This window comes from Corvus kubaryi, unplaced genomic scaffold (assembly GCF_017639235.1).
Source record: "Corvus kubaryi isolate FWS band 111438036 unplaced genomic scaffold, C.kubaryi_AGA036_p1.0 37308, whole genome shotgun sequence".
Classification (NCBI taxonomy): domain Eukaryota; kingdom Metazoa; phylum Chordata; class Aves; order Passeriformes; family Corvidae; genus Corvus; species Corvus kubaryi.
In genome coordinates, this window is record NW_024581096.1 from 10,543,218 (window position 1) to 10,671,519 (window position 128,302).

The 128,302-nt window shown below is 39.1% G+C and overlaps 3 protein-coding genes across 10 annotated transcripts; all 3 read left to right on the top strand.

The window, feature by feature from the left end:
* The first annotated feature begins 3,011 nt into the window (after positions 1 to 3,011).
* On the top strand, positions 3,012 to 27,821 carry DAB2 (DAB adaptor protein 2). 3 transcript variants are annotated; one of them, XM_042028444.1, is made up of 15 exons: positions 3,012 to 3,200; positions 15,162 to 15,288; positions 16,470 to 16,609; positions 17,248 to 17,346; positions 17,646 to 17,777; positions 19,739 to 19,822; positions 20,061 to 20,084; positions 20,358 to 20,405; positions 20,583 to 20,645; positions 21,454 to 22,083; positions 22,900 to 23,053; positions 23,633 to 24,160; positions 24,621 to 24,712; positions 25,595 to 25,662; positions 26,393 to 27,821. In XM_042028444.1, exons 2-14 carry the CDS (start codon positions 15,195 to 15,197, stop codon positions 25,655 to 25,657), a joined length of 2,151 nt encoding a protein of 716 aa, XP_041884378.1. In that variant the 5' UTR covers positions 3,012 to 3,200; positions 15,162 to 15,194; the 3' UTR covers positions 25,658 to 25,662; positions 26,393 to 27,821. The 3 variants fall into 3 exon arrangements, with proteins under 3 accessions (XP_041884378.1, XP_041884377.1, XP_041884379.1); XM_042028443.1 differs by having other exon boundaries at positions 25,595 to 25,656; positions 26,391 to 27,821; XM_042028445.1 differs by lacking the exon at positions 20,061 to 20,084 and having other exon boundaries at positions 25,595 to 25,656; positions 26,391 to 27,821.
* Positions 27,822 to 29,524: 1,703 nt separating this feature from the next.
* C9 (complement C9) lies at positions 29,525 to 52,710 on the top strand. 4 transcript variants are annotated; one of them, XM_042028447.1, is made up of 11 exons: positions 29,525 to 29,632; positions 35,701 to 35,818; positions 36,483 to 36,630; positions 37,896 to 38,043; positions 39,692 to 39,830; positions 41,295 to 41,510; positions 45,532 to 45,772; positions 47,163 to 47,291; positions 51,169 to 51,347; positions 51,556 to 51,784; positions 52,531 to 52,710. In XM_042028447.1, exons 1-11 carry the CDS (start codon positions 29,547 to 29,549, stop codon positions 52,689 to 52,691), a joined length of 1,794 nt encoding a protein of 597 aa, XP_041884381.1. In that variant the 5' UTR covers positions 29,525 to 29,546; the 3' UTR covers positions 52,692 to 52,710. The 4 variants fall into 4 exon arrangements, with proteins under 4 accessions (XP_041884381.1, XP_041884382.1, XP_041884384.1 ...); XM_042028448.1 differs by having other exon boundaries at positions 29,527 to 29,632; positions 35,725 to 35,818; XM_042028449.1 differs by having other exon boundaries at positions 29,537 to 29,632; positions 35,709 to 35,818.
* A 2,309-nt stretch (positions 52,711 to 55,019) lies between these two features.
* FYB1 (FYN binding protein 1) lies at positions 55,020 to 118,270 on the top strand. 3 transcript variants are annotated; one of them, XM_042028440.1, is made up of 19 exons: positions 55,020 to 59,079; positions 78,299 to 79,433; positions 92,785 to 92,965; positions 94,608 to 94,657; positions 95,891 to 95,910; positions 96,722 to 96,768; positions 98,223 to 98,340; positions 101,234 to 101,390; positions 103,474 to 103,618; positions 105,890 to 105,918; positions 107,077 to 107,146; positions 107,663 to 107,803; positions 108,478 to 108,509; positions 109,540 to 109,606; positions 110,911 to 111,016; positions 111,307 to 111,469; positions 114,551 to 114,584; positions 115,735 to 115,766; positions 115,875 to 118,270. In XM_042028440.1, the coding sequence occupies exons 1-19, from the start codon at positions 59,077 to 59,079 to the stop codon at positions 115,913 to 115,915; spliced, it is 2,571 nt and encodes an 856-aa protein (XP_041884374.1). In that variant the 5' UTR covers positions 55,020 to 59,076; the 3' UTR covers positions 115,916 to 118,270. The 3 variants fall into 3 exon arrangements, with proteins under 3 accessions (XP_041884374.1, XP_041884376.1, XP_041884375.1); XM_042028441.1 differs by lacking the exon at positions 55,020 to 59,079 and adding an exon at positions 72,402 to 72,589; XM_042028442.1 differs by lacking the exon at positions 107,663 to 107,803.
* Positions 118,271 to 128,302: the final 10,032 nt, after the last annotated feature.

Below are 128,302 nucleotides of genomic sequence, written 5' to 3' on the forward strand. Positions count from 1 at the left end.
TTCCATTAATTTTTTCCCTACATATTCCAAAGTGACAATACTCTAGGGATAACATGAGCATCTGAACAACTACTTCCTGTCAGCCTTTTTTTAACAGCACGACACACGTTTGGAAGTTCTCTTACATTCAGTCATTTACTGTGTGTCTGCAACCTCTGTAGCAGTGCAGGAAAGTGTACGAGAGCAAACAGTTTACCTTATGGCAAATTCCAAGGAAGTATTTAAAGTTCAAATGAAATTCCAGCATTCAAAGTGGGAGGTTTAAGGAAAAAAAGCCCCAGGTCTGTCAGTGAAAAGTTTAATTATGGACAAGATGACATACACACATAGTAAAACACACAAAGGCAGAAACATCTCTATGAAAGCACATTCCAATAAAATCTTAAAAGATTACTTTAATAATAAACCATGCATTCCTGAGCAAGCCATCGCAAGATTAGCTACCAGATTGCTTTGCTGCAAGCAGATTTTTCACAAACTGTTATTGATACTTTCAAGGCATTCATGAAAGCTGATGTCTTCTGAAGGTCTCTGCACTTCGGTGGGGTTTCTTGTGCTGCTACCTCAGTTTCCACCCAGACTGGAATCCTGGTGATCCTAATGACAGGCTGTGGTTTGGGTAAAGTTAACCTCTGGAAAGCTATAGAAAAATTCACTGATGTGAAGGGTTCCAGCTGCAACTTCAAGATAATTTTAGACCTGCTGGAAAAATGGCTTGTGTTTGGGAAGTGCTGAGGCTTATATTGTTCTGTACAAAAAGCAGTTAACTTACACAAAAAAATCCTTATGTAGTGGCTGAGCTTATGCCAGCAGTAGTAAAATCAGACACAAAAAAATATAAGAAAAAAGTCATTATCCTGGGAAACCCAGCACTCCCTCTCTACTATAATCTTTAAATGGTCAGTCTTAAAGTCATAACAGCCATTGTGCATTTGATTCTGATTTTGCTGTAGAGAAATAGAAACTTTTCATAAAGTGCAAAGCATGTCCTCATGCAGTGCAGTATAGATGAAATAACTGAATTCCTGTGGGGCTTTCTGCCTGGATTCCTCCTGCATTCAGAAGGCAAGGCATATGTTTAATGTAACAGTTCTGAATTTTAGCATTTAGCACAACAATGTTGGACATCAGGGGAGATGTTCTTAGTCACTTAAAAAAAAAAAAAATAGTTCATTCCTTCAAGTCTTGAGATATTTTCTGTTTTCTAAGAAAATTGTAATTTTTCAAGTTAGTTATTAACCACTTTTCAGTTTAAAAAAAAAAAGGTTTCCTGTGGTGTTGTTAGTGATGTCCCAAGTGCTGCTGCATATTGAAGGACCTCACGCCATTTCTGTACTAGATGTAATTTCATTGCCCCTCAAAAGGGCTCTTAAACTGCTCATTTTTAGCAAATGAAAAGCATTTTCCTCTCTTCCAAATTCAACAACAAATAGTACAAATCATATTTGCAATCATTAGTGCGACTAGTCAAAAGTATTTTGGTGAAATGTGCCAGGGGTTAGTTTGGGCAAAAACAGATGATAATCCTGCTTATGCCAGCTCCAGGCTGGCCTGTTTCATAGAAGTTGCTTTGTTACTGCACCATGTTTAAACTAGGCACAATGTCAACCTTCATGTCAGGCAGCCTGTGTGACTCATAAAGGACGCTGAGCTAAGGATTATTCTTTAAAATACACAGTGCCCCAGGACCAAGAAGCTCCAGTCCTGCTGGTGGGTGTTTAGCACAAGTTGTTCCAAACAATGTACGGTGCAGTGCCAGCTGTACAAAACCAACATTGTTAAACATGAATATAACTGTGTCCCAAGGAATTCAGATCTAATCCTGCAAACACCGACGCATGTGTAGCCAGAAACCTGTTAATTGTAGCAAAATCTCCTTACTTACGCGGCATGCATTTCCTTCCGTGAACAGTAGGCTCGTGTAAAAAAAAAGACGTTTCTCCTGTCCTTTTTGGTTACATTAGCACTTCTCAAATGAAAAGCAGATACAGACAAGTGAGACACAGCTATCAGCTCCTAGGCACCTCAGGCACAGGGAGGAATACCATCCTTTTGCTATTCACGAAAAAAGAATACTATGCCGTATCTAGAAATGCATCATTTAGTAGCTTTGGATGAGGATGATTGCCAAATGCATCCACCAGTTTTGAGCCTTGAACTTCCCGGTGGTAAAATATGTTTGTGTTAAATATTTCCCTCTTTTGAACACTTCCAAATATCTATAAATTTTTTAAATTCTTTTTATTTTTTAATTGGGTATTGGTGCAGAGCAAGATGCACAGTTTCGAACAGAAATATTTTGCACTGTTCTGAAAAATCAAAAGATAAGCTAGCCTTGAAAAAAAAACCAAAAAAACATTCTGCTGCAAGGACAAAAATACGATTTTTTTATCAGAGGTTGCTTCATACAAGGTGGAAAACAGCTGTACTACCTACTCTGGGGAAAAAAAAAAAAAACATGATAGCTGTTTGAATAAAGATGAGTGGGAAGTACAAAGGTCAGGTCTGGATGTGACCCATAAACTGAATTGCACTGACCCAGTATTTTGGTTCGGCTGGTCACACATTTGGGGAGATGGAGGATGGAGAGAGTTACTCAGGTATTTGGGTTTGGTAGTTTAGGAAACCAAAAAACAAACAAACAAACAAACAAAAGCTGCTGGTTTGGGCTTGGAATTTTCAACACCATCACCGCACCCACGTTCAGGCAGCCGCATGAAGGGGACCCGTTTTCTAGAAGAGCGTGCCAAGCCCGTTGCCGTCGGAGAGAGAGAAATACCTGTGCCCTGCGATTCGTGGGCGCCACACGATTCCGTGCCCCGCAGGGTCCAGCTGTCTCCCAACCCACTTCCCTCCCCGCGCGTCCCTCGGGGGGCTCCGACCCCCCGTGAGAGGGGGGTCCGGGTCACAGCTCCCTCCCGCCCCCGCAGCAGCGGCCGGAGCGGCGGCTCGCAAGGGGTTAAAGTTGTAAGCACCGACACGTTGAGGGGGAGTAGCCAAGACCAAGCAGCAAAAACATCACAGCGCATTCCTGGGTAGTCGTCAGCTGCCAGCATCTGATTAAAACCATATCGCTCGCTGTGAGTGGCTAACTAATCTGAAGGCGAGAGTGCAACCCAATATTTAACCGGGGCCCCGGTCCCAGCCAGACTACGGGCTGCGATCACCGGATCATGCACGGAGCGGCACGGATCTAGCCTGTAAGGAGCTTTGCGAGCGGGGCTCGGCTCTCGCGCAGCCTGGGAAGGGGTGATGCGGGGGTGCAGGAGCTGTCACCGGGGGAAGGAGCTTTATCCACGACGACCTGATAGTCGGTGCCTGCGGCGGGGCGCGGGGTACCCCTGTGGGGTGGGCGCTGACACGGATGGGGCGCCGGAGGGGCTGTGTGTGCCGGGCCGGGCTCGGCTCGCTCAGCTCCCGCAGCCGCCGGCGAGAGGCGCCGCGGGGGCCGCGCTGCGCCGGGAGGCGGCGGCGCTGGGGTGGCCCCGGTCGCGCGGGGGTCGCGGCACTGCCCGAGACGGGCTGCGGGGATCGTGTCCCGGCTGAGGTGGGGTGGAAGCCGCCCGCCTCTGGCTCCGGCGAGGCGAGGCGGACGACCGGAGGAAGCACGACAGCAAAGCAATATAAACGCACATTTTCGGTTTTCTGTGTGGAGAGGATGGGGTTAAAATCATGAAATAGATTAACTATATAAACACTGATTTTCCTATTTCCTATAACTAATTAGTTATGATAAATAACTAATATGAAAGAATCTCTCTAATAGCAGAGACAATGATCAGCACACGGTAGGATGCTGTGAAGCAGGAGTAGGGTTTTGTTCTGGTTTTGGATGGAGTATCCTTGTGAGCACTCCCCTGTCTGCCCGTGAATTTCTGCATGCTATTTTGGTCCGGGGTAATCCGGGATAGCTGTAGATGTTGACGATTATGTGGAATTAGTCTACCTTGAGAGAGAAACTTACTGGTGATGATACATAAAGTCTAATGTCTATCATATGGTGACACTTAATGTTGGAATGGTGCCAGCGCAGTGAGCCATAAGATAAATGCAGGTGTTGCCAACATAGCCACACTTCTTCAGCTGGACTTCTCTGTAACAGAGCTTTTACCTCGCAAAAATGTTGAGACTGATTACTCGAAAGCTTACTACAAATTCACTGGTAAGGCTGATGATTTTATTATTTTGAGGGTCAGAAATTTTTAAAGTTTTCTCTTAATTAAGCTAGTTTGCCTTCAAAGGGTACATTTTTTTCTTCAGAAGTCTTCTGTAACTTCCACAAACAGGGCTGCCCAAAATTAACCAAATCTGAGAGTATGTAGGCTTAGATTTGCCCACTGTATGTTAAAGAATAGGCATAGGTATGCTCTGGGATGGCAACACCTGTGTAGACAAAGTAAAGATGCAGATTCAGTTCAAGAAAATTAATTATGAAGTTGCGTATTCTAGTTTGCTGTGAAGGCTTGACAGGCAATATTAAAGTGAAAGGATGTTATTGTGTCTGATAATGACCTGCTAGGCAATTATAATGCTAGCAGGTCTTCGGGTCAGCTTCCACTAGGACCTTCCAGGAGGTAAGTGAGGCTAACTGGAGATGTGAATGGTAATCCAAAGAAAATCTTTCCAGCTGAGGATTGTCTGAGGAAGTCATCCACCACATCTGTTCAAAGAATCACTGCAGTAGCATCCAGCGCAATGAGTCTTGAGACATAATCAGCTTTTCAAAGTACCCTGGATTGTGTGAGGATGTGATCAAGGCTGAAGGAGAAATTTTTATGAATAGTAAGCTTGCATTGGAAGGAGGACAACCAAATGGTAGCAATGGTAAGGAGGATGAGAGTACTAAATTAATATCAGGTGAGTCATCAGAACAGAGGCTTTACTAGCAAACCTCGTGATTTGGTGCATAGGAAAGCTCAGTGTAAAAGGGAGTGAATGCTGAGTCCTTCAAGCTTTATTTATCTGGCATCAGTTTCCTTTTGTGAAGGTAAAGATGATTGTCTAATCTACCATATACCTTCTACAGTGGTGCCAAGTATGTCTCTATAGCTCCAGTACAAAATCTATTTTCTCACCGAGAAGAGTATTACTTGTTAAGTTACTTGCACACTGCAGATCAGTAGCTGCTATAGATACACTTCATAAACTTCTTGCTTAAGGCCTTTATTTCACAAGCACATATGAGAACAAACACTCTAAGCAGGTGAATATAATGTATGGAAAGGGTAGGTTTCTGTCTCTGTGGGAAAGCAAATAAGTGTACTTAATGTCAAGGAAGGGTGAATCCAGTGTGGATGCTTAAAAATCAAAGGAGAAAAGCCATATCTTGAGATAAGATGTAAAAGTGTGCCAATATACTGTAGTTGTTGGGTATTGTTGCCAAACCTGCTGATTTTTCTCCTATTGATGCTCGCCTTTCCTAGCAAATGTCACACTTCTAGGAAATTTGTGTGACCAGCTGGGTTAACCCTGTTCTTGGGAATGCTTGTGGACTTTATTTAGCAAGGATAGCAACATGTGACCATTACAGAGGCATTAATTTGCCTGTACAAAGCAGTAAATTCCACATCTAGAGAAAGCCAGCTTGATCTTGAAATAGTGCTGATGCAAATTCTGCTTACTGGCTAGATTCTGTCAAAAGAAATGAAGAAGCATGAATGTAACTTGTAATCTGCAGGGATTTTGGAGAAAAAACTTAGATCTTGCATGTAGACTAAGGGATTGTTAGTAGAATGGAAATGATACCACAGGGATGGGGGATTGCTAAGAGGTCTTAATTAGTTTCTGCTGTGAAACACAGGCATAAGCCACTACTCACTACCTCAGCATGGACTCCACAGAAGTACAACTTGGGGTTGTGTTAAAGAGATCAAGTAGAATAAGGTGTCTAAGGATTGTAACTGAGAAGAAAAACTGGCATTAGATACCTGATTCTGAGGCTGTGCCTAGGTTCAGGGGTCTCAAGGTTATAAAGATGCTGAATGAAGCACAGTGTCAGGCCTAGTCAATAAACAAGAGGTACCAGTTTCAACAGGATTACCTTGTTTTTACAAGGTGGGCAGTTGAGTGCTGAACAAAGCATCTTCTCCCATCCAGGTCTTCTCAGCTCTGGCTGATGGAGACATAGACCATCCTAGTCTCCCCACACCTGAAAGACTGTGCCTTGCATATGCTCTGGAGTGCTCAAGGATGAAGTGTCTCAGATGAAATGCCCTGCAGCTTTTTACCCCTAATTATCTGTATGATTTTTAAATTAGTTTTAAAAGTCTTTAATACAGCTTCAGAGCTGGTGCATGTCCCCTTAAATCTAAAAGCTCAGACATTGCAGGGCCAGTTAAGGACAGATTATTGGCCTTGGAGGTGAATTTCCTGCTGTTCTGTCAGTTCATGTTGCATCCTTAAGCAGTAAGATGAGGATTATCTCTTAACCAGAAAAAGTAGGTCTGAGAGACAAGATAATGGACCTTCCTCTTGACAGTCAAGAGGCTTCATGACAATGTCAGCTAGGAAATTGCACCTCCAGCAAAGTCTATGCAAATCCTAATGCTGCTGTGCCACACAACTTTAATATACCTGTCCTGTGGCTAAAATGCCTATGGATGAAACTTTCCTCTTAGGAGGGGGGAAAAAAGAAGCTGGGAGCACTAAGGATGTAGTTTTAACTCCGCAACCTGTTTTTCTACCTTACAGATCTCTTCTGTGCCCTGTCAGAACATGGCCATTTGTGCTTTGAGGCAAGGCACAAAGGTCACTGTATGAGTAAGGATTAGTTTTCTAGTAGCTTGAATCACAGATCTGTCTGCAAACAACGGCTACCCTGGTTGATGGAAGGTAAACACTAGATCTGACACTTCTCCTTGTATGCTTCTGAGGGATGGGGGCATCCCTATAATATGCTATCAAGATCATCATAGAGATGGGAAGTTAGAGACAACCTGGTGAAAATTGCTTTATAGTCTGGATTTAGGAACAATAGTGTAAACTTCCTCTAATAGGTGTAACTACGATCCCTGATAGGGAAATGCTGTAGAACAGTCATCTATGAAACTTTACTAGCTGTCCAGTAGGACATCTACTGTGGTAGCTGTAGTGGAACTCTGAAAATCCTGGTTAATCCTTTCTAACCTCTGGTATAGGTCTTTCTATACCACCTTTTAAAATTTGAGTCTTGTGTACTTATTCATTGCCTTTTTTGCTGCATATACAAGGAGAGCTGGGGGCCTTGATAATAACATCTTGAGGGCAAGAGTAATCCTTATATTAAGCAGTATGCTTCATAATAACTAACAAGACTGGATCTGCTGTAGAAGAGCCTATAGCAAGTAGGCTCTGCGACCAGAATTTTCGTCAGTCATCTCAGAATACATTATGAACATAATTTGCATCTCTTACAAGAGGCAGTATGGAATGACTCCTGTGACAGTAACTGCTACAACAATTTGTGTATTGGAGGCAGAGTATCTGGGGGGTAGGTGGAGTGTTCTTCAATTACTGCTGAAATGAATGTTTAATGATAGACTTTTGGCTGCTCATGGCATAACCAGGCTGGGTAAGCAAACTGCAGTATTCAACAATGTGGCCAGGATTACATGGGTTTAGGCTGTGTGAATGCTACAATAATACAGGAAAATCCTATTTGTCACACAGATAAATTTGTGAACAGGTAGAAAACACAGTTCAGTGTAAACTCTGGAGAACATATGCAATCTCCCTCAGTACAGCTTGCATATACCCAAACTGCAAAGAAAGATAACTGTTCCAGCAGTGGACAATTAACTGTATGCAGCTGAAATAACCTATGATAACAGCTTCAATGTGTGTCAAGTTCCTGCTCGGAGAAGGAGGGGTGAAAAGCATGGTTATTGGCAAGAGTCCTTCACTATACTAACAAGCAAGAAGATCAGAAACAGGCCCTCTAGGCAGAAGGGCCTTAGGAGTACAGTTGGAAATTAAGTGTTTGATTTGTTGTTCAGTTCAAACTCAGTTGCATCTGAGTAAACACTAGCTGCCTTGAATAACAACTGCTTTGCTTCCTTGTTGTTTGGTATATCCTATGAGTCTCAACAAGGAATATTGATAGAAAGTTGAGCTGTAGGCACTGCAGCCATATTGCTTGAGATTCCCCATCCTGTGGGCAGCTGATGCTTTCCTTAGCAATATCTAGAGCAGACAGCGGAGTTCTGGCTCAGGTGCCACTAATTTACAAGGCTTCAGAACTGGAAACTGGAGACAGGTATAGAGGAGTGGTCTCTTAGTTTTTCTTGAAGGCTGATAGGAAGAAAATTTGTGCAGATAATGCAAATATATAATCTAATCAGTCTATTACCAAAGTAATAGCTCTCTATCAAAAAAGGTATCCCAGTATGCCCTTTCAATTTCTTTCTAAAGGAAGAATCTGGAGTTCAGGTGTTGGTATTGCTGATAGTAAAAGTGAAGGGATTTCTTAATTCAAGAAATTCACAAATAGGTTAGCATAGCTGATGAACAGAGATTGGAAAGGCTGCTCTCAAGACTTGTTGCAACATGCTGTCTTATTCCTGGAACAACTCATAATCTGAGGTGGACTAACTAGATATCTGGATACTCTCTTTGGACACTGAAGTTCCTGGCTGAAAAATAACCCTATCAAATAGACTATGACAGTGCTAGTTTCCTTCATCTTGTGATCAGGTTTTCAGGGAACCAGACAGCACTAGCTCATTAAATGCTTTTCACTCATTAATTTATATGTTCCAAGTTATTCATCAGGTACAGCTTATTTAAACCGGTCACTACTTCTCCTCAGCCCTCTGTTGTAATCTTCCTGCAAAAGATATATTTATTTCCATGACAAGTGGAAGAAAAATCCAAAATAGAGCTACTGTGGTAGCTGGGTTGACAAGTAACTAATTATCAGAAATCATGTGCTTAAAAGCATAGTAGAATGACAAAAAGTACCAATCCAATTGCACCACTTGAACTGTGTGACCTGTTCAGTCCCAGCTGCTAACTTAATGATTTTCTCTTGGCTGTGATTCAAGTGTGTAGAAAACACTTTTGGGAACTAAGTTTGAATTTCTGTGTTCTTGCTAAAAACCAAGCGGTTCCGAGGAGACTGATGTGATGAGAACAGACCGTTCTGTTCAGCTGATGAAATAGCAGTTGGCATGGCTGAACGGTGAGATGTCTGTGTGGTTTCACAGGCATGATCCTGCACCAGCAATGGTACATGCCAACATCTGTAGCTGACAGGGCTCAGCAGTGTACTAAGACTTTTACCTACTTTGTAGGTGGTACTAGGGAAGGGAGCAGAATGAGGGAGGTATTCCCTGACGTGTCAAACTCTGTACTTCTATCCTACTAAGAAGATGAAGGTCACCCTTCCCTGTTTCTCTTTACTGGTTATATATGATGAAGACAGCTGGACTATGTTCCACATGCTGCAGTATGTAAGTACTGTTGTAGTTTATTCCAAACTGGTATTCACATTGACAGATGAAGTCCTTGGTGTAAGTCTGCCTTTATTATCTCAACAGTATCAATCCACCTGTTGGGTAAGAAGACAAAACATAAAACAGGGCCTAAAAATCAAGTTGCACAGAAGTTCCCAAAAGTCAAATCCTGTTATTCTAGAAATACTTGGTCCAACAGGTAAGCGCCTGGTTTAACTAAAGTCAGGATATCAAGCAAATAATCTCTCGAACACAAATCATATTTCTACCAATCTACAGCCTAAGTAGGACAGTTAAACAGGGTTTTTGAGCTGAGTGATGGATGCATTGCTAATCTAGACCTTACTGAATTTTGGGAATGACAGATAGCTGCACTTGCCAGGCAGCGTAGTTTGAAAACCTTTTCAGTTGTCTCTCTTACAAGACCAACCACAGGACCTTTGGTTAGACTCTGCAGTATAAAAGTATGTGTTCAGTCATCTTTCTGACATGTAATGCTGCTCTTGCATTCCAGACATGGCTAAAAGTGGAGGTGAATAGTTCCCAAGCTGTCTATGAAATTTCTTCTACCACTTGCCTTCAAGCAGGTACTTGTTATGTGTAAGTGTGAACACATCATGTATAACCTACGTGTAGGTAACGCTGTTACTTCTCATGGATAATATTTGCTGGATATGCTGGTTTGTAATAGAATAGTGTGATTGTTTGAACAGAGAAAACAGACCAATGTCAGTGCTTGCATCAGAACCAGCATCTGGAATGTTCCATCTAAATCATTATAATCCTGTGTCATGTTACAGAAGGTTTATTCAACTTGAACTTCCTTGGACACTGCCAGATACTAGAGCAGTGGGTGTTCTACCAATGAAAGAAAACACTTAAGATTATATTTTATTTGACTCCTCAGCATGAATGATCGTGTTTAAAAACCAAAAGTCTGATTAGCACGTTCATATTTTTGATTTATTAATGCATGCTTAGGGCTTCTCAAGGCTACTACCACTGAATCAGGAATTGAGCAGAAAATATGATAATCAGATGGGGAGTTGTTAGATGTAAATGTCAGTCAGTCCTACAGGGGTTCACACAAATGCAGTATTATACTCCTGACATGAGCGGAAGGCTGCCAGTCAAGATAATTTACTGATAACAGACTATCTAGCTTTGCAACTTTGACTCTTGCGTATTGTGTAAATTGTTGTTTAGCCTATATTCTATTTCCTTAGCTTGAAAACGAAAGTCTTGAATTCACTAATACAACTTTCTAACCAGAAGAACCTGACTAATTCTTCAAGAACAGTGGGGGAGGAAGCAACCTGTCTCAGACACATGTTCACCAGTTGAACTGTTGCTGTGCTTCCTGTTACTACTTCATCCTAACGGCTATATTTCACTTGGCAGTAAAAGCTTCTCTTGTCCTCTCTCGGCCTTGCAGATTCTAATTCAAGGTTAATATTTACATGCAATAGCTGTTTAAGCTGAATCGTGTACTTTTAGGGACAAAGAAGGAGCACAGGCTGTGAAGAAGACAAAGTATTAAGCTGCTGAGCAGATGTTTAGCTTATCTGCCTCTGACTTTTTGGGTGTCACTAACCTCTTCTCAGATAATTTCTCATCAACTTTGAGACATTTATCTTTGTCTGCTGGGGGGGGGAAAGCAGGTCTGTTTGTGAGGATTCTGTTCAGTCCTTAATCCCATGACAGACTACAGCCATAATGAAGATTCTCAATTGTGTACAGGACAAAACCATAATCATTAAGGGTATCTATCATGTTGCCACCCCCTGCTCAAATAAAAGATATCTGTAGAAGTATCTCTAAGGGAAATGAAACGTTGCTCAACAAAATTGTTCAGTACGTTCTTCCAAGTCTTGCTAAGAAACAGGTATTTCAGGGATGACTTGTCATTACTGACAGCCTTCCCTGCAGAGAGTTCAGAGAAGACACCAAGAGCACAGTATGCCAAAAGCTAAAAGACTGAACTTTCCTAAGGCAAATGTGTAGAAATTAGTTACATTGCTTGAATGGAGAGTAGTCAGGCTTGCGACAGTAGGTAGCAAGTTGTACTTCAAGGCCTGTGTGTTGAGGGCCTGACATGGTGTTTGTCTGAGGAGTCATTGGTATCTATCTGCTCTTCACAGGATAGTCCCTAAAGGAAAGGAAGAAGATACTACTAGTGGTCTCTTTGCAAGCCCTTTCTGGAGTAAATTGAAAAGTGGGTCAGCAAAATGTGTGCAATGTGTATCTGTTAATACAGGCAGAGTTTGGTGCACTTCTCCCAAGGCGGCAGCATCTCTAAATCTGTCGTCTTCAGATTTTTGAAACAGTGCATTTAGCACAGTAATGAAGATGGGCCATACAACTGCATAGTGAGTAATTAAGGTGTGGTGATACCAATGGATCTACATGGACAAGATTCAAACTGCTTTAAACTAAGTGCTGACATAGTTGCTGGGGGAATGACCTTGCTCTTTTTACTATGCCAGTATATCTGAAGGCATGACTGTCCTTGCACCCTTGCATAAAAGCACATGCGTCTCTAACCCTGCCATGCCTGCTGACTGACTCTTTTGAGACAAACTCAAAATTAAAGTGTAAGAGAACAATTCTAGTCTTGCTGCCTTACACCTGCAGCTGGAGTAAGGAAATTCTAAGAGGCTGAGTACTGTGAAAGGAAGCCTCCAAGCAACAAACAGATTTTAACTTTATTTTAGTTACTTGCATGTAAAGCACACCTGCACTTTCCATGAAGATAACACAAACTTAAGTATGATGAAGACCTTGCAGAGCTTTAGCTTGAGTGTAAAGCACAGAATCCATATCTGGTTGAGACTCTTTTATATTGAGAAAAATAGATTGCTGCTAGCTTAAGCTACATGTTGACCCCCACCCCAGTGAAACTAAGGTGAAGCCTGAGGCAATTTTGTGCAAGACATGTGGCTTAACTCAGGTATCAAGAGCTAGTTATTTAAAATACAAACAGCTATTAAGGTTGCCTTTGTCTGTCATTGCATTCTTATTTTCACTCATTCTCTTGTTTCTGAGGTGATTCTCAGAGACATCAGGTTCTCCAAAGGTATGATAAATAACCATCATGTACTGTGAAACCTCACCAGGGGACATAAGTTTTGCCACATCTCAAATATGAGAGTGGGCCCTGTAAAGTGGCCAGAAGGCCCTCACTAACCTAGAATTGCACTGCTAGCACTAAGAATAAGCTTTTTCATAGTAAGATGGGGCATTTGCAAAGGTTCAGCCAGACTTGTATGCATCCCTGCCCATCTTCCTCCACTGTGGGTTTTTTTGCTGTCTGATTCTATAAAAATAAGTGGTCTGACTTCCATACAATGGAGGCAGATGGCAGTGATGACCAGAGATGCTTTGAGTTTAAAGATGGCAGCTGTACATATAGATATTGACCATTTTACAGTTGCCAAAGTGAGGTCTTGCTTGTGAATATTTGCTCCTTCTTAAGTTATTTACTTTTTATTGCCTCTTAATTTTACTTCAACATGTGATACAAGTTGTATAAAACCAGAGCTTAGTGTAGCTCTACTAATTAGAAGAAGGATCACTGACAGGCAGGACTCAGTCCCCTGAGGTTCTTATTTCTTTCTCCAGCATGGAACTGGGCAGAATGTCCTAAAACTATAACTTAGCTTCTTGAGAGCAAGTCTTCCTTCTCTCTTCTGGGCCTTTTCCTTCTATTTTCTCAACAGTAATCTTCCATATCAGGGTGGGTGTTCAACTAATGATCCAACCTTAACTCTTTCCTTCTTCATTATTTCTGAAGGACTTGATAAAGGGAGGGGCTCCTTATGCTTATGTCTAAAAGCTATCTCCACCCAAAACTATACTATCAGGCAAAGTAGCTTAGCTACTCTAAAAGAAGAATTCAGTTGACTTCCTTTTATCTGACTAAATTGTGGATTTCAATAGGCACAACCTATTTTAGCACTGTTGCAAGTATCCTGCAAGTTCCCTCTTGGCTTAATAATTTTCCCCTTGATCTTTTGTCAGAATGGATGCACAAGCCACTCTTTCAGTGATAAAATTTCTTAAATAACCATGGCTTGCTAAACAAACTCTTCCTCTGACATCTATTTCTACTCAGAACCACTTGAAACTTTCACAGCAACACCTTTGTTCCCTTGCATCAAATGTTGCCTAACTGTGGCCAGGTAAGTTGCTTACAGAGGAGAAAAGGTATAGCTGACAGTTCTTTCGTATTTGAGCACTCTTATCTCTGTTGATTTACTTGACCAATGCTAAATGGAATTCACAAACCATCTAGTAAGCAGCTAGATCAAATTTTGCTTTGATTAGCAGCTAGTATCCTAAAGGCCTTCCTGCTGGTAAATGGAAATGGAGGCTTTTAGGGTGAAATTCTCTCTTTAAGATCTAGGAATTTTTGTTCTTCCTAAGTTAAGAATTAGTTAAGAACTGATATCCATTACTCAGTTAGTGGCAAGCTGGTTAAGTCATTCTAGCTAGTGACTTATCATTAAACTGAGGGACAAAGAGAAAGCAGAAATGAGAGCAAAACCCTGAAAGTAAATTTCAAGTAATGCATAAAGCATCAGCTATTACTAAGGCAAATGAGGAATTGGCTATTGAGAATAACAAACTTCTAATGCAAGGGGTTATTCAATGCTTCAGCACTTTTATCTACACACACAGTATGTCTCAAATACTGGATAAAAGGGGTGGCTTTATCTGTGGCAGTTTACCTGGATGTAGGGGGAATTAGAGGGGAGCCCAATTATTTAATCACCTAAACAATTTCTTGACTTCGTTATCCTAAAATTCAAGGGGCTAACTGCAGCCATTGCAATATCCCAGACAGAGGATTGATAGAATGGTTTCTGTAGCAGATGTGAATGTCCGGTTTTTTCTAGCTGGGTACAGATCTTCATCACTCTATAAAGCTGCTCTGAGTACCTCTTCTTGGTGAGAGTGAATGCTTCAGCTATGTTGGAACTAAACATGGTGACTGTAGATTATTTTTTAAATTTGAGTCTCAGAAGCAAAAAGCGCGCATGGCATAGAGTTAAGTCCTAAACAGCCATAATTTCTTGTCCAATTGCAGGGTTTTGAAAATCTGAAGGTTACTTGATTACTGTTGAGACAAGCGTGTGGGGGGTTTGGCTTGAGGTTCTGTTGTGTTTTTACTGGAACAGTCTGTCTGCAGCCTAAGGAAATTATTTGGTTTTACCTGTTGGGTGGTATAACGTCAGACTTTTGCTGGTTATAGAAACACAAAAAATATCTACTGGCATCTTTTGGGTGTTTTGGTGTCATCTTCATGGGCATTTGGAACAGATCCTAGCAAATGCTTCTTGTGTTCTCTTCTACTTTAGAGATGCAGCTGGCAGTGCTGAATGAGAATAGAGCAAAATATCTGAGGTTCTATAAATAGCCTTAAAAGGCAAAAAGAAGCTAAAGATTGACAGGTTAAAACATGTTGGTTTTGCCCACTGATGTAGATCAGTGTGACCTACTGCTTAGGTATTACTGAGGTGAGTGTTCATCACCTGCTGGCCATAACTTCATGCTCTCTGTAGCCCAGCTCTGAGTCAGACTCACCATATGATCACTCCTTATGCTTTCAGGCTTTATCAGGCATCAGCGTTCAGCAGAACTGACATGGACTAACAGCTCCAATAAGAATAGTTCTTCTTCAAGGTAAAATATAATGTCCATCTTCTAACAATTACTTGGATTTTTAAGCCTACAGCAAACGAAACTGGCCACCATCCCATCATGTCTACTGAAGCTGAAACTACTGCTACCAACAGCCCGCCTGAACAACAGGCTCCACCAAAGCCACAATCTTCAAAGAAGGAAAAAAAGAAAGGTAAGAAATGCTTACCACTTGAACACCTCCTTTATTCCATGTCCTGAATCTTTTGCATTTGCCTAAGATCACCTACCCGCTACTGCTAAAATAACTGAGTTTTCCAGCTGACTAGAAGAGTGAGTAAATATGCTAGTATAATAAACTTAACCAGAAGGTAGGCTTTTAAAGGATTTTTTTCTAGCCTTAAGTTCTAAAGCTCTCAGTTCCACTTGTTAAATAAGTTGTTTGCTCAGCCTGACAAGTTAGCAAGGGCCCAGAGAAATGAGAGCCTCCTGAGGTGACCAGACTCTGGACCATGGTGGTAGCTGTTAGTCTGAACTTTAACATGACTCCTCCCCACCCTCCAGAGAAGGATTTTTGTCCTGGATACAGATTCTAGTCCAGGGAAGCTAGAAAACGCATTCCATGAGAATTATTGTATATTAGAGAATAGATTTTTTGATAGATTAGATCATGTAAAAATGATTACCTCAAATAAAAATACATACCTAGGTACATACTTACTCAACTGTGTTGAGCATGCAGAGAAGAAAAGCAAGCAGTTCCTAGTAGCAGGAACAGCAGAAATAAAAAATTAGCTAAAATACCAAATTATTAGAAGGACAAGAGTACCAGGACTTGTTGTAGAAATGATGGTGCTGATAGCAGGTTCTAGTTGGGAACTGGGAGATTATTTTTGCACAGCAAGAAGAGATCTGCCCACATTAGAACACAGGGATAAGACATAAAGGCTTTATTGAAAACCCTGTATGGCCATGGGAAGTACCATTTCTGCATGGTGTTTTTTCTTAGCACTTGTATTTACTTGGCTATTGCTTATCAATATTTTAGTCTTTTATGTGGTGAACAATCATTCTGAAGCCCCCAGATCTTAAGCACTGGGCTCCATTCCTTGAACTGAGGCCACATTCTGCAAGTACTGTGACTTTGAAGGAGTAACTGTCTTGCAGTCCACATGGATTATTAGTCAGCTGTACTCAAGGGACAGTTCTAATATGTACTTACATGGTGTACATTTTTTTAAAGATAACAAATCAGCAAAATAGCCATTTCTATCTTTAAAAAAAAAAAACCAAACAAAATGAAAAACAAAACAAACAAACAAAACCCAACTCACTCAAACAAAAAAGTAACCTCAACAAACAAACAGACCCACGAAACCTCTTCTCTGTCTCCAGGGCCAGAAAAGACAGATGAATCCCTCTTGGCTAGATTCAAAGGTGACGGTGTAAAATACAAGGCTAAACTGATTGGCATAGATGATGTTCCCGAGGCAAGAGGAGACAAAATGAGTCAGGATTCAATGATGAAGCTGAAGGTAAGGGCTTGAGCTGTCATGTAAGGAACAATCTCTGGTTAGCCCTCAAAAAGCAAATCAAATAGTCACTTTGGGAAAACTTCAAATACAGCTTAATGATAATATAGATGCTAACAGCACTGTCTAGATGGATATTACTTCCTAAGATGTAATCTCTGGCTCAAAGGACATTTCTCAAAAAGTTTGGGAACATTCCTTTGGGTCTGTAGGCATCCAGTATGAATGCCAGCAATATGAATTTCGTCATAAATTATGAGCTTGGGGTTTGGAAGGGAAGGGGGGATTGCTGTGCAATTTAACACTGATCTAAAAGCACAAGTTGGCATCCTGTGTCAATGGTGACACGAAGTGATACAGATAAACCAAAAAATAAATTAATCCCTGCAGCAACAAAGACTACTACTTCTGTAGTACAGAACACTCACATACCTTCAATCAGGCTGAAAAAGCAGGTAAGGATACTGCTACTGCAGCAGTTTTGTGAACTAAAATCAGTTTTAAAGCTCTAAAACATTTACAGAGCAAACAGTCTAGTTCTGTGGTATCACTTTACACCTAAGCAGTCATATGTTGCAAAGAAAAATTAAAGCTCAATCCAACAGAAGTCTTATCAATACTTTGACATTCATTCTCTTTAGGGAATGGCAGCAGCAGCCCGCTCCCAGGGTCAACACAAACAGAAGATCTGGGTAAACATTTCCCTCTCTGGTATCAAGATAATAGACGAGAAAACTGGGGTAAGATATAACGTATTTTCTTAAAGCTAGCGAGGCACCTAGAAGTTAGACCAATCTGAACTAGATTCCTTCATGGCACCATACCCCACTTCCACATAAATAAATTGGCTTGTGAAATGTTTGCAATGTTGAAGACTCCTGGCAAAAAGACAGCTATGTCCTATTGTGCTTAGTCAAAGGCTGATAAATCTGAGGTTTTGACTGAAGCTTTTTAACAGTCTCAATCATTCTAACTACAGAGAATGGCAGCTATTATGTTTCCAGCAATTTAAACCAATAGTTTTTTTTCCCAATTCCAGGTCATAGAGCATGAGCATCCAGTAAACAAAATCTCCTTTATTGCTCGGGATGTAACAGACAATCGTGCCTTTGGCTATATATGTGGAGGAGAAGGCCAGCACCAATTTTTTGCCATAAAAACAGCCCAACAGGTATGGATCAGATACTTTTTTTTATGTGCTGTGGATAAGGCTGTTGTATAAACATTTAACATGTGATAAAGGTGTAGTGTTTTGCTGGTAATTCTACAAAATTCTTATGGGGAATACCAGCATGCATGGACAGACTTTATTGAAAGAAGGACAGTAGGAATTTACTGTGTAAACAAACACTGGCTTCTCACTTGTACAGTTTCTTTGTAGTCCAGAATAAAAGCACTCAAGTATTGTCTTGGTTACTATGATTAACAATGCTTAACTTGTCTATATACCATGAAAGTCATTAGTGAGATGAACAGAGCCATTATCACAGGTTTCCCACTGCGAGAGTACAATTTCTTACGTAGCCAGAGCGTCACTCAAAATTAACAGGAATCTAGAACTACATTTGTCTAGTTCATGTGATGCTTTGCTTTGTGCAGCAGGGAAATCACTTATTTAATTGCAACGATGATTCTGGGGCTTGTAAATGACAGGTCTAGTCCTCCTAGGACCTCCTAACCTTAACTTGTGGGAGGGATTCTGATCCTTCCTTGATAGGTTCCTCCCATGCAGAAATCCTGTGTGCAAGGTTAGCCTCTCTGAGGGGAATTTGTATGTCAGCAAAACTGGAAACAAACTACTTAAAAATACTGCTGAGAATTATGGAGCTTCACAAACAACCTGAAGTTAGGTATTTATTGTTTATCAACTCATCTTTATAATGATTTTATAATAGCCGCTATAATGACTTGATAAGCCCAGACTTCAAAGCTAGAAATTTCTTTTACCCATTCCTGCCTGCCGTCCCAGAGAACCTGTTGGCAGCTTTGGACCCACTACAGGTGGGACTGAGGAGATCCTTGTTGGAGCATGTTACTACTTCAGTAACAGCTATAAGACTCTCTTCTAAGTTTGTTTAATCAGTTTGTCAGCATTCTGATCAATAATTGTTTTGGTTTCAGTGGAATTGTAGATTAAGCACAAAAGCCTTTTGTATGTACCCTGGAGTCTATTCCCTCAGTTCACCATGGGGTGCTGCTTGCCAGCCTCTAAGCTCAGCCGGGCTTTAGACAGCTCTTTACTTGCTGCTGGTTATTTTTGACATAAACTTACCTAGCTTAGAAGTAAGGGCTTTTGCAGCTCTAGTCTGCTGCAGCTGTACTCCTAGCTAAAGTCAGTAGTTCTTGAAATGGCTCTTTCTGCAGCTGCATTTCTAAACCCTGTGATTAGGAAAGGATAGTTACCAGGTACAAACAGTGAGATCTATTCAAAGGATTCTCTGCTTGAGCCAAAGGTAGTGGCTGAAGAAGGGGACTTGTTCTACTTTAGATGTTGACACAGCTGCTGTATGCCCAACACAAGTGTTCCAAAGCAGTGTAGCTGAACTTGCCACCATCTCAGCAAAAAGATTCTTGTTAATGTATGTGCAGGGCATGCCATGCCTTTCTAATTCACATTAAACTGTCATCCCATTTAAAGCTGGTCTCTGCTTTACACATTTGAGGTGCCTTGCTCATTTGCTATTTGTATACTGCTTAAAATAAAAGTAGTATTATTTATAGAAGCTTTCTCCAGCGCTGGAGTTGGTAGAAAATAGACAAATGCAAAATGCTTTTCTTCTCAGGAGACTACCAGAAGGCTTGGATAAATTTTGCACTTCTAGGACTTGCCATGCACTTAAGTAGTATTGCTACTAGTTTTTTTAGCAAAAACATAACAGGTTAGCACAAATTTGCGTACAGCCATTTTTCCTGTAAAGTTAACAGTTCTACACTGGTTGTGTTCCGTTCTCCTTGGATCCTGCATAAGCAGAATCTTGTATGAAGACTAAACAGGTCTTTATATTCTTGCTTTTCCTGTTATCTCAACCTAAGTCTTGCACCATTTATGAATATTTGGCTTGTTGCACAGATAGCAGCAGTAGAAGTCCAAGTAAAAGTAGTACATGGCCTAAAAACTACATTCTTTTCCAGGCTGAGCCTCTGGTTTCTGATCTTAAGGACCTCTTCCAACTAATATATAATATGAAGAAGAAGGAAGAAGAAGAAAAGAAAAAGGTGAGTAAAAATACAGAAACTGCATGACTTTGCATAAAGCTTATTTCAACTTTGGCTGAGTTTTGGGCTCTTGTAAGACTTGACACTGAGCTCTGCCTAAATCCAGGAACACTGGAAGCTATTGGTTGGCAGTTGTGCCAGCTGTCTGATTGCCTAGGTCTAGTAAGCTCCTCCAAAGTGAGAGGCTTTTGACATTCTACGTGATGTTTAGATATTAAAAGTCTTCTTTTTTCTTTAGAGTGAAGAAGCAAGTAAGACTGAGGTAGGTTACTCCCACTCAGCCTCTCTTCATTAGGCATGCTGCTGCACCACACCTGACTTTGACTTTCTTTATGCTGCCAGCTTTATGAAGGCAATGTCAGATGCCCAATTACATTGAAATGGAAATAAAAGGGGTCTATGGAATTAATACTGAGTAGTGATCTCACTCATGCTTCCCTTTTCCATCACTTGTTTTTTAAAGCCTGCAAGTCCCTTGCTTAAGGCAAATTTTTAAATTCCAATTATTTCTGAAACTGTTATCCATCTATTACAGAATGGTGGTGAAGCACCGCCTGCTGATCAAGCTGACAAAATGAAACTGGTAGGTTAAATTTTAAAACTTTGTTGATGCCATTACGGAGTTCATAACTGATTGTTTCCATTTGTATAGGAAATGCACTGTTTATAGACTTTTTACAGTAAATCTGCATAATGATTGATTCTTTTTCTTGTGAGGGCTCTAACAGATATCAATTCTTTCAATATTTCTGGCTTCAAGGGAGTTGACCAGATGGACTTGTTTGGGGATATGTCAACACCTCCTGATATGAGCAGTCCCACAGTAAGTAGAGTCTAGCTTAGCTGCCTTGGCTTTTTCTTTGAAAGCAAATTTAGTCCTAGTAATAAATACATTTTTTACTGAGACATCTGTCTAGCAGTCATCAGTGTACTAGTGGGGTAGGGCTGTAGAAGTACCCACTTAATCACTAGACATCATTCTAGTACTTAATTCTACTAATGTCATTCTAGTAGCTCTAGGTCAAAATTTGGCCTAATTGCACAAAAGTGTGCATAAACCTTGTCATAGTTCAGTATGATCCCAAAAATCCTGTCATTTTAAATCTGGCACTATAAGCCACCATCAGCCATGATGCAATTGATGCTGTCAACCCAGACAGTGACCAAGTCTTACCCTTCTCCTGCATGCTTGGTGGAGAATTAACGTGTTATCTTCCACTGGAAAGTAGTTCTCCAGTGTTACTCTGAAGCTGAGACTGCAACTTGAAGTCATACTAAGGCAGTGTGATTTCACAACTTGACAAAACTAAGGACTAGAACTCAAACAGGGGCTTGACTCAAGTGAAAGCCTAGGTGTATTTAGTTCTTACTGACTCTACAGCCACTAGATAGAAGAACTAGGATCTGATATTTAACTATGGGATCTGGAAACAGATGTTTTATAATTGAGTTTCAGAAACCAAGTAACTGTAATTTGACTATAGACAGCAGTGCTTGCCTGTGTGATTTTGAATATTTACTGGTATAATGTATTGGATACTAGGATCTCTTGCAGCTATTTTCCTTGAGCTTTTTCACTGTGCACCAAAATCTACAAATAACTAACTTAATTTTTCTCTCTGAAAAAATAGGAAGCTAAAGAGATTCTGTTAGTGGATTTTAATTCTGAAATTGAGACCAAACAAACCTTTCCAAAAGAGGATCTCTTCTTGAATGGCATCACAGCCTCTCTTCCACAACCAAAGGCACAGACACCCTTCTTGCCTGAGAGTTCTTTCTCTACCAGTCTCAGCTTCTTTCCCACACCTAATCCAGATCCTTTCAGTGATGATCCTTTCACACAGCCAGCCCAATCTGCACCATCTTCATTTGATTCTCTAATATCTGATCAGAAGAAAAGTCTGAGTACCTTGACACCAGTGGGTAATGGTGCATTAAATGGTGAGATTGACTACTTTGATAAACAGTTTGACCAGATTTCTAACAGAACTGGCAAACAAGAAGCACTAACATGCCAGTGGCCACTTGAGAGTAAGTCACCTGCAGCAAGAATTTCCAATGTGATACCAGAAAGAGAACGGAATGGTTTTCTTGAAGTCCCAGCAAACCTGTTTGTGGAAGGTGCTTCCAAAGGATTATCTCTGCAGAATGGAGTAAAGCTGGAATCTGAAAACAATATCCAATTCATGCCACATGAGTCTATAACAATTAGCCCACCACCACAGAATACCAAGCCAGGAAGAGGAAGGAGATCTGTCAAGGTGAACAGTGTTCAAGTAATTTATGGTGATACTCATGATTTTACTTGGAGAAGCTGGGTGAAGGAAGCTTTTCCTTCTTATTACCGTATAACTGGCTACCTAGATTCACAACACATCTACTTCTGCCTGCCCTGCTTACTCTAACCTCTCTGCAGCCATGGTACCTTCTAATATCTGTGAATGCTTCATAGTAGTTATGGTCACTAAATTCTGTACTCTCTTCTTTAATGCTGCCATACTCCTGTAAAGGTCTGGTAAGTATGCCGCTATGCATATTAACACTTGATATAATGCCAGATAGCAGTGTGCCCATCAATCTGTGGTTTCATACCAATAAGATACTAGTACTAGCTTACAGAAACCCATGTGGTTTCTCAGTATTTGCCTACTGAAGGCAATTCCAATGACTTGCCTGATTAGGCACAGGGTGGCTCTCGATCAGATTTGTCTTGTACGCAAATTATGCAAAACTCTGCTGGCCTTGCCACAACCATGGGCATTACTGCAGACTAAGCAGTAGTGTCTAAACGGGTGGGATGCAGAGGGAAGCTCACTGTGATAGCAAGTAATTCACTCATTTTAAGTCCTGCTCTTCTGCTGTTGACTTGTGACTGCTACATATTTTACCTATTTAATGCCATGTATCTCCATAGGCATGAAAAAAAGGATGATGTTTGAAGCTCTTATACTCTAAATGATACATCAAAACTCTCCTCCTCTTTAGATGAAAAAATCTTCTAGCTCTGGACCAGGGAGCCCTGATCATGCTAGCATTTGTTCTGCCATGGCATCTCATAAATTTCTTTTTCTTTCTAGACTGCATCGAATGACTTATTCAGCTCAGATTTCTTTGTGCCATCTACGGAGAGCCTTAGCTTGAGCTCAGGGGCACAAGCAGGAGCTCTACCAACTAGTCCACTGAACCTCTTCAAAACAAGTTCTACCACAGCATCTCCATTGGCTGGTCTAGGTTAGTTTACAAAAGTCAAGGTCTTGTTCCACTCCAAGATACCTGCTAACACCAAAACGCAGATCCTAGTTTTCCTGTACTTCCTGTGTAGTGCTATACCCTTTAATCCATGTGCTGTTTGCCCTAAACTATTAAGTCCTGTGAATAGAGGGCTAAACTCTGTACACTTAACTGGATCAGGGCTTTTTTGCTTTAACTCTGCAGCAGATTGCTGCTTCAGGTACACAAGGCTCAAGTGAGCCAAGCACAACTTGTGAGGTCAGAGTAACAGTTTCTTAACAATCATTTAAACAGAAGTAACTATATGGCAAATCCACCTGTCACTTCTGTGCTAGAGCTGAGTATGTTCCTCCTTCCCTTACAACAACCTCAATTTTGTCCTTGCAGCACTGAAATGCAGTAAAGTAAAAAATTAAACCCTTTCTCCCACCCCCAAATGTTTTGATTTGTAAGTGCAAACCAAGACATTTTTGCAAACAGTACATGAATATCTTTTGCTGGTACCCTTTGTGGAATTGATACACTCCTTTTTGTGGTCTTCAGATGAGTGAAGTCTGTGTAACAACAATCTCCCCACAGGTGGCTTGCCAGTAACTTCATCACCATGGACCCCACAGACAGTTTCCTTCACTCAGGCTACATCAGTCTTTCATGGGTCTATGATGCCTGCTCAGTCTCCAGGATTTACTCAACCACTTGCCTTTGGTACTCAAGCAGTGTCAGGCTGGAACCAATCTGCATCTTTTGGTGCCACACCCACTCAATCTTCTGGTCTCTGGTCACAGCCAGCACAAGTTCCACCTAGTTCTTGGGCACAGCCAACCAGTGCTGTAAATCCCTTCCAGAGCAATGTGTTCACATCTCCAACACTAGCAGCTCATACAGCCTCTGCGCTGCCCTCCGTGTCAACAACAGCCAGCCCACCTCAGCCACCACCCAGAACTACACCGCAGAAGGAGCTGTCCAAGAAAGAAAGTGATGCATTCATTGCTCTGGATCCACTTGGGGATAAAGAAATGAAGGATGTCAAGGAAATGTTCAAAGACTTCCAGCTGACAAAGCCACCTGCAGTCCCAGCGAGAAGAGGAGAACAGCAAAACCTTTCAGGTGCTTCTGGAGTTTTCAGTCTTTGCTTTAGTAGTAAAGTAGGCATTTCCAAAGATAGTACAGATCATGATGAAATGGAAGGTAGCAAGCTGTCTGCCAAAATGACTGGTAACATTTTTGACGGCTAGTGAAGTAGGGGGTTGAAGGGCTATCTCAAGTAATAAATTGAAGCCTTGATCAGCCTTCTTGATCAGTCAGTGGCTAAACACTGACACCTAGTGCCTAAATGACTTGACTAGAATGGGGCAAACTTAAGTCTGTACAACGTTAGAATTTCCATCCAGCTTGAGGTTAGTGAGGGAAAAGCAAGAGTTAAAATTGTGGCTCAAAGTCACTCCAAGCAACTTCCATGTAAGATTTTTGTGTTTCTAATTAGATGAGCTGTGGTGTTGCTATATAGGCAGACCTGAGTTCTTGTTAAAGCTGTTAAGTGATACAGCAGTATGTCTCTCTTTTTTAGAACCACCAAAGCCTGTTCCTCGACTAACTGCACTGCCAGCTGATGGCCTGTTTGAAAGTCAAGATAAAACAGACCCTTTCAATCCTTCATCTGTAAGTAGTAAAAAAAAAAAACCCGAACAAACAAAAAAACCGAAACACAAACAAAAAAAGAAGAATCCATCAAACCCCCCCCAAATGACATCACCATCACAAAAAATCCATCAAAAATCTTTCTTTCTCCTTAATAACTGTGGTGCCTATGTTTGAGTAGTAGCTTAGTCCTGGCTTTAGAGGCCATACAACAAAAACCCGTTGCCTCTTTGAGGCTAATATGTAATATAGCAGAGGGTATTTGTTGCAAGAAGGCTAACAAAGCATTATTATTTGGCTTGGCTTCACAACCAGTTTCCCAAGCTGCAAAGACTAGCAGAAAGTTCTTAAGTACTGGGACCGTCTACAAAAGAGTATCAAATAATGTAGCTGCAGAAATATTCCACTTTGGTTATACATAACCCTCTTTAGAGCAGACTGAGCATTGTGGATCGTGAAGCTCTCTAGCTGAACAAATGGGAGGTTCCATGTTCAAGGACTCTGGGAGGGGAAAAAGTGGCTTCACCAGATCACTGCATGTGGGAGACAGCATTTGAAGCCCTCAGTGGAAATTCTGGACCAGTTCCAGACTGCTGACTTAAGACTTCTAGCATTTGACTTAAAGATATCTCATCATGACTCCACTGGCTCCAAATGAGTTCAGCAGCAAACATGGTTTTCTGAAAAATACCTTTCCTTGGACTAGCATAACTGCTAGCACAGCTTAGAGCCCCCTTCTTTTGTTGAAGCAGTACAGTAAATGCATATTTAGCAGGAGTTCTGAAGTATTCTTTCCAGCTCTTTGGAACAGGGACTAGCTCATAGAGCTACTCTCATAGAGCCATGCAGAGCAAATCTGGTGAAAACTGGAAATCCACTAACAGCATATCTCTCTTTCCTTAGAAAGAATCCCAGAAATCACCTTCTGGTCCTTTTGGTGATAATTTTGGCAATCCGTTTGCATAGATCAGGTAAGTCTTCCACTAGTAAACCAACCGACTTTATCCTCTGAAATTTATTGAGGAAATATTTGGTAAAGAGATAGCTAAAAACTGCAGTAGCTTAACACTAATGCTCTCTAAAGTATGGCAAACAGTGCTTGAAAGAACTTCTGCTATAGTACTTGTATCAGACTTGTACATAGCTGCATTCTGTCTAAGCCTAGCCAGCTTCACTTACTTAGAGCCTTTATTCTTCCCCAGACTTAAATCTCAAGCCCACAATAGGATCTAAATTTCCTTTCCTTGAGGAAAACTAATGTGCTGCAGAACACAGAGGAGCTGACTTCAATACCTTCAGATATCTGTGGGAGACTGTTAGCATAGAGCGCCCTATATACAGCATACAGCTTTCTGAAGTCTAATCACCTCAACAGTTGCAATTACGGACTCTGGGAAAATTGGAGCAAAACTAGAGTAACGGTCTTACTCTGATTTTTAATCAAAAGCTGTTATAAGAGCTTTTATTGCTAAAAACTAATGTAATTAAAAATTTCCTACCATTGACTGGAGAGCAGGATCTGTTGATCCATAAAATCTTCTTCTGTAATACCATTAAGTCTTCCACTGAAATACTGTCTAGCTTCTGACAGAAGACAAGTGTTGGTATTTATGGCTGTAGTTTTGTTCTCAGTGGCTCTGTTTAAGCAATAAAGCCATAACTTAGAACCATCCTAACACTAATTCCTTTCCATCATACTAGGCATAATCAGAAAAGGACAAACGGAATACCTGGACCTCTTCTCAACGTGATTTTTCTACATGTTTCACTTTGCTGTCTGCTATTCTTGCTGTTGTTTCATGATGTCTGCAATCTAAAATATATCCAGGTGGATTGAAGCATGGACCCTCAAAGAACATGCTGTGAAGATGATAATTCAGGGCAAAGCAAATGGGGATATTGACTCACGCTGAAAACCCAAATTCAAATTGGTGGATGTTACCTTTACTTTAGTTCTTTGCACTCCTCTGGCAGCACTGAGTAATGTGTCTTGTACTATTTCCCTTTACACAGCACTTACTGTCCCAAAATAGAGGAACTTAATGTACCTAGGGAAGAAGTGTTGCCTTTGCACAAGGGGATTGAATTAGTAGCTAAAACTCCATACCTTAAACAACTAGGTCAGTTGCTCATTATGACAGCAGCAGCCAGTTGTAAAGTTAAGTGGATGCTACTCAGTTCTAATTGGTGACTGGACAGATGACTTGGTCTCTAAGCCACAAAAATATAACTGTGTAGAGGAAAAGAATCTAATATTAGTCTATTTAACTAAAAGTAAAAGTATCATTCTGCCATAAATGTGTCATTAAGGGACTGCGGGGTCTGTAACAGCACTGCTGACGCCCTGAGTACTAGAGGCCTACACTGTAAGCTGAAAAACTTCTTGCAGAACATTTAGGTAGTTGTGGACACTAACTGTTGTCTTGGTGCTAACACGGCATTTTTCAGGGAGGGAAATCTACGAGGATTACTTTTTTATTAAGGTGGCTTGGCAGACAAGTGGAACAAGCAGGTAAGGTTCTTGCTTATATCTCAGTGAATCCCTGATGTGCTCAGTTTGAGTTGTCACATGGTGTGGTGGGGTATGTTTCCAGCATGTTAGAAAACAAAAACACCATAATGGCTTCACTCCATGCCTAGGCTCCTTGTGAACAGCTGCACCACCTCTGTGCCATTTATTTGAGGTAGTACTCTATCTCTTGAAAAGCATGCCTTTTCTCAAGAGCCTCTTTACTAACAGATTTTTGAACCAGTTACAACTGCCTGTAACATCATTCTTGGCCAGTGGTGATGACTGATGTGTCAGAAGTTTTTCTGTTAATGCTAAGTATAAACTTGAAATGTTATTGTTAAATCAAATGCCTAAGCTGTTGCTAAACTGGAGAGCTAAGAAAGTCAACTTGAATACAGCCTTAGTAGCTAGTTCAGCCAGTCATGCAATTAGTCTTGTATACAAACTTTTCTTGCACTTTCTGTAATGCAAAAAAAAAAAAAAAAAATTAAAAAATGAAATCACAAATTTAAGTATTTGTCTCAAACTGGAAATGTAGAAACTTATTGATGTTACACAAAACTGTAGTATCTGTTACTTAATGACATTAAAAAGAAGCAACTCTTCATACCAAATGAACATCAGTGTGGCTGTTGATTCTGTCCTCTGTAACTCAATCTTGTGGTCTAGTTGAAATTAGGAGTTCAAATCAAAGCATGCTAAGAATCATTCCTCACAGGTTCTGTAGATGTCTGATGGCAAAGTGTCATTCTTGCATTGGACCTGTTCGAAAAATGCTGTGCCATATTAAAAAATAAAATCTCCAACTGATTTAGTAAAAACTGTCACTAGAACTTTGTCCCTTAGACTGCTCAGCCTGAGCTTGTTGCTGCTAAAGATGCCTTCTTGCTTCTTTCTGCAGGACCATGGGATTTGGGTACTTAAATTGCATTGCATTCAGAAGTTTCAATAATTCAACTTGTGTATTCCAGTTTTGCAGGAGATCTAAACAGATGCTGGGAAATCTCAACTAAACATGTTCTCATGTTTGGAAGAAATTACATAACTCCTTTAACAGAGAGAGCTAAACAAAAAATAAATCCGTTAGTAAGCTGTTGTTTTAGACTATTCTGCTTATTTCTAATATTGTTTGATGGTTAAGGGATTAAAAACAACTTATTGCAAGGGGTTTGTTATCCAGCTTGAAATATAGGTTAAGGGGTACACAGAGTTACAGTCTGGGGGTTTTTTATCTTCTTGACTGCATGGCACCGTGTAATTTATTAGTAAAACTAAGAGGACAATTGACCGTCTTAATGCCCATATGAAGGAATATATTTTACCAGCATTTCAGTTAAGGATTTAAATCACTGCTGGTCAGTCCTAGATTTTGAAATGGCCATCAGGCTGGTCACTCAGAGCTTGTTAGCAGGACCTCTTACAAGCTGACCAAAGATGCTTACTGGTCTGCTAGCTAACTTTGAATAGCTGTTTACTCTGAGTCTCTGTCTTAAAGAACAACGAACTGTGATAGCAGGTATGATGAAACAATATTACAAGTGTCTGTGTCTTGCATTCTTGCCTAATAAATGAGTTTATTGTCACTGGATTCATCAAGCTGGACCGAGACATGGTAATTTGGAATATCTTTACCCATTATAATTATTTTAAGATTGCATCCAGATATGTAATTCTTAACAGCTAAAAAGCAGGTTATTTATGAGTGACTTCTGTCTTGTGACTGTGTCCAACACAGGATGCCTTACATCTGGATTACAGAAAACTACTGAGAAGGAATGCCCTTCTAAGAGCTGGCTTGTGGTTTGGCTTTTTGTTACAGAGTGAAAGCTCTAGATGAGTTTTAGTCTCATTCAAACCCACAAAAAATACTGTGTTGTTCCTTTATATTGGCTGGGGGAGGAATAAAAAAGGAATCTTGGGACTTCAGTCCTCCAGTACCCCAAATGAAGACTCCAAAGCTGTTATACACTGAACTTGCTGTTGTAAACAGCTCTACTTTGGGAACTATTTTTCTTTACATGAGTCACTGTTATGACAGATTTACTAGGCAGTTAATGGCTCTATTAATTCCATACATAATGTCTTTCCTATATTCAAAAGGTACTGTTAAACAAAATTGGTTTATTTTTAACCTTGCAAGTGCTTCACAGTATTTCCCCATTCAGGAAAAAAGTGGCATTTTCTGAAAAGTGGACTTTAGAGCACTTACAGTAAGGCAGTTTTGGCCAGTTACTGGCATTCTTCAGTACACACAGCTTTGTTTGTTCTCTAGGTAATAAATAACAAAAGGAATAAATAAATTACAAATTCAGTCACGACAATTCTAGTCTATTCACCTACAAAATGAGAATCATGCATGTTATCCTGCAGCTTCTAGCCATACTATGCAATGCAAAGATGGTTGCCTCACTTTGGGGGGAAAGCAGAAGGTAAGTGTTCTTTGTCTTCTGCAGCTGTCCCCACTGTTTTGTTTCTCTAACACAGAGTTTAAACATCCCGTATGGACATTTCTAATGGTACCTTGGTCAGATATCCTATGAAAACTACTTCTTGCTGTATTTTGAGGAGTCAGATAAGCAATGGTTTATCTGTTTATTTTGGGTATACGTGACACAAAAAAAGTGACTGATAGTAGTTGAAGCCATATTTTTGGAGGCAGGTAAAGCTCAGGTATCTTTTTTCTGTTGCATGCAAGTTTCAATCTATTTCTTTCTGAAGATGCACAGTTTAATGCTGATAGTACTTCTCTTAATATTTAAAGTCTCCTAGATTGCCTATTTCTAATCTTAGAAAATATAGCCCTTGTGTTTTCACTGCAAGTATCACTAGGAGAACAAAGGCCTAGTCCCTACCAAATGATCACGTGAAAACATCTAAAGAGCTACTCTACCAGAAATGTCTGTGTCATTTACAAGAATGGTCAAAACTAAGTGATGAAAAAATGTGAGCCTTATACTAGACATATGTTGAAGCCAGCCCAGAGGAAGCCACAAAGTTAATAAGAAGACAGAAGCACCTCCTCTACAACAACAGACTGAGAAAGTTGGGGCTGTTAAGCCTGGAGAAGGTTGTGTGGAGACCTCATAGTCCCCAGACCTTCCAGCATCTGAAGGTGTCTACAGGGAACCTAGAGAGGTACTCTTCATCAGGAACTATAGTGATAGCATGAGAAGTAATGCATGTACTCTGAACGAGGGGAAATTTAGGTTAGGTTTTAGGAAGGAGTTCTTTACTTTGGGGGTAGTGAGACACTGGAGCAGGTTGCTCTGGGACACTGTGGATTACCAGCCCTGGGAGTGTTTGCAGCCAGCTGGGAAAGACTTTGAGCAACGTGGTCTAGTGGGCGGTGTCCCTGCACATGGCAGAGGGGTAGGGACAAGATAATCTTGAAGGTCCCACCTGGGACACCTTTCACTAGACCAGGTTGCTCAGAGCTCCATCGAGCCTGGCTTTAAACGCTTCCACAGACGGGGCATCCACAACTCCTCTGGGCAAGCTGTGCCAATGCCTCACTACCCTCACAACAAAGAACTTCCTCCTAATGTTTAATCTTCTTATCTCTTCTAATCTGTTCCCCCTTATCCAGTCACTCCATGCTCTGGTAAAAAGCCCCTCTGGATCTTTCTTGTAGGCTCCCTTCAGCTATGAGATGGCTGCAGTGAGGTCACCCCTAAGCCGCCTCTTCTCCAGGCTGAACAATCCCAATTCTCTCACCCTTTCCTCACAGGAGAGGTACTCCATCCCTTTCATCATCCTAGTGGCTTCCCCTGGACTCTCTGACAGGTCCCTGTCCCTCCTGTGCAGGGACCCCAGAGCTGGATGCGGTGTTCCAGGTGGGTCTCAGCAGAGTGAAGCAGAGGGGCAGAATCCCCTCCCTCCCCTGCTGCCCACGGGGCTCTGGGTGCAGCCCAGGACACGTTTGGCTCTCTGGGCTGTGAGTGGCATGCCTGGGGCATGTCCAGCCTCTCACCTACTAGCACCTCCAAGTCCTGCTGGGCAGGGCTGCTCTTGGTCTGTTCATGCCCAGCCTGTGCTGATACTGGGGGTTGTCCCTCCCCAGGTGCAGCATCAGCACTTGGTCTTGTTAAACCTCATCAGATTCCCATGGGCAACTTCTTGAGTTTGTCCAGGTCCCTCTGGATGGCATCCCATCCTTCAGGTGTGTCATCAGCACCACTCAGCTTGGTGTCATCTGCTAATTTGCTGAGGGTGCACTCAATTCCTTTGTCTATATCATTAATGAAGATATTAAATAACACTGGTCCCAGTATGGACCCCTGAGGGATGCCACTTGTCACTGATGTCCCCTGGGACTCTGAGCCATTGACCATTAACCTCTGGATGTGACCATCCAACCACTTTCTTATCCATCTATCAGTATGGAATTGAATCCATCACTCTCCAAATCAGAGAGAAGAATGTTGTGGGGGACCGTATCAATGGCTGTACAGAACTCCAGATAAATGACATCTGCAGCCCTTCTCTTGTTCCCTGATGGAGTCATTCCACCACATATTGGTCAGGCCCTTGCTCCTTATGTTTTGGTGGTTATTACTACTTTAACATTCAGATCCAATTAAAACACGTTTAATTGTGTATCTTCAGTTAGAAACCATTCAGACAGAAGACATGATTATTAGAGAAAATACATAGCAGACAAAACTGGCCAGCAGTCCAGCTCCCCAGCATACCAAAGGCTATGCAGCTTGAAGACGGTGCTAGCAACTACAGTTGGCAAAGTAGGCTCTCAAGTGATGCTATCATGTCTTCAAATTCAAGAAAGATATGCCTTATTTCTTGGTCAGTGATAATTATAAAATCAAGACTTTTTTTTGAGTCATCTGTTTTGTAACTGATGAAGTCAACAGCCCGCTATTCTGAAATATGACTCAACAGCAAATCATCAGAGCTGTGTGGCCTGAGGGTGTATGGAGTGTACTGTGCAATCCAAGACAAGGTGCAAATAGTTCTGTGTACTGATTGTGAAACAGCTTTTGCTTTCCAAAGAGTGCTCTTCTGTCCCTCAAACCTCTCAATAAAGGATAGCAGAGAAGATGTTTTGATTTCCATGCCTGTCTCTGAAGTTTATGCTCCCAGCTGTCACCTTCAGTGATGTGTTTCAGTAGCTGAACTGCTTTTACCTCCTCTCCTATATAAACTGTGTGACATAGTATCTGCTTCAATGTGGTTTTTCAGAAACATTTTTACTTCAAATTTAACATGGAGGTGACAAGTTTGCAAATTTTTGTACTATCTTGGTTCTTGTAAACAATGTTGATGAATATATGTCCCTTTGAATTCCCAGATAATCTATAGTGGATGCAATAGTGGTGTTTCAGACTTTATGAATCATTTGCAATGAGATTTTTCTGACTTTTTTTTATTATTATTTTTATTTCTCTAACCTCAAGTAAATTCAAAACCCTAAAGCTGGATCTGCAGCAAATCATGTGAACCTCATACAGTATGCTGGAGAAGGCCCATGGGTGTATGTACATCACTCAATGAATATTCTTGCAAAAGTTGTTAAATTGTGATTATCATAAAATGATAGAATCACCTAGGTTGGAAAAGATCTTTAATTATGTGAAAAATGTTGCCACCCAAAAGTCAGTCAGAGACTACCATCAGCTCAGGTTTGCAGACAGTTGATGGCAAGAGTTCCATTTGCAGTGGAAACTTCAACTCAGTCTTTTCTGCCTGTGGTTTTTATTTAAGACTCTAAATAATGACAACAACCTCTGGGAGAATCTTTAGGACCTGAAATAGTTTAAGTCTGATTGCTTCTCTAGGCATGTGGCTGCTTTCCATGATTAATTCTTCTTGCCTGTACGGGTTTTTGGCTCTGTTTTTACATTAATTTAGAAGTTCAGAAATATATTTCAATGTAAATTTGTCTAACATCAGAATACTTGGTAACTACTAGGAATACGATAAATATCTGCTTTCATAAATTCCATTAAGTGCTTCAATATATCTTATAGGTCTAGCATCTAAGGGTTCTCACTCCTACTAACTTTAAGGAGAACCTGTCAGTCTTCAACCCAAGATACCAGAACAGATGTTGTTACTCAGAAGTTTGCAGTCCTCCATCGGTAAGGAGATGGAAAGGCATTCTGCAGCTACAGTGAGGAACAAGCTGATTCTCATTCATTTGCCGGAGCAGTAGATTTTAATTTTTTCCCATTGCTGACATTACTGTCGTGCTGAGTGGTAAGAAAATACTTCATAGAAAACTGTACAGGAACTTTTCAAGAGTTGCTTGCTTAGCATGAAGTATCAGTAAGATGAGCTAATTACAGATGAAAGAGTTGCTTTTTAAGAGGCTACATCAAATTTCAAATACCCTACAGAGACACCAAGCCTAGGGATAGCTTGGAGGGTGGCACAGCGTCTCGCTGATGACAGCCCTTGGCAGGCGAGTCACAGCGGTTGGAGGGCGAGCCCCTCACTCTGAGGAGCGAGCCCCAGGCTAGGGTGGTAGAGGCATCAGCAGAGGCGAAGAAGCAGGACGGACTCTCCGTGTGGGTTCCATGAGCAGGTTTATCACAGATGAAGGATCAAGGCATGAAAAGCCAATTTTACAAGAGGGTCCAGAGGTTTTATACTCAGGGAAAGGAAGGCAGGGACAAGGGTAACAACCACTTGTGTAAGGCAGTAGGGGAGGGGTTAACTAGGAAGTAGCCAATGGACATAACTTGTAGGAGGGATCACAGGGAACAACCAATGGGGCATCATGTTACACAGAACTTTCCAGAACTGATACATATGCAACTAAGGGGATAAATATTTATGGCTTTCTACATAAAACTAGGGGAGAACAGAAACCAACCAACTTGTAATAAGCAAATTAAGGAAACTGAGGATTATGGGAACTCACCATCACCACAGAGGTGATCTTAGACATTGGTGCCTGACCACCAGGACTCAAATGCTGTCGTTTTCTCTGGGGTCATAGTGGCTATAGCCACTTACACCGCAACACAGTTCAGCTTTCCAGAATTTCATAGACCTACTGAATATGTTGAAAGGAACTTCTGAAGATCATCTATGATGTTGTCTTCAAAACAGGGCTTTAGATTAGGTTATCAAGATGTCCTGCCAACAGTGTTGCATATTTCCAGGGAAGGACATTCTACCTTTTCCCTGGGTAACCTGTTTCTTGTTTAATAGTTGTCACGGCAAGTGTTGGGCAAGCCTGTGATCCCTGAGCTGGTGAAGACTTGATAGCTAAAAAAAAGTCAATTTATTGTTTCAATAACAACTTAGTACACATGTAAACTGAACATAGAATAAATGGCACCCGAGAGTTGGACCAAATTCTATGTCTTTCTCATCCAAACTGCAGATTTCTTAATCTTGTGGAATCAGATTACATTTGTTTGGACTCCTGCAGTATTTGTATGACGTAAGGGGGTCAAAGAGCGGAGGGCAAAGCCCTGCCCGCAATGAAAACCCATACGTACCTCACACTGCAGGAGCTGCAATCTGCCAACCAGCTCGGCTCAACAAAGGTGCCATTGTAGAGCAGAGGCAAGAGCATTAACTTGGAGAGATGCAGAGAGAGATTGCTTCACAGAGGATGAATAGTTCAAATGTAAGGCCAAATTGCAATAAGTTACTGAGAGTAAACAAGGCAAGTCAGACTTCATTGCTCCTTTATTCCTCTGCTATCTACTACTGCTACCTGTGAAGATTAAGTCACCAGTAAACTTTTTAAACTTCATAAGTCGTTCTACAGTGCATCAGTTTTTAATATATACCAGTGGGTGCTTTAAGGGAACTTGATTTCTATTAAGTGATGGCCTTACACTTACTGAAAACTAGAAGTTTGATGGTATTTAGAACTGAGCACCAAAACGACAAGTCGCTCTAAAAAAAAGTAGGCCTAACTGCAAGAGTATTCAACTTGGCAAGCTGAAGAATAGTAAGACAGCTAAACATGTCTGTTTTTTCTAGCAATGTAAGTTATCCTGTAACCAAGTAATACCTTTATTTATGAGTCTTCTTTCAACTCTGGAAAGCATTTATGCTTTTATCCAGGCTTAAGAGCAACACCATCAATGTCAATAAGCTAAAATCATAAAGATGTATTGAAGTGCTACATGCATTTGAGATGTGCTGCTGTATCTTTGTCTTTAGCTTTACGTATTGGGGAGTGCAACCACTGTCTGAATAGGAGACTGCAGATGTTCTCTGTATATTATTGTTTCATTCTCTTCAATAACATGACCCACCAGAAGAGCATTTGTATGCACAAAGATCTAAAAAAGGGGAAAAGACCTGGCTTATTAAGTCTTCAAAGTTTATTTTAATGTAATTTTAAACAACCAAAAAATTTAATATTAGGCAGCTGTTGATACGTCTCAGTACCGCTGTGAAAGTGAAACAGAAAGCTTGAAGATGCTTCCAAAATACTGGTCTATGGTTTAAATAAAAACTCACATGTGATTTTAGTATACTGCCCAGGACTGTACTGGAATATTTTGTTTGACAGCTCTTCAGAAAAAGCTTTTTACAGAGGAATAAGGGAACTGAATGCTCCATCTCCAATAGACTGTAAACTGAGCAGCTGGAGCGCGTGGGGGCCCTGCGACCCATGCACCACTCAAAGGGTAAGTTGTCCTTGGAAGTCTTTGTTCCAAAGTCACAACCAAAGGGATGATATCTGTCTGCCTGTTGGTTATGACAAAATGTCAGATTTCAGCTTTTAATACTGGTATGTTCATGATTTGATGAAACCCAAAATAATGTCAGATTTGAAGCCATAGAGTAAGAGAATACTACATCCAGTTCTGCAATACTGCTCAAGTATTCTCACTCAAAATATTTTCTTCATAAAAATTACCTATGTTGGCCATGTGGGTGGTTTTGTTTAAAACATTATTTTTCAATTTTTTTTTTTTTTTAATTATTTTGTTTTTCAAAAGCAAATGTTTATTTTCTTTGGGGAGTTCTTTTAAGACTTTAAAAAATCAAAGACTTGAAAGCATACAAAATATAAACGATGCATTTCCACACTGGAGTGAAATAAACAAAATAGTATAGTAAACTAAATAGTGAAAAATTAGCATGTCTACATACTAGCTAAGTATTATTAAACATAATTCTTAATTCAATGTTATTTTAAGCATGAATTGTGCCTATGGATTTTCAACAAAAAAATTCACCAAAGACATTTCATTTTAGAAAGTTCTAAGTTCAGCTGGAAACCCTGAAGTTCTGGTAGAGTTCTCTTTTCTCTCTGAGCAATATTAATAATGTTATTTGCCTTTCAAGTTTCGCTCCAGACGTATTGAAAGATTCGGGCAGTTTGGTGGAAGAGCATGCCTGGAAGCCCTAGGAGACACACAAACCTGTAAAACCAGTGAAGTCTGTCCTGAAGAACCAGAACCAGACTGTGGTACTGACTTTCAGTGCAGTTCGGGTAAGTTTTGTTTTCATGCCATAGCAAGTAAAGCAGTAACTCAGAAACCACATTTTACTTCTGTGAATACGTTGTATCAGCCTCATGCTAGCATTTAAAAACAGTCCATGGACAGGTGGGTTCAAAGCCACAATGCCAAAACCACAGCAGCAAAACCACTTACGAAGGGGTACATTCCTCTCATCTTCCATTTTAATTTGCATCTAGTTTAATTTCATCTGTAACTTCTACTCCATGATTAGAAGCTGACCATGCTGACCATATCCTTTCTTCTAGCTTAACTGCCCCACCTGCTATTGAATCACTAGTTTTATGAAAAATCACCAGGAAAAAAACCAGGACTGAAGGAATTTTAACAGAATGGATATGGAAGTTTAGTGATCTAACTGGTTTGATAGATGTTAGTTGGAGACCAGAATGCATCTAGATCCAAAATAAGGTATAAATTTGTAAAGTAATACAAGGCATATGAATGTAGTGCTCAAGATTCATCAGAAATCAAAACAAAGTAGGAAAAGTTAATAGTAGTAAAACTAGTCAAAACAAAAAGAGAAAGATAGTAAATTAATTTGGAGTTCCAAGACATTTTTGGTATTGTTTTTAGCTCAAATACTGAAAAGTGCAAATAAAGCAATTCAAAATTAGAACATAGACCCTTAACTACTATTTCACCGGCATTGTGCGGCATTTACAGGTGAGGTTGATGGTATCAAAGTGTTGTTTTATTATGCTATGGCTAATTTACCAAAGTCTTTAAATCCTGTAGGAAAAAAAAAAGAGTCGCTGTAAAACTTGTGATATGTAAACTCTGTTGCTTTAGAAATCACTATAGTTTTGGACAGTACATATTATTCATATAATATTCAAATAATATAGTCCAAATAACAACAATTTAAATTATTTCAAAAGAATTCTTTGTTGATGTTTAATTGGTATTTTCCTGTATTCTCTTAATACAAATAAGAAAATCCCAACCAACCTAACAACTGAAGTTTACTACAGCACCATCTAGCATTTAACAATTTTCTTCAGATGACAGCAGTTCTCCTGCCACTTACTTTTCTCAGTCATCCTACTAGCTTATATGTCAATACAGTAGTATCCAGGGGTTTTTATTTGAAAGTGGCAGAGTATAGGATTTTAATCCCTCCTGACAATAGTAGAAATATACCTAGGGGAAGATCTTAATAAAGAGTAGCTGAGGGGGCCATTTAAAGTCCGTCTTGACAAAAATGCATTCATGCAATGTTTTATTCCTTGATCAGGTCGATGTATAAAGCGAAGACTTGTATGCAATGTAGATAATGACTGTGGAGACTATTCTGATGAAGATGACTGTGAATCTGACCCACGATCACCATGCAAAAACCATGAAATTGATGTGTCTGAAATTGGTAGGACTGCAGGACACGGGTATGTAGTAAAATGTAGTACTAGGTCTAGTGAAGAATTTGGGACTGACTCCAAAGCCAGCTGAAAAAACTTGGACACAGTGACATTCCCAAAAGTGGAATCTGAATCATGGTAGCATTTGTATTAAGAAATGCTATGTAGCCTTTGAAAGAACACTTAACTACCATTTTATTTTGTATACTTGTGAGGATAAAATGTGCAGACAGTGTAAATCAATCATAATGTTAGTAAATAGAGCCCTACATAGACATCACATGAATAAACTTACATATTATTTAAATGTAAAGTTTATAGATGTATAGATTTGTTTCTAACGATATTTCACAACTAATCAGTAATTCCCAATTACTTTACTAAAATGCATGTCTAAAAGAGAGAAAATATCTCTTGACTACTTATACAATGGGATGCCTTAGTGCAAAAACACTTTGCATGCAGCTTTTTTCCAGTATTGAATTCTCCCCTTCACAGATCTTTGTTGTTTACAGGAGCTTTCATCATTAATCTAAGTTGAAAATGAATCTTTCTGCTCTCAGACCCTTCTGGGTTTCTTTCATCTCTAAGAGAAAGAAAACGTGATATATTGTTTACCTATAAATAGAGTTAGAAGGCAGCAATCCAAATTGAACAGAAGATAAAAGTATACTACAGCATCACCATGTGTTTAATGAAAAGTATACATCCTTTTCATTTCATTTCTTACTGTGCAAGAGCAAAAGTGCTGTGTTTTTTAGCATGGGGAAGTAAACCAAATATATAAGCAATTTAAAAAGTTTCTATTACAATCTATTACTAAAATCTACCATGATAAAATGTAATATAGAGACTCAGTAGCGATGCTGGTGATTGATGATTTGTTTACCACTTTCTACACTCAGACAGGTACACATATATTTTTCAGATTTAAATATTGGAAATTAAAAGATTGAAATGTATGAAACAGGCACAAAAGGGCAAAAAACTTATACAGAATCCTCCAAGGAGCAGTTATTTTTGGAAATATTTCTTGTACATCAGTATATAGATGCACAGAGCTATACAGCTGTTGTGCCTGCTTTCCTAGTTTCGTAAGGGTTTAGATTTCCTCTCTTATGCTCCAAGAAATGCCGGTATTCCACTAGGTCACACCCTGCAAAATGAGACAATGCTAGGAGTAGCTGTATATTCATTCTAAAATTTTGATGGATGTTGATAACCAAGTATCTACCAGCAAACAAATATAAATTATTAAAAATATATATACATAGTTGAGATGTACATTTTAAATCTACAAGGAATGCTTTCTCACATGTACTGGTCAAGAGCAAATGTTCTTTCTCACAAATATATTGGTCAAACAAAAATGGTTTTTACCTCCTTTTATTCCTAAGGTTCTCACCATGTTTGATGTTTAATGTTTTATTTGTTTATTTCTCATACACGTTCCTTCAAGAACTTTACAAAAGATGTATCTTTATCTCCAATACTCAGAGGACAAGACCACAAGAGATGAGGCAAGCTGCTTGGATGGAGCAAGATTCAGTTTCACAGCTATAATCTCCATCTCTTACAAAACATGACTCTTCCACTCTTCATACCATTGTCTACAGGTCATGTGTGCTGACATCCCCTCTTTTGAAGTATAATTTCTCTTGGTTTTTTCTTGTAGAATCAATGTTTTAGGAATGCAGCCACTGGCCAGCCCATTTGACAATGATTTTTTCAATGGTCTTTGTGAACGGGTGCGTGATGGGAACACACGGACATACTACCGCAAGCCATGGAACGTGGCTGTTCTCACTTATGATGTAAGTTTAAGTCCTTTGAAAACTAGGATGTGTTTAATTGAAAGTCAGGTCCTGGCATACTCTTGGAAGACTCAGCATATCTCTTGAGTCAGGCAGCAGCTTTTTAGGCTCAAGCTTGTGCTAACGTCTGGAGGAAAACATCTTATGTTAACATTTACTTCAGCAGTTAGGCTCAGTTATGCCAGATAAATTGCCGCATCTTCGTTGCTGCACCCTTGCACAGTAAATGAAACTATGGTTCTGGAAGGTTTAAAATATGAGCAGAGGAAATGAACAAAAGATGTACAGAAAGGATTATGATACCCAACTTTTACTACGAAGAAGAGCAAAGAAGCTACACTTTCAAGGACATGTAAAAGCCACTGATAAAAAGGCAGACATAATATTACAATATTCTTGTCCTACTTGTTTTGTCTAATCAGTGCTGATTTTCTTCTTCCCACTGGGGAAAAAAAATCTGTTAGGCTTTTAAGTTTCAGACTATGACTTTCAGTGAAGTTTGAACACCAAAAATGTTGATCGTTGAAAAAAAGTCAGATACTTTTCAGAAATCAGAGCATAATTTTGCCTCCTAGATTACTGTAAGTAGGAACTTGATGAAACAAATACAATTTAAACTAGGTCCTTCCCAAAATGAATAAATCTGACCCAGAGATCTCTGGTTATATTTGATTTTGCTGTATAACAATTTTCAGTTGCTAAAATGTGATGTTCTGCTAAAGTATGCTAAAATAAACACTGAAACAGGTATTCTGAATTAGTTATTGTTTTCTGTAAGAAAAGAAGGCAGAATCATAATTCTGACTTATTTCAGAAGTCAGGAGCTTTTAGCAAATCTTAACTGTGTTTTAGGAAAGAGAGACTATTATTCCTCACATAAAGTCAGAGAATCTCCTGAGTTGGAAGAGACCCACAAAGATCATTGAGTCCAACTCTGGGCCCTGCACAGGACACCCCAAGAGTCACATGAGAGCATTGTCCAAATGCTTCTTTGAGGCTTGGTGCTGTGACCCTGGAGAGCCTGTTCCAGTGCCCAATCACCCTCTGGGTGAAGAACATTTTTTAATATCCAACCTAAATCTCCCCTGACACAATTTCAAGCCCTTCCTTCACTGGTCACCAGGGAGAAGAGATCAGTGCCCTCCTCTACCCCTCACAAGGAAGTTGTAGACCGTGTGAAGGGATTGTTGGCACACATAAATTACTTTAACAGTGTTACATGCTGAGATTTAATACTTACTAAATTATAGCCATTGCAGTTTTCTATTCACTTTTGAACCACTGAACTGATCCAGACGAGATAGTTTGTGGAGGAAGTGCTATTTCCATTTGTTTTGGTTTAAAAGGAAAAAGAGCTGTAAGAAAATGCATTGATATCCTCTGTAAAAGGTACAGCTTTAAAGTGCTACATAGATTTTTCTACTACTGCCTATTTTGTTTTCTCATACAAACTTTTCTTTCCAGACAAAAGCAGACAAAACTTTGTCATCTGTGTACTACAATGATCGTGTGAAAATGCTACGAGAGGTTTACATAGAAAAACAGAAACATTTTAGTGCTGGCTTCTCTCTGAAATACACACCTACTGATGGAAGTAAAACTCCTTCGGAAGGAAATTTCAAATATGATTACAGAAAGAATTATACATTTGGTTCCATCCTGCAAAGCTACACAGAAAGGGTGAGTCAATTCTTCTAAAGGTCTTAATGTAACTATTTTACAAATTGTATGGTTTATGCAGTGTTAGAATAAGGCAATAATAGTCTAAGTATTCTAGTCAGCTGGTGCTCTTTTGTCATTTATTTTAAAAAAAAGAAATACAAGTGACAGTAGGGTTAAGATTTCAGACATGGCCAAAGGGCAACTCAAAGTATCTTCTTTTTCCCACTGTTCTATCTTTGACTAGCAAGCACTCTCATCTTCATCAGGGGCTTGATGTCAGAAAGGATCAAGACCTCTGGTCTCATCCTGATTAAAGAGCACTCTGATCTAGTGCAATGTGGGCAAATTAGATCGAGTATTGTGATGAGAAACTGCCACTGAGTATGCCTACACTACATAAACACAAAATAAATTTTAGTAACAACTGAAAGATCAGATCTCAGACATTTGGGTACATCCGGACAAATAAAATAGCCAGGACTAAAAGGCACAGGCACTAGCACTGGTGCATGATAATTCACAGTTTTAGCAGCATGCTGCCGTGACTTTAGTCAGTGCTAGCTCTGCTCTCATAAGCAATGCCCATCCTGCACTTCCCCACAGCATGTTTGAAGGGAATGTTCTTGTAGACAGTGTGTAGAAAAGCAAGCCCATTTTGGGATTGCACACAAGCCATACCACTACCTGCCCTTTGAAACAGCGGAAAGACCCTACCCCATTTTATTTGACAGTAAAGAAGTAGCCTTAGCATTTAGTGAGGTCAAAACAAGATAGACCACAAAAAGTGATGCTAGACATGTTGTGGTTGAATCCCAGCCAGCAGACAAGCCCCAGGCAACAGCAGGATCGGGGAGTGAATGGGAAGGGTAAAAATAAGAGAACTCATGGGCTAAGATACAGCCAGTTTAACAGGGAAAGCAAAACCCATGCAAACAAGCAAAGCAAAACAAGGAATTCTGTCACTGCTTTCCACGGTCAAGCAGGTGTTCAGCCATCTCCAGGAGAGCAGGACTCTATCACGTGTAATAGTGACTTGGGAAAACAAATGCCATCACTCCAAACATCCCCCCCTTCCTCCATCTTCAAACCACTTTATACACAGACCCCAATGTCATATAGTATGGAAAATCCTTTGGATCAATTTGAGTCATCTGTCCCAGCTGTGTCTCCCCCAACCTCCCAAGAACCTCCAGCTCCCTTGCCAGCATAGCAGTAAAAATAGCAGAAAAGGTCTTGCCTGTGTGTAAGCAATGTTCAGCAATAACAAAAACATCTCTGTATTATCAACCCTGTGTTCAGCACAAAACCCAAACACAGTCCCATGGTAGCCATTGTGAAGAAAATTAACTTTACCCCAGCCAAAACGAGCACAACATGACATTATGGCCTAATCCAATAGCTGTGTGCTAGTAGAATCAACTGATCAGGTCATATACCCTTTTCCACCCTACCTGCCAAAGTCTGTGATTACAATATGCCATCATACTCAAAGCCTATCAAGCCCATAGAGCTAAAATATACCATGTGCAAGGAATACTAGGTTTGCCTCAACTATTAAAATTTTCAGGTTTGTCAGTCTTGTTGTCTAGGACCCATTCAGAGCTCTGGAGGTCAAACAGATATAAGGGAAAGCGAAGCTAAGTTTTATCACTGATGAATTAAAATAATGCTGAAGGTCTGCACTATTAAGATAAGCTGAATCCAGCACTGCCTTTGTTGTACTGGTATGAGTTTTCTTGGGATGGAAACAAACCATTTGAACCTCAAACCACAGATGCAAAAGATCAAACTCTATGGCTCAGGGGGTTTTACTGTCAGCCTATAGTCTAGTGACTTGGGATAGGAGTTTTGGACTCAAATTCTTGCTCAGAGATCAGTTCAGAAAATGAGTCACAATCTGTCACAAGCAGAGTTCTATCACTGCAAACTCATGTGGCTGCAGGCTTGTGGAGTGGCAGTTCCTGCATGAGAACCCTCCATGGCTCACATGAAAGTTAGTGTCAGAAGCCTGGAGGTGCTGGGAGGCGCCTGGAGGTGCCGGGAGGCACCTGGAGAGAAATAATTTGTGCATGCTGGTTGGCAAGAATATGGCACCTACAAAAATCTCACAGTGATTTAGAAGCCTGAAGATTTCTGCCAGTCTTAAACAGCATCTGAGTCAGCAGTTTAAGATCCATTAAATGGTGCTGGATAATGTGGTGGTCAGGTCCTAGGTCCCTCTTACATACCTCCTTTTGGGCACTGCTATTAAGGGAGTCATAAATACTGCAAATAATAATGGGGTTTGGAAGGGATGTGTTTCCTTAGAGTCTTAAGTGCAACTATTTCACAAGATTTTATTTCACAAGTTATGGGCAGTAGCTAAGTCCTAGTTTAGAACATGATATAAAACCACCTGGAGTGTAATTTACAAAAATATCAGTTGCTATACCTAGCCTTATAATGTATGTATGGGTCAAATGCATCAAATGGATTTTTTTCCTCATTAATTTTCGTTTTATAATGTTGCTTTGGAGATTTTTTAATTGGAGCTATGCCCTTCTTTCTGGCAGTCAGGAAGGTTTTGTTTTTAATTGGAGCTGTGCCCTTCCTTCTGACAGTCTGAGAATAACAGGGAAGTGATCCAAAAAAAGAGAGAACTTAGTTCTGCTCTGACTTTATAAACAAAGAGGAAACTCCATCTGACCTGAGTGGGCAGCTTCTGTTCTTTAGCAAGCCATGTACGACTACTTTTCAATGTTATAAAATCAGAAAGCCACTTTTCGGTAGGCATTGTGCTTCAAGAGACCTGTTATCAAATAGATCACAAAGGCTTTGCTGAAATGAGTAAGAGAAGAGTTCTGCAAAATTAGAAGAACTAAAATAACTCCCTTGCTGCTTCCTCAGTGTACTAGTTTGAAAACAAACCAGTGGGAGGCACTAAGTCAGAATAACAATTTAATGGAAATTAAAGAAAAGGGGAAAAAAAAGGTAAAAGAAAACACTGTCAAACTGACAGAGTCAAGGTACAACCCGACACCCTGTTAGGCAGGGTGGTGGTAGCAGTCTGGTAGAATGGTGGCTGCAGTCCTCTGAAGCAGTGATCCTGTAGTAAGACAGTCTGCTCTTCCTCAGGAAGTCCAATGGTGGCTGTGTAGCTCCTGTCCTCTGGAAATCCAGTGGGAAGCCCGTGTCTCTGGTGTTCAGCCTCAGATTATATCCACGATGGGATGCTTGGTTCCTCCCTCTGGGCGGAGCATCTCACAATGGGGTAACGAGTCATGAGGCCAAGTGTTGATTAGGCTCATTAACAGGAGATAGTCCGGAGGGAGTTATCTCTGAGTCAGGCGGCAGGACAATGATGGGCCATTAACAGAAAGATAGTCTGGGGGGAGGAGGCAAGGAAACACTGCCCCACCTGGTTTCAACGGCTCCTGAGGATGGTGATAGAATACACTGCAACCCAGGACACTCAGTTTAAATCAGAGAGCTTTTTAATTTTTATCAAACAAGTTGGTCCCTCTTCCATAATGCTAGATTGAATGCCATGGTGAAAAGCACTGCAGCTTCTTTACAAGTAAAACAGAACAGATTTTTGTTGTAACCGCTTGACTCTGCCTAGCAGGCTGCAGCTCCCTGAGAGCACAGCGGGGGTTACCTAGGGCAGTGCGACTGGTCGCATCCCAGAGTCCATTTCAGACAGCCCCACGATGTGGCTCCGGCAGCCAGCAGTGTTACAATGCAGTGGTGGTAAAAGAGGGTCTCTCATGAGAGTTTGAGATGGCTTTATTCACATGCTGTCCCGATGCCCCTGAAGGCAGAGAGAGACCCCCGTGGTCTGGGCGCGGGGTGATTTTGTCAGGGTCCCTGGGGCGGTCCCTGGGCGGGGTTGGGGTACAGGAACCAATAGGGAAAGTCTGAGGGAGTGGCCAAGGCTAGGGCAGGGAACAGAGGGAACATGGCATCACAGAATCAGGGGCTTAACAGGTTACCACAGATTTTCCTGCCATGCGGCATACCAGAATGACACTCTCTTCTTTTTTCTTCTCCCTTCATTCAGAATCAAACCTTCCTTCATATAAAAGGACAGATTCAGCTGGGAAGATTCCAAATTCGGAGTCGTGATATCCGCCTCAGAGATAGTTTCCTTGATGATTTAAAATTTCTGCCTACTGAATATGACAAGGGGGAGTATTTCAAATTCCTAGAAGACTATGGAACTCACTATGCGGTCTCTGGAACTGTAGGAGGAAAATATGAACTGGTTTACGTGCTGGATAATTACGCTATGTCTCAACTAGGTATGCTTTTTGTTGGCTTTGCTATGCTGATTGTCACCAAGTTCTCAGACTTTCAAAGAGATGTGGGATGGTAGATCTGTGCATGTGGAAAAATACTGAGAACAGGACAGTTCAGTGCATGCTGCTTGTGACACACCAGTGACATTATAGAATTACATCAATTAACAGAGAGAAGAGTCAACATTTGTAACTTACAGAATTATTTGAAATCTCTGTTTTAAGTCTGTGACTGAGAGGGGTAAAAAAACCTTAAACAAACCTCGTGAATAATTAGCAATAATTGCATGATTCGCAAGAGATCTCCAAAGACTAGAAAACCCACCTAAACCTTAAATCCTATTTGCTAGTTGGTACCTTTTTGTGGTACAATCACTCTAAGAGTATGGTGGTGACAAAAAAGAAGGAATAAATTGAAGTGCTCTCTAGAAACCATATGGAGCACTTAGGTGTGTTGAAATTGATTTTATAGCTTTCAACATTCACACTGGAGTATTCCATATCCTGATTAAGATAGGAGAGTAAAAAATTAATCGTCCTTCACGTGCAGTTAAAATACAGGTGGGTTTGTGCTGGATTAAAGTGATCACACTGGAATAAAGTGAAAAAAGGCAATTCTCATATTGATTTTGGAGATCAGAAAATAAGTACCTGCTGCATGCAGCACCGATAACAATATTACTCTCAAATATTCAAGCTATGCAAAGGGACATGGGGCAAATATGTCACTTCCATTTCCCACTATTAGTCTGTTCAGCACCTCAAAATTGTGGTTCTGGATTTTTTTTAAGTCCCAATTTTTTAAGTCCCAATTTCAAGCAAAATTCTTTCTTAAGAACTTCCTTCACAAAAGTGAAGTTTCAGATAATGTGTTTGAGTTCAATAAGGATAAAGGAGGTGTTGGAAACAGTAGTGGGTAGAAGAGGATTAGAATTCATAGAAAAAGTGTAGTTTTAAGAGATCAGTGGCCCTGATTACCTTTTTGGGGGAAAGGAGCAGAGAAATATAATTAAGATTCGGAGAGAGACTGGGAGAATTCAGTAACTTAGCACGTAAAAAGAGTAAATATTAAGCAGCTGCAAAAGACAAAATTTCAATATAATAAAAGGAAAAAATGGTCCCTAAAGGGACACCTGCTTTCAACTAGATAAAGGAAAACAGAAATCCATTTTTGGTATTTTCCTAATCACCACAAATCTCACCTGCATCTGTTCAGGCACTTCAATTACAATCATTCTCATATTGAGTACATAAACAAGAAAAAAGTAAAAGATAAATGGGAAGAAAAAAGCCACAATCATTTCCAATAGCCCTGAAATGTATTTTGTAAGAATAATAATGTCTTGGTGTTTATGCTCATTCAATCTATCTAATTACCTATTTCTACTTCCAGGAATCACTGTAGAAGATGTGAAGAAATGCCTTGGCTATCACTTAGATGCCAATATTGCATATACAAACATACGAGCCAATTTTAGTGTTGATGGTGGTAAATGTGAAAAAACGCATGTGAAGGACAAATGTAAGTATATCCTTGGTTTACGTTACGTCTTTTGCTTAAGGAAAGATAATACCAGTTGCTTCCTCTGAATAATCAATATAGTTATTGCTGTTAGGGAAAAGACAAATCCAGTAGACCAATATAGGTGGGATTCACATTCTTCCATGCTCCCAAGTCAAAACATGGAATGTGTTCCCAGCATGCATACACATGAACACACTTATATGATGCATACACACATATATACATATAAACATCACTGGCCACGCGAATAAATACAGACAAAATACAGACAGCACTCAGGCAAACACAAATGGCACCAGTGGCTTCATCCTTTTCTCCTCTCCATCTGATCAGGGAGAAAGTCTTTTAGTGGGCAATCTTTTAGTGGGCAGAACCACAGGATAGCTGATGGTTGGGAGGGTCCTCTGGAGACCACCTTGTCCAACTCTTCTGCTCAAGCAGGTTCATCTAGAGCAGATGTTCTCCCCAGGCAGCACAGACCTCAGGTATTTCAGTCCCTCCACAATATACGTATATAATCAGTACAGATAACTCTAGCAGCTGACCTGAAATATCCAGTTGAACCAGCAATTGCATCGTTAGCCTCTCCTGTTAGTGACAGAGATATATAACACCAGGCCCACAACTCCACTACCACTGCTGGTGCAGACTCCCTGACACACACACACTCTCACACTCTCACGCTCACGATGTCTCCCGTGAACGCCTTAGGTGCTCGGTCTGCCCAGCAATTGGCCCTTAGATCCTCTTACTTCCAGTTGCCTTAGAAATACACTCATATGCAAACAGGTCTCAATCAACCCCAGGACCATGAGGTCTCTCCAGTATTTGGCCTAGATACCCTGGCCACTCCAGTAGCCAGCTCCTCCACTTGTCTTGCTCTGGAGACATAAAATCATAGAATGGTATGGGTTGGAAGGGATCTTAGAGATTATCTAGTTCCAACACTCCATTTTGGAAAGGGATTCAGTGCACTAAATCGGGCTGTCCAGAGCCCCATCCAACCTGGCCTTGAACACTTACAGGGATGAGGCATCCACAGGTTCTCTGGGTAATTTGTTCCATTGCTTTACTCCCCTCTGGGCAAAGAACTTCCTCCTATCATCTAATCTAAATCTCTCCTCTTTTAGTGTAAAACCATTCCTCCTTGTTCTGTCACTATCTAACTGAGTAAAAAAATTGCCCTCCTCTCTTTTTATAAGCCCCCTTCAAGTACTAGAAGACGGCAATGAGGTCTCCCCAGAGCCTTCTCTTTTCCAAGCCGAACAACCCCATCTCTCTCAGCATGTCCCTCACAGGAAAGGTGCTCCAGCACTCTGTCCATTTCTGTGGCTTCCTCTGGACTTGCTCCACAGGGTCTACATCTTCCTTGTGCTGAAGATCCCTGAGCTGAACATAGGTGGGATCTCATGAAAGCAGAGTGGAGGGGCAAAATCTCTTCCCTTGCCCTGCTGCCCATGGTACTCTGGAGGCAGTCCAGGACATGTTTCACTCTCTGGGCTGTGAGTGTTCATGGCTGGGTCATATCCAGCTTCTCACCCACCAGCACCCCCAAGTCCTTTTGGACAGGGCTGCTCTCCATGAGTTCTCTCACTTTTCTCTCAGGCCTGCTATTTCCTGACCCAGGTACAGCACCTTGCACTTGGACTTGCTGAACTTCATGAGGTTTTTGTGGGCCCACTTCTCAAGTTTATCTGGCTGTCTCAGGATGGAATCCAATCCTTCTGTTGTGTTAACGGCTCAGTTTTGTGTCATCTGGAAACTTTCTGATGGTGCACCTGACCCCACTCTCTGTCACTGATGAAGATAGTGAAGATCATTGCTCCCAAAACAGAGCCCTGAGGGACACCACCCGTCACTGGCCTCCACCTGGACATAGAGCCATTGACCACAACCCTCTGGCTGTGTCCATCCAGCCAGTTCCTGGCCTGACACTAACCGTGCCATAACCAAATCTCTCCTGATGGGAGAGAGTTTTTAAAGTCCTTGCCAGGAGTCTGAGAGATAAACGGGGACTCTCAGCTTTCACTGCTTCTTGGTAGTTGTTTATTAAGTTGTATCAGAGAAAAACAGTCACTAGCATGATCCAGACATAGCACAAAGCAGAGAATGCAGGAGAAAGCCCAATTATCAAGATTTACACAGCCTTTTAAAGATAAATTAACCAATGGTTACTAAAAACGTACATTATTTTTACTTTTCTACCAATTATTTAGTAACACAGCCAGGAACGGTGGAATTCTTTGTCCAATCATCCCAAACTACTTTTACTGCAGAATATGGAGTAGTAGAAGAAGAAGAAGAAGGTTTGGAGAACAACAACAATCCTCCATTTTGATGTTTTTTGCTTTTATCTATTTACTACATTAACAAACTCAAAACTTCTAAATTTTTTACCCTATGACAATCTTACATAATAGTCTATCACCTAATTTACACGAGTATAGTTTCTAGTTCTTTTCTAATAATAGTCAGTTTTTTCCACGGACAGAGGTAAAGAGCTGTGTTGTTCAGGGGGATGAAACCCCTCAAAACAGGCAGAGAAATATTCTCTGCACTCTGGGTTCCCACACTGGCCCACCAACAAGTCCACCCTTCAAATCCGTATGTCTCCAGTTGGGAGATAAGGAAGTCATATGGGACTGTGTCAAAGGCCTTACAGAAGGCCAGGTAGATGACATCTGTTGGTCATCCCTTGCTGACTGTTGTTGTCAATGCATCATGGAAAGCCACCAGATCTAGGCCACAGTAACAGCTGCTCTGGTACTTGGCTCCCAAGCCACTTATCCTATATTCACCCGCTAGTCTGGCTTGACACCTGCCAGTGATCACACACTGGCATATGTATTGTCACTGCTCCAGTTATTACCACTACAAACACCAGGTCCCTATCAGCCCTTGTCCAGCTCTAGATGCTGGCACACAGAGCTCCATACACATGCATGCATGCAGAATAGAGTCCCTTTCCCCTAGGAAACAACTAGAATGGAATTTAATGGTAAGCCAGGACAGACTGCAAAGATGGACAGTACATAACAGACAAGCTCACAGATCAGTCTTTTTCTACATGCAATCAGTCCCTTTTTTTTTTGCCTTTATCCCTTTATTCTCTCAAGTTTGTTCCTCCCAAAGTCACCTTGAACCCCCCCTAACCTTTTCAGTGGCACTCCTCTAAATAGATGCTAAGTATTTGAGTTGTGTAATGCCATTCTTTGCATCCAGAGACACCTTCCATTGACTCACCTTGCTGTTGATTCACCTTCAGCCCTATCCTTATCCTGCAGGGCTAATGGCTCTGCTGGAATAGGCCTGGGAGGAGTCAAAACAGGGGCTGTCTTTCTCTGATTATCCTATTTGTGTTTCCCTGCCTGTCATGGTTCCCCTCTGCTCCTTTATGTGTCTGGAGATGGGCTTTATTTCACATGGCATAAAAATTGCAAAAGGGAAGATTATTTACTACTAAGTGCAGAAGAGGCAGTTATTTTCAGTGCTCTGCTCTTGTATTTTAATTATGAAGCAAAAGCTCCTACATTCTAATTCCTGCCCTGTTTTGGTTTAGCTCAGGGGATACAGTAGAATTACTCATTATCTTTTGCTTGTTATCAAAGGACTATGATCCCCATAATGTATCTCAGTTTGTCCTATCCCTTCTTTTCTTTTGAGATCTAGGGTTTTCTAATTTAATTGCAAAATAAAATATTTCCTCCCACATGAGAGGTATGAGCAAACAGATACTGAATTCTGCTGCAACCAAGAGTTCCCTCTATAATCATTTTACAAAGAGGGCCTGGCTGCACTAGGGGTACAGATGTTCTTCCAGATGCATGGACATTAAACATCCTTCTTCTTCATCCTCTCTTCCTTTTTTCTGCAGCAGAAAGGAATGATACTGCTGTCATTGATGATGTCCTTTCCTTAGTTAATGGAGGGAAGATTGACTTTACAGTTAAAATCAAAGAAATGTTACTACGAAGATCCAAAGTGGTTGATGTAGAGGATTATATACAGTGGGCTAAATCTTTGGTTGATGCTCCAGCAGTGATACAGCAACGGGTCAGTATAGCTTCTTCAAAGCTGTGGCTTCTTACAGTTTGAAAGCTTTTGTTCTAAGATGGAGGTGAGACTCCAAGTTTATCATGAACTTTCATGCATTTTCTTCATCTTAACCGTTTCTTCAGATGTTTACTCTAGTGATAGCTATATCAAAAGGATTCAGAACTTTGGAAAAGCATGTTATGCATGGACTTTTTTTCTTCTACAGCCTTCTCCAATACATACACTTGTTCCAGTTAAGATGAGAGATGCATATTTAAAGAAACAAAATTTGGAAAGAGCAATTGAAGACTACATTACCGAATACAGTGTGTGCAAATGTGAACCCTGCAAAAATGGAGGCACCCTTGTGCTGGTAGATGGAGTCTGTACCTGCATGTGCTCAAGTTATTTTAAGGGAATCGCTTGTCAAATTCCCAAATCTACATTAGTGAAAGGTTAGTAAATACCCAAATAAACTAAAATGAGCACAGTTGTTGTTAACAATATGCTGACAAAATGAGCCTTCATAAGAACAGAAGCATTTCATTGCACTTCCTTATACCTACTGCTGTCAAATCTCAAGGGCAAGGTGTGGAAGTTAATGTAAGCTACTGTGTTCTTTCCATAAAGAAGATACTTTAATTTGGAGTTCATTGTCCCACATACACTACTGTGTCTTGGAATGACACAAAGTTCATTTAAGTACACAGGAGTATTATTGAAGCATGGTGCAGTACTGGTAAACTGATTTCAGGCAAAAGCAATCTCACCATGCCTTAAACTATTTTGTCTTCAGTTTTCTGCACAAGCTTGGTGTTTGCTAGAACATGATCATGTTTCACAATTACTGTGCTAGTTTAATATTAGGTTGGTCCACAAGGGTAAAAGGGAAAAGAATGCAGTTCCACAACTGACAATGTAAATAATGTACTGTGCAGTACATTCATTCTCTGTGGCCAGGTTTTTAACACACAGGTGCTCAAAATGGGCCTTAGAGCATGTTTCCTAGTATGACAAAAATGTTGAAAGCCCAGGGCTCTTAAGCAGTGCCACTGACAAGCGCATTTTCAAAAGCCAAATCTTTGTGATGGCTTGTGTGCTGGAGGCTGCAATGATCCACAGGGTCACCATAACTGAGTTGAATCATGGTGTACCTTCAAAGAGGTAGATGAAGTAATCCTGCTTGTTGTCTTAATACCAGTTGTGACTGATGGAGGCTGGAGCTGTTGGAGTGCCTGGTCCACCTGCATCAATGGAGAGAGCACTCGAACTCGCCAGTGTAATAATCCTGCACCAGGACCTGGTGGCAGACCATGCCAGGGAGAAAGCATTGAAAAACGGCACTGTGAAGAAGGAAAATAGTTATGGTCTTCAAAACCAGGTAATCAGCCTCTTTAAATGGGTTACTGCAATTTAGAATAAATGCTCAGCCAATATTTGAGGCATTTCAGAGACGCAGTTGAGGAAGTGATGAATAAATTCACTTTCGTATTTCAGTTAAATCTGTGATTTGATACAGCTGATCAACCACCTTGTATCAAATTTATGAATGGTTAGATTTGTATTTGAGTGTTTTGACAACTAATGTTATATTACAGAACTCAAGATTAGAACAGAATTCTGAATAAGAATAGCCTTAAAATACAGTTCTCAAAAAAAACCAGATTTCATCTCCAGTCAGACCACCCATCAAAAAGCTTATGCCTTAAAGAGAGGGAACAGACATGTTTTCCAGAAAAAAAAAATACTAAGACAGTTCAGGAGACTGAAGTCTCCTACTTGATAAATAGAAGTCTCTTACTTGATAAATAGAATGCTTAAATCTGATAAAGCTAGTGTTACAGCAGATTTGAAACGTTCAGCTTGAAGAAATATATTTTAAGAAATGTCTAGGAACATCTTTTTTCACAGGTTTTTGGTTGGTTTTTTGGTTGCTGGGGTTTATTGAATTATTACTGTTATTATTATTAGATTATATACTGAAAAGCAAAACAAACAAAAAAAAACAAGAAAGAAAGGAAACAAACAAAACATAACAGGATTTTGAGGATGTATGCTCTGGTCTCTAATCTGGCAAGGCAGACCCATATTTCTTCACCTGCTGAAAACAGTAATAGTTTTCGTGCCCAGAAAAAAGTGTTTGGGTTTTTTTCTTAACATGTTGCCATAAGATTCTTACCTTCTGAGAGGCCACAAGAGGAAAAGAGGTGGAAATACAGGGAAATATGTTGAACGTTTCCCCACTGAAACTACTTGATGATAAGACTTGCAAGATGTCCTCTACCTGCACCAAAAATATCTATCAGAAGATTTCTACTGCCCTCTCTCAGCTTCAGTAGAGCTCAGCTACATCTAATATTTCACCTGTGAAGCACCCTGAAGAAAGCATGGCCAGCAAGACTTAACAGCCTTACAGACACCTTCCTACAGCACCACATCTCCAGGCTGTCAGAGCTACTTATTCCAATAGTTATTCCACAGGTGGAAAACATAACACTGAGAGAAGAATATGATATAGTTCTGGAAAATCAAGAGTAGTATCATGGGGACAGGTGTAAGTATTGTAAATTAAACAAACCAGCAAGTGGCAGATTTTAAACAGACTGAAGACTGGTCCTTCACACAATGGGCATACCAAAAGTAAATATGCATTTTAAAACCTCAACACAAAGAAATGGAAGGTTATTAAAGGTAAATAATCATGTTCATTCAGGAAGTCTCTTAAGAATCAATTTTTGCAGGATTGGAAACTATTCTGGGAAAGTATTTCTATGTGTTCCCCTACTCCGGGACATTCCCTAGGTCAGTGCTGTTGCCCTCTTGTTAAATTCAGGGTATGAAGTTAGCCTTTGCTTGATTCAATTAAGTCGGTGTTACTAAAATAAAAACAAATCTCGTAAGCAGCCTAATTTTATTCCTGCACTGTATCATTAACATGTTCCTGTTCAGCCATGAGACCAAACACCACAATGATTATTCATGACACACACACATTCACCAATGTTTCCTCTGGTATGGCAAAGAAAAAAATATTAACCTAACTAGCTTCTGATATTTGTGTGGTTTCAGACATGTGGAGTACTCACTCTCAAAGCAGAAGTCTGAAATTTAAGTCTTCTGAAAATCACACTATGAGTTTTCATTCATCCTTCACAAAATCACAGAATCTCAGAATGGGTCAGGTTGGAAGGGACCACAGTGGGTCAGCTGGTCCAATCTCCTTGCTCAATAAGGGTCATCCCAGAGCACATGGCACAGGATTCTGTCTAGATTGTGCTTTATTAGAATTCTTTTACATTACAGTCATACCTGGGACACAATAAAATCATGATCTTCATGAGCTGTGAGAGTAAAATTTCTTTTAAATTTTGACCAAATATATATGTTTTAGCTACTATTTCCTAACACTTCTGCACTATTTTTTCTTTTTTTAGAAAACATTAATGGATTTCAAACCAATTCCACGAATCACAGTTTCTGCTGGCCAGCTAGCTACCCAAGAACAGTGTAATGGCATAATTTAAAAGTACCTGCAGCTTAAATGATCTGTAATCAAAAAAAAGCAATAAACAATGAACATATTAACAGAGATGTGCTGATACAGTAGCTGTGGTCAACCTTTTGTCTGTGGCTGTCATTAGAACATGAATACTCCACCTTTGTTAGTCAATGGCATATTGGTACCCCTTTATCTATGTTTTCTTCATAATTATTTCTGGTTATGTTTTCAAACTGATTTTCAAGAATTCAAATCCAGAACAAGTGTAAGAATAATCTATATAGCATCAGTTGATTGATGGTATATTGTTAGAAAAGAACTTTGAAGAGTCATTACCTTCAGCAAAATGGCCTTGCAGATTTATTTCAGCCCTACATTTCACATCTAACTCATGCCATTAATCTCCAGGATGTTTATGAAGACATGCAGTTTTACTAGTTATTGCTCTTGCTCCTCCCAGTATGTGCAGAATAGTCCAACACTGTATCTTGACTGTGTCAATGAGTAAAAGATTTTATGTAAAATCAGAGGCACCTAACAAAGGGATAGAAGAATTGTCATATTAACATCCACATTTTTAGCAGAACTTCCAAAACAAGGAAACAAAGCTGATGTAGTCATGTTGTCACTGCACCTACCTGTCCATCTCCCTCAGTGACTTCTGAACACAGCAGTCAATTACTGGAAAATTTGTTTAGGGTGAGGAGGAAGGATAGTTCTCAACAAGGAGAAATTAGCGTTCCCTTTGAGGGAAAGGTAGCCATGTTAACTTAGCTGTTGTAACTGCTGGACTCTGTCTAGCAGGCTGCTGTGGCCTGAAAGCTCAGCGAGGGTTCCCTAGGGCCATGCGATTAATCGCATCCCGGAGTCCATTTCGGACAGCCCCGCGATCGGGCTCCAGCAGCCAGCAGTGTTACAATGCAGTGGATGGTAAAGAAGGTAGAGAAGGGTCTCTCATGAGGGACTGAGATGACTTTAATCACATCCTGTCCCCGCGACGTTCAGAGGTAGAGAGACAGCGTGGCCTGGGTGCGGGATGGTTTTGTCAGGGGCCCGGGGCGGTCCCTGGGCGGGGTTGGGGTACAAGAACAAATAGGGAGAAACTGAGGGAGTGGCCAAGGCTAGGGAGGGAACAGGGGAACATACAGAGTCACGGGGTTAATAAGCCGCCACATTTAGCTATACTACTAGACATCAGAAGACTCCCTTGGAAGCAAGATATAAGGAAACAGTTAATAACAAAGATATATGAAGGCTCAGTGGTTTGGAAATACAGAAACAATAAATGTCATCAGATAAATGAGACTGGTCCCTCGCATATTGGCAGTCCAGATCTGGAAGAGTCCCTTGCAACATTCTTTACCTTCCTCCTGCCCACCACAAGTGACTCTAAAGACTTTGAGTACCCAAGATTAACCATCACAAAAGAAAGCAGGAGAGAGAACAGTGAATCACAAAATCTACTGTGCTACAAAAATCAGACCAAAAAATGGCCTTTCACTGGTCCTGCCACCATGAGCAGTCCCTTCAGACCACAGGAGTGGCAACAGGTTTCTGCTAATAGGCTTCCAATAATTAATGCTCCTAAGCGCAAACACAGGATATTCCCAATGGACGGAACAGGATGCACATGCACCTAGCATTCCTGCAGTCTTCCTGGGACGCTTCAGAAAGCCTCAAACCTGACAGGCTTTTTACTGCACTGTGGACCTGCAATAAAGCACCTCTTGGTGAAGATCTGGTATTACTGTCTCACAGTGGGAGAACTCTCCACCAACAGTAAAGCTATCAGATATCAGGAAAGCTTTAACAGACAGAGTAAATCCTAAAGAGCTGGACATGGAAACATTCCTGCTTTAAAAAAAAGTACAGAGGATAGGCCTAGGGTAACCTACCATAATCTAAGAGTTAACACTCAGTGTGAGCAGACACGGTGACCAAACATCTCTCTGATCAGCAGATTTTTTTCCTAACAGCAGAGTTCTCCCTGTCCTGTCATTAAATGTCATTAATAAATTGGTCATGTAAGATATGCAAGCCTTACTGATCTCCTTCCTCCTCTATGCTCTTTGGAAGATCATTTCTGAATGTAAATGAATATAAATTAATAAAAATTATAGTATAATATAATTCCCACTTTAAAATGTAGTCGCAACTTATTTATACACACTTGATTTTAATCCCTTATTTTTTGGTATAAGTTATCCTTCCCTGATGCTTACAGACCTTGTCATAACCTCTAATCTCCACTTTCTTAAGCTACCCAAGGTAAGCTCTTCCAGTATCCTTTCAGAAGCCAGGAAGTCCTGCTCATACGAGAAGTTTTCACTTGGTCACTCAGCATAGTTGACCAGAGTTGCACACAGGGCTGTAAACAAGACCTCATCAGTCCTCTGCACAAATTCTTTTCCTTCCTCTCCCAAAAACCATTTGCCTAATGCACATGTAAATTACATGTGCTTTTCCCATGTGCATGTCATGTTAGTGACTCATTGTCTCCCTGGCACAAAGCAAATATGACTTTATTATTTAACATTTTATCAAACTTTGGTTGAGTTCTATCACTCCATTACAAAACTCGTCTCATCCTTCCTGTATAACAACTTGATTTTCCCCAGGAACCATTCAGTTTAGAATAGCTTCAGATAACATCAGTATAGGCACCAGAGTCCTGACCCAAGTCATGGATCAGACAGGATCAGCCCCATGACGGATACCTGCAGCACACTGTGAGTAATCCCAGTTAAACCCTTTCCACTAAACTGATGTAGCTTTAACCATCTCCTTGTCTACCTTGCAGTCTTTCCGATAGGTCACATCCTCTCCCAATTGCCACCACTTAAAATTCAACAAAGGACATCACATCACATGAAATACTCTGTTGAAATCTAGGCAAATAAATTAAATGTCAGCTAAACCTTGTAAAAGAGGAATTAACTTATTCAGACACAATCCTTCTTTAGTGAAACCTACATTAGATGTAGTTACATACATTGAATGTTTTTCAAACATTCAAAACTGTTCTTAGAGTTACATAATGTTGTGCTCAAGAAAAAAACCCACATAGCTGCCCTAGTGATTGCCTGGTTTGAGGAAAATAGGTAGTATGTTTACTAATTGCCCTTATAAGTATCTGTAGTTGTATTTGCTATTATTTCTATAATAGATAGTATAGATATGTTCCATTGAAAGTTTAATAGAAAACAACTGGTTTGGGACTTAGAGCAATACAGTAATGCTATCTGTGCTGTAGCACTGAAATTATAGGGAATCCTGATTTCACCACAGAATGCAGTTTAAATCTTGCTTCTTACACAGATATGGTATTTTCTATTATTTTAATATCATATTTATTTATCCCTCATTACTTCATACTGAGAAGATTGCTTACCAAAAACTCAACTGATTTTTATTTAGAAGTTAGACATCACCAAAATATGCCAGTATCCTCTTTCCTGTATCTGCCAGTATTTCACTCCCTTTCTTTCTTCTTTCACCCTTTTTCATTAAGCCCTTTGTTTTAGTTTTTGGGTTTTTTCTAGATCTAGCTCACTGAAGTTTATGGCCATATGCCCCTTCTTCGTTTAATTTTTGTGCAGAATAGGAAGTCTGCAGAACTTTAATACCCTGTCAGACAGGACAATCCTATTTTTCTCATAGTATCAGCTATGAAGAGCTGAATAATTAAAGGCTAATTGATAGAAATATAGTTCAGCCTATTAGAGATAGAAAATTACTTCAGATTTTAAATATCCATGAAAGTCTGGGTCAGAAGGAGACATGCACAGGGTTGATAGTGAAGCCTAAATACATGAAAATGCAGGAACCCTGAGTATGAGAAGCCTAAATACATGAAAATGCAGGAGCCCTGAGTATGAAAAACAAAACCAAAATACATTTGCCTTTTTAATTCAGTCAAAGATTACTGAAAAAAATAACTACATAATTTTATCATCAGCATAGACAGGCTTTTCATAAAAATCTTGGAAGTCATTAAATGAATGAATAAAACCTATTCATCCTTCAAAGTGGTGCGATGTAACCCAAACAAATACTGTTTAAAATTCTGTTAGGTCTCTGATAATGTGCAAAACAAGAATACTGCTGATATCTTTTCCTGTGAAGGCTGGACAGACCACATACGCTTTCTAAATAAATGTTGATAGTGAAGGACAAAGAACATTTCTGACTCCCTCTAGTACAGTGCATACTCCTTAGCAGGCTTGTGGAGACAGAAGAACTGAAATTATGGTAAGTACAGGACTTTATTCATTTACTTTTTATTAAATGGATGCATTGCCACTAAAACTGCTGTGAATGTGACTGTAAATCTTTATATTTATTTCTAAGAGTTTTCAAATCCTTCCATCTGGCTTCCTGCTTTTGAGGGCATGAGGAAACTTTTTATTTTTTTTAGGTCCTTCATCATCTGCACTGGTTTGTATGTACTTTACTGATTCTGGCATACAAAATTAAGGAAAACAACTTATTTCAAGGCCAAACTGAAAAACTAGATTGTGTATCCAGAGGAATTCTGCAGTCAAATGTCAGTGTGACACCAACAAAGAAATGGGGCACACCTAATTAGATTTTAAAAAAATCAATTCTACTATCTTATTTTGATTCAGCAGGGCTTTGTAACTAAAAAGATAAAGGATTTTATCTATAAATCTTCAGTATAGTTGGATGGGGACTGTGGTGTGGTGTTGTGTGTTTAGCAAACTGATAGAATTTGTTTCCTTAGAAAGTCAGTTTCATTAGACTCTCTGTATGTATCTTTTTATAAGTATTTTATTAATAAAACAAACTGATAATTTCAAGATTAGTGTTTTTACAGGTAAATGTTGAAAAGTAAGAAATCTGAATAACTTTTCAGGCCATCTTTGCTCTTGGAAAAGATTTAGAACTGCTGGAGTAGCTTGTATGCATTTATCATGGTACCTCTGTCCAAAGGTACCACAACCATCTTCCCTGGCTGCAGTACTACTAAAGAATTATTATTTACTTGAGGCTGTTAATCCTCTTTCAAAAGAAAAAAACGTGCCTTGTGAAACTTACAGGTGAAAAAGGTTGCTCATTGCAAGTGCCACTTGAAAAATGGTAATGTGAAATAGATGGAATAAAATATGGTTCACACTTAATAATGCTGCACAAAATTCTGAGTGCTCTGGTTGAATTTGTCTCTGCTTTACACTATGATCAAATTCTTACTGAATCTGAAGCAAAATGTTTACATAAGGCATACTTTTTGGTTTTAAAATATAAACCAGGCACTTTTATTTTATTTATTTCTGTTGTAATCCCACTGTGCAGAACCAAGTACTGAAGGTCAAAACACTATATTTGCTTACACCAATAATTCAAGTCACTTGACTTACTCTAGATTTACGTATGAATAAACAGGATCTGAATAAGGACTACCAAAGTAGTATCTTGCTGTGCTGTTGCCTGCTGATTTCTAGCTGCCACAGGGATTCTTGTACTAGAGGAACACAGATACGTATGCAATACTTCTATTTGCAAAATCCTACATTAAAATTTGCACACAGTTAGTCTTCTGGCATGATTCAAGTGGCTAGCTGCTTTCACAAACAGGTTTGTTTAGAAATAGTATGCTTCTGGATATGTTAATCACTGAACTTCTGCTGTTGCCAAATGGAGCTTGAAAATAAGCAACAATTAACAGTTTCACTTTTTTGATTAAATCCTTACAGATTTCCAGGTTGTTTCCCTGATTCCAAATATGAATGACAATTCAAAGTTATGCAAGCCATGAATTTATTCCTTTAGTCTATTTTCTTGACAATGCTACATAAAATTATGGGGAAAGAAGTGCTTTCATCTTTGCATTACAGGCAACCCAAAAACTTCACCAAGGAAGCAAATCACATTTTTTGGTCTTTGCTTTGATGCTGCACAGGTGGAAATTTATATTACAGCAATATGAAAAGACAGAAAAAAATTAGGAGGAGAGCAAAAGAAGTAACAGAAAAAAGTAGAGTAAAGAGTACTTTGGGAAAGTTTGATTTGTGGCAGTTTTACACCAGCAAACAAACTTGTGGAAAAAGTAGTATTCCTACCAAAAAAAAAAAAAAATCAATGAACTTCTTGAGCATGAGATTGGGTATAATCTGGTTTTAGTGCATACAGAAAGAGATAGAGGGAGCAAAGTTAGGCCTGCAGAATCCTGAAATCCAAATGAGGAGCAAAACATAGAATTCACTACTTCATTTTTGACCATCACCACAGAGGAAAGTTTAGACCAAAACACTTGGATATAATATCAGCTGAAAAAAATACAAGAACTACAATAATAGTTTCAGACAGATGAGACTGCAGCTTATTAACCCAAGGGGAAAAGTTGCATTTTCTTTTGATTTCAAGTCAGGACAGGCTGCATTGATTCCCGACCTAGAGAAATACCCCTTAGCATGCCTGTCTTTTTGCAGTGATACTGATAATTCTCAGATATACTCTAAGAAGCAAAAAAACTTTTGAGACATGAGAATTTAGTAATAAATTTTCTGATGAAAATAAGGCAAACCAAGAAATTTGATTGATCTGTTAGGGTTTACCCTTTGTTTAAAGAAAAAAAATAAATCCTACAGATTCTGCACAGAAAGATGTATTATATACAATTATATGTTGGTCATAAAATGGGATGAGTGCCTAACCACATTCAGAAGGAACCATCTCCTAAGGAGCTCTCTGTGAAGTGAGTTCTACCTGCCTGCGAAAATCACTGAGGTCACTGGACTTCTGACAGCCACAGAAGACCAGCAGGTCTTGCATAACTGCAAACACAGACTTTTGAAACTGATTTGTGCAAAACACAGCTCGCAGGGCTAAGAATAATAAAATGTTCAGGATACTATTGTTTTTGTTAAACATGCAAGGTTTTCTGTCTGTGAAGCTGAACTGGAGCATAAGAAGTAGAGAAACACTGAGAGATAATTCTTTTTTCCTGATATTTATGCTACTTTCAAAAATTCTATAAACTAACATCTGCCCCAATTAAATCCAAAAGTACTTTTTTTACTCACTATATAAGACACTAGGAAAAACACTGTAATGGTAAAGCCAGACAAGCGACAGGAGGATTGCCTGCAGCTCTCAATGACAGCTCTGCTGTGTGCATACATAATGCCCTCTATTGGCACAGAGAGACAAGCTGCACTCAGAGCCTCACAAATCCCAGCATCCTAGTTATCCTATTGTGTCTTGCATCCAGCTTGAGAGCCCCATCATATTGTTTAGGGAAACTGTTGGCAAGCCAGGACTACTACATCCACTAGACCATTCACACTGGTACCAGGCAATATTTAAGAGATGCTGAATGAATTGCAACCTTCCCCATCCCTGTACTTTGAAACTTAGACAAAAAACACATTTGCAGACACCCCTAGAATTCAGAACAACAATACCCTTCATATGATATTTATTTGTTAAAGTTTTTCATATTCTTGGGGAGTGGAAGGGAGGGAGGAGGAGGGGAAGCTAATATAGGAAAATGTGTTAGGTATGTAAATTAGACCAAGATAAATCATATGCATAAACAAATGTAAATATGAAGCTGATATAGAACATATCATGCGACATCGATAACGGCTCCTGATAGCATAATGCAGATAACACAAGGATATTTAAAGGTGCACTTTTAAATTTTTTGTTGTAGAAGCAGTTGTAGTTTTTATCAGTAAATCATCCACGCCTGAATCAACAGCCTTGGATTAAGAACCTGATGGGATTTGTGGGTTCATTTCAACAGAAAGTCATCTTTTTAGATATTTTTTCTTACAAACCGTTCATGTTTTTCATTTAGTTAAGAGAAAAAAACCCCTAAAAAACAATAAAAGTAATTCTTCATCAGAGTTCAGTTTTCTTTACAGGAAATATATGAAATGAACAAAAAGAGCACCTACCTTCAGCCACATCCCTCAATGTAAAAGGTGAAGTACACAGAAAATTAAGAGTGGAAAAATTACACAGAAATGTACAAAAACAAAGCCACACCTATGTTCCAGCACTGAAACTGTGAACAATGGTCTCTTAATTTGCAATGTCATCACTGGATGATATTGAAAAGCCATGAAAATTATTTATTGCTCATTTAAAAGTGGGACATGTAAGAAATTTGCCAAATTCAATCCATAATTATAGGCAAAATGATTTAATACTTTTAGAGAGTTTACATTTTCATTGAATGAAATAGGGATCAGAGGATCTTGTGCATATTGTATTTGCAGCTATGGCTGGGTGTTCCTTTCACTTCTGCTGATGCATGTCTAATGCCTTTTCTTCCCATTGGTCACTTGTTTCACTAAGTTCTTGAGAAGTGTCACAACCTCTACAATGCCATGATTCTTCTGTAAACCCCTGAGGGCATCTGCATTTTGATTCTAAAGATGAATCATAGGGATACCTCTTTTCGTATGTCTTTGGGAGAAGAAAAACTTCCAGAAATCATGTCTCCAGGCTTTCACTTAGTTCTCTTCTACAAAGGCTCTCAAAACAACAATTAAGGCACAACCATTGATCTTCTCCATTTCTCAGTAATTTTTTTAACTATTTCCAAAATCCTTTTGTCAATTCCTTTTATATCTTCAAGTGTTTATTCTTCAGTGGTCCTATTTCTATGATTTCTGTGGTCTTACCTTATTCTCTTCTGGATCTCAGTCTTTAATTCATTATTCCACACCTAAGTTTCCATGGATTTGAGTATTTTCTTCACATGACATGAGTTTTTTATCAAATCTCTGTTCATCATCCTGTAAGAGAAGTTTTTCAGGCTCAAATTTATGCAATAGCCCACAAGAATGAACAGTATGGACCCCCCCTCAGCTGACCAGTACTGCATTTCTGTTTCCTGCTGCTCTTCTCGCCCCCAGCAGCTGTCGTATACTTCACAGTAAAAATATTCTGTTCAACTGATGATCTACCCAATGGCCCAATTTTTTATGAATGCTCAGCAGACTCACCTTACCTTTCAATCTAGCCCTTGCTCACCAAAAGGTTGGCAGTGTGATCTTGCATAACAAAAAAAATGGAATTTTTTTTTCCCATACAATTTAGCCTCTGGAACAAAAAAAATCTGGTATATGCTGCCTCATCTATCATGGCCTATAGCTTCTCTGAGGCAACAGCAAAACTGAAAGAGACCCTGATGAACTTCCCCTTCTCATTCACACAAATTCTGTAACCAGAAGATTCAAGTGCCTGTAACAGTGCAAATAACAGATTTGGTAAGTAACTAAATTTGCACGATTAAAGTTAAGAAAGCAGTCATAGCTTCTCTGCCTCTTAGGCAGGACAGCGGGCAGGCACTGAGTAAACATAACAGCAGCAACTCAATTCCCTGTGCTCACAGTAGGTGATCAGGGAATTTGGACGCATGACAGACAAGAAGTTAAGAGAAGCATTATTGCTGTTTTCAAATGTCTAATGGAAGTGTGTCATACTCATCTCAGAGATGCACAAGGACAGAGTGAGAGGCAATGGGAGAAGAAAGGCATTAGAAACAAAGCAAAAAAAAAATCACAACAAAAAATCCCAATTAGTTTACTTTTTTTGTTGGTTTGGTTTTGTTGTTGTTTCTAGGTTTCTGGGTTTGTTTTTTTTTCCTTTTACTTTTCTTTTAACAGTGATGGAAATCAAAAGCTGGGACAAGTTAGAGGGGCTGCAGATTTCCACCCTTTCTCCCTCCCTCCCTAAATGATGCTGGACGGTTACGATTTGTAACCATTAGAGGTCACTATTGTGCCGGCACCCGGGAAAGGCACCACGTTAAAAATAGGCACAGGATATTTGTACAGAGAAAGCGCTGCTTAAAAGCGTTCCCTTCTGTGCATGGCTGAAAGGTGGGACCCATCTGACCGCAGGGCAGGTGTATGGTGGAAGAGGGGATACACAGGTCACTTATGTCTCATTTCCCAGGTAGCACATTCCAAATACTGGATAAAAAGGGGAAGAGGTTAGCAGAAGAGAGGGAAATCTTCAAAAAAGAGAGGAGAGTAGGACAGGGAGGAAGAAATGTTCTTTTTGAAAGAAACTCTTAATGTACCAGCAAGGCTTCAGAATATAGGGTTTGTGAGCACACTCTGTCTAAGCTGACTTCACCAAAAGGACTCTCAGCAGATGGAAAACTGATCCTGGTTTTCTGCTGTGATTGCCAGAGGCACAGATGAATGCATTCTCACATAAATGAAATTCTCCTTTCTTTTGTTTACGGATTTATATCACAGGCTAACCAGTCACTTTAAAGCCAGAAGGCTTTGTGACCAACCTGCCACTACCTGCTAAAGATCAGGAATCAGGGATAGTCAAAGTTTTTTAAAAGCTTAAAGGATAGGGACCTAAAAAGGATGTCAGGCATTAAGCAAACACTAGATAGAAGGACTTAGTAAATTTTTTCTGAATCATTCTTCTTAAAGATGTTTGGATTAAACTGTGTTTTCATTTTTAAAATTTATTATCTCTGATTAAAACTGTTTCTGAAGTCACTTTGTGTTTTGAAAAGTTTATGATGCGGGAGCATTCTCTTTGTTGTTGTTATTTAGGCCACATCATTATTTTCTTTTTTTCTTAAGCTTTGCCTTTCCCCCTTCTTGTTTTAGAATATAAAAAAAATTGCAGTATGGCATACATGGTAACTAAAAAATTAAAACTTCAGACCACAAGAAAAGACTCTACAAGTACCAGATGTAGTTCAAATAAGACAATTATCACAGAAGCACTGGAAAAGGATACAGAAGCAGAGTGATTCCTGCAACTGAGAATTTAACTTGAGCCTTAACTTTCTGTTTCAGATGCGTTCAAATTTAGCCTCACTTGTGACAGGTAACTTCTTGAGAGCAAATAAAGTACAGGAAAGTGTCAATTTTTCACTCATTAAAACTCTTTTTTTTTTAAGCTTTACCAGGGATTGTTTGACTGATTGAGATTGACCGTGAAAATGTAGGAGATTTTGTTTGTTTCAGGTTTTTTAAGCAAACATCTTTTAAAAGCAAAAGCAGCCTGATCCCTGTAATATGAATTGGGGAATAGCTAACAAATATAAGTCTGATCTTCCACTTTTTAAAATGAAAAGACTGAAGAGCTGTTGTTAAGAAATCATCTGACATTTATAGAGATTATATTGCTCTCATCTGAAACCTTTTATTAGAGGTTTAAGGAGGATACATTGAAGGGTGAAGGCCCTTTATTACCCAGTTCCCGAGAAAGCCTAAGATACCTGAGCTAGGTGATACCTGAAGAGGCACAGATGTCAACTGCAAGTCCTCTCTGCTCCATTAAGGTAGTGCAGAAGGGCAAACAGCTCAGAACAGGACCTTGCCTGCAGCTTGGGTGCTTTTTAGGAAATATGAATTTCTGTTTTGCTTCTCTGCACTAAAAGCAGGTGAGACGTGAAGAGCTGATAGGTGTTTAATATACAAGAGGGCAGGAAAGGAAGTTGTTAAATTTGTGTATGAAAGTGCGGGCGGTCCAGAGACATCCCTCTCTCCCTCCCACAGGGTTTACACAACTCCCGGTGACACATTTGCATAGGTTTTTGCACACCTTTTTGCCTCCCAGGCGGAGGCAGGGAAGGACTGTTGAAGAGAACGAGAAGTCAGGAGAGCTTTGTTAAAGCTGACTGTTCCTCCTGCTTTCCCACTTCCTCCTGGCAGCGGCGGCAGCAGCAGCAGCTGAGGGGTGGGGGGGGCGGGGGAGGGTGGTTCTGAAGGAGAAGCCAACCAGCTGATAATCGCCTGCCCAGCCATTCACATGAGGGTATATAGGGTGGAAACTGAAGCAACTTCTTCCTTGAGAAAGTTTTCCTTCCTCTCTGACGTCCCAATGTCTCCTTCCCGCAGTTGAGGCTCCCTCCCTTCTCCTCTCCCCGGCGCAGCTGCTGCGATCGCCGCCTCCGCGCTCTCAGGCCTGCACGGGCTCCGGCCAGCCCCGGTCCCTCCGGGCCAGCCTGAGTCCCGGCAAGGGAAGCGCAGAGTCGGGCCCGGCGAGCGGACGCTGGAGGAAGGCCGGGCACAGGCACAGTCATTCCTGAGGGGCACGGAGGAGGTGGCTGAGGGAGCACAACAGGGCAGACCCTCCCCCCGCTGCCAGAGGTCTTCTCCGCACACAAACTGCTTGTGCTCAGCTTCCAGTAGCCCTGCCCTGTTCCTCCATCCTCCCTGTCACCCCAATCTCTCCTAATTTCCTCTCATACACAGCTTCTAGCAACTTCCCAGCCAGCGAGTCGGCTTGCCTGCTAGTCTCCTGAGTGGCTGCCTTGCCTTACTGCGACGGCCACCACGTCCTGTCCACATCCCCCTTGCCTCAGACTAGGACTCGGTTGTTGCAAACTCAGCCATCACAGCTACACTCACATCACCTGCAATTTTGCTCATTAAGCCGTCTAAGCAAGCTACCCCTGGTGACCAGGGGTGGCCCTCAGTGAGGCAGAGCTGTGGGGTGTGAGCAGCAATGGTGCTGTGGCACACTCTGTGAGCATTCATCAGCGCTCTTCACATCGTAGTGAACTCTGTGCCCTCCAGAGGGTTTCCTTGTGGAGGGGTTTAGCAAAAGCCTGGTGTTACCATTTGGTCTGTCTGGAGTGTTTTCTGCTGCGGCACTGCTTTCAATTCCCCCTGGACTCCTGGAACTGAACCCAGGCAGATAGAACCCCCCGAGTGCTGACATGAGCAGAACCCTCACAGCTTGCAGGGCAAAAAGCCTCGTTGAAAAGCCACTTAATCTGAGCCCCCCGTGTGGGTGAGCTAGGCAGCAAAAGGGGGCAGGGAAGAGCCTGTGACATGGCAGTGGGCACTGGGGGTCAGTGCAGGGGCAGGCATGGAAGGGGGTGCAGGGCAGTGCAGAGCAAGACAGCTAATGCCCGAATACGAGCTTTTTATTGACATAAAAATTGCTTGAGATTTGAGCACTCCTCAAGTTACTAAATGGAAAGACTTCTGGCTTTTAGCATGAAAGATTTTTCTGTACAGCAGGTGCTTTGCATCAGCTTCAGCTGTCCCCAGGAAGGCCTGTGATTTATTACAGTACATACACCCCAGCAGAAAACCAGGATCTTAACACCACTTGATTGTGAAGCTCTGGAGTGTGCCAGGTTTCCTTCATGACAGAAACATGTCCTTCACAAGGCATAGTCAGGGTAAGGACTTTGACTTCTTCCTTGAATTTGGCAATCCTACATTTCTTTAGTGTAGAAGAATAAAAATAGTGGAAACAGATTGCTGCACTCCTTGTTCAGGCAAGTATAAATTTATTAAAAATAAGCAATGGTTATAAGGTTATAGATATTGAGTAACTACATTTTAAAAGAGCCACAGCACTGACTTGAGGAACTTCCAGGGAATCCTGCATGTCCCCGAAAGCATCAGGAAAGCCAAATTGTTCCCATAAGCATGACAGTGCATGTAGACACAAAGAAATGCTGTTAAATTGCTCATGACCAAACTTCTGCCAGAAATACTAAAACCATCTTCAAATGAGAATGAGATGGAAATGCAGCAGCACATTTTTGAGGAAGTCTAGCCATGTCTGCAGACACAAAGATAACGCAGACTGACCCTACCAAAAATGCTGGTTCTCATAGTGCGCTGTAGCAACTGCAGACAAAAGCTCCTGCCAGTGTTCAGGAATATCAAGTTTATTCTGAAAATCAGGTACTTTCCAAAGTGGTGCTGTAATAGCATCACTGCTACGGCAAGGTGGCACTTCTCCCCAGGAACTCTGACTCTGGGGAGTGGCACAGCGCTGTGAAGCAGGACTGCTGAGTCTTTGCCTTGTCCTCTGATGAGGTTCATGTACTCAAAATGTTACCTCAGAAACTGCACAAAACCAGGTAGTCTGAAATTCTTTCAGTACAAGTATGTACAGAGATTATTGATAGAGAAATATGTTATTTCTGCTCCTGTGGCAAGTCTTCCCCCATGTCACTGAAAACTGGGAAATAAACTCTCCAACCAATTTGTTAGTTAGGAAAACAACATTACTTTATTAGCAACACTGGGTGCATGGGGAATTCTCCTTAAAAGTATTCTTTTAAGAATAATAATTCTCCAGAGTATATTCCTGAATACATGTATATATACTAATTACTTCAATTTACTTGTTTGAATATGGTTCCAGATCTTCTGATGAATCTTTTCTCCTTGAGAGTGTCAGGTCATAATGTACTTCTCTTATCATTCTTTGCTCTGACATACAATCCTTGTTCTCAAAACTAAGATATCAGCTAGTACATATTAATCACTGATAGAAGTAAACAAGGAAGCATTAGCTGGCACAAGACTTATTCGTCACAGATGTAGGGAGTTAACACAAGGCCACATTAATCTCTGGTATTTGTACTAAGCACTGTGTGGTACAAAACTAAGCATTAACCATGAATACAGGGATCATAGACTAATGTGCTAAAGTTAAAAGAGTTTTCCAATATCTTCCCTCACTGCTGCGTAGACTACTTCTTACAGAGACATAACCTGTTCAGTAACAACTAGGAAGAAAAAGCCCTCTGAGAAAGAGGAGGAGTAGGCAGGAAGTAAAGTTTCAGTGAAAAACGCTGCTAACGTTGACTTTTTCTTGCTCAGTGCTCCACATACTTGCATGTGTTGTATATTACAGAGCAACACTATTCTGACTTAGGAAGGAGATTTTCAAACTGCTTTAATGGTATTAATGGACCTGTCCAAAGGTGTCCCACATACTACCCCCTGGCCCTGACTGCCCTGTATACACGTTTTAAACATTATCTGCCCCAGCCAATCATCTCTGCCTTTTTCTTCTCCCACCCTCCCTCACCACTTAAGTCTGTTGTGCTCTCTCGCCTAATCTGCGATCATGTAATACACTTAAAGTTAGTGAAATGAAGCAGGTTAAAGACAACATCAAAAGATAAAGATTTTTTTTTTATCATGTCACTTCAGTTTACAGGAACTCAAACAATAGTATTGACACAGCTGTGGAGGTAACAAGATCCTAACTATGATATTCTTTGTGACCATTGAATTGGAAAGCAAGAGGTTACACACATGGAAGTTCTTGACTTTTCAAACCATTTTGGAGCAAAGGGCAACATCAGTAAATGAAAGAAAAATACCTTAAAAAGGTGGACTGGCATTTACAGCAGAGACTCACACAGTCACGGAATCATTAGGGCTGGAAGGGAACTCTGCAGATTCCAGTCCAACCCTCCTGATGAGGTTACACAGGAACATGTCCAGGTGGGTTTTGAATATCTCCAGAGAGGGAGACTCCATGACTGCCCTGGGCAGGTGTTCCAGTGCTCTGCCACCTTCATTTGAAAGAAGTTCCTCCTCGTCTTGAGAAGTTCCTCCTGGAACTTCTTGTGTTACAGTTTATGGACATTGCTCCTTGTCCTGTCTCTGGGCACCACTGAAAAGAACCTGGCACCATCCTCTGGGCACCTGCCTCCGAGATATTTTTATGCATTGGTAAGATCCTCTCTCAGTTTTCTCTTCTCCAGACTGAGAAGACACACCCAGATCCCACAGTCTCTTCTCGTAAGAGCGATGCTCCAGATCCCAAATCATCTTTGTGATCTTTGCTGAGCCCTCTCCAGTAGCTCCTTTTCTTTCTTGTACTGAGTAGCCCAGAACTGGACACAGCACTCCAGATGGGGCCTCACCAGGGCCAAATAGAGGGGGAGGATCTTCCTGAGTGGCCAGGGTTCTGATTCTTTTTCTTCCCTTTCTTCTTTCCTTGATTTTTGACAAATTTAATTCATAAGCAGCCACTTTTTCCAAAGTTACATGGAAACAGCTGAATAAATGCTCTGATAAAAAAATTATATACTTAAGGTTGCAGTCATAACATTTCCTCACAGGAACAGTAAGACACCAGTGATGTGCTGGGATTTAGATGCTGGGTTTGGTCTACACAGAGAGTGTAATGGCATTTGTACATATAAGAAAGCATTATCATTATTAGCATCCTTGTCTTGCTTGAATATGAACTTGTGATTTTTTTGCTGCTGCTGCTGTTGTTTTTCTGAAAAGTAAAAAAGGCAAAATAACTTCACATTGCTTTCAGGCTTGTGGGTCTTGTTCCTTAAAGTATTAATTTGTTCAGATTCTTTCTTCACCTAAAAATAGCTAATTTCCCTGTATCACTTTCCAGCAACCTTCACAGAAATAAGTGGAAAAAAACCAGAGAGATTTCAAGAAGCTATTGCACCTGCAAGTGTAAAATGAGGCACATTCTGGATATTGCAGATGGGCAACTTTCACAGCAATTTCACAGCATAAGCTGTTCTTTTCATTGTGTTTGTTGCAATTTATATTCTCATCAGCATTCTGTCAGTTAGGGATGTACTTATTTGTGTGTATTGGATGAAAGAGAAGACAACAGGAACTGTCTAGCATTCAGGGCTGCAAAGATAAGCTAGTTCTTTGATCATTGCATGATTTGTCTAGAGCTGATACTGGGAGTAAACCCTTGCAGTAATGTTTACCCACACAAAATGACTCTAGTGCTACAGTTAGCATCTTAAAACAGTCATGAAAGTTGCCACATACAACAGCAAGTCACAAATTCTAATCTGCCTTAGTATTAATAATCAATGTATTATCATCTGTGATGATTGTTTATTTCACAAATAAATACTACTTTGTAAATAAAATAGTGTTTAGCTGAATGAATAACATAAATAACTGCGTTTCTCCCGCTACAAAAAAGCCATTGTGTTATATTACAAAAAGAACCAGTTATCATTGGCATGTAGCAGTGTTTCTAACTCAAATAAGATCCATCCAGCACCCTAATAAACTTCTGAAGTAGCTGAGCTAGAAGTTTTTGTAAAATTAAGCTGGAAATATCATGCACTTTCAATACTTTAACACCCCAGAATGTTTCAAAAAATACTAAGAAGGTTGTGCAGAAGGAGAGTATAGTAGACCATGGAAAAGATTCAAATAACTTTTGATTAAGCTCAAGGACACACAGCTTTTCTTCTGCAATCTACTCCCCAAGCAGAGCTCCAGCAAATTCACTGAGCTGTATTTTGTAGAGGGTTCCGCCTTTGTGGTTTTGATTTACCTTCAGCACAAACACAAGTCTAGAATTTCTTGTGAAGCTTATTTACTCAGTATCAGCTTTTCTATCCTATATCATCCTTCAAACTCTTTGACTTTTGTAATGAACACACAGGAGGAAGGACAAAAGAAATGTATGATCATAGGTTTTTTAAAAAAATATCCACATCGTAGAAGTTTTTAAAACCTGGCCAGCAGAATCTCAAGATCCCACTGGCAAATGTGGGGGTGAAAATGAACACGTTAGCTGACACTTGGTGAGTGGGAATGTATGCAGGATTCTCAGCGGTAGCAGGGTGCTGGATTTGTGGCCAGTCCACCCTTTATGCCTGTAATTACCGCACACATTTCATTAGCAGCTATTCTATAAAGGCTCTACAAGCGTATGCACTGAAACAGCCTCACAGGACTATGCAATATGGGGTAAATGCAATACTTTTGGATATCACATGGTGCTTACTGCTGATGGCAGCAGCCAACCAGTCTGAACACACTTAAGTTCCCTTTTCCTCCAGCACTTCTTGCCTAATATCCTGGGGAGAGCAGTTACTGTTCATGGTAATGAAACCCACAAGTGTATCTTGTGAGAAGCAGAACTCCTCTTTAGCAAAAAGACCAGGCCGTTAAGTTGATACACCCGTGGATTGTTGCATTGAGGGAGCCAGTTTTTCTGCTTGTATCAAAATATTGGAGAGCTTTGGGATATCCAGGTAAACTGTTGTACATATTTGTCTTAAAAATAAGCGTGGAAAGTTCCAGAAGAAAAAGAATCAGTACAAGGTATTGAGTATAACTTAATTAACTGGAAATCTAGTTGTGGAGTTTACTTAGTTTAGGAGCTGAACAGATGCTAAGCTGACAAAATGGACTTTTCTGTCTCAAAGTTTTGTGTTTAGTTCTCTGAAATTTTACTAAAAGTGGTCCTAATTTAAGTGGCCTTTGCATTTTGAATTATAGCAGAAATTCTTTTTTAGTTATCCCTTTTGCATTAATTATCATTTCTTAAATTATGAGTAGGATATTTTTTAATATACTGTACTCTGGATTGAGATATCTGTGTATGTATTTAGTCAGTAGTTGGTCGGGGAAGATATTTTCCTTTCCAGGTATGAGTCAAAATGGTACTCACTGTCTTAAAATTGCACAAAATTTCTTTTAAAATCATATGGGATCCTGAAATTCTCAAAATAAGGGTAGGAACTTTGTGGTGACAGGAATTCCAAGTTTTTCTTCCTTGAGGCTTGGAGCATTCACTTTAGTGGGATAACCAGACAAATCAAACTTTCGTAAGATAGTGACTGTATACATTACTGTATAAATAGGGGTCCAAGTGAAGAGAAATCTGTTTCATTTCTGGGCAGATCTTGAGAAAGTTTACATTAATCTGAAAGAAATAATTCATAAAGGGTATGAGAAAGCATATGAGAAAAATAATTCTGAAAAGAAAATTATGAAATATCATGAAATTTTGTGTTTATATAAAACTATGTTGCAAAAATGCAATCCTTTTGAAGAAATGGATATTAACTAGTCTGTTTATATCAAATACAAATTCTTAATGGAAAAATTGAAGCCACCAGGCTTCTATTGTTGAAGACCAAGTTGTCAGTGGTTGATACTTCTGATTTTCACTTAAACAGGTACCAAAAAAATCCATTTAGAGAGAAATTTTGTGGTGAGCCTATTAGGACATAGGATGAATAGATGATCGTGCCTCCTTTCATACTTGGACCTTGCACATGGTCTTTGACAGAATTAGTTTGGGAACTACAAGTTCTACTACTTGTAGTAGTGTGGGATGTAATCTGGCTGTTCTGGTTGAGCCCTATGCCCTCACTTGTCCTGGTCTCAAACTCATCTGGAGAGATCCTTTTATTTTTCTGCGGTATGAGTAGCTGGTTTTATGATTAGGTAGAAGGTGAGAAAAAGTGATGAGAGAGATAAGAAAGGTGTAGAGGAATGCACAATGGAAAAAATACAGAGTAAACTGTAACCAGGCTGGAACACTGCCTTGTCTAATTTTGACAACCGTACGTCCTCATGTGTGTGCTGGTTTTGTCTTGCTGGTGTTAGAGGGATGTTTGAAATGATGCTCTCAGGATAACAGAGGCTGTCAGCTTCTCACTGAGGAATCCCTTTGATTGCTCTCTATCCTCTCCATCCTAGAGGTCTGCCTTTCATAAAAACCCTAGACAGAAGAATAGCATGTCTCCTCTGTCTTTAGTTATGAGGGCTCATTTCTCTTTTATAGCAACCATTGTATTAGCAAGTCTTGTTTGGCCAAACTGTGTCTCTTTGCCTTCCTTTCATGCTTCTGCTACACACATTCATAGGTGCAGAGCATTGCAACCTCTCGGCTCCACTTTCCAAATGCTGCACTTACTCTTGGAGGGAGTCTTCTTGAACTAGTAATTACAGCTAGACTCAAGGGGAAGAAAAGCAATTTGGAAATCTTTTCTGGAAACAGCAAAGTTGCATAATGATAATTCTGAGGTGTCTGGGAAAGAAAGTAGTCGAGCAATAATTTATCACAAATTCAGAATGGCACTAGCATGTAAACAAAAAGCTACACTGCCTCAAATCTATTAACTTCAGTAGAAGTTACATCAGACTTATATAGAGTTGCAAAATAATTTTCAGATCTATATTTTTCTATAATTAGCTGTGTAATTTTCCCTGTCTTTTTTGTCCATTTGCTTATTCCTTATATCCTGCCCATAGGTTAGAGCTCAATTCCCTTAGTGGTTATCAACTTTTCTGGTTATTTCGCTGTCACAGAATTCATGAGTAAGGACAGTTTTCTTCTTAAAGAGATAGCTTTTTAATCTTTATTTCATTACTCTCTAGCAAACTCATCAAGATCTGATTTTGAGTTTTTAAAGGGTATGTTTAGACCCCCGTCAGTTGGGAATAGAAATATAAAAGTTACAGCTGAGAAAAGATGGGGGTTTTATTCTTTATAAATCAGATCTGAATGTATTTTGAGTGAATTCTTTGTACAGTCAACAGTTACATATATTTCATTTGCCTAGTTAACGATTGTATGCACACACATCTGCTATTCTGTTCACTGATCCAGTGTTGCTGTTTGAAGAAAGAGTGGCCTCAAGGGGAAGTTGAAGTGAAATAATCTGTTGGCTTCACCAAGACAGGAAAATAAATAATAAAGTTATATTTATGCCAAGGCAAAAATATTTTTTTTGTTCAGGCTGCCAGTTGAGACTAAAATATCCATATTCAGGAAGAATACAACTGAAATTTTTTTTTGTATTTTCATTACAGCATACTTCTGTACAGAAATGTACAGCTATATTGTAAATTATCGAGAATTACGCTTGTTAACACTGAGGTGTAGCTAAGGTGTAGTTGTGGAACAATTCTGTACAAGTGTAACTTCGTACCTGTGTGAGTCTCTGCTGAAGGCAGTGGGGAGGCTGTGAAAGCTCTGTGTACACAAATATATCTAAGGCATGGGAACTAAAACCTGGGTATTGCTCTAGATTTGAGCAGACACATCTGAATAATGCAACCATCTTGTATCAAAGGAAATCTTACTGTGCTCCTTATGTGCTGCTTGCAGTTCAGATCAAAAGTTGAAAAGCCAAAATATTTTGCACTGAGTGCAAATAGAGATCAAAGAGAAAGTTCAGAAAATAACCCAAATAGCTTTTGCATGAGACTCCTCTTTTGCACGAGCTCCTCTTTTGCACAGACACTTTGAGCTTTAGAGGGGAAGGATAGGGGGAACTTAATCTCTCTTCGGAATCTTTTCAAGTTCCCATTTCATGATTTACAACCTACTGTATGTGATAATGGAATAGGTAACTGCTTCTGGGAAGGGAAGCACAGAAACTGTGGAGATTACTCTATGGGCAGGGCCACAAACAAAAAATTTTCTTTTTTCCCCAGTTCCCCGCTGTCTACCTGACCAGTCAGGCTGTGCATTAGAATCTACAATATGATTTCTAACATGACACTTATGAAGGCAGACATTAGTGATGTACATTAAAGAGAAGCAGAAAGATTTCACCAAGTTTCTTACTCTGTTTTGATTCTTATTATTACCTTTACCACTTACTATTCAAGTTAAGTAAATGAAAGAGGTTTTATTGTTGATTGTAAACTCTTCCACATGTCCAGGAGCCTTTTACTCTTGCTGAGCTTGTAAGTGTGCATGACTAGGGCGAGGTTTATTCACAATGTTGGGAAGAAATTTATTTTAAAAAATCCATTGACACTCCTAATATGGCAGTAATGAATGGTTCAGTGCATTTGAAAGCATGTATGAATATAATTTGTGTAATTCATGTAATCTTGCTATTGCAAACGTAGAAAACTTCTCAGAAACCATATATCATAATAATAAAATTTTCTTCAAAGCCACATTCCCAGTTTGCTAAAGGTCTACATGCTGAATGGCTGTTGCTCATAAAAAGTATTGTCATTTGCACAGTATGTTTTCTTGTATTTCAAATAGAAAAAGTGGAAAAGGAATCAATTTGTTGCTATGACTTTCAAAAGAAATGAGCTGCTGAGTTGGCCAAGCAGCTGATCAAATCTTAACTTAGAAGCTCTGAAGACTTCAGACGTAAGCTATAATTACGGTATCTGTGGTGGTCTAAATTTTGTTACAGACCTTAAAAAAAATCATTAATTAGTACTAAGTCAAAAGAGGTCAGAGATGAAAGGCTTTGTTATTCTCTCTGGCGTTGCAGTTGGCTAAACTCTCTAAATGGGTAAAATCAGTGCCTTGTGAGGTATTGTGGGACAAGTCTTGAATGATTAATGATACATATATGTACCTCTGCAATGTAATTGTGTGTGTATGTGTGAGTGCATGTGCATCAAACAGCAGTAGATGGCTTAACCCTGATAATCTCCATAGTAAATGTGTACTTCCTCCCTTCTCTGTATGTGCAAAAACACCCAACAATGTGGTTCTCTGGGTAAAAGTTTTCATTATGTCTGTCTTGTTTTGGCTGCATTTAATGTGAGTAATTTGTAGCTCAACACAATCAGTTTGGAAAGATTGAATTTCTCGGCAATGCTGACAGATTGGGATAGTTACCTTTAAGTTGCAGAAGTTTCAGGTATATAACTACTCCAGCATAGCAGGCTGTTTATGTAATGAGATACCATCAAACAGAAGGCAAAAGGAGCAAAAGCCCAATTGAGAAGCTCTTGTTATTGAAGTTAAAAAAAAAAAAATTCACTGAACACTCGCTGAACACTCGCTGAGTGAAGACACAGTTCATTCTTAAACCTCTAATTTTTTTTTCAAACACCAATTTATTATGCTTTGTAGCAATACTCCTTTGTTTATAAACAGATGCTTCAGAACTCTTCCTAGTTATAACATTCCTGCTTTATATCATAAGTTTTACATTTTAACTCACACAGGAAATCCAGGTCCTACTTGTGAATTGGATGTAGTAATATATCTGCCATAGCTGCACCCCTGCTGCCACTGTCAGCTGGGAGAGGACTCCTTGCTCCAGAGCATTCCTGGTACCCAAAGGTGGCCCCTGCCCAGTGAGTGGGACCAACTCACTGCCTTTTGCTCCCATCCTGCACTGTGATGTGTTTTATTTTTCCTGAATTCAAATGTTTTGAGCTTTTGGGTTCAGTTCCTATTAAGACTGTTCCTGTAAGTTATTGAATTGGGCTGACCAATTAAAACATCTATTTTTGAATGAAGCTGGGTTTTATTCTCTTGGAATTGCTCAACTTCTTTTTTTTAAAGACTTCTTTTTAACAATATCTGGGGGTATTGATTGTCTTTTCTTTCAGTTTTACTTCACATATTGTCCTTTGCTGTCCACACATGCACAGTTTTATTCAGATAAAAAATGGAGAATAGAAACAGGGACAAAGTGAGGGTGGGGGGAACGGCAAGTAAGAAAACTGCTGAGAAAGGAAAGAAAAATTGGCACACACGTACACCAACCAGAAGAATTTCTGTTTTCACAAAGGAACTTGTAGTTCTCCCAAGAGTTAGCAGGAATAACACAAATCTGGGTACATTCTTCCAGGTTCCAGTAACCTATGCTTCTCATCACAGGACAGTCAAATTTTTAGGTGTGTTGATTTTAAAGTTATACATATTTTCTTACATTTATTATGTGTCCAGTTCACAATTCCAGAAGTAAACAGAAATTATAATATGCCCAAAAAGACCTGCAGCACCTGAAAGGCAGTACTTGAATGAAAATTTTAAAATATTGTATAAACGCTACAAGGATACAACAAAATGCTCAGCTTCTCTTAACCCTACAGGAAGATGAGCTGTAACACCTCCTCAGCCAATCAGCAGTACTAAAGCCTCAGACCAGGAAACTCTTTAAAGTACAGTATTTGAGAACATTGCAACAGGACTTACCCACTGCTGCCCTTTCTTTTTCTCTTCTTTATGTTTATAGAGTTGCAAGCCACGTGTGAAGTTACTTATGGAGAAATTTGAGGGAGGTAACAGAGACACAGAGGATATGTCAAACAGTCGACCCATCAAAATGCCAAGACAAGATGTCCCTACAGGAATACAGACAAGGAAAGCAGTACTTGAGAAATTTGCAAGTAAAGGATATGAAGCATGTTCTCCAGGACCCAGTACCCTTCAAAAACCTGTTCAGCCTAAGCCTCCTCTGGGAGTCAAGCCTTCAAGTGATGACAAAACAGAGAAAGATCCAAACCCACCACATTTGAACCCAGTGGCACAAAGGTTTGGTGTTCAGCTTCAGCCCACTAACAGAGGAAATGATGAAAAAACTGCATGCACTAAATTCTCTATCAAAACCAGTGACCCATCAAGAGAAGACCCAAAGCCTTTGAACCCAAAACCTGCGTGGAACAAGTTCCTTTCTCCTCCTGATAAAGAAAAAAGTTCTCTGGGACCAAAACCAAATTTAAATTTTGTACCACAGGAGAGTGAGGCAAAACCAGAATTTTCAAAAGTAGCTGCAGTTAAGGAAAAATTAAGGTCTGCAACACAAGAAAATGAGCCCAAGCCTCCTGTTTCTAAACCACCTCTTGCACAGAAGCCTTCTCTAAACAATGAGGTATCTCAGAATGAAGACACTTCTAATAAAAGTGGTTTTCTGCAAAGACTGTCAGGACCTAGAACAAATACACACGCACTCCCAGAAGCAAAGGAAATGGGTGAAAATAGTAACTCTGCTGCAGAAGCTGCAGGCAGTCATTTTCCTAAAATAACTCTGAAGCCTACTGGCCACAGGTCCAGCTTATCAAAAGGAACCCCCAAAACTGTGGAGGAAAACACTGAAGAAAAGGGAATGAGTGCTGCCAAGAACATCTTCCTCAACAAAATCATCCAGGAAGAATCAGGTTCTTCTCATAAATTCCATAAGATGAATACAGCACTTGCTGCAGAAAGACCATCAGGTGAACCACAAGATAAAGAGGATGAGGACAGGAGTTCTAAAATGCCCAAGCGGAAAACCTTGCCCTCAGTGTTCAAGCTGGGCCAGCCCCCACAGAAGCCAAGCAGACCCCCCGTTGTGCACCTGGGAAAGTTCCGGAAGAGCCGCCAAAAAAATAGTAAGTCCACTCTGTTTTGCTTCCTTAGCTTTTTGATGCATTTAGTACCAGTTCAATTTCAGATGGAATCTCCTCTTCTGTTCAGAAATAACATGACACATGTGCATCAGAAAACCCCTTAGAGCTTTAACTTAGGCTTGTGTCTCTTGCATACGGGACAGAAATTAAAATTATGTTCTCTATCCCTCGGCAATAAAGTACAGGATGAATGTTGATGGTACTGGGTTCATCTGTTTCTCAAAACTACTCAGATGCAGCTATAACTTGTGTCAGGGAGTATTTTCTCAACAGACATTTAAGTCCTGATTTAATTAAACAGATCAAACTTAGATTATTCAATTTTCAGCATAGATGGTGAGAAAGGGGGATGCCCAATGGTGTGATTCAGAGCTCTAAAGTAGCTGACAATGGATGCTCTAACTCCATGCTGTGCATGTGTGGTACATCAGGTAAATTCATGTGATTTAGTTGATACATAATTTTTCCTTGTACCTTCTGTGTCTAGAATACAGCATGGCTTGTGTTTCAGCAGTTCTGAATACACATAAGGTTGCTCTTCCTGAGGCCAAAGAAGTTCAGAGGGGCTATGGCAGGATGAAAAAGCTCAGAGCTGATTTCTCTCAAGACAAAAAAACCTCACTAAAAACACAGAGTCTGCATGCAACTATATGTTGTGTTATTATTTATTCCACTCAAATATTAGGAGTGTATCAGTAATAAAAAATGTACTTTTTTTTCAGCTGCTGTATTCTGGCTTTCCTTTGTTACCCTACAGTTAAGGAAATGTTCTCACAAATCCAAGATCAGGCCAAGATCCTCAAATGGGCAAATTTGTGTATGTCTTTAAAATAAATACGCCCATATACAATCTCAATATAGAAAGGCAGCATTTTCAGCCAACTACACCAGTAAATGTTTTGGTTAAATAAGAAGAGTAAGAGCTCTGCTAGTTAAAACTTTGAGAAGTCCTGACAAAGGCTGGGAACACAGAAAATGACAATTTTTTTAAATACATTTTTTCATTAAGTAATTAATGGAGGAATTTTTATTTCTTGTTCTGCTCGTTGTCTTTTTCAGATTTTTTTTCTGGTTCCCATTCAGTTATCAACGCAAAGCATTTTTTTTCACCTCTTTTTAAAACTGAGCATAAGAAGTATTTATCCTGTGCATTTTAAATTAACACTGTGAGCAGGGCTGTAAGAATAATATCAGAATTTTTTCCTAGAAGCAGGGTGTCCAGTCGTCACTAACCAGGGGTAAGAACAGCCACCACCTTGATGAGTCATGGGAACATGAGCTAAGGGTAGAGATGCCCAGCATGGTGGCACAGGTGGTTTTCCAAATATGTTGCAAAACTCACACACAACTAAGTAGAAATGAAGGATCAGACATGGTCTTCTCTATCTCACAGTCATAGGGGCAGATCAAGACTGAAAGATTTAGGGACCATATCCATGAGAAGCTGTTCATAGTGTCCCTGAACTTCAGCCTTTCCCCCCAGAGCTGGCATGTAGATCTTGATGTTCTGTTTGGCTTTAATTGATGCGGCCCATTTCTTTGTGGCCAGAAGTCTGCACAGAACAGTTCTGGTGGACAGACAAGGTGTTCTAGAGTGAATCCTGTACTCCTTTTCAGCTCAACAGTTATTCATTGCTGATGTGTTTCTTGGAGCATAAATAAAATCTACTTGGTTTGGAAGGGTCGTTAAACTGAACTGTATTTTTTTTCTTAACTGTCATTTCAAGAATCAAAGTCATGTCAGGAAGACACCGCAGCACAGATTCTTCCTGCTCATTACTGTGTCCTGATGAACAGAAGATTGCCATGGTTGCTTAATTTGTTGCTGTGATCCAGGTGCTGAATATAAAGAAAAAGCAAATGAAAATAATTTTTCCATGCAACAAAGCTTTCTGAGATCTAACCTTTGGTCTGATATAGGGCAAAAGTTAGGCTTTGCATTGTCCTTTGAGAAGAGGAAACCTCCACTCATAGTGGTTTTTACATTTGTGTTAGGAGCTTGTGCCTGCATTACAGAAAAGCTTGTACTGCCCAATTTAAAACAGGAGTTTGAGCTCTGCCTTCTCAGAGGTATCAATTCACCCCTTTTTCTTTGGTTGTTATCCTTGCCCATGAAACCTGTTTTACTGGTTTTTGAAAACAAGTATTCATTGGGCATGACATGACATTAAATGTTAGAGGCAGAAGGACTTAGTTTTGACACAGCAGTCTCAGTTATGTGTGGGAGAAGGACTTAAATCATCCACCATGCCTGCATGAATATTAAGGGATGTTAGTTTGCTGTTGGCCTTGCTGTGGATTAGAAATTTTCACCTAGTCCTGAAAAACTTCATGATAAAACTTCTGTAGATACAAATGTCTTTGTTAGGAAAGTCTGACTATTGAAGTGCTCCTATTTTCCAGTGAAGGCAGTCTTTAAGAAATTCCTGTCTGGGCTTGAGAATACATGGCAGAATAGTAAATAGTAAATGGCAAAATAGTAAAAATAGTAAATGCCCCATTTACGGCAATTTTCCCCGAGGGATCATATTTATGTCAGCTAAGAATCAATGAGACGCATGTGTTTTCAGTGTCCAGAAAATAATACCAACTATATTGTTTGATAATAAACACCCAAGGTGTTAGGAAAAAAGAAGAGAAACCAAGTAGTTTTGCTGACAGCTTTCCACGTGAGGCCGCAACTGTAGTGTTGCTTTCCAAGGAGAACTGCACAGAGTGTAGTGGGATCATACAGGTACAGGTGGCCACACACACAAAGTCAGATGGAGGCTGAGACCCCCAGTGCTCTCCATACCTCTGCACAACTCATGAACAATTAACACTGGGGCTTCAGTTTTTCAGTGAACAAGAAGTGGGCACATGGCTGTCAGTCTGCTTCAGTCAGGGAGAAAATTCTTCAGAATTTTTAAGAGCTTCCACAGCAAAGAATATTAAGGCTATGGAGGAAAACCCTGCCACTCTGGAGTTTTTGCAGCATTACCTTCAAAGGTCAAGGATTTGCCACATAATTCTCCTAAAATATGTGGGCAAAATTGTAAATTAAACTACTAGTATGGCTTACAACATTGAAAAAGATAAATCACTGCAATTTAAAAATCAATTCAACCATCCTGACAGAAATATGGATGAGACGGTTATTTCTCTGTCTTAGTTAGTTAGTTAGTTAGTTAGTTATCTGCTTAAGAAAACAGATAAATCAACATTGAGTGTTTCCTTGCAGGAATTGCTCTGAGTGCAACTTTCTGCTTTTGTGCATAAGGAAGCAAAAGTACACAAAATCTATTGCAAATTAATATTTAAACTCATTGTACTTGATTATTTCCGTAGCTACAACTGTCTGCAACATTTTCCAAATGTCTTAGAGTATATTTTTATTTTTAAAGGAATAAATTTTATCCATTTAGCATCAGAAGACAGCTCTCCGTTGTGCATTGTCAAAGCTTCTGCAACTGGCAGAAGATATACCCCTATATATCTCAAATTTTGTTTGTTAGGGCTTATGTGCACTTGTTCCCTTCAAGATTATCTGATTCTAGTAAATTAACAGTAAGACATGGGTTTTTTGTATCATGGGATGGAGGCATAGAAAACTATTTTTCTCATGTATACACTTGTTAGAGTCTACACATGAATTCTAGAGTTGTTCCTGCAGCTAAGTCCCATTGAGTCAGCTATAACCATTCCTGAGTGGAGGCTTCAGAGTCTAAGATGCAAAATTTCGGACACAGAAGAGAAACCATGACAGTGAACCTGTTAATTTTGGTAAGAGGTTTGACACGTTGTTTGAATGGCTTTTAAATCAAAGTATACAACATGTTCATACAATCTGTCCGGACCTCTGCAAAGGACTGAATGAAGCACATGACCTGTTATGCTCTACTTGAAACCATTGCCCACCTTCCAACACGGTCTGTGCTGGACAGATTTAACACAGTGTCTTGAGGATTACACTATATACAACAGCAGCCTTTTGATGTGCTAAGAACAGTAGTTAGAAAGGAAAATTCATAAGGCTGAAGAACAGCCATGAGTTTGTCATGGAAGGTGACAGAAGGGAAGCTACTAAAGAAAAAAAAGCAAAACTGATGGAACTGAGTAATTCTTTCTGCTTAGTAATATTTCCTTAATTTAATTTCTGAAATCTTGTTATTTTGTACACCTGTTTTGATTCACAAGAAGAAACACCTACTTATGCACCTTCATCATATGGTTGCATTATATGGGTCACAATACAAAAGCATCTCTGCTGTACCAAAGTTTCAAGTGTTCTGAAACCTGTCTAGATTCCAGAAAATAATGTGAACACAGAGCATATCTAAAAATTTAGAGATTGATAAAAATTATAAGAACAGGCTGAAAGTTTCCCATTCTTCAAGTTGACACATACTTTGCTTAAAGCCTACTTTACAACTATTTTTAGCAAGGGAGTGTATCCAGCAAATCACATTACTTTACAGACAGCTTTATGGTCGAGTTGGAAAAGATCCCCTTTTCCCCAATACACAAAGGTACTGTGGTGATGGAGTTCTGGACATGTTGCTGATACCATTACTGGAGAATGCATCTTGAACCCTAAAGGTGTCTAGATCAAAAACAATGCTTTGTAGTCTGTTTACTTGTAATTACAAGAATGATTAGCATATAATTCCCGTATTTGAAGTTTGATATGTACTGAAATTTCTCTCTGAGCTGAAAGTCCTAATTTCTCCGTACTCTTTAAATATTTCCTTAGCAGCTCACAGAGGTAAAACCTATGCACAGAAACAATCTGTGCCCTACAGGTGCACGCATTTTAATCTTTTAATTTTTTAGACCTTTTTTGACTCACAGGGAAAAATGCTCTTACTGAATCTTCATCATTTGGTAGCATTAAATGGGTAACACAGCACAAATTAATATAGTTCATTATAGAAAAATATATTTAAAAAACCATAGTTCTTTATAGTTCATATATAGAAAACTTTCAGTCATTCTTAAAAGTTTTGATCTTAAATGCTACAATAAATATTCGGTATTAATAGAGACAAAAAAAACCCCAAGCATTTCATAGTAAAGCTGTTAGGAAGATTTGGAAATTGTATCTAACAGTTGTTTTTATTCTAAAAGGTTCATTTTAATGAAGAACATTCCTGAGGTCATTGGTTTCCTCTTGAAATTGAACCCTCCTCAGATATGTGTATTTGGAACAATGATGTTCCTTGTCTGCAAATTCTGAAGAGAAAATATGCAGACTTCCACTATCCAAATGCAGGACTTTGTTGCATGGGATTTTTTAATGAAAATTATTTTTTATATACCATGCTATGTATGATGTAATTATTTTTCACATTGAAAAACAGGTATAAAATTATAAAACCCTTCGTCATTATTTTATTTTGGGAAATAGTCGCATTTAAGAAAATTTTTCCAGTAAGTTTTCTTTTGCTTGCCTTTGCATCATTGTACACATTGTCTTTTGCCTTCTCTTTCAAATATAAATGAATTACAAAAGATTAGTTTTAAATTATTGCTATCTTACATGTACTCCATCTCTGAATGTTTTCAATTTTTTTTCTTTTTTCTTGCATGTGAAATAATACCATGCAGCATAAAATTAATTGACGCAGGTTTATAAATATTTTTTATTAAAATCAGAAGTAGTCATTAAGGCTTTTTATCAGACAAATGAAAAGTTTCAACTGCAGTTCAATTGGGAATTAATTTTATGTTCCCCTTTAGATAAGGATAGGCTTCTGTCTATGATAACACATCTGCAGTTGGAAATCACTCTCCTTATGCCAGTCAGCACTGCTCAGGTGAAGAACTAGTAATATCTAACCTCATATTTAGTCACCACAAGGCTCAGTCCTGTAAACTTTTACATACTGAAGTACTTTGGGTGAAACTGTGAGCTTTCTTTTGGGAGTCAGACTATGTGCATGCTTAATATTTTTCAGCCATCAACCTTAAATGTAGATTTAGATGCTCACTTTCATGTGCTGTATATTCTTCATCTGCTTGTCTCTACGTACCTGGAATGGGAAAAGTCCGCTACCAGGTATGGAGTCTAGGACTTAATATGTCAACTCTATGACAGTTTTGAGAATATAAGGGATGGAATAGGTTTTAAATGTTGTGTGAAATGCCCTTAAGGTAGTCTGTGAATGTGTCGTGGAAAGATTTTCCAATTGAGACCAATGAGAAGTTGTGGGTGAGGGTCCATAGTGTCGTAGAGTCCCCAGGCACGTGCAAAGGAGAGCTGCTTTATTGCAAAAACCTGGCATTTTTAAGCAGTTAGCCAGTTACCAGTTACATAGTTTTAAAGCATAGCAAACAAAATTCAACCAACCACCATACACCACGATGTGAACACCCGATGGTTATAAAACATGTTTTTCTACCCCTAATTCAGCTGTGTCTCTTTCCCAGAGTCCTTTTCTACTTAGCCGAAGTAACAGACCTGAGCCATGATTTTACAAGGTCTTCCCTTTATAAAGCCTTACTTACCAGTAACAAGAAGTTTTGCTTAAAAAAGGACAAATTCTCCTCCTGCTTTGATCATCTTTTTCATGATGTGTGAGCAACCATCAGCAAAGTGATCTGAAAAAGTATGCAGACTTAGGTCTTCATTTTCCCCTTTTCACTTTGTCTGAAATTCCACCCATTTGGGATGTAATTTTGTTTGCACACAGGAGAAAAAAAGGAGCTTAACCGCCTAACTTTGAGGAGAATCGGGAGAGATGAGGAGAATAAAAGAAAAGAAAATTCATAAAGGATTGTGCCTAGGCATTTTTAAAAGTAGGGTCTGGACTCAAGGAGAGCAGCAACCAGAAACTTTCTGTGCTCTTTGTTTTCAAGGTGTGAGCAGTGTTGCAACAGAACTTTGTTGCTATAGTATGTGTAACAAAAGCATAATCAAAGGCACTGAGTTTCAGCTCTGTTGTAAGTTTACCTGCTCACTTTGAGCAGCTCCAAAGCAGCGTAATAGTGAAACCTGAAACCATGGTTTGTATCTAAACGAAAATGTGGTTAGGGAAGCAGAGCACAGCTCTCTGCACATTACAAATGAAGTAGGAAGTGGCTGATCAGCTGCTGGAGATGTTGTTGCACGTTCTTATTTAACCCTCTGTAAAACCCAGAAAGCTTCCCAGGCCTGGCATGTAGAAGTGGTGAAGTGCTTTGCACTAAAACTGAAAAGCATGTTGGCTTTGCAGAGTAGCCCAAAAGCATTTTGCTTTATAAAAGGATTCTTTCAAAATGCAAGTCTTTCTGATGTGTAACTGCTTCAAAAATCCTGAAGTCATTTTATCATGATAACTATAAAAATTCACTAAGTATTTTAAAATTACAAGCATTTTTTCCTGCAGAATATTTGACATTTCCTTGTAGTACATGCTCATTGTCAGGTTTTCTCAACATTACTAAAAGCAGGAATCTACACCACACCAGGAGCTACCAGTCCCCCTGCATCAGGGGTCAAAGGGAATAAGGTCTCACCAAATGCCACACTCTAGGCCAAAGAAAGAAGATGTGGTTTTAGGATGCAAAGTCAAGAATCAGTTTTTCCCTCGCATGTGCAAGAGACTGCATTATTATGGAACAGATTTTCTTACACATGTATATGTATTTATGCTGTGTATTTTTGGTGAAGTAGGTATGATGAGAGCAAACTAGTGCTATGCATTGCTGTTCAGTTCCAGATTTATTTAGGATGCAATCTTGAACCAGAAATTTCTGGATTGAGGCAATGGATAGGCTGGATGCTACAGCCTGATACCTTAAACATCATAAAGAGTTCAGTCTTTGTAGTTAAGTTGGGACTGTTAGGAGACTGGAGGCCAGGCTATTGCATTTGCAAGAGACTGTGTTGCTGATAAGATCAACACAGCTATTCTGAGCTAACTGGGATTTCTAAGGCTTTGAGAGCAGGTATATATTGCTGCTGCAGACCAGCCAAAGATGAGAAAAGTATGAGTAACTGAAGCCAGACCACCCTCTGCTAGAACGGGATATTTTCCTGCTTCAAGGGGGATTATCAAAATTATTATGTGTCATTGCTGCCAGTTAAAAGCTTTGTGCCAAATAAACACATTCTATTGCAATACTGATTGGATTGAACAGCCAGGTTTGTATCTTCAGCCAATGGATGTAGAACTTGTGGGTGTGTGTGCTAAAAAATATGGGGGACTTTTTCCCTTTGACAGCTTCTGTTCTGTTCAGGTTGATGATTGGATATTCACCTTCTTCTGTGTGCCAATCTCTCACCCAAACACTGAGATATCCTGGTATTTAGGGAGGTGATAAATAGAGACATGTCATTTAAGCTTTATTATTACTGGAGCCAAAATCACCCTTGCACATGAGTCCAATTCATTTTACAATTTTGAAAAACAGAGAACCATCTGTGACCAAAGGACTGGTTCCCATAAGATTACCATCCCACCAACTAGTGCTTGTTCCAGGTGTACTCCACTATGGACTCTGAGCAGTGCTAGAACTTCCCTTCATTTTGCAACATACTTAAGGTATTAGCATCTCAGGACAGCACTTTAGTAGGTTGAGAATGGCTTTTTCTCATTCTGCCCTGAATGCTTTTGCCCACATAGAATTCACAGGTTCCAAAATAGCTGGACTTCTAATTTCTCTTTGAGTTCACATGGAAGTGGCATAGAAATTATAGAGTACTCTTATATGCAGGTTGATTTCTTCTGCTGTTGAACACAGAATATCTGGACATGAAGGGAAGATGAGATCTTTCTCTAGATGTCATACTGGCTACCAAAGATGTATCAGTGGTCAAAGTCACAAGTATTTCATCAAGACAGCCTTAGTGTCCTTCACTTCCCGATAAACAGACACTCCCAAGAATGTAAGTGACCTTTTGGCCACTGCCCATATGGAAGTTGTTTGAGAAGGTTCTCCAAGAACACAAGAAACATTTTTGCAGAGTTCTGTGCACAGTTGTACTGTAAGTGCTGAGGATCTGGGCATGATTAAAGAAGTTTAATGCCACATGCAGCAGTGTAATGGGATATTTGAGACATTCTGTGGACAGTTTTTATGGCAAGTTTCTCTATACAGCTGCAGTCCCTTTCCATCTGTTCTTTTGTTTCTTTTTGAAGAGCTTCAGCTTCTGCCTCTGTTTATTCAGTGCAGCACAACATGTGATAAAAACTGAGAATCCTAAGAAGAGAGAAGAGGCTATTTGGAAACTGAGGTGTTAGCTGTCAAACTTGCCACACAGTGACCTCCCTTAACACTGTTTACTGTGATGAGAGTGCTGCAGGTGCATGTGAAGCCAGGATGTAGTTTCAGCTTGATTTCTTGATCTGAGTGTTGGCAGCTGACTGCTGTTCCACTACCTCCACAGAGCTTTTCCATGTTTTTATAGTACCATGTCCCAAATTAAAAAAAAAAAAGAAAAAAAGGAACTGGAGTCAAAATAAAGTGCTGCATTAAACTAGCAAAAAACACACTATTGAAATGTTATGATAGCTTTTGCTCAGCAGGCCTGATTATAACACCTTTTTTTTCCAAACAGGTTTTCAGCATGTCACTTCCCTACCCAACTCATTGCACTATTTTCAGTATTAGAATTAGCGTATTTTACTCCTACATCAGTCTTGGTCATAAGTGTAGCTAATTAAGCTAATTACAACTCTAAAGGCTGAGAGGAGTCAGTTCTGATAGTTCAAAAATAAAAAAGCAGTACTTCCATTAATACAATGATCATTTAGTTAGTGTTAGATTATAGCAAACTACAAAATTAAAAAGGACAGGTTGTTCAACCTTTATACTTAAAAATAAGCACTTAATCTAAAATGCATGTGGTGTCTTTCCCTGACTCAGTTTCCTATAGCTTAGATTTGGCTCTTGAGAGACATCAGATGAAAGAAGTATTATGCACAGAGACTTGGGAAGAACTTTTACCTTAGCCCTACAAACTTATCTCAAGAAGTAATAAAATATGATGACATAATGTTCATATGCATGTTGTTCATATGCATGTTGTTCATACGCATACACCACATTGTATTAGGGCAACATAGATATAACCACAGAAAAACTGATACAGGATTCCCTATTAGAACACAAAAATAAATTTGAGAGTATCATTAGTGCCAATTAACATGGCTTTCACGAAAACAAAACAAAACAACAACTAAACAAAACCAACCAACCAACCAAAAAACCAGACTCCTTTTTGGTTGTTTTCTTTGATTAGAATCTAGAATTCAGCTGCAGATACATGTTGTCAGTGGTATTTATCTTTATCAGGGGTTTTTAAAAAATGAGAAATTATAGTTGGTAAAGTTTGTGGATGAATAAAGACTGTGAAGAATTAAAAGCTAACATATAGTCCACAGATACACAGGTACAACAAGAGCACAGTCATGTGTAACCTTGGCTCATTTAAGCAAAGTTTGCTTTTATTCAAATGCAATTGTACATGTATATTGAAGAAATGTAAACCATACCTGCAAAACAAGGTAGCGTAATGCTTTGGAGAAAAAAATCTAGTTATAAGCAACATGGCAATTGGGTAAGGACTATGATGAGACACGAGTATAATGCATAAGGGTTATCAGCTTGTAACTCTTAATTCTTGGAGTTTTACCCTTAAGGAATTTTCATAGAGCTACAAAGTTTTTGAATAAAAACTTTTTGCTCATGGGCATTAGTCAGGAGTCTGCACTTCCAAAACAGGAGGAGGGATGACAATTGGAGAAAATACTGAAACCCCCTGGATGCAATCAGTAGCGTTATGGCCAGATGAAGAATGACTTGCAATTTTCATCTCTACATGTGGCAGACAAGTGCATGCTGTGTAGAATTCCAGTGCCAGATTTTTTAAAGTATTGGAAAGGTTGGAGAGATAACAGAAATAGCTACAAATTAATTGCTACATGGGGGGGGAAAAAAAAAAAAAAAAAAAAAAGCACCTTAATTTGAGATTTTAAATGCTGAGTCTAAAGTCACTGAAAAGAAATCTGAGTGATATATTAATTTCAGTGGTGTCAATACATTATAGGTATAAAACAGTGGTAAAAAAAAGGCTTTTGATCCTGTGTGCAAAGGTAAAAATAAAAGTAACAGAACCTGAAGCCTGAGGTACTTAGGAAACAGTAAGATGCAGGTTTTAATAGTGAGCAAACTTAAAGAAACAAGTACCACTACAAAAACACTGTAGTATCTTTCTCAACACCCCTCAAACAACTGAAAGACACATTTTAGCCAAAATGTTACTTTAGTATATCTCTAGCTGTTGAGCTCAATGTAGCAGCAAATATTTCAAATGTGATGTAACGCACAGCACAGCAGTCAAAGGATGTCAGCATTGAATTGGAAGGGATATAAAGAAGTTGTTTGTCACTATGTTGATATCCATCCCTATGTATAAGGTAAGAACAACTGTACTAGAATTCATTCATCCCATAAATTTATCCTACTTCTTCAACATGGACCTCAGGCGTGGAAATTTCACTTTCACTATTCGAAAGTGCCACCCAACAATGTTGCTGGTCTTTAAACACATTACTTATTGCCTCTTCACTGTGGAAAAGAAGGGGAAAAATATAAATTATCCCTTTCTTCACTACCAGAGACTTAGGTCATTCATTTTGTTCTCCCCCAATCTTACCATGTTTCCCTAAACAACCACCATTTGTTCAATATATTCAGGAGTTCATGTTTTCTAGAGCTCATTCTTGCTATTCTCCTTTGGGTACTCTCCAGCTGGCACACATTAACCCTGCTGTAGCCTCCTCAGTACTAAGAGGAAGGATTATTTCACTTGATTTTTGGGCTATATTTTTGAATAAAAGGATAAAAAGATAAGTGGCACAAATTTAATCTTGGCATATCTTAAATTGTAAGGATCTTCTCTTGCAGGATGAATGTTTCTTAACAAAAACCACAGAAGAAGTCACATGTGTAATCATCAGTGTTGGGTCTATGGGTACTTTGTTGTTTAAGAAATGGAGGAACTGAACAGGTTTAAAACGCGCTGTTGTTCATATGTATGTTGACAAGTTGGTCCAAGCATCCATGAAGAAAAATATATCCACATGTTTTTGAGTTGTTTGGTAGTAAGGAGAAAAACTGTCAACTTGATAATTTCACTTTACTTTCCATGTGAGATATGGAAAGGTCCATCAAAAAGTTATCAATACCCCTTTTCCTGTCAATCCCAAGGACAGAATTCCAGACACCCAAGAAGCTAAAAAAGCCCTTCCAATAGCTTCTTGCAACTTTCAGTCTTGATATTAAACTTTAGTAAATATTTGTCATTGTTCTGTGTTTGAGACACTTTTTTTCAGTGTAGTGAACATCTCCTTTGCTTGACAAGATTTTAATCTCTCACAGGTGTGAACTTAAGGAAAATTGCCAGAAGACAAGGGGTTTCTTCTCAGCTCTAATTGATTTTAACAGAACTCTGTGCTTTTTCCTTCTGTTCTCCTCTTCCTTGGATTTTCTTGGATTTGTGTCCATGCAGCTGGAGAGAATTCTTTTTGGGTAGCTTTTAATCCACTGGTACTTCAAAACAAATAATACTTCAAAAACATCATGGCATCCAAACCGTGACTTAATTTGCTTGTGTAGAATAAGTTCTCTCAAAATGAACCCTCAGAGAAATGGTTGGTATGGTTTGGCTGTGGCTTGTGCAGGGAGCATGAATTCAGTGCCGCACACATGCACACCAGCTCACTTGTGTAATTGTGGCTTCTGTGCCTGGTGCACAGCACTGTCATTTTTTTAAGGCTACACATGTCTCTTGAGGGTGTAGCTTCTCTGCAGCTTCTCAAACTGCCACTTTTCTAGTCTGAGCTTGCTAGAAAATTAAGTCCAGTCTTTTACAACTTACATTAAAAACGTATTTGAAGATGTTCAGAGACCTGAACCTCTCTTAATAAATGCCAAAATATGTTTTCGTCTCTCATTCCCTCCCATAAAACTCTTTCTCTGAGCAACAAAAACTCAGCAAGACTGCATCAGTGCTCACACGAAACTCTGCAGTTGGTCTTTTCAAGCAAATTGTGGAATTAAATTATAATTTAGTTTTAAAACACAGGTGCTAATATATTGGATGAACTTTGATGGTTTTGTGTCTTGTTCATGTCTTGGCAAAGACATTTTCAAGGCCTTGTACGGGCAAAACATTATTGAATGCAGTCTCTTCCCCTCTACTCTGGTAAGATAATGCAACAAAAATATTTAAGAGCAGGTTCAACAAAATATACTTTCTCTGGGGTGTGTGCAGTACTGGTATTTTAGCCAAAACTTCATTGAACACAGCAAGGTTCCTTCCTCAGCTGTTTTCCTGATAAATTCAGTCTGTTCTGCTTTATTTCAGATCCTAAAAATGAAGGTTTGAAACAGAAAACACCTTCTTCAGCAGCACTTGCCCTACCAATAGCTCCATCACACTCTGCTGTGCAGTTGCCACCTCCTCCACCAGCCTCTCACCCATCGCTGCAGGTGCCAGCAGCTCCCAGTCTGCCTCCCAGAAACATCAAGCCCAGCTCTGAAACAATGTGAGTGAACATAAGCCACAAGGGCTTTATTTTCTCACTTTTCTCTGCCTATCACTTTCCTCTTGCAGCAGCAGGTGAAGGCTGCAGGAATTCCAGGTTTCTGAGAGAGGGCTGTCTCACACTACTTGCCTTATCCCACCCTATACCTGGCCTGTTTAGAATTAGCTTTTATTAGTTTGAACCCTCCATCTATTCAGTTGTTTCCCTGAATTGTCTTATCTGTAACAACACTTTTTTGCCTTGTGGGTGAGGGAAGCGAGAAGGGAACAGACTGGTTTTTTATGCCAGAACGATCCAAAGACTTTAAACACTGATAGAAAATCAGTTTCATCAATAGCTGAAGGTTTTCCTTGAATTTTTCTGGGCAAAGAGGGAAAGGAGGGTCAGGTCTATGAGTCAATACCCCAGGAAGCAGCTTTGCAAGCTGGAGGAACTGAGCTCAGCACTGCTTGTGAAACTGCACTGAGGCGGTGTCGTGGCCTTGTGTGATAACCCTGAGAAGCCTCTGTTGATATGGGGCTCCTTTCTTTATCCTTCTTTGGAGAGCTGCGTACAAAAGCGGAACCTCGGCTGACACCGTTATAAGTACTTGAATCCAGCATCAAAACTGACCAGAATCAAGCTGAGCCTGAATAATGAGCTGCTCTCTGGCCAGCAGGTACTGCAAAGAGCATCAAACAGCAGGCAGGGAGAGTTAGAGAGACGTGTCCAACTCAGTGCTGTGTCATAGCATTAGTCCTGCCTCACAGCCACAGCACCTGCAGTAGCCATCCTGAATATCATCCTCTTTACCAAGGCATGGGAGCCAAGTTTGTCTTCAGAGACCTGTGAAATGTACCTCCAGATGCCTTGTCTGTTCTCCCATTCCTGTGTGCCCTGTGAAGTCTTATCTGCTGAAAATGTGTGTCTGGGTGCTGACACCTTTGCTTTCACCTGTCTTCATGCTTTCCCATCAAGCCAATTTTAGAACATCCCATTCTGATTTCAAGTCCTTTCTTTGATTTTACCTCTTCGATGATGACTGGCAGCCCTTGTTTTCTTTCAGCTGTTACAAGGCATTATAAAGTTAAAAGTTGCTGATATTATTAGTTATATTCTCAATTCATTTTCTTTATTCTCTCATTTGGAGAACATTTAAAATCTAAGAGCACTGGAGACATTTTACCTGGCCTAACCTTATACCATTGTTTCTCTTGTCTGTAGTTTAGACTTTAAGCCCCAACAAGTCAAAGTCTCAGAGCTATATTTAACATTGAGCAAAAGTCTGGCATTGTCCTTTTGCATTGTGTAAGAAGCCTGCACCTGCAAAAAAGGTTAAAAAGCCCAACAGATCTTTCCATTCAGTCAGCTCATCTGCCTATTATATTTTTCATACCACATTCATCTTCATGGTATCTGAGTGCCTTCAGCTCACTTGATGGTTTTTACTCAGGATAAAGGTGGGCCCATCTGAAACACGGAGTCACAGTCAGGGAGACCAATTTAGAAAATCTAGTGTGTACTAAGTAGGATATAGGGCTCAATAGACTGTTCAGGCTTTGTATAAAATAGATAATAAAAAGCACCAGAAAAATGGTGTATGAAAATGTAATCATAAAACCATCTTCATAGGTTTCACATGCCCATTTTTTCATACTTACAGAAGCCCAGAGAATGAAGAAAATTATGATGACGTTGAATTTGTTTCACAGGGTAAGATGCATGCATTTAATAGATTTAATTAATGGCTACTATGAGAATCTGTAAGCATATTGTATTTGTAAGATAAACAAAAGTATGTTGTATTCAAGAGTGATCTGTGTAACTAATTATACTGGTTCCGCAACTTTATCGGTGAAGATGGTTGTCTCCTAACACTAATAGATCTACTGTTCTGTGATTAATATGACAGACTCTCAGAAACTGCTTTAAATTTCTTTCTTCCCCTCCCTGCCCTGTTTTTTGGTTTGGTTTTTTTGGGTTTTTTTGGGGGTTTTTTGTTTGTTTGTTTGTTTGTTTTTTGTTTTTTTGGTTGTTTTTGTTTGTTTGTTTGTTTTGTTGTTGTTGTTTGGGTTTTTTTGATAGAAATTTGCTGGGACCATAAATCACCAGATTTTCAAACCCGAACTAAAAGGAATGCTGCTCTTTCAGAGTTGACATTACGTGGTCTGGTGAAGGAGGCACTGTTTCATACTTGATTAAAAAAAGAAAAACCTGTTGACTGTGCTTTTACTGTCGCTTTGTGGTCTGACTCAGTGAGAGGCAGTGAGTTGTACCAGGAGCAGCAGAGAAGCAGATTGTGGCACAAAGAATTTCAATCTGCCTTCTGTTCCCTCCTTGGTGGCACTCGGTCTGTGCCAGCCACACTGTGCATCATTTAGTGTGCTAGCCATCCATGACTTACAGCAGGGCAGGCTGTGGAGCTGAAACCAAGCTTTTCTTACCTACCTGCCTGCAGACTAAGGAGGAAGCAGGAGAGTCTCAGAATATCTTCTCCTGCTGCCCAGGGCAGAGGCTGGCTTAGGAAAAGAGCCTTTGAGCTACTTATGCAGCTGTGGGGCTAGTGCAAAAAAGTTCTTTGATGTCTGTTTGGATTTATTAGGTTTTTGACAATTACTTTTTCATATAAATAGCCATTTTTGTAAACAAATAGCATAGGTAAATTCACCAATGTCATTAAATATTTTTTAGAACAAATTTTCCACTTTTAAAATATAAATATAAATATACTATTTGTAGACATTTTTAGTTTACAGCGTTCTACAAAAGCAGTATAGAAAAACTCTGATTTTTGCATTCATACCATCCTCAAAAAACAGAAGCCTGTACATATTTCTAGTTAATAACACTGATGTTATTAACGGTTTTAAATAGTTAATGCTAGAATGAATTCTTTTCTGTACAGGAAAAAAATAAATATCCTGGTTTTACTTTTTCTTCCTATAGGTCATGGAAATACACAGAGGGTAAGTGCTATTTGCTGACACAAACCTATCCTTTTTTAGCAAAAACTCACAAATGTAGTAAAACCTCTTCAACACATTAGACAATTAATGGCAGATTTAATGCAGTGTATTGACAGTAAGTTGTAGAAACAATTATTTGTTGTGAAGGGTAGAAATAAAGTCAAGGAAGCAGAGTAAACTGGAATAAATTATCAAAGCTGGCTACACACCAAAAATGGTTTAAAAAAAAGAAAGTGCAAAACTACACCTTGTATTACCACTGACATTTCATTTCACTGGAATTTTCCAGAAATAATAGAAATAAGGGCCCTATTCCATTCTAGCAATAGAATATATCAGTTAATATTTCCGTTAATTGCAGATTTTTATCAGTATGTTTAAGTGCCTGGCTATATAAGGACAAAAACAGTTTCTTGGACCCTAATCTGAATCCCATTTAGATCCTTAGTATTCCAGTTTAAATAGTGCTAACCCTGATGCCTTCATTATGGAGTGCAATCATCAGCACAGACAGAGTTTACAGGACTGACTTTACAACTAGAGCATCCACTTTGGATTAAGCAATGTGTTAGTGTGATTTGAAAAATCCAAGGCTTCATAGTTGTGATATTGTAAAAACAAAGGCAGAAAAAAAAAGAATAGTGGGTTTGAATAATGAAGTAATTTGTTTGGGGAAGAATAAAGTAATTTGTATTTGCATTTTGCTATAAATGTTTTTCATATAGTTTGTATGAAGCTTACATAGCAGGCCCAGTTTCTTCAAGTCTTTCCAGTTGTACTTACACCATTGAAAATGGATTATTTTTTATAGGGACAAGAAAGCGATGGAGAAACATATGAAGACATTAGTGACATCAGGTACTAATTCTAAATGCTTTAAACTATTGTAACTTTATTACTATCTTTTCTAATTGGTGTATTTCATCTGGCACTAAAGTGTCATTCCACTGCAGTCCCTGCCAGGGATTACTGTCCTCATTCATTTCACCTGGAAGAAGTCTGGTTGTTCACAGGTTCTTTCCTAGTTAGATCTGCCATGCCCTGGCCTGGAAAAATGCCTGCAATTAAATTATGTAGTAACTGTGGTTAAGGTAACAGAAGTCTGGTTTCTGATCTAAGGAGTATGTCCGAACCACTGGTTGGAGTTACAGCCTAGGAGGAAAATAAGCTCAGCTCCAAGGTAGTATGGTGCCAGATAGATCTTTTTTTGTGGTTGTTCATCTTGCTTTTCAAATAAATGTTCTTAGAACTCCTATGAGAGGCTGGATTGACAATTTTCATTATCCAAGTCAACTAGTATAGCTACAGAGACAGAATACAAGCTCTGCTTATTCTTCTTCCATTTAGACCTTTGCTTTGATGACTCTCCTGCCCTGGTAATGTCTGAATCTATGGGATGAACTCTATTGCAATAGCCAAAGAACAACTTTAATTCCCTCTGAATAAGGGATAGATGTAGAATATTTCAGATGTAGAACAATTTTCAGCAAAACTTTATTGTTGAATTCCCTTTGCAAATAAATATTTTAATACATGGTTTATAACCCAAACAAGCAATCCTCATTCAGACTTCTTTTTTAGCAATTTGAGCCTTTCTGTTTAGCAAAAGTAAAAAACAAAAAACAAAAAAAAAAAAAAAAAAAAAAAAAAAAAACCAAAAAAAAAGAAGGGGAGCCTCACTCAATCAGTTCCATAGGTTTTCTAAAACATAGGTCTTCCAACCAAGCATTTGGCAGCAAATGACAGAGCTGGAGATGTAGTCCTTGTTCCATCCCAAGTGCCCAGACCTCAGTACCTCCCAGTACATGAGGCACAGCAAGCAGTGTACTTTGGTGTGAAGAAATGAGCACAGAAGACTGACTCATTTGTGTAGACTGCTGGAATAGGTTGCAATCAGGTTTATAAATGCAGTCCAGTGGCAGCTCAGGCTTCAGTTCAGCCTGGTGAACCTGCATCAACCACTGGTGGCCTGGGTAAATATTTAACCACTGCATCTAGTATGACACCTAGACTGCTGCCAGTTCCCAAGCATGCTCAACAAATTTAGCCTAGAGGTATCTGGACACACACATGTAGAGCCAGATAACCTTTTCTGGTGTGCTGTCCTCATGAGGACAAAGACTTTAACTTATACATGTAATAAAAGGCTGCCTACTCTTATCTGTTGCAGCTGCATTATGGTTTAGAATCTGTAGCTTTAATTTCACTTGGAGAAGTCTTTTTTCATCACCTGAAGTTTTTTGTCAGCCTTGGGTAAGGTAGTTCTAAGGAAGATTTGTTTCATGCATTCTGTCCTGGCAATGCACTTTCAGACCACCAAGGAGAAAAGAGAAGAAGCGGGACAAAGAAGATAAGAGAAGAATGGACCAAGAGAAGAAAGAACAAAAGGAAAAAGAAAAGAAAGAACAGGAATTAAGGAAAAAGTTCAAAGTAAGCTTTTTATTTCATAATGTGGACAAAGGTATGCAAGAAGCATTACTTAGCATTGTCAAGTTCAAAATACACTTTTCATCTGGTTACAAAACTATTTGTTACGGTAGGTAGGTCAAACACCTGCATAAATTCTGAATAAGGGTTTAAGCTACCTTTTTGTGTTTGTCATATGCTTGAATGCAAGCTCTGCACTGATGGCAAAGACTGTGCTTACACAGTTTTCATTAAATTACCTTCTCAAGTTTTTTCTATATAAGAAAGCCTTAAAATTACATGTTTTCACTTTTCTGTTTCTAATAATTTACATCATTAGAATAGCATCAAAAGTCCTTAATGAAAGTGGGAATCGAATCCCATACACATAGTGTTATTTGCTTCACTGTAGTCAGATACAAATGTATTTAGCCCTTTAAAGATTTCAAAACTGTATTGCAACACACTGCTCTTGCCTTGGTAGAAAGGGACTTAGAGGCAATTCCAGCTTAAATGAGGAGGAGGAAAATAAGACATGTATATGAGAGCTGCAGTCATTGTCTGTGGCTAAATAATGAGACAGTTCCTTCTGTTTTAAATAACTTTTATGTAGCTGGTGGTCAGCATGTTCCCACAGTTTACAAGTCTCCCAGTCAGTTTTTCTTAACTAATGCCTGTTCATACTTCTCCATTCTGCTACTGTCAGTTTCACTGTACACAGTGGGCAGCTTTGTTTTTCTTCCTATTATGCTCTGTACACATAAAGCCATAGTGATTCACATCATGTCCTTGGTCTGCTGTGGAGAGACCGACATGAGTTAAGAAATAAATATTAAAGGTACACGTAATTAATAACAGTGAGTTAGCTGGTGTTTATTAGGCCCCAACTCTATTTTTTAGACCACTCCTGAGAAGTGTAGGCACTAGTGCACAGAAAACTTTTAGCTTACAGACTGTTCTCCTGCAGCCATTAAGGTATTTTTTTAATCTTAAACAAATATATTGTATTGCACATTTTCTTTCCCATTTATTGGCCACCTATACTGGATAGATATTTCTGGGCTAGTCTATAATGGCAAGAGCAATATGCCTCTGAAATACATATCTTAAAGTCAAAATACTAAAACCCAAAATGGCTTCTTCATAACATAATGTAAACTTCTCACAAAGTGAATCCTGAACAGCAGTAAACAGCATGATCATCTCTTGTGAATACTTTCAAGATCATTTATAGAGCAGAATTGTAAATACAAAGCAGTATGTGATAGACTCATTAACGTTAATGTTAATGAATATTTACTCCTATGACTTGTGTCAGGAATAGTGTGGCCAGCAGGACCAGGAATTGTCAGATTGTCCCCCTGTACTTTGCACTGGTAAGGCCACACCTTGAATCCCATGTCCAGTTTTGGGCACCTCCCTCCAAGAAAGACATTGAGGTGCTGGAGTGAGTCCAGAGAAGGGCAATGGAGCTGAGGAAGGGTCTGGAGCACAAGTCCTGTGAGGAGCAGCTGAGGGGAGCTGGGAGTGTTTAATCTGGAAAAAAGGTAATTCAGGGGGGACTTTATCACTCTCTACAACTGCCTGGAAGGGAATTGCAGCCAGGTGGGGATCAGACTCTTCTCCCAGGTAACAAAGGATAGGACAAGAGGAAATGGCTGACACTGAATCGTGCTGTAAATCAAATCCCTCCTGATGGGAGAGAATATTTTAAAGTCCTTGCAAGGAGTTTCAAAAGATAAACCCAGACTTTTCCTGGAGTTTCAGTGCTGTGAGATAGTTGTTTATTAGGTCTTATCAGAGGAACAGAGCCACCAGCGTGACCCAGGTTCAACACAGAGCACAGAAAGCAGGAGAGAAGTCCAATTATCAAGATTTACACAGCCTTTTAAACATAATTTAACCAATGGCTCCTAAAAATGTATATTATTTTTACTTTCCTACCAACTATTCCGTAACACAGCCAGGAACTGTGGAATTCTTTGTCCAATCATCCCAAATTACTTTTACTGCAGAATATGGAGTAGAAGAAGAAGAAGAAGGTTTGGAGAACAACAACAATCCTCCATTTTGATTTTTTTTGCTGTTATCTATTTACTACAAAGAGAAGCCCAAAACCTCTAAATTTTTCACCCTGTGACAATCTTACATAGTAGTCTATCACCTAATTCACACCACTGTATTTTCTAGTTCTTGTCTGATCGTAGGCAGTTTTTTCCAAGGTTGGAGGTTAAAACAGTGCTGTTCAGGGGCGGGTAAAAACCCTTCGAAACAGGCAGAGAAATATTCTCGTCACTCTGGGTTCCTACCATGGCCTCAAGTTGTTACAGGGGATGTTTAGTTTGGATATTAGAAAAAATTTATTCATGGAAAGAGTTGTACAGGATTGGAAGAGGTGCCCAGTGAAGTGGTGGAGTTGCTAGCCTTGGAGGTATTTAAAACATGTAGATGTGCTGCTTAGGGACACGGTTTAGTGGTGAACTTGGCAGTGTTAGGTTAATGGTCGAGCTCAGTGATCTTAGACATCTTTTCCAACCTAAAAGATTCTATGATTCTATGAGTAGTTCTGCTGGAAATAGATGGAGACACCCACTGGAATTAAATACATCTGTTCTGTGAACTCAAGAAAGGTGTCATAGGTTAGTTTGTTGATTTTAATCTTTGTATTTCTGTGATTTTGCCAGTCAGTTCTTCAATGGCTCTGTTTCCATGCCATTCCCCTCTCTTTTAATCTCTGATTTTAAATTTAAACTGTGTAGTTGGGGCAGGAGGAAGCCTTTCTGTTTATTTGCCCACACTATTTTAAATGTCAATGAAACAGACAACCATCATTATCATTATTTTTACTTTTTTTTCTAAATGTCTGGGAAAGGACTCCATTTTTCCACATCTCTGATATGTTCTGTTTCTTCTTCAGTTAACGGGACCCATCGAAGTCCTTCATCAGGCACGAGCTTGCGTTGATCACAAGGGAGGGAAGAATGAACTGACTGTCAAACAGGGGGATAAGATTGAAATCATTCGCCTCACAGACAACCCAGAAGGAAAGTGGCTGGGCAGGATAAAAGGATGCTGTGAGTTCTGTTTCTTCACTGTGCTCCTAAATTTTTTCACTGCATGACAGCAAACGTGAGCACTATACCAAGGACTAGCCCTACCAAGGCTGGGTCACTGGCCACCAAAGCAAATAATTACCACAACTCACCCTTCTGTCTTCAGCTGGCATACAAGGTCTAGTTCACTGCACAACATAGTATAACATCTATAGGCACTAGAATACGTTGGGTACAAGATGCTGGGATCTTCACTGACATACTGAGGGTTAATCCCCTGTCAGCAGCCTTCAAATAGCATCAGAACCCAGCTCCCTGCAAGTAACAAGTATGACATTTTTTCATGTCTTTGTATTAAACATAATATGGGTGTTCCTCAAATAGAATTAGAGAATATAAGGGCCTGTTTTAAGTGTTTTTCTTGTTCTTATTCCTATGGAAATTTTCTAGCTGACTCCTAGATTTTATTTTCTCTGAAATCCAAGATGTTTCTCCTGTTGTATAAATACCATCAGTGGATCTTTGAGTATAAACGGGTTGATGTTCTGGCTCATGGGTTATAAAAGGTTATAAAAGGTATAAAAGGCTCATGGGTTATAAAGGGTATAAAAGGTAAAATCAATCAAAATTATTAAAAGCACATGCTTGATCTTTAGGGGGACTAAAATGACAATAAAATTAGTAAGACAGTTCACATATGTAGAACAGAGTTCTACAACATTGTAGATGATACCAGCTGAGCAGTTTGTAGTGATAGATACATACAGATAGTAAGGAACTGAGTGTGTCTCATGCAAAGAGATTCTGAGAGAGCTGGGACTGTTCAGCTGCTGAAAGGAAGACTAAGGGGTATCTTACAATTGTTCACAAATACGTGGTGGGAGGAGGTAAAGAAGGTGGAGCCAGGCTCTTTCCAGTGCTGCCCAGTGGCAGGGCAGGAGGCAACAGGCACATACTGAAACACATGGGATTCTGTCTGAATGCTTTTTTTACTGTGAGGGCGACCAAGCAAGGGAAAAGGTTGCTCAAAGAGGCGGTGGAGTTTCCATCCACGGAGATCTTCAGAACCTGATAGGACATGGCCCTTGCCAACTCGCTCTAATGGAGGATCATGTTTGTTTAGAGGGATTGGCCAAGATGATCTCAAGAGGCAAGTTCCAATAACAGCTTTTCCACAATACCTTGAAATTGTGAAAATAAGTCAATTACATGGATCATTTTTTACACAGAAAACCAAACCTTGGTGAGGGCTGGGAGAAGGGTATTTTCTAGTGCATGTGCAGTCCATTAATTAATTTACTTTTCATGAATTAATTTTTGCGTCAGCAAAATTTGAAGCTGTACAAGGTTTCTCATCTAAAAGTGTCAACAGTACAGACCAATTTGTTACACCCATGCTTTGGCCTTCCACGTTCACAGGCCAGGTCCGTGAAGAAGACCAAACAAAAGAAAAAAACCAGTTCTTATCATATAAGTGAGAGGAAACACACTAAAAACTGCATTCACTCAGAAGCAGGAGAGTGATAATTTTCCATTTTCAAAGAAATGCATGAGCATTTTTCACCTTGGAGAAATCCATTTGTGCACTTTTCTGTACAGGCAGTACACCTGCCTAAAATTACCCTTAAGAGAGACAGAGTTTCTCATCTCAGGCCAACTGCTCTGATCAATAAAGCTACAGTGTGTCTGCCAATCTGAAGAAAAATCAATGCAAATGACCCTCCTAATGACCTATCAGGAACTGTCATGGACTTTTTAATGTCCACATCATGGACTGCCCTAAAATATGCCACAAGATTCCAGTGGTCCCAAAGGCAGCTGAGAAAGGGAGTTTGCCCCATGATTCCTGGAGTCTGCACAGAAAATTCTTCTGCTGCAGCTGAGAAGCAGATAAAGGTGAACTTAACATGAGCTGAGGAGGGCTTAAGGCAGGGATCTGAGACAGATCTGATATTTGTGTAGATAGATGAGGCTGCTTGGAATGAGACATTTCTTTGAAAGTTTTCAAAAATCATACAAAACAATTCAGTCACTGGTTCTGAACCTCTTGTTAAAATCATCCCTTTACCATTACCCCTTAAACTGCTTCGTTTCATTTATTTAGATGGATACATTAAAACAACCATGGTGGAGATTGATTATGATTCTTTAAAAAGAAAGCAAAAACCATCTACCAGAGCTGCTGTGAAACATACAGAGAGTGACCAAGAAACTTATGATGATGTTGGAGAGCAGGACACGACTAGCAGGTATGTATAAGGAATGTATGGAAAGAAACAAGTGATTCACCCGGGTCAGCGTAGACGGGAAGTTTTACAACAAACCCAACTCTTGTCCCAAATCAGCTATTTATATAAGAAATGTGTTACTATTATATGTAGCTCTTCAGAATGATGTAGTCAGAGGAGTTCAAATGAATCCTGGGATCCAGCATCTGTAAGCACTTATACTTAGGAGGAACCCATACTTTTGGAAGAGGACCGACCTCATTGAAATCCAAAGGAGAAAAAAATGCAAACCATGCAGGATTACAGATCATCTGCAGGAAGTCCAATTCTCTTCCCTCTCTCTCTCTCTTTACTTGTTCTGTCTTTTGGAGTCGCATGCTCCCTTTTCTAACATGCAAGAATAAAAGACTCTAAAAGCAATGGAAACGCTCACTGCACCAGGGAACTCTTGATCACATTCTTTGCTCTTGTGAGCCTTAGCATGAGTCTTTAAGTCTTTCCTTTACCATTTTCCTTATGAAAAGAAGGGACTTCTGGAATCATGTCTAGGATAGCCCTTCAGAGAAGAATGCGGCTTATGAGTTTAACCCTGAAAACAAGGCCTCTGGAATTCTATGAGATGGGTATAAGCTATACTTTTTTGACTTCATCAGAAGCACAGTCTCCGTGCATTTGCAGTGCAGTGCTACATTGCAGATTCTCTACTTCAATATGTCATCTTTTTCATGTCAAGTAGGTCTGCAGCTAGAGAAGTGACTTGTCCAGCAGCAGAACAGACTTGCTGGCAGGGAAATACCCTAGTGGTCTCTTGTCACAAGAGTCAAGGCTATCACATAACCTAGCATGACAGTGGTACTTATGTTACCAGATCTCACAGAAAAGTTTGCTTCTTACATGTGATTCAACAAACCAGTGCTCATTCTCCATTAAATGTCCTCATGAGCAGAAACACAGAGCCTGGGATTCAGATAAGAGATCTGCATATAGGTGTAAAGGATTTCAATATGTAGGTCAACCATCTTGAAGCACTCAACCTTTACACCTGCTTTTACTGCTTCCCAGGAGGATCCTTAGCTTAGAGGCCTGTCTGGAATAAAAGGACTGCAGCTGTTTGGCTACTAAAACATCCCCATGAGCTCCAGCAGCAGCATTTGGAAAGATCTGCCTTCAGGCTGGCATTCTTTATACAACCAATAGTTTTGTGTCTGGTATTTTTCCAGGTTGCTCAATACCAGTTTTCCTCTCTGAACATTGGTCTCATAGCATTGTGACCTAGCATAAGAGTCATGTTAGTTGTTCTAGGTTTCAGGTAATCTCAGCATTAGTTACTTCATTGGAGAGCTATCTTTGGCCAATCCTTTTCACTAGGGCAAGCATTACAATTAGCCACCTCAATGCAAAGAATTTAGAAAATGTATTGAATTCAAAAGCAAACAACTGCACTTACACTGTTGCATACTAAAATAACAGTGTATTCCAAGGAACTTCAAAGGATGAATGATTGGCTCAGATTCATTAAATCCTTTAAGCTGTATTTTGACATTTTTATCTTCTCTGGTGATTAATAGCATTCTGTTCAGTTCACAAGCATGAACTGTTGGAAGGTCTGACATACATCAACGAGCTTTGAAATCACCATAAGAATGCCATTCTAAAAAAAAATTCTTGACCAAATAGTATTATCTCATTATCAGTAGTATTGCTAATATTCCAAGATTAATAAATAACTAAGGGTGGTGTATTTCAGTATTTTTTGGCACAAGAGTTTAACAAATATCTTGTTTTGATGTATAATTTTAAGTAAAGGTATGATCCGGAAATAATCTCAGCTATTATGAACCTCTCAGGCTTTTTTCAACTACTCTTAAAACATTGGGCTAATATGGTATCCTTCAAATGTTAGAAACATACATTTATACCCAATGAAAGCTAGTTGATAGATAAATTAACTTGTTCACCATTTCATTTCAAGAAGATCCCCTCATAAGCAATGAATCTAAAGGGTCTGGATCTACTCTATAGTGCTCAGGCAGATTATATTTTAATTCCCATCAAGTCTGACTACATGATCTCCTGAGATCCCTCCCAACACAAATTATCCTATGATCCAAAGGCATATTTTGTACTTTAATTTAAAGATATCAACAGGCATATAAAATATATTCTAAATATTTTTTGCCAAACCCAAAAGCTTTAGAATTAATAATTGCAGAAGTGATGGGTGATCATGGTGTTTTCTTTTTCTGAAGAAGGACTGCTTTTCTCTAAAATGTCTTTTGTTTGCTTTTCCAGTCAAAGTGGTGACCAAAGTGGAGGTGGAAGTAAGTTCTACTTATGTGTTTAGGGGGGAGTTGTTTCTATGTATTTCTTAACCTCACATTTTGACTCCTGCAGCTTCCACATAATGCAGTAATTATCCATAAGCAAGTTAAATGTTAGCTAACAGGCAACAAACAAGGAAGGGTAGTGGCCAACTTAACTTCCCCACCACCTATGGGAACTTGGGTAAGACAGAATCTTTGTGTTCAGATACTGTGAATCACCAGCATGCCAGATGACCAAACTTTTAACTTTTTACTTGTTTGTGAAGGCAAATCATCCCACGAAACAGCACAGATGTAACTGGAGAAATATCAACATGAGCAAGAGGTTTTGTACAGGAGAAATCTAGTTCTGAAATAGCCAATATCAATTAAAGCTTCATTTTGCTGACAGAGTTAGGGGAACATCAGTAACAGCAGTACACTGGAGTCCGAACTACAGTAGCTTCACGCTGTCAAGCTGACACACTCAAAGCCAGTTTCCCCTTTGTTAGCATATATATTTGTAGCATTCTCTGTTAATCACAAGAGCACAAATTATCTTCTCAGCTTCAAGTTTAGATACTGGTCATGGCAGAAGCATCTCCTGGCAGTACTGAATGGAGCTTCTGCCAGTTGAGTACAGATTTCAGTGGCTACTCTGACCAGTGCCTAGAATTGGACATGCAAAGTGAGCTAGCCCTGCACAGAAGGAGGTGGGGCACAAAGGTCAAAACTCAGACCAAAGTGGGGAGCTTAAATTGCCCTTGTCTCTGACTTCTTTGGGTGAAAACAAGGTGTCACTTGCTGAGAGTGTTAGTCTGACATGTTCAATCATCACTTGAGTCACACATGAAAACTTGAAAGTCATCATAATGTCTGGACCGAAATCAGCCATTTAGAATTTCATTGCCTACAGTGTAGAAGCATTTGTTTTCAGTATCCATGCTCTTGTGATTGGTAGTGACACATTTAAATGCTGTGGATGGCATTCTAAACTGGGATAAATCTAAATTTCTGTTTTAATAAAGAGTCTGGGCTGATTTACAGAAAGATTCGATTTCCAAGGATATTGCATAAACTGTACACACATCTGATATAGTAAAGAGGCCTATAATGAATACCCTATTCAGCAGCATTAAATATAATTGCATTAATTCACTGTTTGATCTGTTAAAGACATGTTCCCACCTCCTCCTTCTGATCAAGACATTTATGATGGAATTGATGATGAAGATGCTATAGCTAGGTATGTTTTTATATATTTTAAATAATTTGTTTCTTTGACAGAAGGTATTCAGTTTTTAGTATTTTTGAATCAATCATAAGAATTAGCATGTGATCAGCAAGTGGGTATACATCAAAATGGGTATGTGAAGCTAGAGAAAAGGATTCTTCAGTCTTTTGAAGAAGTTTCGTTCTGTAATTTTGATATGTCAGCAAAAGCAGTTTGCAATCATGAAAATCTCCAAATCTCCAACTAGACAGAATAGGTCTGAAATTAAAATAACGAACTAAAATGGTAGGCTGCTGAGTAACAACATGAAAACTGTAAGCCACTAGGTTAATATCCATATTACAAATACATCTCAGTATCTACAAGTAGCCTAACATACATATTTCTAGTTCAGCATTTTAGCATTTGGGTAAGCGACCTCACTTTGGGCATTAATGATAATTATGTGCATCAATGGAGAATTTAAACTGGGCCTTTTAAGAAGAACATTACATTTTACATTGTGATAATCACATGCATACTCCAAAGGTCTGTATCACAGGATGAAGATAAGAATGGTATCTGGTCCTGGGGAATCTTGAAGAGGCTAAAGGTCAAAGATGACAAAAAGAAAAGTGTACGAGAAAAAGCAACCAAAGTCAATGAGGCAGAAGAAAATGAAAATTTTTTGTAAGAGTCTGCCAGGAAATCAAAGTGCACATTAACTAATTCTAATAAAGCATTGATCACATGCTACTAACATGTCCTCACAGCAGCCTAATGAATCATGCATCAAATTGCAGCTCAGGATTACACTTTTCTGCAAAAACACTGAGCTTTCTTTTCACCTGCATAATTATTCTCTTAACAAGCTGTATTTGTTGCAAAAGTCTGGTAATTAAAATATGCCAAATTCTTTTTTTGGTGAAAAGCACCAAAATAATCTATCATCTTTGTGCCACTCTGGTCATGTAAATTTGCTGCACACTCAGTTAAAATTTACTTTTCTGACCAGTACAATGTAGCTGAGATAAACTGGTAAATCTACAGCCATTAATCAAAATTTTAGGAATAATATGACAAACAGAAAAATGCAAAGATTGTCTTCTACCCATCTTACCTAGAGATTAAATCATCAGGTGGTGTTTTTACCACTTTCTTCAGTCATTTGGTTCTGAACCAGTTTGCTTTAATTCAGTGACAGAAATATATTTAGTCCCTAAGTATTGCTGGTGTCAGTGGCACTTCAAAATGTCTGGAGATTACTTGGAGCCCTTGTGTTGCAAGTTTTTTAAACTATTTAGGTTACAAAAAAGCCTATTAATGTGATATAAATACTTAGTGAGCTTTTTTTTTCCCCCCAGCATGTCTTCCTCAACAAGGCAGTCTGGAAAAGGTAATTAATAGCCTATTGTTCAGTCTCCATATTGATTCCTGATTCTTTTTCTGTATACATTGCTCTGTATCATACTAGTCACAAAAATACATCCAAGGAAGGAAACAGGATATCCTATTGCTTACCCAGTTCCAGTAAACAAATTTCAAATATTGTGACTGATCTTGCTGCAGACAAGGTGATACATATACATTGCAAGCTCCCTGGTAAACAATTTAATGTATTTAATGTGATTTTGCTACCTGAGATTTACACTAGTCCATTTTATTTGACATTAAATATGAACAGATACAGCTGGAAAGAAGCATTCGGTGACACACCCCAAAAGTAAAGAGAAATCCTTTTTGCTGTATTCACCACTTGCAGTGTCTTTGTAAAAGAACATATAAGCATCATCTCAGCTGTGGAATAAAAAAAATTTCTTAGAATTTTTGAGTCTGCTTCTAGAACAGAACCTTTTATATCCTGCTGATTTTTCTAGTCATTGGTTTGATGAGTTGAACAATTTCTTCCCCTCTACAAATATGCTGAATGTGATTCAAAGAATATTCTTGGGCTAAGAATTCTCTTCACTGCTTTGGCATTACAAGACGGCCTAAAAACTAACATACACATGATCCATCTCCACTTCTAAGCAATGTTACACTGACCAGGGTGCTATAGAAGTTATTGAATGTACCTTAAAATCAAACTCAAAAAATGTACTTTGGTGCAATACAATAGGAATTGGATTATTAAAATGAAAGTAAAAAGCTATCTCATGTGTTAAAACTTGCTCCAGCTTCAGATGAGAATTTCAGTGAATACCTGTTGTTATTATTAATAAAGAATCTTAATCTGAAAAGATTGGGTAGTGTTGTGCAGGTTGTGCAAAACACAGAACCCACAGTTACTATAGACAGTAAATGGCTACAGTACTTGCCATAATGTCTTGTCAACTTAGCTAAAATACCATACATTGTAACACAATGTATTCACTTCTCAGTTTTCACGTAATAATGTCTCATTCTTTTAAACACCATTGTTTCAGATTATGGAGACAATGTTTATGATGACGTAGATTCTTCAGACTTCCCTCCTCCACCACCTGATCCCAGGCAAGTGAAAATATTACCTCCCTGATTAGAAATCTAATACACTGAGAGACGTTTTTAAAGTATGTAACAGAGGCAGATTGCTACTCATACCTGATTTATTTGGTGGTGTCAGGTTTTGTAGTTCTCATAAACCTACTGCTGATAATGGCAGTTGAATGCTCTTTCCTCCATTATAGACTGAAATAATAATTAGACTCTAGAATAATTAAGCATGTTTCGCATGCCAACAAATTCAGTCCCTGATGGACAAGAGGTAGAAAGTTATACAAAGCCTAAAAACTCAATTGTAGATTTTATTTCTTTTTCTATCAAAATTTGGGGACTCTTAGGATAGATACTGTATGTCAGCTGCTGCAGTATTTTAAGAGAAAAGGAGGCAGTGCCTGTGTTTAAAGAATGAAACATATTTGGAGGTGTAAGATTCAGCTTGAAAGACTTTTATCTGAACCAGAAAATCAGGGTCATCTCTGGAGCACAGTGTTATGAGCATAGTTGCATCTGTGAGGATGACTGCGACATGTCACACCCTGTTGTCGCTTACTCTGCTCAGGTGGAGTGACAGTGCACTACAATATTGTAGTCTGGAAACATAAAACCAGAGAGAGCTCTTTGGACTGTGTATCTAGAGGAAATTATGCAGTCCTTCTAACCTAAATCTAGGGTAGGTCATACAAACACATACATTCATCATCAATGAAACTGTCATCCTTCCGCAATCAGCTAGGATCAAAAAGTAGAGTCAGATTTTACATTCCCAGGTGCATCACCAGAAAGGGCAGTTAGGGCATGAAACCCTTCCTCGTTCTTTGGCAAAAGTCAGTGCTATCAAGGATGTGCAAAAAACAGTGGAACTTGAAATAGATCATGTTATGCAGATTCCCTGGTGCACCAAGGTCTACAGGCACATAGGACTAGCACACACAAGGCTAAGATTTTCCAGCTGCCTCCACATTGTGACATGTTATTCAGCTTGTTGCCCAAAGATACACAGTCTTCATAAAAACTGCTCCTTACTGAGAGATTCTAAAGCGTCATCACAGAAAGATATTTAAAATTAATTTTCAACATTCACTTATGTGTTAGATATACTAATATCAGAGAAAAGTAGGAAAGACAATCCATCCCAACATTGTATTTATTTTGAAGTCAAATGTGTATTGTATTCTCAATATTAGGTTTTCAGAGCAACAAAAACCTGATAAAGACACATGAAGGCACATGCATTTTCACCAAAATTATCAGAAAGCATGCCAATGCCTTAGATGTGTTGCTAATTTTGTTTTATCTGTAACCTCTTGGTTTAGTTCATCAAAATCAGGAAGCTTTGGAAAACTTAAGTCAGATGAAAAATACGTACAAAAGCTCAAGAAGATGGAAAAAGAAGAGAAAGAGTTCAGAAAAAAGTTCAAAGTAAGTTTTGTTCAAAGTGTTTTGTTCACATAAAATATAAAAACAAAGTATCTGTATGGTGCCATCTAATTTGTTCCCCATAACTTGCTTTTGAAAGGTGAAGTATTACTACTTGTAAAAACAGCGATCTGAGCATCTCTAAGTCCAAGTGGCAAGCATGAGCACATACACATACTGTAGGATATTTGTTAATTTTCAAAAATTTAGTAATAAATGGGAATATATTAATGGAAAAATGGTAATGGGTTTTAATCATGGTTTCTTTTTTTCTCTCTCTCCCTCCTTTTCAGTTTGACGGTGAAATAAAAGTTCTTTACTCTACAACCACAGTTCAGGATTTGTCTCAGAAAAGATGGGGATATAAAGACTTACAAATTAAACCAGGGGAATCTCTTGACATTATTGAAAGTACAGATGATACTAAGGTCCTTTGCAGGAATGAAGAAGGAAAATGTAAGTTTTATTAAAAAACTGTAGTACATATCAAATTGTCAGTGAATGGTTGAGTAGGATGTGTAAAACCTCTCTTCCCTGGTTTACCCATGGTTTATCTGGGTGGGTTATCTTTGCCTGGTGGTTGACAAGAGGCAGATTGTTGTTACCTTATTAGCATGTTTTAAGACTGGGTTGCCTTAAAAAAAATCCAAACACTTCCAATGGACAAGATATACTAAATATGAGAAAAAAAAGAACAATTTTGTTCTGTGAACTTTTTCTTTGCAGCTAGGATCAGCAGATGCTTTTGTTGCTTCTGTCTCCCCTGCTTCGCCAAAAGGAGTGTAGCTATGCTAGCCCACTGAGTCTAGTAAAAGTAAAATCCTTGCTGCACCTCTGGATAGCACTAGCCCATCAACTGCAGCCAAGAGAAAAATCAGTAACAATATTCTTACTTTGGATTGCAAGAGATACAGTTTAATCTTTTCAACAGGCTGGGGGGAACATTGCTTAGGCGTCTTCCCCCCAGCTCCCAGCTAATCCAAGGCATATGTCCTTGCTGGTTTGTCTGCTTGTTCTGGGAGCTGCACAAGGCCTTTCAGTGTTTCTTTGAAATCCTTGGCCACAGTTTGCACTGGAGGAAATTTTTGAATTTTTGGAGAAGTCCAAAACCATCTCCTTATGGTTTCAATTTCTTAGTGAGCTTCTGTTACAATACTTTTCAAATCTCCTAGTGAAAATTCACTTTGTGCTGGAACAGCCTACTTTCAAAGTAGCAGCATCCTCCTGCTCACCTTTACTTTTTGCCTCTGACCTATGTTGAAGACAGTCCAATGCTATAAACCTCTGAAGGGGATTCAGCCACCTTCCTTTTATTTTTTCCCTCCTGTACTCAACTGTTACAGTCCTGGAGTACAGCCTTCTTCCTGGCAAGACTGCAGGGTTAGGAAGAATTTCTTGCATAACAACACATATGTTTTTCAAAATATGGATTGCATTGGTAGAGCCACTTCCCAAAAAAAACAGCTTTCAAAGCTGCATTTTTTGAATCAAGCTAATAATAAAGTAGAAAGTAGTTCATGTTTTCCTCTCATAGTCTTCAAAGCCTTTCAAATAATGACAGGAGCTACTGCTTTGCTATGCATAAAAGAGCAAAACAAATAAAAATATCCTCCCTGAAAACTTCTGAATAGATCCCAGTCAATTTTCACATTAGTTAGCAAAGTTTGAATCCTACTTTAGTTCAGTGCATGACAGTTTTGTTTATTTACTCTAGTTGTTCTAGTTCCTCAGATCTTAAAGCTATGATTTTACTTTCTGAAGGCCAGGTAGACTGAAAATCCCCAATTAAAGACGATTTTGTTATTTTCTTGCAAATGAATCCTTTGATTTAATCATTAACTTATGAAGCACTTCCATAGTTTCAAGCCTCTAACAACAGTTAAAAAAACCTACAAATTATATTTCAATGGGTTCTCACCTTTTTAAGCAAGGGCTGATGATCTTACGAACATATTCTGCTATGGTTTATCTTAAATGTTATAAAATTATTTGAAATGTCAAAAGTGAAACAAGGAACTGATTTTCATCTACCATCTCAAATTCCTTCTTGGTCTGAACACACACATTTTGAAATACACAAAAGCTTTCAATATAGCTTCATAGATTTTGCTTAATCAGTAGGACATAATTGGACTTCAGTGGCCCAAAGTTTAAGTTTTGACCTCTCTGAGCTTCCTTTACACTGTCAATGAGCAGCTATCACAATGCGTTACAGCTTTCAATGGTTGCTAAGTAAGCAACATGGAGTGTGCTGACCTGCTGGCTTCTTCTGTATAAAAACTAATAAATTAGTTAGAAACCGAAACTTTGGACATGTAACTTTGGATTAGTAAATCTGAAAGAGTGTGAGACCAGCATGGGCTGTATCTCCCACGTATTTAAGGGCTAGATAGTGCTTTGCAGTGGTAGAAGCACTGTCACATGACTTGCAAGAACACTGTTCGTATGCCATGAGCAAAGAAACTTTGTTTTCATGTATTTCACGTGAGAAAATTATATGAACAAACAGAGTACTTTAGATTAGCCAAAGGATTTAAAATTATTCCCTGGAGACTTCAAGAGTCATGGAAATTATTGGACTGCCCTAAAGAGAATTCTGAAAAGACAATATCTTAAAAAAAAAAAAAAAAAAAAAAATTTCCATGTCTTTATTCCAGAAAATAAAGAGGAAAGACAACTGAGCTAAGATATCCTGAACAGATACTCCTAAAGATTAAAAGAAGGAAATTTACATAGTAATTTCAAATACAAGACAAGATCACATTTATTCTTTAGAACTGTCCTAATTTTGTACCAGCTTACTAATGTTTACCTACAAACATGTTATTACTGTTATGGCTCTCTCTTTCTTTGCATTCATTATACCAACTGACAAGTATTTCAGTAGATATCTTTCACCAAAGACAGGAAGTAATTTTTTATAGAAATTATGTACATTTAAAAAAAAGTGTACTTTTATCTGATTTCATTAGTAATGCAGCAGAGTAATAGAATAATACACTAGTCAGTAGCTTTTCTAATGTATTTCCATTTTTATTTCCATTATTGGTCTTATTAAGGTTACAGTTAAAAATTTTAAACAGTTAAAGTTAATAGTATTTAATTGGTCTACACATCTTGAAATAAATTTTTGTCCCTGTAGGAAACTTTAAATACTTCTGTTACTTATTATTACTGCAAATATTATTACGTTATTATTATACTGCATTTTTGTCCTATAGTTTGTGAATTGAACTATAGTTTTTGAAACTGTTGTTTCACGCCCATCTCATGCAAGCAGGAAACTGATACATAAGATGAAAACCTAATCTTGCATAACCTCTATTACTATTTAAGTAGGCAAATAAGAATAACCAAAACATTGCACGCAGCAAAATCTTCATCAACTATATGTCCATTGTACATTGTTTTCCATCTATTATGTCTTTCTGTCTGATGTATGTAAAAGAGAAAAACTGCATTTCACTAGTGCTAGGAACAGAGGTAATAAAGAGTATTTCAATTTAACTTAAATACATATATATTTCACTTTTACAGATGGCTATGTTCTGAGAAGAAATTTAGTTCAGAAGTAAGTATAAAGTGATCTTTTTGAAAAATTCGTTGTAACAGTTAATTTTGTTCTAAATGGTCTGGTAAAAAAAGTGAAATATAATTATTTCAGTCTGTCATTCTAAACTTGCAAATTGAGTTATTTTTATGGAGTTACAATTTGTCAAAAATTAATCACATACATCCATGCAGGAAACTTGCCAGAGCTTCATTCCTCATTGCTTAGCCATAAACTCTGAAACTGTAAATTTAAACTATGAAAAATCACAAAAATTAAGCATTATTGGTACTAGACTCTATTACTGAACAGCAAGTTAATGTAATTAGGTGTACCAATGCCTTTTTCAAATGTAAAATGGACCAAATTTTCTTCAGGTTTATTTGTATTTCAGTCTTAGTGGGACAGAGATTTGGCTCAGTGTTGCTCCAAATGCATGGAGATCAGCATTTTGGTTCTAATACAAAACTCTTGTCAAACAAAGTCTCTCCATTTCCTTCAAGAGGCTCTTTATATTAGACCCTTAAATATCAAATCAGATCTCACTTTTAGAATTGTCACATTTAGAATTTAGAGGCATTTAACACTTACACAAATATTTGAATTATATATATAAACAGTCTTATTATCTTCTGGGGGCCTGTCCATCCATCTAAGTGACATATTTGGAAATTCCTATTCAAGGAGCATGTATCTTTTATAGATGTTACCTAAATTCATTACCTAAAAAGCTGCACCTCCAAAACTCTTATGTAATTGCTGAGTACAGAAACAAAAAGAATTTCAAGGGCATATTGACTGGGTTTTTTCATTCAATTTTCCTGGTGATCATTAAAAAAAAAAATTAGGTATTTAACTTCTTTATGGAAATAACTTCATGAGAATATCTATGTAAAAATGTGATAAATAAAGCAGACTTTTAATAAAGCAACCCTTTCATGTTTGAAAGAAATATATCCAGGTCAACCCTTCCCTGAAAATACTTTGACCTGACCATCTTGCTCAACATTGTTCTGTTACCACAAAGGTTATATTTTCCTAATTAGCAAGTTGATTATTTGATAGATTGCCTGCACCATACTGCTACTGTATTTTGTATTTGCGTGCAAATACTAATAAGTATCTGATGTCTCAATTTTTAAATATATTATTTGTCTTTTTTAAATTACAGTGATGGAGACATTTATGATGATATTGGTGACGGTATGTTGAACATTTCAAACAATACTTTAGTTATATTCAATTACAATAAATATCTTTGTGTTGAGTACTACACAATATTAATATTTTTGTATTTTATTTCCATTTCAGATTGCATCTATGATAATGACTCTGATGCTGAATTCTCTTGAAGTAACAATTTCATTGAAGATCAAACTCTAGTTTGGAATCCCACTTGTGAAAGCAAGAAGAGTCATGAACACTGATTGCAAGTTAATTGGTTTCTCTTTTAAATTACAATTAACCTTTTTCTAGGATTTCAGCCTTTTATCCTCCAGTGCTTTGTAAAAATTTGTATTGCCATTTATCTGAGCATTTAAAATTTAGGGAATATGAGCTAAAGTAAGGATTATGATTTTTTACTTCCTTTCCACATTTCTGACAGTGCATGTAGAAACACTTCTTTATCTATTCCCAAAGAGTCCAGTTCATATCTGTGAAGGGTACTAAGGACAAAAATCCCTGGCAACAGGTTTTACTATATGTTTCACTTATTAAACTGCCACTCTGGGTAGGACAGTATTCTGAAAAAAAAAATGGTGATAACATCCTGTTGTGAAAACAAGAAATCAAAAGTGGGCTTCAGAGAAGACAATACATCACTGACCTGCCATTCCAACTGCAATAGTGTTAGCTACACTGACATACACAGTCATGTTCCATTATTGCACAAGTCTCTTTTTCTGTGTTGTACTAATGATAGAATATCATTCTCTAAAATTTATTTGAAGTCTACTTTAGAGAATAGTGTTCTACTCTATACTGTAGTGTTGCTCAAAATATACTCAGAACATTTAGTGTAAGATTTAATTTCTGTTTAGTTTGAAGATAAGATGTCACTATAATAATATAGGTATTATAAGCTATAAACTGATGATAAACTTGTTGGAAATTACTTCTAGACTAAATATATAGGTACATTTATCACTCTATTTTGATAATGCCTTTTTTTCCCTAAGTATTGCAGTTTAATACTAGATTTGGCTAAGAAAGAATACAGAAATAAAATATTTCCATGCTTATCCAGTGTAGAAACAACATTTATTCCCCAAGTTCATTTTTGATTCTGTTGTCTGAATGACTAAGTTGCAAATAAAAGCAAAGTCAACAGGTGACTCATAATAATAAATATCACTTTACCCTTATATATCAAAAGTCACTGGAAATCAAAAGACATTTACAGTAAGCTCCTAATAAATAGGGTGAGTGTATGCAAAAAATGGAACATCTGTTGCTGTAGTGCAAGTTAATCAAAAACCTGTAACAACCAGTATGGCTGGATCAGTGTAAGCAGCTCCTTTTGATGATCGAGTCTCCTATAATCCTGAAGTGAAGTCAGGTGCATTGTGCAAAATAACAAGTTTAGTTTATAAACATAAAAAAATGTTGGCTTTGTTAAGTCAGTGATTTTTGGTCTCACCTTCAGTGGAGCTGAGATTCCATCTTATAAAAGTGTCTTTTATTGCTGCTTCAAAATACAGTAAATCTCAAAGGAGGCATAATGCAGTGGGGATATCAAACGTAAAATTAAGAGATAGTAGCCTATAAGCTATTTTGTACTGTATGTAAAATCATTGATAGTATACTGAAAAGCTAAATGCAAACTTGACTTTCTATTATTTCTTTTATCTATTTGCTATTCAGCCAGCATCCAGGCATACAAATACCAATTTTATGTGTAAACATCAGCAGCAGCACCCAAATATAAAACATGACCACACATATTAAGTCCAATGGATGTGTCTGACTATTTGACTGTGCCACTGCTAATAGACTATTTATTTTTCAGTGGCATTTAAGAGGTTGTCTGCATTAAATTAGTGATATGCCAAAGAACTGAGTAGGCATGCAGACAACTAAAGAACTACATAGTTTTTCCATGTTCTTAGTGTTAATGTGTATAGGCACTGCAATTCTGTATTAATACAGAATAATTTGTCATATGATACATTAAATCATGAAGAGAAATAAAATATACTTATGGCTAAAACTCTATACATTACTTGTTCAAATCAAATAAAATGTGATTGCTGCAGGGTGTTAAAATAAATTTGTAAGGTATTACTCATTGAAAAATTACTGGCATTTTATCTTTTTACTTTTTACCAATGCCATTTGCTGGATGCTTTTCTTTATTTCTTCTGAGTAAAAGTATTTCTTCTGAATAAACGTTTTTTTCTAACAAGAAATGTGGGTACACTGTCTTCTGTCAAAGTAGAACAACAGCAGCTGAACAGTAACTTCTGAAAATTATCATTGATCAGCTAACAGAGTGAAAATCAACTTTATTATTGTTGCAAAGACTGCACAAATGCAACGTGGCATTTGTTAGTAATTGCTACCCAGAAAATGAAATGTAAGCAGAAAATTTTCCAGGCAGGAAAATCTATACTTAGGCAGCCCACATTCTAAGGGTTTCTCACCTGTAATTTATTCTAGTATCTTTAAAAAGAAATAAAGAAAGAAAAGGAAAGTTGTTCACTTGATATTTTTCCATCTCTGAATTCATTCTATAATCCTGCAGTATTTGGCTATGCCTGCTAAAACACTCGGCAGTGAAAACATCAAAATATTGACATAAAAACTAGGTTTCAGTATGAACATCCTAGTTAGGGTAAACAGAGCTGGTTTTCATCTGTGTTGTACCTCTATGCTGTCCCAGCAAACAGGCTACCAAAACTGGGAGGGCAAAAAAGACTTCTCTAATTCAGTAGCTTTATAACATTTCTCTGCTGTTACCTCAGGCTCTGGACTGAAGGAATGCAGCTGATCTCCTGCACATTCCTGTGTAAGAGGTTTATATTCTCGATCCACATAATTGCAGATCCCGTGGCTACCCCTCCCACAGTTGTAACTAAATTTCTTCTATGTGTGATCCCTTTGCATAATCCATCTTAACTGTAAAGACCAGTACTTTAATAAGAGCATGGAAATTCAGGGGAGGAATGTAGGTTCTCTGTGGGAGTTAGAACACCTCTGACCATTACATTACTCTACAACAGACACAGTTGTAGACACATGTGTGCATAGGCGTGTGTGTGAGTATACTTTATGTATATATTAAGGCAACTTCTGAGAAAACTAATGGACCCCTAAAAGGGTACCTTTATGACTCCTGTACGGCAGCCCCAGACCATTCTACATGGAAAAGCTTTTGCACATAGTGCGAAAACTCAAATGCTAGGAGAGTCAATAAATGTGCTTGTATTTGCACAGCCTCTGTTCTGACTCCTTGTGTGGATTCATCGTTAACTGTGTGCGCAGTCTATAATTACATGATGGCTCAGTATTTTTTTCCACAGGATCCCCGCCTCATTTAGTGCATGGGCTGGATGAGAACTAACAGAAAGAGCAGTTGTTCAGCCCTGCTCATTCAGTTTCTAGCCACTCCTTCATTTAGTGCAAATCTTCCCGAGCTTATGCTGTGCCCAGAATTATTAGTTCCTCATGGCATTCATCACAATGATATCTCACATTCCCTTGAATAGGAATGGATTTATCTTGTGAGAGAGGAAAACATTTTATCCCCATTTTAATGTATGAAAGGAAGGCACAAACAGAGAACTATTTGTGGCACATATCCACTAATCCTGGATATAAAACCAAACCGCTAAAGCTAAATTAATTTTTTTTGTATTTTCCTAGATTAGGACTCTCACTATTTTATCTTCCTCTTCTTTTACTCTGCTTATGGTTAAATACAAAGAAAAGAGAGACAACATCTTGTGTTTAAAAAGTATTAGCATGCAGATTTTGTACTGTAAATAGACTACAGAATCACAGAATCGCCAAATTCTTCTTGAACTGTGGCAGACTTGGTGCTGTGACCACTGTCGTGGGGAGCCTGTTCCAGTGCTAAACCAATCTCTGGATGAAGAACCTTTTACTAACATTTAAATCTCCCGTGACTCATCTTCAGGCCATTCTCTCAGGTCCTGTCACTGGTCATCCCAGAGAAGAGATCAGTGCCTGCCCCTCTGCTTCCCCTCACGAGGAAGTTGCAACAGCAATGAGGTCTCCCCTCAGTCTCCTCTTCTCCAGGCTGAACAGACCAAGTGACCTCAGCAACTTCTCACACGGTTTCCCCTCCAGACACTTGACCTCCCTCATGATGCTCTCTAATAGCTGAATGTCTTTCTTACATTGTGGCACCCAAAACTGCCCCCAGCACTCGAGGTGAGGCTGCCCCAGCTCAGAGCAGAGCAGGACAATCCCCTCCCTTGCCCAGCTATCGATGCTGTGCCTGATGCCCCCAGGACAGGACTGGCCCTCCTGGCTGCCAGGGCACTGCTGACTCATGTTCAACTTGCCATCAACCACGACCCCTTCCTGTAGCGCTGTTCTCCAGCATTCATTCACCAGTTTGTCCATACATCCAGGGTTGCCCCATGCCAGTATCCCTTCCAGTCCTGCCTCCAAGTCATTTATGAAGATGTTGAAGAGCACAGGGCCAAGGACGGAGCCCTGTGGAATTCCACCAGTGACAGTTCACGAGTTTGATGTCAGCCCATTCACTGTAACCCTTTGTGCCTGACCCATGAGCCAGCTGCTCACCCATCACATGATCTGTTTATCCAGCTGTGAGCTGAGCATTTTGTCCAGGAACACTCTGTGACAGACAGTATCAAAAGCTTTGATGAAATCCAAAACGATTATATCAACTGGCTTCCCTTGATCAACTAGGTGGGTTACCTTGTCATAAAAGGAAATCAGATTTGAACCATATTTACAATAATAATCAGGTGAGTAGATAGGGGATACTGAATAAAATTTAATGTAAATAATAGGTTAGGCTATATTCTGAAACTTAATAAAAAGTGAGGACTAATTGTAGATTTGGTGGTCCACATAATTACACTTTATATCATTTGCTATCTCGCAGTTCCCATGTTGACAGGCAGTTTATTGGTATGGTTTTGAGTGATGTCCATGGCTCTCACCAGAATTAAACCTTTATGTTTATATGGTCTGGGTAGATCCAAGGCTGAGACATCTAAATCAGTTCTGAAAGAGCCAACTTATTTATCAGAAGCAATTCACTCAGGATAGCAGCATAACCATGCAAGCTTCCACCTTGACTGCTTAGCCTGGTTAAGAAATAAGGTGGTTGTGCAGATGAAGGGTCATCCTAAGCAGTTTCCATAACCCCAACCACTTGGGAAACATTTCAGTGCCAATCTGACTAGCCATGGTACTGCAGAACACCACCTAACACATATTGTAATCTCGTGCTGAGCAGCAGTGTGGTAGCCCCCGGTCCCCTCAGTGCAGCAAAATACAATGATCTCACAGTTTTCCTTCTCTGTGTTTCATTCTAGATAGGTGACTCCTGAACATACATAGAATTCAGTAAATAATTTCTATTTGCCTCCTTCGAAAGCACTTTGAGAGAGAAGATGTTAATAAATGTATAGAGTTTCTTGCTGGAGGCTTTTTATACTGTGGGCCTTGTTGCAAAGAATATTGGAAATGGTATCTTTTAACACACAGGTAAATATTGCTTGAATTTAAAATATTCACTACTAGGCAGAAAGGAAGTATGCAAAATGTCAACACAAACATGAATGATATGCGAATTAGATGGATACCAAGGGTTTTAAGAAATATTATACGATCTGCTTTACTTCAGTAATATCTCAAAATCCTACTGCTCAGGCATCATGAGACAGACTAAGAAAGAAAAAATTAGCACTGGCTTTTTTCCCTGCTTTTTTTTTTTGGCTTGATTCCTGATTTTCAAGTTCTTAGCAGGAAAAGCTGCCTGATCCTTCATTTACGTGTGGGTGTGCTTCAGGTGGAAAATGTACACAAAACACAGACACACAATACGGGGCTCTCGTCCATTTTTGCTGCTGACAGAAGGGACACACGGCCAATCTTCCTTCCCTTCTCCTGCGTCTCAGCTTCTTCCACGTTCTCCTGCCTTGGACAATGTGGTCACACACCTTCCAGCTCACACAGGTAAGCCCAGTTTCTTCTTCTGCATTGATGCAAAGAAATTCTTATATTTTTGTTGTCATTGCCTCCTTTCACTGCCTGAGATGTTGTCTGTACTCTTTCTTACTCAGTTACTTCCTGTTCCCCATAATTATTTCTCTTTCCCTTGACTGTCTGACATTCTGTTCTTTGCTTTTCTGCTTCCTTGTTCCTTTCTCTTTTCATCCTTTTAAACTCTTTCACTACTCCTGCATTCCGGCCTCTGGCACTTCCATTTTAATTCCATTTTTAAAAGCTGCTCTGTTTAAATGCCTATTTTTTTTTTTTTGGTGCAAGATTCCTAACTCTGTGGGTGACACCAGCAGAGGTTTAATGACTCAACAGGCACTGAGGAGACTTATAATTCTTGTATTTTGAGTTCTAGGCTGTTTATCCAACAGTACTTAAAATCAGGTCAAACATACCTTCTCTCTGCCCTGAGTATTTGGGGGACTTTTTTTCAGTACTTAAGTTGGGATGCTATATATAACTAAATCTTACAACTGCCAGTTCAAACTTTATAAAAAAAAAAAACATTCTATTCCATCCCTTTTTTTCTGCTTCCATATTCATAGTAAGCTACTTGTTACTGGCTGTGTAAGAGACTCAAGCAAGTTCTAATGACAGTCACTGGCTGCTGAGAATGTCCAATATACAAATATTTCAGTATGGATACCATGATGTGTAACAGCATTGCTCTTAAAATGTTAGCCAGGGTTTGTCAGCCAGTGCCTAAAGAAGATATTAATGGGCTTCTCAGTTTTTAAGAAAAGACAATGATTACAAAAAATAATTTCTGCTGCCATATAGATTTTGTATCAGTTGATGATAAATTATCCTTACATAGAGCTTCTGCACTATTATTGGAGTTTATTTGGACAGAAACAGCAGCTGTGTTTTGTTAAAGCCTTTTCCTCAGGTGTAATTATTATGCCAACCATACATAAACTAAACACCTGTTGCTTTTCACAGCTTCAATAGGATTACACAGTGTGGAATGCTGGGAAAAAATCTCACATGAATGGGTGCCTAAGTATAAGGCTGTACTAATTAACAATCTAGTTAGCAACCTACCCAATTAATCAGGAAGACTTGTTGCAGCACTTGACATTCTGTTATTTTCCTGCTGATTGTTATTGCTTTAGTTTGATACTGCTGTTCTTGCTTAATGTTCTGCTATGGACTGTATGTTCATTTTTGTAATTTCTTCCATTATGGGGCGAAATATTAACTGAAGAAATATTAACACTACAAACAACTGCAATCAATTCTGATTTTTATTAATACTTTTAATTTCTTTCTTTATTTAAGGGTACTGTATTTGTGAATTAACTTAGATTAGGAAGTTTTCCAAAATCAGAGCAATTTCAGAAAAAAAAAAAAATTTACTGAGCTAAAAATTTTGTTAGGTATTTGGGAGCTCACATTACTTTTGCCAACTATATTACTGATACTTAAAATATAGGACTCGTTTTCCATAACAATATATGTAGAAATACACCTAATTAATTGTATTTGAAAAGGTTAGCACATAAATATATTAGGAATATAATAGCATATAAGCCAGGAGAACATTCACACCCCAAAAAGCAAGCCCAGTAGTAGCAAGCACAAATTGCCCATTTCTTTTTCTCCAAGCTGTTTGGTGAACTTGAGACCAAAATGATCATATCAAAAAATCTAACATACGGATCAAAAGTTCAGAAAAAAAATATTCAGCATCCACTTAAACCCAGTAGTTACCCACTAAGTTTCTCATCTCTTGACTTGCTCTCTGCATTGTGCCAGTCTGGGCAGTTTGGCAACCCACACCTTGCCTATAACCAGATGCAGCCCACAGCTGCATCCATACCACTCATTTAAAACTGTCCCAGGGAACATCCCTGGGCACTGGACCATGATGGCCTTTGCTGTCACATTGCCTAAATCAGACAGTTTTGGCTCAAGACCAGTGCAAGACTGTTCAAAGAATTCCCAGCACATATTTACAGGACATCCATGTCACCACTGCCCTCCCCAGGTGACCCCATGAGCCAGATGGATTCCCAAGGGACAAGATGGGTGTAAAATGCAATATCCCTGCTTTTACATTGCAATTCTGTTTCAAGACCTCTGTACTTCCCAAGACCCCAGATTCTGCTAGGTTTTCAACCCAGCTCTGGGTTGAAATTGAATTGAATTGAATTTTTTTCGGATCCTCTGGTGGCATCCACAGCAAAAAGACTCTGTTCCCATGATTTTATACGCAGGAAGAAGGACCCTTCCTATTTCTGGTTGTTGCTGTGTTATGGGAACACAGAACAAAAATCTCAAAAATCGCACATTAAAGGACTTTGGTTTATGTAGATGGAGCTGCAGCTAATACGGTCACCTTTTTCTCTTTGTTTCCTTCCCTACATTCTCTGAAGAGGATGCCTTTTCAATCTTGCAGACAACCCTCTCCCTACCAGGTCCTTCTGTTGCACAATAGGCACACAAGTCCAGGGCTGCAGCTGCGTCTTCCCACACACTGCTCTGTATCTGGAGGGAGATGGGGCATTCAGGCTTGTACCACTTTATGCCAGTTGTGAAGCACAGGGAACTCTGAGAATGCATGCTGCTCACAGGTCAGGCATTGTGCAGGTCTGCTCTAAGACCTGTGTGTTGCTTCAAAATGACCACTGGTTGTTCAGAGCTGCCGATAATTTAATTTGATACTATGCATTTGTCCAGCTGCTAAAAATGTGCTGATGAGCTGGATTTGATTTGACTGAAACAGCGGAACCTCTAAACCAAAAATCTACCAGGACCGATTCTTAGACTCACAGAATTGTTTAGGTTGGAAAAGACATCTAAGAACATTGAGTCCAACTGTTAACCCAGCACTGCCAAGTCCACCACTACATCATGTCCCTAAACACCATGTCTATACAGCTCCTAAATACCTCCAGGAATGGTGATCCCACACTTCCCTGGGCAGCCTGTTCCAATGCTTGACCAACTTTTCAGTGAAGAAATCTTTCCTGCTATCCAGTCTAAACCTCCTCTGGTGTAACTTGAGGCCATTTCCGCTTGTCCTATTGCTTGAGAGAAGAGACCAACTCCCACCTCGCTAGATACAACCCTTTTCTGGCAGCTGTAGAGAGTGAGTGATAAGGTCCCTCCTCCTCTCCAGGACAAACACCCACAGCTCCCTAAGCTGCTCCTCACAGGACTCCAGACCCTTAGCTCCTTTGCCCATCTCTGGACTCACTCAAGTACCTCAGAGTCTTTCTTGACCTGATTCTGACAGACAGACAGACAGGCTCCTCAGATAGACATTTTTACAGTCTGAGGTTTTTTCACATAAGAAAAATCAGGTCAAGTGTTCTTTGTAATATCAAATGGACAAAACAGTATCTGATAAACTTCTGAGATACTTCATTCAATCAGTGACGTTTTCTCTATACCTTTCTTTTTTATACCTCCATTGACAGTATTTCTTAGCTGTAGAGAGTAGAACATAGGTTTTATCACGTTCTATACAGTTTGATGGGCTTAATGTCAAGAATAAGACTAAACAAACAGAGTGATTATAAAAATTCTTGCTAAAAGTACAGAAATAGCAAAGAAGGGATGATTTTTTTTAACCTTCTGATCCCATGCACTAGATTTTCTCCTCTTCCTGTTTGTCCAATTGTGATTCAGTATTTATAATTTATTTATAGCCAATTTTATGATATTTCAAATGAAGGAAGAGTATTACAAATACATTTGCATAAGATAAAATGCTCTTCAGCTACAAATCACAGTAGCTCAGTTGAATTCAGTAAGATAACTTCTTGTCTGCATAGCTTGATTCAAGTTTGTATTTTTTCTTCTACATTTATGTGACAGGCAGGCTGCAGCTGGTGTACATTGCACAGCCATATTCATTTCAATGGAGTTTAAATGATTCAAGACGGTTAAGGCTCTGCCACTAGCTTTCTTCATCTGACCCCAGACAAGCGAAAAGCTTTTCTTTTTGATCTTTATTTTGGATTTTAAATCTTGAAGATTTATAATTCACACAGTAGTATCCTCTACAGCTTATGGCATATCCCTGTTCAGTGTATAAAAAGGCTGCCCCACACATGAGGGGGTAAAAGCAACAATTTTGTGATTGGAAACGGAAGGAACAAAGCAGTTTCTTTTTAAGTCCTTTGCACGCATACACAAAAATGTGGCTCAGGTTTGAGAAGCCTCTTTCCACTCCTTGGACAAGTAGAAACATTTTGCCATGGTTTCAAAATTAACCTGCCTCTGCAAACCTCCAGGTGACACTAGAGGATTGTTATGGTCTCATATGTCATGCTTTGCAGTTGGGAAAGGAAATACACCAGCAGCTCACAGGAAATTCTGCTTTCACAGTGTGTCCCTGGGTTTTGGAGATTTACTAAACTACATAGAGAAGTTATTTTCACATAAAAATAAAAAGGAAGAACTAAAATTGAAGTATTCTGATTCCCCATTTGGCCACTAATATATCTTTTCTTTGATTGGATTTATAGTTATTTGATGTATTGTGTTTTAGACACTGAAAGACAAAACAATAAATAGAAGTGGCTGCCATACGCTGGGTCAGCTATAATCTGTGACAAACTAAATGCAGAGGTTAATTTTCTCTTTCGTGTTAATTTTCCCCCTCCAAATGGGCACAAGAGTTTTTTCCCCCTCCCTATTTCTCCCCTCTGCATACTCAGGAGCAATAGTGGTTGATGAAAGCGTGTGGAAAATTTGACAGGTAAGGAACCTTTATAATTTTTTAAATAAACGTTTGTGATTCTTTCCTGACATTTGAAGACTAGAACATAGGAAAAGCTCCCAAAACAGATACAAAAATGTCCTCTACTCTCCTAGGGTGAGGACTCCTCATGCCAGTGATGACCACAACATTTTACGGCCCTGACTCTCTTTGCAGCCTTATGTACAGGGCTGTATGTTTGTTTGTTTGTTTTGTGGGGATCTAAGTGGTAGTTAAGGTTAATGCACTCTCACTATTTTCCATTTCACCATAATGAAAAATTAAAAATCTGATGTTCCATTTCCTTTCTTTTTCCAGTTGTGGCAAATATTAATTATACCTCAAACTATTTCTAACGTAGCCTTGTGGATTAGCACTTATAACTGATATTATGACATTCTTTTATGCGTCATTATCAGAGACAACTTCAATTTTGCCTGCAGAATCCAAATATAATTAGGGTGGAAAAGACACAGGAAACTGAAGCCCCCCCAAGATAAATGTAATATTTTGATTATTAAGGGTGTCTGCAGGAAAAAATCTACAAAAGAGTACTCTGGGATTTAAACATTACTCCTTCCTTATTCACCCTTGTTGAAATATGATGTTTGGGTCCTCTTGAAATACCTCATGTCTCCCAGACCTTGTATCAGTTAGGGAAGAAGCAAGTGCTGAACAGTAGCATTTACCATGAGTGTCCAAAGCATTTTACATAGAGATTACAAATTCGTATCCAATCCAGACTGGACCAATGCTTAGTGGCAAGTCAAAATTATGTGAAAATAGTTAGACAACAGTGGAATTCGTAGTAAATAGGATGCAGCATTACTACCACCAGCAGCAGTTAATTTGGCATTTTCAGGAGGCCAAGGGTTCCCTGGACATGAAATCCTAAATTTCAGCCCTGAGGCATACTGATGAAACTGCTCAAGGAAGTTCGACCCATTCTGTTCCTGTGTTATGGACAGATGAGATATTATTGTTTAGAGCTTTTAAGTTTGAGAATCTTCGGTTCCGCCAAAACATTAATGTCATATTTAAGAAGCAAAAATCCTGATGCAGAAGCTTTTGAAAATCATATTTTAAATTAAGTGTACTTGATATAACTGTATTGTATTAAAACAGGATTGTTCTGTGTCTGACATTAACTGATAGGCCAAAAGGTTTTTCCACTCTGGCTTATCAAATAATTATTTTACTCTCCTAAATAAGTATTAATGTTTTAGAAGTGTACCAGTAAGTATAAAAATTTTGAGATGAAACTTAATGTTCATTAATACTTAAAACGCCCAGATTTTTATGAGTAATGCTGGATCTGAATTGAAAGACCTCAAGAGAAGATAGAAAATTCAGAGTGGAAAATGACTAGAAAACAGGAAAAGAGTTATCTAAGCTTGTGAAAGTATGTTTTCTATGGCTGGCTACTTCTACACTTCAACTTGATAGTATTTGCTGGATTTGGTCTAGAGAATTTGGGACGTCTGAGTGCCAGGATTTGCCTTGTTTGTGGCTGTCTGTAGCATCAGGGCATGATGTAGGGTGCTATCAGCAAATTTAAACTTCTCCCTAAAAAGGAGCCAGTATGTCAGTGCATGGTTTCTTGCAGTGGGACTTCTTTACGACATTGTTTTTTGGTTTGGTTTTTTTTTTTTTTAATATATACATTTATTAAGCAATTTTAACAAATGTAAAAACAGTAAGAAATAGAGCAGCACTTGAGCCTACAGAGAGACTCATTGCGCACCAACCAAACAAGCTATGAAAAGCTATTTCTTTTTCCTGTTTTTAATTACTTCACGCA

Bases quoted from the DNA above. Each gene is read 5' to 3' on its own strand.
- DAB2 (XM_042028444.1), top strand. From the start codon at position 15,195: ATGTCTACTGAAGCTGAAACTACTGCTACCAACAGCCCGCCTGAACAA. The intron at 15,289-16,469 runs GTAAGAAATGCT...CTCTGTCTCCAG, and splicing joins AAAGAAGGAAAAAAAGAAAG to GGCCAGAAAAGACAGATGAA. The intron at 24,161-24,620 runs GTGCTTCTGGAG...TCTCTTTTTTAG, and splicing joins AGAACAGCAAAACCTTTCAG to AACCACCAAAGCCTGTTCCT.
- C9 (XM_042028447.1), top strand. From the start codon at position 29,547: ATGAGAATCATGCATGTTATCCTGCAGCTTCTAGCCATACTATGCAAT. The intron at 38,044-39,691 runs GTATGTAGTAAA...TTTTTCTTGTAG, and splicing joins GGTAGGACTGCAGGACACGG to AATCAATGTTTTAGGAATGC. The intron at 51,348-51,555 runs GTCAGTATAGCT...TTTCTTCTACAG, and splicing joins CAGCAGTGATACAGCAACGG to CCTTCTCCAATACATACACT.
- FYB1 (XM_042028440.1), top strand. The intron at 98,341-101,233 runs GTAAGCTTTTTA...TTTCTTCTTCAG, and splicing joins AATTAAGGAAAAAGTTCAAA to TTAACGGGACCCATCGAAGT. The intron at 103,619-105,889 runs GTATGTATAAGG...TTGCTTTTCCAG, and splicing joins GAGCAGGACACGACTAGCAG to TCAAAGTGGTGACCAAAGTG.